Genomic DNA, 118,002 nt, shown 5'->3' with positions numbered 1-118,002 from the left:
CATGTCGCGCATATGCGCGAGTTAGGTCGCACATCTGCGCGAATACCTCTGTATCACACGATTTAAGGCTGATAAGGATGAGTTTTACGAGAAATTCCTCATCTCTTCCTCTGAAATTCGAGAGAAAAGTTGGAAACTCGAATTCAAACGTACGAAATCACCTCGAAACGTTGTCCAAACGTGGAACAAATTATATATTCGGAATCCTCGCGTCGAGAGCTTCCTTTTGAGGTAATTTTCTTCTAGTTTCAATACCTCTAAATATGAAAGTGCTGAAATAGCATGTATTTGAAGTCGAGATTCCTATATGTGATAGAATAACCGACAAGAAACTCGTATTCGAAGTAGGAATTGAATTATGTTATGATTTTGATTTGATATGAATTTTCAAAGTTTCAAAAGATTTTTGGAACTTATATTATTGATTTTGAATCAGGTTATTGATTGAAATGAGTATGTTATTGATGTAGATAAATTATTATACTGATATCTTCAAGCTACGTCAACTGGAACGAAGAATTGAGGTATGTTGCGACCGGGTAACATACGACAGGTATCTGTATTATATGATATATGTTTGATTGATTTGACTGATTGGATTGAGAATATGTGTCTATATGCCTTAATTGTTGAGTTTATGTGGCATACATGACATTGTGATTTTAATATCGATGTATAAAATAAATGTTTTGTTAACACACATCGTTTGATGCATACATCGATACATGACATGCACGTTGAGCTATGATCCTTGGATACCCTGATATGATTTGATTGGATTCTGGGGTTTGTGAACACAATGTTATGTTTGGTATTACATGACCCTTAAAGACATAGACATTTGTGGCCCCGATGATTGGATATGAGATTTGGGATTTGATGGCGCTTTGTCGACGCTATCATACGAGTATCCCTTATTGAGGCCGGTGTGCCAGCTCGAGCATTGATTTGATAGCGATTCGTTTGATTCTGACATGTGCTCAGTGGATGGGCATTTGACCCGATACCTCCACGACATACATGCATTGCATACCATATATCATTGTTTAGATATCTGTGGTATATATGATGGTTGTTCCATACGGAGCTTTGCTCACCCTCAAGGGGGGCTGTTGTTGTCTTTGTGTGGGGACAATGGCAGGTACTTCCAGGATATCAGTAGACCGGAGAAGGTGCTTCTGGAGGGAGTCACAGTTTGAGTTGAGGTTTATATTTTGTTCCCAGTATATATGTATATATATGTATCTATATACCGGAGCATGTTCCGAGAATATGAGTTGTTTGTATGTGATTGGTTTTGATTACGTGGGAGCATGTTTATGATGTGAGATGGAATACTATTTTTAGTATTCAAATAAAATGATTTGGGCTCATTGTAAAGAAAATTTAAACTCGTTTTCAGCTGTAATTAATTAACCCTAATCAGATTGCATTGTAATAACGATTAGGAGCTAAGGGCCCCACAATATAATAACCATCAAGCTTCACATAACAATAGTGATCAGCCTGATACCTCCGAAAACCATCATTATTCATTACACCATCAAACTTCTTGTACCACTGTCTTGGAGCTTGTTTGAGACCATACAAGCTCTTCAGAAGTTTGCGCACCATTTTTTCTTTCCCTCGTACTTCAAATCCCTGTGATTGATTTATTTCTTCATCTAGCTCACCATGAAGAAACGTCATCTTTACATCTAACTGTTCCAGATGTAAATCTTCTTTTACCATCAATCCAAGTACAGTCCTGATAGTAGTTAACTTTATCCACCAGAGATAAAATATCAGTGTAACCAATGACTTCCTTTTCACCTTTTACAACAAGTATTTATTTGTACCGCTTGCTACCGTCATGTTCTAACCGGTACTCCCACTTCCTATGTAAAACTTTTTTACCTTCAGGAAGTTCTGACAACTCCCATATGTGATTGGATGACAGTGAATCCATCACATCTTCCATGGCTAACTCCCACCGTTTCAAGGTCTCATAAACATCCGATTTATTTTTCACAAAATAAACCCACAATTTCCTGCTCGAATCGTCTACAGTAGTGCCATAATATCTTGAGTGATCTTCAAGGGATGTCACAAGAGATGGTCCACATACATCAGTACCAGCTCCAAATCCGTCGATTTCGGTTCTCTAACCTCATTTGAAAAGCTCACCTTCTTCTGCTTTCCAAAGATACATCTTTCACATAGTTGGTGTTCAACAGTCTTTAATCCTGGTAGCTTTCCTTTTGACACCAACATCTTCATTCACTTCTCACTCATATATCCAAGTCTATAATGTCATAGACTTGAATTGGCTCCAGCATCCACAGCTGCTAATATGTCTCTGCAACCGAAAGTTATATACAGTGTTCCAGTTTTCTTTCCTCGAGCAACAATCATGGCTCCTTTGTATACTTTCCAGGAACCATCACCGAAGATCACATTATGCCCTTCATCATCGAGCTGTCCCACCGAGATCAGATTGCGTGTCAATTTTGGTACATGCCTGACTTTGTTGATTTTTCAGACAGATCCATTTGACATCTTCATCCGTACATCACCCATACCAACAATTTCCAAGGGTTTTCATCAGCCAGGAAAACTTTTCCGTAAGCTCCCGCAATGTAATTATCGAATACATCACGATTAACAGTGAGTGGTATGAAACGAAGCTCTCGAGTCCATAACCCAAGAATCAACCGGGCTTTCCATGGATAGTAATAGAGCATCCTGTACCTCCTCAGTAACAACATTAGCGTCGTTCTTTGTTGATTTGCAATTCTTCTTCAAGTGACCAGCCTCACCACAGCTCCAGCACTTCACATTCTTTTCAAAGTTGCTTTTGTCTTTTCCATTTCTTGATTTGGACCTACCATGCCATTGGTTAAAATTCTTTTCGCCACTCTTGCCCCTTCCTCTGTTCTCGAGATTTAGAGCAGATCTCGATGATGTTCCTTCAACCGAATCCATCATGCGAACTTCTTCAGCAATAATTTGATCTCTAACATCATTGAATTGTAGCTTTCTTTTTCCAACAGAGTTGCTAACCGCTCCCCGCATCGGTTCCCAATTGTCTGGTAAAGACGCCAAAAGAATAAGTGCCCGAATCTCATCATCAAATTTAATTTCAACCGATGTTAGCTGTGAAACAATCGTGTTGAATTCATTGATGTGTTTAGCCACCGATGCATCTTCTCTCATCTTAAAGTTAAATAACTTCTTCATGAGATGTACTTTATTATTTGCCGATGGCTTTTCATACATGTCCAACAAAATGGACATTATCTCCTCCGTTGTTTTTGCCTCCGCCACGTTATGTATCACGTTCTTCGTTAGGGTCAATCGTATCACACCTAATACTTGTCGGTCAAGAAGCTTCCAGTCATCATCCTCCATCTTTTCCGACTGCTTTCCCGATAGAGGTTGATACAACTTCTTGCTATACAGATAATCTCTAATCTGTAACCGCCAGAACGAAAAATCTGTTCCGTCGAACTTGCTGATTCCCGGTCCCGATCCATCATCTCCGGCCATCACTTCTCTAGCCTTAGCAAAAAATCTAAAAAATCTTTTCTGATGTGGAAGATCAGACAAAGCTGCAACCACAGAGCATACTCAGAATTCTTAAGAATTTTCACAACAAGGCTCCTGATACCAGTTGTTGGGAGACTACACCGAAGCGATGTCGACCACGATGATAATAGTATCCAAACTTGCGGAATAAAATAATCAATAAGAACACAAAGATTTACGTGGTTCACCCAAAATAGGCTACGTCCACGGAGTACTGCAACTTTTATAACTGGAAGAAATATTACAACAAGTGTATACACCAATACACTCAATATTTCTCACTTCCAAACCCCGATTATACCGAGAAAATAATTTCTCTAACTCACACAAGAGAATTCCCGCACTCAAGAAAAAATACACTCTTTTTTTCTATGCACTCTCTTTTATCAAAGCTGAAAAGCTTTTAATTTTGGGATACAATAACTGAATGAATTGAGTTCTATTTATAACTAAATCCCTCAGTTCATTTTTGTAATGTTTTCGATGTGAGATACGTTTTTTTATTATTTAATTTAACGTGGATCTCACGCCATTAAATTCTTACCTAACAGATAAATTTCATATTTTCAACTAAAATCATCAATTTTTTTTTAACTGAACTACTCGAGTTTGTAGCTATAGGTCAAAATAGATCATGAGAATTAAAAACCCTACATTATGTAGGGGCAATACCGTAATTCGACCCTGAAATGGGAAATAATCAGAAACCAACAAAAATCAAGTGGACAACAAAATAAATAAATAAATAATAATAATAAAAGAAAAATCCTTAATGGAGACAGAGATGTCCTGTCAAAGACACCGAATCATAGACAAAACAGCCAATCAAATCACTTCTCCCCAAAAAAAGGAAATTTAAAAATCGTGGGTGAATCTGGGCCGTCCAATTTGTTCAATTCTTTGCCCAAAAGTGGGCCACCTGTGGAGGAGGAATTTTTAATAATTATAAAGAAAAAGGTTGAAATGTCCATTCAAAGATTTTTAATTGATTGATGGGAATGGGTTCCCTTTCAAAATCTCACTCACTCGCATTCCTTTTTTAGGGGTTAAAAATCAACATTCTTGGGTTTACTATAACTAGCAACTAAATTACACAATTTTAATCAATAATGTTATTGTTTTGAACATATTTTTTGTGAGACGGTTTCACAAATCTTTATATGTGAGACGGGTCAATCCTATCGATATTCACAATAAAAAATAATATTTTTTCATGGATAACCCAAATAAAATATTCGTCTCACAAAATACGATTTGTGAGACTGTCTCACACAAGTTTTTGTCTTTTGATTTTTGAGTTTTTCTTTTTTACTTTACTTGGTGAGATATTGAATAATTAGATACAAAAAATAATATGAGACTGTCTCATGTGTTAATTTTGTGAGATGAATTTTCAACCCGATCTTATTCATGAAAAATGCTCATATTGAAATGAAAAATAAAAAAAGATTAAAAAAAAAACTCCAATTCTTGGTTTGGAAAACAATGGATTTCACCTTTAATTAAGTAAATAATTAATTTCCTAGGGTTTGGCGTGCTGGGTTCTAGGGTTTTTACGTACACATTAGGGAATCAACTTTTAAAAACGTGAATAAGAATCAAATATATTTCACTCTGTCTATGAAAATAGGAAAAGTTAATTTCTTACATTCTCTTTCGGAGTTAGTAACTCCAACAATCCCTTTTTTTTTAAAAAAAAAAACCAATTATTTCTATATTTTATGTATTTGAAATTATATTCTATTGGCATATTACAATTTTTAAATAATAAAAAATAAATGTCAAATACATAAAATTTAAGATTGGTAAATACAAATAACCCGTAAAACAATAATGTAAATTTTTTTTAAAAAAATTTCTCTCTTCTATCTGCCTGTTATTTTGTTTGGTTCATGAATAAAATTGGAGAATTTTTGGTCTAATTATAGGTTCGATCTCGTACCTCTCATATTGTTAGAAGAGATATTTATATCACTTTATTCAAACGATCGTGGCCACTCTTATTATTTGAATATCATTACAAGATAGCATGCATTGATAAATCATCCAGTTAAATGTTTCGGCCATAGTAAATTAGTTCAAACATTTTTTTTTTTTGGAATAAAATGCATGTACATGGTTTTTAAAATAGATAGGTCTCTTGTGAGACGAGCTCACGAATCTTTATATGTGAGACAGATCAATCCTACCGATATTCACGATAAAAAGTAATACTCTTAGCATAAAAAGTAATACTTTTTTATAGATGTCCCAAATAAGAGATTTGTCTCACAAAATACGACCCGTGAGACCGTCTTACACGAGTTTTTGACTTTAAAATATATTATCTGATCACAAAAGATTTTATAGACTGTTTTGCATGTTAATTTGTGAAATATATTTTCCATCTTACTCGACCAATGAAAAATATCGTTTTTTATTAAATCCGTGTAAAATTTTTTATATATATAAAATAAAATTACAAGAAATTAGTGTATAATAAATAGTGAGCATACATATACGGAGCATCCATTTTGTTATCCGATTGGGTATATGAACGTGGCAGTGTGTAATGAAGATGCGGATAAGGTACGGTCGGCCGGTTCATAGGTCGAGTGGTGCATACGTTTTCACACTCAGAGAGATACACACGCGCCAATAAGCGCGTCTTTTATATACCAGGTAACTCAATGTCCCACAAAAGTAGTATTTATAAATTATAAATTATATTAGCATATTTATTTATTTATTTTAAAGATATTAAATGTGTATGGATGGGTTGATGTTTAAAATCATTTATGTTAGTATTTCGTTGCCCGGGTTACGTATTTGTATTGTATATTTTCTTTAATTTTTTATTTAAATTATCATTAAAAAAATTTGGTGCGAGATATAATGATTATTTTATTTTAGTATAATTTTATACAGGGGTCGTGGCTTGGTCATAATATACTTGATTACTAATTTAATATTAAAGAAAGTGGGACGTATAATATATGCTCGCCAAAAACTTATGTGAGACGGTTCTCACAGATCGTATTTTGTGAGACGAATCTCTTATTTGGATCATCCATTAAAAAGTATTACTTTTTATGTTAAGAGTATTACTTTTTATTGTGAATATCTGTAAGGTTGACCCGTCTCACGGATAAAGATTCGTGATACTGTCTAACAAGAACCTGTGAGATTACTCTATATGCTTTGGTATCTTTGAACGAATTTTCACCATGACTTCTTTTTCATTATTAAAGAAAAAACAAATTTTTAATAACTTTCACTCATCTCGCAAAATGGAAGTTAATTGTGCCAAAATTTTAAAACAACCCACATCTAATCGAAAAATTTATAGAAAAGTATTTTTTTTCTCCTTTCCATAATATGTGGAAGTTTATTATCTCATTTTCTCGTTCTTCCTATTTGCTGGTGTTTTTCCCCTAGCTCGATCTTGAACGACATAAATACACACATTGTGTGTGCAGAGTCACTCGTATTAGACAAAACTAAGCAATATATCGATCAACTATGAATCATATAAATTTTAAGATGTTGGTTCTCCTAAACAACAAGTTGGTTGGGAAAGCAAGCAATGTTTTGTTAAGATTAGGTATTACCAGTTGTAGATACTTCGAAACAATCCTTTTCCCAGGGGCGGAGGTACACTTGCTGTATCCGGGCTTTAGCCCGGATGGTCCAAATTTTTTACAAAATTATATGTAAATTTTTGTATAATTTTGAATAAATTTGATATTAGCCAGGGTAGATCAATTTAAAATATTAAAGGATGTTAGAGTTTAAAATTCTAGCCCGAATAACGTCAGATTCCTAGCTCCGCCCCAGCCTTTCCCCTTCATGGAATTTTCGCATCGATGGGACCAGTCTAGTGATTTAATTAAACGAGAAGTGTATGAAGTAATCTTCAACTTATACCTGATTAGGAAAGAAAATTAATTAATGGGATCGAAATGGCAAGGAAAAAAGATACCATGTTTCTTTAAAAAATCGAAATGGAAAGGAAAAAAGTACCATATTTCTTTAAAAAGCTGATCTTGTAGATAAAGTAGGCTTTTTTTGACAAAGTCTCACGCATATTTATTTGTGAGATATGTCACTATGTCTATATTTACAATAAAAAATAAAATTTTGTCATAAAAATTATTTTTTAATGGATAATTCAAATAGAAGATCATATCATAAAATTGACTCATAAGACAGTTTCACACAAATTTTTACGTGTAAATAAATAACTCACCACAAGAAAAGACACTATGTATTATTTAATGTTATCTTTACCAAGCATCCGATTTCCTATATTTGCAACAAAAGTATATTTGAACATTTTATGTGGTTACGGTTACAAGATTAAACTCAACATGGATGCTGCGGTCTTTAGCGGGTTTCACCGTTTTTAGATGTTCTTTTTAATAAAAATTGAACTCATAGTCGCTATTTTTCGGTATGGTGAATTATTGAGTTAAATAAATAGTCTTAAAATAATACTAGCCTGGTAAATTGAACTTTACAAATCATATACGACACGATCGTCCGAGAAAATGTTAATAAGAGGTATCAACTCTACAAAGACACTCACTTACTTCGTTAACTTAAACACTCAAAACGACAATTTTATGGTGTCTATTTTTGCTTTCACATGAACTTCTTGTCTTCTGGAAAAACCTAGAAAACATATAAATTTTACTAAAATATTATTTAAAACTTGATATTTATATCCACAAACCAAATGAACCAATCCCAGAAATACAAAAAATAAAATAAATGTACCCACCACTTCTGAAGTGGGATGTGTATTAAATAGTTCTATATCATGCAAGTGGGTTTAATTATTGAAAACATTATATATACTTTGATGTGGTTTGTATATTATTATTTTTATTAAAAAAAATAAAGAAAATAATAATAATTAACATGTTGAAAAAGTAGATAAGAAACGAGTGCAGAGGGTTTACTTGTCGGCAGGGGTACGAGGTTTTTATGCTTCGGTCTTCGAAAACGGGGACGTGGCTTCACTTGCTCCTTTCGTGTGAAATGTCCACTTTTTTCCCTCCCTCTGTTTAAGGTACTGTTTTTCCATAGTCCCAAAAATGTCCTTCCTAAGATTCAGTAATTACCGCACTTGCTTCCGGGCTGGGCCGGATTGGGCTTGCCGGTGGTGGTCCAAATTGAAAATGACCTGGACCTCACTGTTGGCAAAAACTGTCCTAATTGATATAATCACGTGTCAATTGCCATATCATATGGTTGATACTCCTTCAGCTTTGCCTTCATCTGCCATGTATTTAATGTATCTGACAAAAAAATTGTATGAGACGATCTCACTGGTCGTATTTTGTGAGACATATATTTTATTTGGGTAATATATGAAAAAATATTACTTTTTATGATAAGAGTATTATTTTTATCGTGAATATCGGTAGGGTTGACCCGTCTCACAGATAAATATTCTTGAGACCGTCTCACAAAAGACCTACTCCTAACACTTATTTCTTTTATCAGCTACAAAAATTATAACATGCAAGAGAAGTGAGTTCTGGATATACTAAGTAAAGGGGAGGCATGTACAAAAAAATCTTAATTTGAATTATATGATGATATTTTTTTTTATTTTTTGAAGTGTGCATATATATTTATGTTCAGGGGAAGGGGGAGAAGAGAAAAGCCCAATTCAATTATCGACTACTTTTCATGTAGTCCAAGTCCAGATGTCTTGCTTGTACAATATGGATCTAACAATATCCCATGTCCCGAATTTTAGTTGATTGATTTTCAGGCATATGTTTAAAATGCTACTACTAATTTTAGTCGTCGTATCATGAGAAACGATCATTGAAGTTTATTTATTTTGTTTACCGTGGATTTAAATTTAAGTTTTTTTCTTCGGGTTCTTGATTACATGAAATTGGGCTTTGATCGATTCGATCGATCAAAAAATAATGCACATTTTTTAGGACTTAAGTTAATAGGATAATATTAGTAGAATTAAGAAAAAATACTAATAAATACAGAAGTTGAAATATATATTTGAATTAATTGAAAAAAGGAAATGAGGTCAATACATAGGATGGATGATAATCTGATGTTTTCACCAGGGGAACACGACGTCGTATCTGTCTTCCGAAACTAGCTGCAGATAAAGGAACCAAAGCCAACTGCTCCACTCTTCTGCTTCTCCTATTCCCATCCATCCCGTCGACAATGGAGGCTACCCTCTTCACCATCCCCTCCTCCAAACCTCCGCCGCTTCAATACCTTTACTCCTATTCCGCCGACGCCTTCTCGTTCAAATCCCACTTCAATAACCCTTTCCTCGCCTCCAGCCACTGGCCCAAATTCTCTTCCAAGCCTTCACCTTTACACAGAATCCGAGCAGCCATCAGCCGCACCAAGAAAGAGGAAACAGTGGAAAAGGTCAAGGAAGAACTCCAGGACTGCTTCCTCGTTGCAGGCATTAGTTACAAGGGATTCACGGTCAAACGGTTCCAAGAATTCAGAAGCCAACTCCCCGAGTCTTCTAAACTTTTGGTAGCCAAGAATACCCTTGTGCTTAAAGCCATTGAAGGCACAAAATGGGAGGCTCTGAAGCCGTGCATGAAGGGTATGAACGCTTGGCTTTTTGTACACACTGAAGAAATCCCGGCTGCGCTGAAGCCGTACAGAGCTTTTCAGAAGGAGAAAAAGTTGGAAGAGAATGACTTTACGGGAGCCGTTTTTGAAGGGAAATACTATGGGACTGAGGAGTTCAAAGCGTTGGAGAATTTGCAGACGAGGGCTGAAATATATTCGCAGATTTTGGGTTCCTTGAAGGGTCCTGCTTCAGCTGTTGTGGGCACTATTCAGGCCCCTGCTAGGAATTTGGTCATGGTGCTCAAGGCATACTGCAAGAAGTTGGAGGAGGAGAATGCTGGCCAATAGTTGTGTTTTGTGTTGGCGAGGCAATGTATGTAAGTTTCTGGTCAATTTGAGTATTTTTTGAATCTACTAAAAATTTCATGTAACTCATTTTTTAACGATGATTGATCATTGAATTCAATAGCTGAAATATCTTTACCGAACATGGTTTGTTGCCCCGGAACTTCTTACGTCTCTTGCTTCACTCATGAAATCAAGTGCTTGTATGTATAAAGTGCCATCGCTTTCAAGTGGTGCAAATTTAGTGCAAGGTTAGCTCTGATTCTTTGCATCAGAATCTTGTGTATTATAGTCTTGTGACTCTTGTCTTTCTGTCTTGCTCGATATTTGGTAAGTTGTATAAGTTGATTTGCTCAAGCATTAATGATACTTTTGTGTGATTAAAAATTTTCATAATGACTTGAGAGGCTTTTAGTGATCTATGGAGAGAGAACTGTTGAAATTGTTAGGCTTAAACAAGTATTATTAAGAACTTTGTAGCTTCGAAGGTAATTTTAACCTACACTGTTTGTTCATTCAAAATACGGTGTCAAATAATTAAATACACTTCTATGTGATTGTTATATTGTTTGGTAGTAGAGCAGTGTAGTGTTACTAGCGGACTAAATAATATTGAATTTCGTGTTTCAGATTTTTTTTACAGTCTTGTAAGCTTGCTGTAAAGTTGGACTTGGAAGGATGACACGATTACATCCATGCTTGCATAACAACTTTAACAATGTATTAAATTTGGTGGTTTAGAATGCTGATGTTTGTTATAATCAATATAATTTGCAAATGACTACATCGATTTAGTTATTGGAACTTTCTTATCTAGAGTTTAGTTTTAACATTTGTTTATTTTGTATACTTGCTGGTCGTGTTCCTAGGCATGAAGAGTGAGCTATCATATGCCCAAACAAAACAATGCATTCATAGATTTGATTGGGAAGGCAAGCCAAATGTTAGAAACATTATTATCGAAATTTTAGGATAAGAAAAACATATGTTCTTTAGTTCGTGTTTGAGAGTGATTAGATATGTTGACACTAAATAGTAGATGAGCAGAACGTTATGTCACATACAAATGCATTTCTTCACACACAACCAAATTAATAGATACATCAACAATATTAACTTCCATATTTGTGCGATTGTATGAAACCCCCTATGGAGTAAGATAAACAGTGAAATGTGTAATTGTCTCGAGACCATCAGTGATGTGCTGATCCTCGTGTGGAAGAGTTTCAATAGTGGCATACCCTTTAGCATTTTCGTACATTCCAGTTCCTCCAATTACCACGATATGTGAAATTGGAGACGCTGTCCTGTGAACTCCAAAGAAACTAATGGTGTCATCAACCTCATGATCATGGCCATGAAACATTGTTGTTAAGGCTAGTGTGTGGCTACTTCCATCAGAAGAACTTGCCAAGTAAAACCCCTGAGCTTTTCCAAGAACTGTGGATCCCAGCTCATGCCCTTCTGTTAACTCATTGTCGACCACTGTTACTGATCCAAACATGAGCTGTTGGAGGGTTACCCCTGCCGGCAGCTGTCCTGCCGTGACAAAGGCCTGGTTGTTTCCGCCATTCACGATGTTGTTGTTGCCGTTATTTTGGAGGAGAGTGTTGGTAGGGGAGCCATTTAGGCCAATGAGGGAAGGAACATTGTTGTTATTGATGACTCCATTGATGGTATTGAGGGGTACTCCGCCGTTGATGGGGAAGATTTGGTTGTTGGGCTTCGAAAATGGGAGGGTGTTGGCATCAGAGTTGGCCACAATGCCAGTCACCACCCGGCCAGACGGGTGTGAACCACCAAGTATGTCATGCATGAAAAAGGACAATGTAGGGTGGTCGGTAGTGGCCGCACCAGCAGTTGTTCCAGTGGCCGCACCTGGTTTGGTGGCGGCTCCACCAGGTGATGCGGTGGTTACAGGTGATGCGGTACTGATTGTTGGCAGTGTGTTGGCAATGCCAGGAACGGGAGCTATGACGGGGGCAGCAGGTTGTGCCTCGATGGAAGGATTTGGTGGCACAACGGTGGCGGGAGGGCTCGGCTGTGTTGTGATGGGCGCCACCACAGGTTCCACGTCAGGGTTGTCAATCTCCGGTAGTGTAGTATCAGATGCAATAGGGGCGTCGTCTGGGAGTGGAATTTGTAGGCTGGCTTCGTCAAGAATTCGTGCAGAGTTGGCCATTGTAGTAGCTAGCAGCAGGAAACAAAAAATTGACTTGATTGTGTTGGATGTAAGCTTGAAAATTTGAACCATTTTGAATGTGTGGAAACTAATATTTTCAGAATGATTTCTTGAGTGGATTCACATTGGATTCTAAGCCTGTTTATATAGTTGGAATTATTTGTATAATTAATTAAACAAGTGGAGTTGATTGCATGGAGTTGGTGGATGGAATACCCTATTAGTTGAGCTAAGCGGAGTCTTGATTGGGGAATTTTTGTCTAAATGGTTTTGTTGAATACATGCAAAATAAGATAATATTAGCAGCCCTTTTTTGGTCGCCACTTTCTTCATCGTCGTTGTCGTTCGATTTTTATATTAGTTTGAAGTGGCATTTGTATGCTTTGTTCCATGACAAAGTTTCATGAATCGAAAGTAGTGAATTGTTGTACTCAAATTCTTGAGTAGGTCTTTTGTGAGACGGTTTCACGAATCTTTATCTGTTAGACGAGTCAACTTACCGATATTCACAATAAAAAATAATACTTTTTTTAGTATAAAAAATAATATTTTTTCATGGATGATCCAAATAAGAAATCCGTCTCACAAAATACGATCCGTCACACAAATTTTTTTACAAATTCTTTGGCTATTTTTTGGGATTAGAACCTATAGTTTAAAAATAATTTTCTATTTAAAAATTTGTTTGAGACAGAATTATTAGGTTATTTTGTTGTATTATTATTATTTTTTTTTTGAACTTCACATCACAAGCATTAATTATTTCTGGATGACAATGTGGCGTATTGGATATGATTTTTTATCCACGATTTTCATTGTCATTTATTATATTCATCTTAATATGTTATTAATTTATAATTGGCATTCTCGTATCATCGGAAGATTGGGTATTCATAGCCTACCTAAATATCATGTTTGTCATCTATAATTATATTTTTCCAAATTTAAATTATTTTGATGAAACTATATAAGTTTATAAGATTCTTAAGATAACAATAAGATAAAATATTTAAAATAAAAATTAACAAACTAATCATCATAAAAAACATAACAAAATGTAATCCAACAAAAATAGCATATTCATATTAATAATAATAATAAAAATTATTTCATCCAACTGCCATCAATCAACAAAATCATATTATAATTAATATTTCTTTATTATATATATATATATATATATATATACACTACACACACAATTTAATTAGATATTCAGGTCAAATTTGTAGTATAGCATGAATCTTTTTTGAAATTTGATTTGATTACAAAATGTTTTATTAAAATGCCAACATCTCTTCTATAGAGATGGTTATAAAATTATCTATAGTTCATTTCACGTTGATAACTAGTTATTTAGATTGAATCTTGTTATGTATAAAATCATCCTACCCGTCTTTTACTTGCAATATGATATATTTTGGTACCGAGATACCAAGTTTAAGATAGATCTCGAAAATTCTAATCATATTTATTCACATATTTTAAATGTACATAATTTTAAATTATACAATTCCTATATTTCGTCAAACACAAAAACTCATGTCAGACAGTCTCACGAGTCAATCGTGTAATACGGATCTCCGATCTGATATATGAAAAATATTATATTTTTATATTCAAAATATTATTTTCCCGGCAAAAGTGTCAGTTTTAAAATTATGTTTTGCAAAAATATTGTGTAATACGCATTGGTTTTAATGAAAAATATTAATTTTTATGTAAAAAATATAATCATGTAATGTACAACTTAATCTGAATAAAAAATTATTTTTTATGTCAAATATATCATTTTTTTTATAATATATTATTTTTCACGGTAGATATATTAACACGAGAAACTTTGCACATAAGTCCTCCTGTTTGTCAAAATATCAAATTTTAAAACGTAGATGCTATATTCTTATGTTTGCGCGACATCCTTTCGCTAACTTTAAAACGATCCATTTTTTTTTTTTATAGAAGAAGAGAATTCTTCGGAAATCCAAAATCCAACATCAGAAATTCGACAACACAGTGTGCAAAGGTGAAGGGCACTCAGTTTTGAAGGAGCTGAGAATTGGGGCAAATTCACTGAAAATGGACGATTACACCAGAGAAATGATGGATTTGAAAACCCTGGTCACTCGCACTCTCGAGAAGAAAGGCGTCCTTGCCAAGATCCGAGTTAGCTTCCCCCGCAGTCGCATTCTATGTTTCTCCTTTTAATTTGATGTCGTCTTTTTGTTTACATTTTCGCTCGGGGTATGAAATTTGAGATTTTAACTGAAGAAGGCTGTAAGGATCGTTTATTTCAAGTCGGTTTGTTGGAACCTTTTTCGAGTTACGAAACGAGGCTTATTTAGGTCGATTTTTGTCAGAAAATGGGCTGCTTGTTGTGATTGATCTTGAAAGTCGAGTGGATGTTGGATTTGTGATTTCACTCTCTGAAATTTGGGTTTTACTTATTCTCATACTGGGATGTTAGCTTCCGAATTGATGGATGAACTCGGGATGAGTTTGAATTATACTTAGCTTCGCAGATTTTATATTTAATTTTTTTGTCGAATATGATTAATATTAACTAAATGCCGGCCTTGTAATGATAGTAAGTTCGTGATATACCTAATATTCTCAGAAGAACTGTGAAGTAGACATGTAGTATTAATAAAAAGGCACCATGAAAATAAATTTGCACTTGCTGAGATGGCAAAAGAGTGTCACTGTGGTTGTTTTCTGGCAAGATTTGAAAGTTTTGCTGTTATTTGTTGTTAGGCTGAGCTGAGAGCTAGTGTGTTCGAAGCAATTGAAGAAGAGGATCGGGTGATAGAGAAAGAAGAAGGTCTACCTCCTGCACTATTGGGTAGCTGCAACGACCGTGCTAAGCAACTGCATAACTCTCCTTCAGGTACATAAGTTTCAACCTTTCCCGTTCTCTTTTTATCCATGATTTGAAGATACCAACTCATTTAGTAGTTTTCATTGTCCTTTGGTACCAATTTTTATTCAATCTCAAATCCCCTAGTTTTGCGGAGAGAACCTCAATCCCACCTGTTCTTTTTAAATAGATTAGATACAATTTGACTTAGGTCAAGATTCCTTGGTAAATCATTTTTCTGTTGCAATCTTCAAGTTCGAGATTCTACACCAGTTCTCCTTCTAACGCGATTAGTCTCTGATGCCAGCCTCCTTTTGCGTAACAAACATAAGAATATAGCATCTATGTGATCTGGCTCTGTGGTTTTCTCCCTCTCTTGGAACTTTTCCATCTCATCCAATATCTTACTATGTAGTAATGGGCATGCACGTATTTAACACCATGGTGTTACTTCATCCGCTGCATCTCGTTCTCTTTCTGCTCTAGCCGTGAATAGAAAATGAATTCCAGGACTTTGGAAACTTTAGTATAGTTTAAGGGTTATTGATGTTGTGTGACTGTGTTGACCAAGTAGGCAAAATTATGAAGTGACCTGAAACTCTGCGGCATTATCTTTTATGCTACTTATTACAAGCTGTATCAGTTTCTGAAACGGGTTCATTTTGAGCTTATAAAAATCAAGAATGATTAATATACTTGAATTTTTTCCCTGTAATTTTGTTTCATTAATTACAGGAAGGCTTTTGACTGCATTGGTATGTGAGTACTTGGAGTGGGCTCAATTAAGTCACACATTAAAAGTCTACTTACCAGAGTGTAATCTGGTACTTCTCCTCACTCTTGTCAGTTTTCTTACCCTTATTATCGCAGTTATGTAATTATGGTTTGTAAATTTCCTATTCATTTTCAGTCAAAAGATTCCTGGAAATCTGAATTAAAGGAATTTAGCAGCAAGAACGGGCATGATCTTAATTGGAATGGAGACAGCGGTCCTCTGATCCTGGATGTTCTTGAAGGGTTCTTAAAATATGAGGTCCAATTAAGTGCTTATTTAGGTTAATATTTGGAAATTGATTATCACTCATATGATGGTGTACTTTAACATGCACGGAAACTACTCTTTCTGCTATCTAAATTCTTTTCTTATTAAAAGAATGTTTTTGTGAATGAAACCTATCAAATGGGTTTTGTCAAGCAGTTAATGTAGTCTGAAAGTTTCTTTGTTCCTTATTGCTGTTGTTTTTAGTTGCTCAATCAACGAGAATTTACTATTAAAGAATCTATGCGACCTAGAATTTTCTTGCTTCATGATGTTTCTTGTTCGCTAGAAATTAAATTGATTCCTGATGTTATTGCAATGCATAATAAAAACTTCAATTTATTTTCTGAATGATTCTAGTCAGATCTTCAATCACAAAGCTCAAATCATGGCATCAAGTTCTATTTCTTAGATAATGTCAGCTTCTCTTGACATTTTGATGTGGCTCATGCAGAATTTATCTCAAGGAAGGGGTAGCAACAGGAGATTAACCCCTTCGGAAGCAGAGTCTCTATCCAACTTGGAGGCACGAAATATTAGGAGACCTTCGCCGCCCTCAGTTGCTGGGGGTTTACCTCCACTGGGAAGGTTTTGTGACCATTATTTATGGCTGTTTTTTTTCTCACACCTGCTTTCCTGTTTAAACTTGTAATTAATGGAATTCTCATTGCAGGCCTCTTCCTGTTTCACAATCATCCGGTAAGTAGTAAAACGGTTTTGATATTGTTCTACGACATCAGTTAGAACTTGGATTATTCCTTTTTATCGTCTTGTTTTGTGTGAGTTTTAGATAGAAGAGCTGGGTCTTCTACTTCTGGCTATAGGAAAGGCGATTACAATTGGAGATATGATAATGATGAACCTTCAGAAGATGTATTACGTGCTTCTGCTGCTTTAGAAAATTTGCAGTTGGATAGAAAAGCTCGTAGTCTAACCACATCTTGGAGGTTTGTTTCTGAACCTTGATGATGTATTCTAGAATTCATTTTATCTTGGTGTAACATCAGTTTAGATGAACTAATAGTTCTATTTGGTGAATTCTTAGACAATGTTAACTCATATCATACAATTATACCGGCATTAATGTTACTCCAGCACCATGATTGTGATTGGTGTATGATTTTAATTTTTTTTTTGGATTTGAAGACATAGTGGTAAGGTCACCGACTAGATGAGAAAAAAATTCATGGGAATGCAGTTAATAGCGTAGTGTAATCTCTAAGCTCACCGGTTCTCAAAGGTCAGCAATTCTTGTGTATTGGTCTTTTAGAGTTTTAAAATTATATGCATTCAGTCTTATGTATGATGAAAGAAGCAGAAAACTTTGCCGCACCGTGACGAAGATGAAATAGCAGGAAAAGAAATGAACTATTTTCAGCCCTCTGATGTAACAATCATTTGATGACATGCTATCTTAATGAATCATTGCAAGAATATCTGTATCTGTTAGATATTATTTAAAAGTTCCCAGAAGTGTTATATCAATAAAAAAACTTGGACATTACATACAAGAGTGGAAGTAAATCTCATCTGAAGAATTTTACATAGCATGTATTTTTTGTCTTTTTAAACACCACTGTTGTTCGATGACTTTTGTGGCAGGCATGCTGGAGATGGAGCTCCGGATGAAGATGGCAGGGTAGATCACATCTAGTCAAACGATCTCGACTTGGTTCTAAGAATTTTATTGATCCAACGATATACGAGATCGTTGTTCCTTCATGTATCTGTGAGTTGTATTTTTATGAGCTTAACCCTCTTCTGTTCTTACTCGCCATTGCACCATTTATCCCCATTTGTGCTCATTTTCCCTTTGTCGTATTGGTCCTTTACCAAGTTGGTCTAGTATGTGGTTCTTGTAGTTGTATGTAGACGATCTTGTGTTAGTTACTGAATTTTAGTTGCTTCTGCTTGTGTATCTTTCTTGAGTATCTTTAGCAAGGCATGTATTTTTATGGTTTGGAATATCTTATCTCGTGTTGTTTTGTTGTTTGCTCATGTTTATTCGGCCAGAAGCCCAGAACATAGAATTATTTTGTTGCAGTTCATGTTTTCGCTACAAAAGGCTTGTGGAAGAGGTTTTTTTAAAAAAAATAAAAAATCAAAGATCAACTTCCAGCGCTCCATACTTCATGAGCATCACTTGCAAAGTCTTTTACTTCCAATCAACAAAATATTTGTCCATAACCGAGTCACCAATGAGATATTAGAAGACTTCCATGTGAAATATAAATCGTGTAAATCTTCCAGGTTTTAAAACTTGATCCAACTGCCCATCAGATTAATGTCTGTGAGTATATTACAGAATTTTATCCCAATGTCCAGATGTGAGGGGTTAATGCCTTGGCATTCTAAGATCTAAGAAATTGCTTTTTTATGATTGAATGAGATAGGATGTTCCTATACTTTATTTTTGTGTTCTGCTCTTGAAAGTTTTACGAATATTTTTGCAATCCATCATGTGTAAAAAAACAGTCGATCGAGAAGTTTCTTCTTGGTTTCAGAATTTTCAAGTGTTCAACATTTTGAAGAGTCTGAGTTCATTTGAACTAAATTCCAAATGATATTTTTAGTGATCAAGGGGGAAAATTAATTATCCATCCGGTTTCTCTTTCAGTGTTTTTTGTTTGTGTTGGAAAGTTGTTCGACTGATGTATTAGAAACTCTTTCTACAATTTCTCATGGTTCACACACAAAAGTCATTGTCGGTAAGGTTTTAATCGGTTGAACGAATCAAATGGCTGTTTCTTTTAATGAATTGATTTTGCCGAGGAACATATACAAATATTTATTGTGGACTTTAAGGTCCATTTTTCTTGCGGCCGAAAGCTGATGAGAAGAATCTCGTTATTTGGGCATAAAGATTGTTTCTATTGTTGGCGGCAATTGATCGAAGAACAGGGGTTTAGAGTGAGGCAAGGTTGTGAGGTTGTGATTGCCAAACCCGGACGTCTTCTTGATTTTCTGGAGAGGTGGTATGCTGTATTGAATCACTGTAACTATGTTGTTCTTGATGAGGCTGACCGAATGATCGATATGGGTTTTGAACGGCAAGTTGCTCGTGTTTTAGATTTCGTGCCTTCAAGTAACGTGAAACCAGAAATTGAGGACGGGGACCTTGATGAGAAAAGGATTTATAGAACTACTTACATGTTCAGTTGAGCGTCTCGTTGATATCGGCACAGCGGGAAAGGCTACCGATCTTATTACTCAGCGTGTTATCATGATGATGGAGAACAATAAAATGTTTAGACTGAAAATTTTCTTGATGAATTGCGGGATAAGACTGCTATTGTATTTTTTAACAAGAGGAAGGTCGCTGATGATGTTGCTAAAGCTTGATATAGAAGGTTATCGTGTGACCACATTGCATGGTGGAATGTCGCAAGAACAAAGAGAAACGAGCCTCGAAGGTTTTAAAACTAAAGAGATACAAGGTGTTGGTTGCTTCCGACGTAGCAGGACAAGTTATTGATATACCAGATGTCGCGCACGTCATGAATCATGACATGCCGGATAAAATTGAGTAAATTTGTCTAAGCTTGCAAACGAGTTCAACTCCCTGAGTATTAACTTATACGGTTTTGGTGCATATACGCAAAAACAAGTTTTAAATGCTTTTTTTTTTCTTTTGAACAATTCTCCTCATATTACAACACGAATAGATAAAATGAATCCTCATATTTTAATGAAAATTGACATGATGTCTGACGATCCAAGGACTAAAATTTCACTCTATCATAGAGGGCAAACATTCCAAGTGTAGCTAAGAAAAATCAGCAATGTAGGTTTCATATCTTCCTAAAACTGACAATTTGTGTCACAAATTTCTTTTGAAAATTACATTATAAAACAACCACTATTTCCAAATCATTTTATATTTTACTTCAAAAGTAAGCAATGCTCGTCCACATACATTATAAACAGAACACCATTTGGAATTTTGGAAACACAACGGAATCAATTTGAAAGTTAGGGTTTCACACAATCATGTGCAGTCTCTACAGTGGGAAGATATGGTGTGGATAATCATATATTTCACTCAAACACATAAGCAACTTGACTAAGGGCAGCCTAAATTATCCTCTCAAAAAAATTCAGTATCCTCATTTTATCACACCATTTATCTTTTTGTTTCATATGCCAGTCGGCTAAAAATTCAAGACAACACAAACTCATCACGTCTTCCTGGCATAATCATTAACATTATCAAAATATGGTGACATCCCAGAAAAAATAAACTCACGCTACATATAAAAATCCTCTAGTTCTAAGAAAATCAGTCTGCAAGTTAATAGAGAAGCTTTACCAAGTATTTCCACCGCCTTTTACTGAGAGAATCGGGCCGTGGGAGGAACTGCGACTGATCAAATGAGAGTCTAAGAAGAGAACTATAACTGTGATGTCATCGTGAAAATGTCTTCTCACTCCTCGGTCAATCTTTTTCAGGTCTGAATATCTCATTTCTCTTTTCTTTGCTGCTTCTTGCAGTGCAGCTTTGACAAGTTTTCGAGCAATACCCTGTAATATAACAAGGAAAGGATCTCTTTGTGAAAAAAAATATTCAAGGAAAATCACAACTTTCACAAGTTTCAATTCCACTTGAAAAGGTAGGCTAGTGCATGCAGTTAGCCATAAATCTATTAAGTTCCACCAAGATCAAGAAAAGGTACTTCTCTGTGTCTCATAAAATACAAGAACTATAAGTTAGAGACAATAAGAGTGGGTGGGAGCTAGCAGAAAACAGGGATAATACTAAGATTTTGATACAGAAAGAGGGCATAAAGATAGAAGGATCTCAACCATAATGCTCCGAAATTACAAAACAAGGCGGGGCAAAATTTATATTTTAGATAAATAATATAAGAAAATTTATATCTATATGCAGATGAAAATAAATGTTTATCCTCAGATAAAGGGCGACTGCCAAATTAAAAACCTAGAAATAAGAACGTTCAAGTGACAGATGTCCTACGCTGCGTGGAGAACTGTTGACAAGGTCGACTGCCTCTTGATTACTAAGGTGCTCCCATAAACCATCTGAAGCAAAAATAAGAAACTGGTCCTCAGGATAAAGTTTTTGGACATGTATTGATGGTTCAGCCAAAAGGATTGGTTTCTCAAACGGTTCTGGCAGTCTGAACTTTGGTAACAATGGCACTCTGTTGAACTCCTGTTTCTTCAAGTACGCATCGCCTATCGATCTTGAAACCTGGAATCAAATTAGCTACGAAAGTCGAGAGTGTAGGTATAAATTTATTTAATTATAAAATAAAAAATTGAGAGTTTTGGGATACAATAATTTCATATTCATAATAAATAAAATGTTTGACAAAATCACTTTCCAGACAATGCATTTTGCACTACAGGAGAAAAAGGGTGAATCGTGACGATCAAGATTAGATGCATCATACAATATTCACATATCTGGGTCCATCTTCACTCACTGATCCCAGAAAGAATTAGAGGGCTTACCTTAAACTTTAACATAATCAAAACAACGGTCAGGATTTGTCAACCATGAAATATATTTGTCAACCATGAAATATCAAGATATGTGAAAATGACACAGTATTTTGATTAATGTGTAGGCATAAATATCAATGCGGTCACGTTTTTCAGGTAAAAAAATTTAGCCGTCCATTTCCAGAATGTCACCTAAGGCAAGAAAAATATGAGGTGGAGCGACCAACTGCCCCATCTATTAAATTGTGCCGAAAAAAATGTTACCTGGATAAGGCCCTTCACACGCCAAACTCCGTGCTTTAAAACAACGATCTGGGGATCATTGGGATGTAATGCATGTAATTCTTCCCGGACAGATTCAAAACTTGCATTGTGCTCAGTTGATAACTGCATGGCTTTAACCTCATTCTTGACCTTTTCTAGTCTTCCCAACACCACCCTAGAATCCCCAGAATTGGCAATGTATAAGAGTCCACTGCATATAATGCCCACCAAACAACATGATCCCACAGAGGCAATTTGAGGTTTAATTTCCCATTGTTTTTTAACCAGAGAAAGAAATTCTTCTTCTGTTGCCAAATATGCATTTTTTATCACATCAGCCGACATTTCTTGATTATCTGTCGTAAATTCTGCATCATGAAGAGCTGTCAAGTGAGTAAACATATGCATCAGCAAACTTAAAAAATGTCCAAAACAAAACTCTATTCGATCACAGACCAAGCAGTTGCATTTTATATCAAAACCTAATATTAAAAACAAATGGTACGTGAAATAATCAAGATAAGATTCGGGGGACCATATATGAGTGCTGACAATTGCAAAGCATGACAGGAAGAATTTTTTTGCAACAAAAACACACTATAATTTCTATAGACCGGATTCTTTATCTAAAGCTGCATACAAAATTAAGACAACTAGCTTTGATTTACTCGAACTGAAAATATTATTGGTGCCTGGTGGCAATCAGTTACAAGTAGTCGAAAACAATATTCTGACCACCAATTGGGAAGAAGGCATCGTAATCCATTCTGGTATTGAGAAAGAATCTTCTCACAATAATTGAAAGTACCATAAATCTTGACTGCATACTTCTCCCTTCTTTCAAAGTTTTATTTGTTCTGTTTTTTTCCGTGAAGACTACGAGAATATATACAGTGTGAGACAGTATATGATAATTATTAAAGCTGAAATTAAGTGTAGAAAACTACAAAAAAAAACAAATGACTCTGGAGGAAGAAAAAGCATACATTCCACTGTTAACAAAAATCATCCAGTTGGACCTACAAACATCTCAACATCAAAATATTTTAAAAATCCACATTAAAAATCTCATAATATGCAAATATGGAAACAAAAATATGTAAAATAATTCAGTGGAAACGACACAAGAGTAAAATATACAGTAAGAACAAGGCGCATACTCTTCATATTCTCAAAAAGATGATCGCTTATAAACCGTGAAGCTTCGGGTCCGGCATGGCCATCATAAATCCCAACAAAAGTCCCATGAGGAGCTGACTCAGATAAGCTCAACGGCCCTGATTCCAGCTGGCTGTAATCTTCCAATATGTTATTGGCTTGAATAACTGCCATAGAGAATTCCCCATTAACATGTCGTCCAGAATCCTTGTACCACCATAAACCATCGACATGACTGCCAATGTCACCACCTCCTCTGCTGCTATTTTCTCCCTCATTCCGAGCCAAAGGCCTCCAACATACAAATTTTCTCCATGTAGTGGTCACCATTGCCTTTTTTACATGTTATGTTTTGCTACAATTGTTTCCAATTCATTCAAATGAATTGCGATACTCTAATCTCACCCTTATTTCGAATTTTCTAAATTCCAACTACGATTTTGATTCCTTTTCTCCTCCAATTTGCAAACCCACATCACAAATCCCAGATTTATGGAGTGATCAAACAATGAATACAGCAGTCAATCTGTAATGCGCAAAAAAGCAAGAAAATCAATGGATTCCTCCAACTCAAAAACAACATTACGACAGATACACCGTACACGCACAAAACAACAAAAAATAATCAATGTCATTGAAAAACGCGTTGAACATAAAACCGAAAAAAAAACCCCACAAACTATCGACACATTCAATTCAAATTTAACAAGAAACCGAAAAGACAATCAAAATCCAGCACCAAGAACCCATCACGATAATGAACAAGAAATTGAAAAGCTCCCCGCAAAGAGAACCAAACGACAAACTTTTTACCTGGGGAAAAACGTTCAAAGGGTTAGATCGAGAGAGAGAGACGAAGACGAGAATGAATATAATAACCCTTTGATGCGAAAAAATAAAAAGACAGTACGCACAAAAATTCAACAGTCTTATACAACCAACTTTCAATGGGCTTTTCACAGCCGATTTTCTTCTTGGGTTTTTACATCTCAGAGATTTGTTCACAAATTTGATTCATTTATAGGAAATTAATTTGGAGGGGGGGTTAGGGGTTCTGATGTTGACCAACAACAAACCACCATTTCAGGCAAATTTTTCTCATCTCTTCCCTTCCTACATATTTATATTTACTAATTATAAAATGGTAAATTCAAAAAAATTCTCGCTTTGATAGCTTTGGGGACACACAATCGATTCACCTTCTCTCTGTAAATCCACGTATCACCGTGTCCACCGAACTGCTTATCACTTCACACGGTTTACACCAATTATCACGAATAGATTATTTAATTATTATTTTTGCACAACGTATATTTAGGCTTCGTTTGGTTTGGTGGATAAAATAAACTAATGATTAGTAAGTAAATGATAAAGAAAATGATTTTTGTAAAAATGTAATATATGGTGTTATGTTTGATATGATTTTTAAGTGTAGGATAATTTTGAATTTTTTGATAAAAGGACAAAATTGTCTTTTTTTCTTTTTTTTTTCTTCTTCCACTCTGGTGACGACGGCGACGACGAAGGCCGGCGGCGGTCCGGCGACGGTCGGTGGTCGGTGGCTGCGGTTGTGGCGGGAAGTGGTGGTGAGTTTGGATATAGGAGAAGGATAAAATTGGAAAATAGAAAGGATTAAGAGTTAGATAAATAATTCTAGGGGGTGATTCATATGAGGTATTGACTTAGTTAAATAATCGCGCGTACCAAACGAGGGATAAGGTGGGTTAAAAAAAATAAACCCACCTTATCCATCAAACCAAACACTCCCTTGGTGTTTAATTAATTAATTAATGAAAAAAATTATTATAAAACAGTTTCATCGCTCAATATTCTAATTGAATCACTCATTAAAAATTATTACTTTTTACGTAAAAAAAAATTATTATTTTTATGTTAAAAGTAATGTTTTTTTTTATCACAAATATGAATTGTATCGACTCGTCTCATATATATAGACATGTGAAACTGTCTCATGTTACGCTTATTCATTATAATTATATTTATTTATTTGCTATTGATACATATATTTTATTCGAGTATATGATTTTATCTTCTATTGGAAAAGATATTATGGACTTTATTTGCTAAGTTGTATATTTCCAGTGGTGTGTTTTGTTTTAGTAGTTAAATAATATAACCAACTCAATTAAAATTGGGTGGTCTACCAAGTTTCAAACATACAAAAGGAACCTTTTTCTTGGTCAACTAGTGTTACATTGAATGATTCTAAATTTTCCCCATTGAGATTTTTGACATGTGAGGCTTATGCTCCACCAAATATAATACATATTATAAAATATTATACTTCCATGAGTGGATCTCACACTTATCTATCTAAAGGTTGCGCTGGATTTAGATTAGGAGCATGTATCTTGTGAGACGGTCTTACGAATATTTATTTGTGAGACGGATCAACCATACCGATATTCACAATAAAAAGTAATTCTCTTAGCATAAAAAATAATATTTTTCATGATGACCCAAATAAGAGATCTGTCTCACAAAATACAATCCGTGAGAACGTGTCACACAAGTTTTTGCCTTAGATTAGATCTCCGAGTGGCAGCATAGTTTCGTCCATTTGACAAAATATGAGTTTGAAATTTGGTCTTAAAATATTTTAATAATCATTATATATACAATTGTAGTTAAGTTTATTATGATAATATTGGGTTATTATGAGCTTAATAAATTTTTAAGCATATAAAATTTTCCTTAAGTCCTAGATTGATGTTACTAGGTTGTTCCTTTTAGATAAGTATATAAAAATTGTTCTTTGTCTCGATTTTTAGATCATTAGCAACGTCTTAACAAAATTTTTTTTTTTGGGTTTCCAGTGAAAATGCCTAGATATTAATTTATATTAAGCAATTTAACGATAAAAATTATGAATGTGTATATATATTACTGGAATTTTTATTTATTTATTTATTTATTTTTTTGAGAATTGGAATGGCAGTTTTGTCATAATTAAGCCAAAACTTGAATTGGGCTTAGAAGTGGAGGCCCAACCCAATCGGGCCTATGAATTGATCCAACACAAAACATGAAGAAACTGGAGCACATCCACCCATAGATGAGCAACAGGTCTTGGTGATGAAGAGTCTCATCAATCAATATCGCAATTTCTCTGTTTATTGACCAAAAAAAAAAAAAAAATCAATCTTTAATCCAACGAGTGTCTAAAAATTTTCGATTATTTTTTTGTTTATAAAAAAACTAAATTTAAAATTTTTTATTTTGATGAAATAGATATTATGGGTGTTTTGACTAAATCACGAAAGATTGCCTACACATCCATCCTCTCTCTCGTTGCTAGTATAATCAATTTCGAGCTCGATTATAGGGTTTGTTTCATCCTACCCGTGCAGGCAGTGCCTGCACGGGCAATGAACGGCCCGGATCACTCCACATGAGTGATCCGGGCCCACCTCCATGTAAAAAAAAAAAAAAAATTGGCTCAAAAAAATACGAGCCGTTGGATCGACCCCTGCAGGCAGTGCCCGCAGGGGTAGGGTCGACCGAACCCGATTATAGCTAGACTACAACATAACCCATTCAACTGCTGCAGGGGTAGGGTCGACCGAACCCGATTATAGCTAGACTACAACATAACCCATTCAACCTCAAATTTGCCAAATTTGAGCGCTTGTACGTATGTTGATGGGATGAATAATGTAATGATTTGGAATATTATTTAATTTATTAACATAAAAACTCATTCAAATTCGATACGATTAATAAAAAAATATTATTTTTTATATTAAAATTATATTTTTTTAAATCGTTGGAAATATGAATGATTTTTATTTTTTTTATATTGAAGAAAATTAAGCGTAACTCGTGGGTGTCCATTTGGTTGACGACGAATGCGTAGGAGTCGCATACCCCACACGTCATTTCAAAGTTTCAACCACAACCATCATCGGCAATATTGCCTGCCACTTTTAATATTATTAATAAATAATATTTATTATGTATATATTAATAATTATAATATAATTGTTGTTTTTTATATGTAAATTCGAGATTAAATTTTACTTACAATTGCATCTAAAATATGATATTTTTAAAAAATTTAAAATATTAATGTTAGATGAAGTACAAATAATCGATGTTTTTATAATAAAGTAAATTATACTTTTGTGCTCTGATTTGAATCTATGTGCATCTTATTTAATTATTTATCGTAGTTTCTATAAAAAAAAATGTTGATAGGTAAAAATGATTTTTGGCTAAAAATTAAAATCAATAGAAATTATTTTTATATCTGAGAAGAATTCAAATGATGTTTTTTTTATTAATTAACAAAATGATTGAAACGGACATCAGCTAATATTTTATGTTGCAGCTGAAAAATTTTTATCTGTAAAATATAATTAAATAAAAATGACTCAGTTAGTGCTATGCACATTAGATATTTATAAAATATATATACAAACTTATTATTTATTTTGCCTAAGAATAAGTAATTCAGTAACAGACAGCACTGTAATAATTTTTTTTTTTTTTATTTTAAAAAATTATCAGCTAACAAGGGAAAAAAAGATGATTCTAAAATGGATTAAAATCGTTCTTCTTTCAATTTTTTTTTCGATAGATCGAAACATTACGTATAGATGATATGAACTGTCCAAACAAAAATTTTTGAACAACGAACAACCAGTTCGAGGAAATGATATATATATATATATATATATATATATATATAGATAGCAGGTATCCGAACGATAAATTGATGCGAGTGAAATAATATTTTTGACAAAAAAATAATTTTTTTAATCGAATAATGTAAAAGATCTGTCTTATAAAATTGATATGTGATACATCAAACTAATCATAGGAGTTTCTGTGTTATATATAAATTAATTATAAAGTTTCTCGCTACCATCTTATATTTTCTAATTCCAATCTTTTGATTTAATTTGTAATTTTTTTCAAGGTAGGAAAATTTAGTTTTTTTTTTTTATCATTAGATAATATAGATCATCGTGACGTATTAATCAATGTCAACGACAAAAAGTAAGAGATAATATTTATATCCTTTGTGAAATTAAATAAATATATATATATTTGATATCCACACAATTTCAATCAATATTTTAACACATAAAATACATTAAAAGTACATCATTAATTATATTTACAAACAACATTATCCATATAGATAACATTTATGTTTTTGATTTTTATATTTTTATTTAAAAATTAAAAAAAAAACAATTTTCAAAAAAACTGATTTCAATAAAATTATTTTAAAAAATGGAACTAATTTAAATATCTGTTTAAGCTAGTAGTAATTTTTAAAACATAACTTTTATCGATAAATAAAAACCTATATATATATATTTTGTGTGGATAATAAATAATACTAAAAAATAAATTATAAAAGGCAAAGCAAAACAAAGAGGGTGTGCAGAAAACTGAATTGTATTGTATATTGTTTTGTTGCCTCTCCCACGTCTCGTTTGCCGAATTCCCTCCTCTTCTTCTTCTTCTTTTTCTTAGTTTTGATCGATCATTTGACCTCGTCTCATTTTGAAGCCTGCAATCTCAGGATATACATAGAAACTCGTTTCTTACTCGATCGCCATAATTTATGTGAGGAGACGGAGAGGAGATTTTTCTTGGCGTGAAGAGATATATTGTTTAGAAATATAAATTTATGGCGTGTGTTGATTTTGAAAAGATTAACAATCATGCGGTTGAAATGCAAGAACCCAGTATCGATACGGATAAATTGAGCTACGAGATTTTCTCCATATTGGAGAGCAAGTTCTTGTTTGGCTGCGATGATGACAAGTTTTGGGTTCCAAAGCAGATGGAAGAGCAGCCGCAAAGCCGGCATGATGCCGTTGTAAATGGTGAAAATGGGGTGCAGTCTATGAAGAACCAGAGGGGGAAGATATGCATTCTCAGCGTTGATGGAGGTGGGATGCACAACATTCTATCGGGCAAAGCGCTGTCGTATTTGGAAACGGCACTGAAGAATCTGTCGGGGGATGCGAACGCCAGAATCGCCGATTATTTCGACGTCGCCGCCGGCAGCGGTGTCGGTGGGATTTTCACCGCCATGCTATTCGCCACCAACGATCAGAAGCGGTCGATTTTCGAAGCCGAAGACACCTGGAGGTTCCTCGCGGCGGAGGGCAACAAATTCTATCGCTCTGCCAAACCGCGCAACTCCAAGGGCAATATCTTCAAGCGGGTTTTCAGCAAAACCGGCGTCGACGGTTCGGCTACCTCCGGTTTGGAGAAGGCGATGAGAGACGCGTTCAAGGATGAAAAAACTGGGCGGAGCTTGACCTTGAAAGACACGCTGAAACCGGTTTTGATCCCATGCTACGATCTCACCAGCACGGCGCCGTTTCTGTTCTCCAGAGCTGATGCTCTCGAAACAGACAGCTTCGATTTCAACCTCTGGGAGGTGTGTATGGCTACGTCAGCCGAACCCGGTTTGTTCGACCCGATTTGTATAAGGTCGGTCGACGGGTCGACCCGTTGCGTGGCCGTGGACGGTGGGCTGACCATGAACAACCCCACGGCGGCGGCTATCACGCACGTGCTGCATAACAAACAGGAGTTCCCTTTCGTGAGGGGGGTTGAGGATATTTTGGTGCTTTCCTTAGGAGCCGGCGAGCAGCTCCTGCCCGGCAGTTTCGACTACGACCAGGTCAAGAAATGGAAGGCGAAGGACTGGGCTCGGCCCCTGGCCCGGATTTCCAGCTCCGGCTCGGCGGAGTTAGTGGACCACGCCGTGGCCATGGCTTTCGGGCAGAGCCGTGTCAGCAATTACGTCCGCGTTCAGGTACGAAATCAACAACATTAAATTTAATACAACAAAAGTCTCGGTTGGTACGATCGGTCTCCGTAGGCTGGCCACCGAATGTCGTTGAATTGGAGCCTTTTATCCTTATTATATACATTTAATAGAAATTCTATTATCTATCTTTACCAGATTTACAACGATTTCATCTATTTTTTCAATGGAGTCAAGAATTTTATCCAGTTAGATGAACTGGAATGTAAAATGATAATAGGGGCAAAGTTTTTGTTTTCATATGTTCATATTGGCCCACATCTTCTTCTATCACCAGGCTCCATCCTTCCATGAGAATTAATCAATCAAACGTTTAGCAACATGGATAATTCTATTAAATATGGGGCCATCAATCTTTCTCTAAGTAGCAGTATTTGAGCTTTCAAATTTACTTATTGGGTACGACAGAATGATAAAAAAACCAAATTTTATTAATGAATTTTCTTAAAAGTTTCTAAGTTTTGGGGTAAGGAGACAGGCTGGGGGATGGGGATGGGGTTTAATGTGATAAGCTGGACATTTTGGGGGCATGCAATTTAATACTCTGTTGTTTTTTTTGGAAGAGAGAATGTGCAGAGTTGAGTACAGCAGGAGGAGGCCAAAGGGTAGTGATGATTTGTATATATTTGTCGCTAGAGACCGATATTTTCATTTAAATGATCAACGAATTTGGTTTACGGTATGGGAACATAATATTCATGTTGACTAAATATGCTATTTTTTTGATAAATTTAATCAATGTCAATATATTGCTGTTGATTTGGCAAATGGTGTTGTCTTCGCCAAATTAATACCAACTCAAGGTGAGTGTTTGTTTTTACGTGGCAAAGGTTTTGCAAGGAATTACGTTCAAATGCTCCTATTGTTACAGTCACAGGGATAATTTTCCAGGCCTTCTCTTAAGTGCAGTTATTTCAGGTCTTGAATGTTTCCTGTTGGCAAATATATCTTTCATCAATTCCTTTGTGGTTGGATATATTTAATACGTTCTGTGTTATTAAATATTGGTTTGAAAAAAGTGTAAAAAAATGCATGGACTTAAAGAGAAAAATACTCGGCGTACAGTAATCCTAATATACTCCAGCATAGAATAATCATAATTTCAGTGACAAAATAAGGAAAGGCAGCTAGCAATCTTGTAAGTTTTTAAAATTTTTCACGTCAATGATTGTGTGGACCACGCATTTAAATGAATGATTCAACATACCTTTAGCAATTTAATGATGGCAAGAAAATGGTATTAAGTTAATATTTTATTTTTTGTCCTCCTGACCTTAATTTATGACTCTCTACAGCAATTGCAGGTTCAGAAGAAATAAATATTTTAACATTAATGTTTACATTTTTTGACGAAAATGTGATCTGAAAATGAATTGTTTCTTGCTTTTCGTTTCCTTTTTTGCCGTACTTATATAGCACCTAAATTTGCTGATGACAGGACTAGAGTGGGGCTTTATTTCCTCATTTTCTTGTATGGTCCTGCCTCAAGATTTTAGCAGTGCAAAATAATTTTCTTGGTCTTATTTGTTAAATCATTATCAGGTGTACAATACTGTGTGCACTTTTAGTGATTGTAATCTTTGTTTAGTTACATTTAATGGTATGGTTTTGAAATTGACTGAAAACAGAAATTATACTGTTGGAGCATATGGCTGCTCAGGGGAGAATCTTATAATTATGATAAGGATTTGATAATTAAATCCCACTTGTTTCCTGGAATATATTATTGAGATGGGAAATTGTGATGAATTATTTGATAAATATCGGAACCAAATGATTTGCAGTCGACTGAGTTGTTTTTCATTAAGTGGCTTCATTTTGTTAGTTGCTAGCCCTTTAAGTACTAATTTAAAGCAACACCCCGCCTTCCCAGATGGAATGGAAACAATTGAGTGGGGCATCACTCATCAGCAGTCGGCACCAATGGCCTTTTTGTTTTAGGTGGTTATTTTACATCAAAATTCTGTACGGGAATTTTTAACATATTTTTTATCGCTTCAAGTCGCAGGGTAATGGATCCGATTCAAACCAATATGGCGCTGCTACCGATTCAGACGCTAGCCTGAGCAAAGTAAAAATGCTAGTAGGAGCAGCTGATGACATGCTGAAGCAGAAAAATGTTGAATCGGTCCTCTTTAATGGGAAGAGGATCGGAGAAGAAAGCAATTTCGAGAAACTGGACTGGTTTGCCGAACAACTTGTGTTAGAGCATCAGAGGAGGAGTTGTAGAATAGCTCCCATTGTTGCATTCAAGCAAGCTACCCCAAAACCTTCTTAGACAACTTTACTATTTTAAAAATGGTGAGTTCACTGCCTTTGACTACTTTATTATTCTTTAGTGCATTATTATTAAATTGTCACATTACATTTTCTTTATTGCTTGCATTATTTTGTCTGCTGATATCAACAAGGCCCCACTCCACTTAAACCATTTAAAGAGTATAATTTAACTTCTTAATTAAAATAGCATTGCAAGAACTTGATGCCTGAGTGGAAATGATAGGAATGATTTTCCAAGAACCCAGTTGGCGATCTTTATGATCCTGCTAAGTAAGACTTGAAAACAATTTTTTTTTATAAGATTAGGATTGTTTGGACTCTGTGGAATCATTCACGGCTAATTGTGTGATTAACTTGAATGTTTTGGTTCTAAAATGTGGTGTGTTTCCTACGGCAGACTCGAATCTTAGTCATGTTTGACAGTAAGGTTTTTGATGACCATTATGGTGGCAATCATTCTAATTTCCTTATGTTTCACATACTCGGTGAAGCATGGACTCATAGTGCTCAAGTCCTCACCATAAAAAATTTCAAAACCGGCCCCATGTATGGGCATCTTAATTGGTACATAATTTGGTTCCTCTAATTTTATTTTCCAATAATTATATCAAGATTCTGTGAATACCTAATGACTTTTTAGATACAGATGTTTTGTTCTAGTAGCTCCCATGGCTTCTGTCTTGTCATTTTCTCTCAGAAACAACAATGCTTGCAACTACCTCTGGTTGTTGGCATAATTTTAATTTTAATGTACTTGGGAAGATGAAAATTATTTATAGCCAAACAAAGCATTATGTGAGGATAGAGAATTTGACCCTTTTGTCTGCTCACCGACACAGTTTCTGGAGGAGAATGAGGGGTATATAAGTCATTTAATCTAATTGGGTTGCCACCGTGCACTGGGGGACCTGTTCCACTTCCATCCATGAATGAGAGGGCCCTTCTATTTTCCACTATGAATCATGCCATGTTTGAATCTTTAATAAAGAGGTCACTCTTTTTCTTACGAATTTATTGGCGATGACACTTGTTTGTAGTACTACATTTTACTTTTGATCCATTAAATATCTGCATATTTTACCCTTTCTTGTTCATTAGAGTGTGAAACTTTAAGATCTCAAAAAATTACATAAATTTTATTAATTTTTATCCGAGGGGAAGGCCACCTCCTGCCCACACTGGATTTGCCCTGATTATATGTTCAAAACATTTACATGTATAAAAACATAGGACTGTTGCACTTTATAAGTTTGACTAGCAAACACCTCTTTATAAGCATATTTTACCCTTTCTTGTGCATTAGATAGAATGTGAAACTTTAAAATCTAAAAAAATTACATAAATTTTATTAATTTTTATGTTCCGAGGGGAAGGCCACCTCCTACCCACACTGGGTTTGCCCTGATTATATGTTCAAAACATTTACATGTATAAAAACATAGGACCGTCGCACTTTATATGTTTGACTAGCAAACACCTCTTTATGACTGAGTTGGAACTTGGATCAGTCACATTTCCTAAAGACAGACATAAATTCTGTCATTACAGAGGCACACATCTTTATCATCTAGGACTAGGATTTTGCCTTTACTATATGATTATTGATTGCACTTTGTTGCCTTTGATCTTCAACCATGAGTAGGTATTTGCATGCGTCCCTATATAATATATATATAGAGAAGAGAGACATGGAGACGCTATCATGGACACTTATAGAGGAAGCTAGTAGTCTTTTGACTTCTCACAGTCTCGCAGATCAACTTCTAACTGGAAACAATGGAGTCAAAAGATGGTCTTTGTATATAAAGAAGAGAAAGTAAAACTAAACTCCAGTTTTGATGAAAGTGTAAAACAGTAACAGTGCAAAGTGCAATAAAATTTACTTGCGCTCACTACATATTAATACCATTATTAAAATTAAATGGGAAGCCGTGATTAGTGCACTATATGTATGTTTCTGTAGTTTTTATTTTAAAGGTTGCGTCCTATATTGTCATATAAAACTTGCCATATTTTTTATTTCTTACACAATGGCGACATGTGTGTTTCATATCTACTAGTTATCATGGAACTACTGGAAAATTCGGAGCTGGAAGACAGATCCAACGGCCCCAATATATTTGGGGCTGTGAGGGCCATGTGTGAATATATACACCCCAAAACCCCAAATATAGTCAGTTTTTGTATGCATGAGTCTAACCTGGAATTACCACCGAAGAAAAAAATCTGGGATCAAATAGTTTTTGTATACATCGGTCTCTCTAGTTGGTCCAACTTTTGAGATGTTTTATCACTGTAAATATTCAATGCAGGTCAATAAAGATGTTCAATCACTGTATGTAGTCAGTGCAGGTAACTGAATGTAGAGTGAACCTGGAAGAAAAAGAGAAACCAAGAAACAAGGATGTAAGAGGAAAGGCAAACATAACAAGCTTTTACTTTTGGCAGGATTGGAGGGTAGTAGGTGAGAGGGACATGGTGATGGAGTGAAGTGAAAAAGGGAGTGTCAATTGTAAAAAAAAAGTGTGGATTTTGGTTAGATTCCTTGCCTACCATATTACAAGGCATGGTGGAACATGAAAATTTGGCCATTGTGAAAAAACCTTCTTATTTCTTTCAATATTTTATTACTATTGTTTAAAATTTTTTTTTGCCTATTTTATATTTTGATTGATTCACCTACGTTGAGTGATGCTTGTGCAGTTATGCGGGCTACCTAGAATTTTGGCTTTTATTTTTAAAATTAAATTTGAATTTGATGAGATTTTATCGGATGTGTGGAATTTTTTAATAATATTTAAAGATGTAAACTTTCCCTCTGTCTTGCCTTAAACATTTGGTCGGCTTCTCTTTCTTTCTGGTTTTTGGCCCCTAACAATAATCAATTTGATGAAATTTGATAGAATTTTATCTTTTTTATGTGCCTATTTTATATTTTGATTCTCGAGTCAATTTGATGAAATTTATTATTATTATTATTGGCCCCATCCAACCATTTGCATATTCTTATTCTCTTTTCTTTGCTACTTACGACGACTTTTTTAGGACATTTGGATAAAATATAATTTTGTTCGTATTTTTTAGTACATATAATATAATAATCGAATCTGCTTTAGCTTTCTCTTTTATTTAGGCAAAACCTTATTCAACATTTATTATAGGCTTTTGGACTTTTATGTTATTCGTTCAAACATGTTTTATACCGCGTTCGCCTCACACATATATAAGGATTTATCTTTACTCTGATAAACTCATACACATTAAACGAGTCAATTTTATATATATTTAGGCATAGTTTGGTACATATGATAAGATAAACATGTGATATATAATATAAAGATAAGTTAAGGATAAATAAGATGTAGGATATTATATTTAATGTTTGGTATGATTTTAATAAGAGTGATTAAATTTATATATTAGATTGCAATGACAAAATTAACTTTATCATAATAAATTTTATAATTTCAAAGTTGTTGCTTGAGTTCATATTTTTTCCTCGCATGATTTATTTATTTTTACCTAATTTTATATATTATATAATATGATAATTGAGCCATTGATTTTGTGAATCAAGTCAAATATCAATTTTTAAGGTCAATCGAGTGATACTAGTAATTTTATTGATATTTATAAAAATTATTTATATAATTATCTCGAATTCATTTATATAATTATCATATTATATAATATATAAAAAATAAATAAAAATATTTATTTGATTTTAATTTCTACCTACTAGCATAGATTTATAAAAATCATTTATAATTTGAGGGCAATTAAGTCATTTATAGTGTATTTTATCATTAAATTAAAATTATCACACCTAATAGAAGATACATTTTATCTTTCTAAGAAAGATTATTTATCAATCCATCTCTTATCCCATGTACCAAACTATGCGTTACAATATAAATAATACATTTGACATAAAAACAAATAATTTTTTATGAGTAATCCAAATAAGATAACTGTCTCACTACGTTGACTCCTAAGACTGTCTAACAAAATTTTTTGTGTACTTTATTTAATTTAATGTCAAAGATGTGTGAATGGTCTAATGATTTGGTGTTAATGATTGGTGATTATGACTTTAGGTGCTTTTTCTTTTATTAACAAAATAAAAAGTATCTCCTTACTCCAATCACGCTAATCTAGTTTACTTTCCGGACAAAATTATGCCTTTAGTATTTTTCGAAATAAGAAATTCATATAATATGAGACTGATAGTACAAATATATTTAAAATTATTATTTGGAGATTAAACTGGTTTGATAATAATGCGTCACCGCGACGACATTTGTTTGGTCAAATTTCACCCATAAATAAACCCAACGTGCACAATGCTCAAATTGCAAATTATAATAATAGGTACAATATCACCACAAAATGGGAATTTTTTTTTTAAAAAAAAAATATTACAACCAAATCTTTAAGCACAACAAATATCGGTTCTAGGCCATAAAAGCATTTCATTCCAGACAAAAACTTGTATGAAACAATCTCACAGGTTGTATTTTGCGAGACGGATCTCTTATTTAGGTTATCCATGAAAAAATATTACTTTTTATACAAAGAGTATTACTTTTTATTATGAACATCGATGGAATTGACCCGTCTCACAGATAAAGATTTGTGAGACCGTGTCATAAAAGACCTACTCCTCTTTCAAGCACAAATCAAATTGAAAACACATATTCCTATTAACACGAAACACATTTGGTCCATTTGATTTAGTAATTTACTAATTTAGTCAACAAATAACACTATCGACTTGCGCTTTTAGCATGAATATCAACTTCATCTTGGGGGGGGGGGGGGGGGGGGGGGGGTGTTTAAAAAATTCGATTTTACCTCTCATTTTACGAATAGTGTTCCCATTCCTACAGACTTCCACTGTATTGTCGAACATTATTTTTTTGTAAAATGAAAAAACTTGGCAAAATTTGTTGGCTTGTGTATCAGCCAGGAGAATTTGGGAGAATGTAGCATGGTTAATTTACAAAAGGAATACCCCGAATTCGACATCCCAAATAGCTGAAACACACAATAATTGCTATATAATCATCTGGAAATCGAAGATTCACTCAATGTAATGCACGAAATGTCAACTAGGCCCTATAAACTAACTCACCAGAGCCAACCCATTCGATACTGGAACTGATTGGCCAAATATTATGTGCTCCAAGGACCCATTATTGTTTAACTTTTCCTCTTCAGCTGAAAAATAAGGGCTTATAATTTTAACGCTACAAAGAAGGATACACTTCGACAAGAAAAATGTCAATAGATGAAAGAGGATACAGTTGCCGCATAACCCGAAGAGGACTTGAGATCCATCAATCGTAGACATAGGAAGAAACTTTGTGTACCTAAAGGGTAATGAGGCACATTACTCGTCGTCTTTATATGGGTATTCCTCGGGAATTTGCTTCAGAAGTTTGACTTGCAACTCAAATACATCATCCCCTCTAAGCATGTCACGTAGCCATGTGACCTCAGTTTTCATAGACACCTAAGACAAGGGAAGAAACATCGAATTGTATGATTTTGAAGTTTTACCATCATGATTGATAGTCACGGAAAGAATACTGATATTGTCGAATACTGATATTGTCGAACATTTTCCAGGCGGACGTGACTCGTTCAATTAACTAGACAACTAACTCCATCATAATATGAAAAAGGGGGACACCTGATGGTTACTGTTAAAGCACATCTCCAAGAAGATGAATTTACCATCTTTAATCTAACAAAATTATGGTTATGCGCCTTCCAATTTTAGCGTTATATTCTTGAACAATTGCCAAGAGGGTGAATTATGTAAGATATGATATGACCATGCCTAGAGGGTTGTCAAAGCAAGGCATTTTCCAAATTGATAATTCTAAATTTAAAATTTTATTCCCACATACACCTGCACACATATTGAAACAAACATAAGAAGATGATAACAGAGGCCGATGTGCTCACCATCTCAAGAGCTCCTCTGATTACTCCACTTAGAATATTGCAATAGTAAAGACCTTGACAGGTATCAGGAAGCTCGACAAAATCTACAAGTGGGTTATCCTCCAAAATTATACTGCAGGTTGTTCCCTCAACATCCCAGTTCGTGACAGATGCAGTGACACCCAGGAACATTTTGAATCCAACCTGTTCATATCAGGTTTTGAATATTGGATTCGATAAAACATTTCAAGCCATCGTTTAAAAGGGGGTATTTACACGTCAACAAATCAAGGGAAGTATGATGAATAAGTCAGTTGATGCACTGGCTTAGATAATAATCTTTCACAAGGAGCAAGTCAACAATAATCTATTCAAAGATAAAAGCTAACCTAGATAGAGTCTATCTAAAATAAAAAGCCAATCATCGGACATTAGATGATTCGAGAAACGATAAAGCTAAAAACGTTGGTGAGTGTAAGAAATTTTATGCAAACTCCCACAAACAATGACGCTACAACACAATCATTTGCCAAATAATATAATAGATGGTGAACAAAATTCACACGTAAACTTTTATAATACTGATGACATTTTCTCTAAAGTCTAGATTCTTTTTATGTAATAATAATACACGTTTTGGGTTGGACATTTTTTTTACACACACACACACACACATATATTACAACTTCACGTATCATGACTTTCATCATTAATTATCTATAGAGAAGATGTGTTACAGAAAATTCTAAAAATATATATATAAAGAATAGATACTATGGAAGGGTATTCTAGAAATAATTAAAAAAAACAGAGGGATACCAAGAGATTAGCATAATCATCATTTCATTATAGGCAAGTCTACCCCGAATCATGTAGTGTTGCAACATATTCTGCTTTAAAAACGTGATTAAGAGAACGTATTGGTTCTAGACTTTTAATGACTTTCATGAAGTTTAAAACTCTTGAGATATTCAATCTAGACTTTTATACACTCTATAAAAGTTTAGTTGTATTTAAGTAAAGTTTTAAAAATTATGTGGTATTCAAACTTGACTGATCATGATCAAGAAAACATTTTGTTCTGGTTACTTTAGGTGAACAAAAAATAAATTTGGGCTCACAAAAGCTTTCTTCGTTTAAAAATGACGTCTCAGAATAGTCTACACTTGAGGGAAATAAGAATAGCCTCAACCTTCCATTTTCCAAAGGCCTACCAGATGTAACTCGCATAATTGCATCGTCAAAATTAATAAGGTTGATGTTCAAACTGCTTAACGCTCATTTCTCTTGACAAAATTTAGCACGATTCCAGTCCAGATCATTCTCAAATTCCTAATCTGTAGAACCAATTACGAATAACAGAAGCTCTTCCAAATTTTTCCGTGTAGTCCATGTTCATGTTTTCCATCTCAATCTTCCCACAACCATCAAGGTATCAACAAGTAGCTATAAGGCAATAATCCCTTACAAAAAACCGCACCTCTGAGGAGTAGAGTTGTAATATTTCTTATGTTCCAAACATTGCTGAATGACATCAAGAGCGTAAAAAAATAGGAAACTTGTATGGAACACAACAATTTGTCTATGAAAGTAGAAAACTAGAGATCCAAACACTCTAGAGAACCATAAGAATTCAGGGACATCCAACTATTAAGTCACCTAACCCTCGGGTTTTTTAAAGACCCGGGACAGCCAATGGGCACAGCCTTTTCAAAAGCTGTGTGCTTTCTGGGGGGCAAGGCGCACTTCTTCGTGTTATAATAATAATAACCCAATGGCCCAGTCCAACTGAATCCATGCCCGACATCACCTAAAAACGCTCGATTGCATAAACCAAGAACACTTCAATTCCATGCCTCCTCCATTCATTAAACTAGTTTCCACAACGTAAAACACTACAATCCCAATTCCAAAATCATTCCAAACACTCCTCCCTCTGCTTTCTCTTGCCATTAAAAATTCATGAACTTGAGAAACTCTTTTGCAAATTCATAAATCACGGACTTGGACTTAACTCCACCTCAAAAACGAGCTCAAGGGGGGAGGATTGTCCAACTCCATATATAGAGCTCCCAATAACTTAATTCAGACAATGTGGCACATTTGACGCACCCTCTCACATCCAAGAATGGACAACTGAAACGTGAAGTTTACAAGGCATTAACGGGTGACTCATGACCATAAGGGCGTCTAACACATAATGGTGGTAAAAACTGTGATATCATGTTAAGTTCATGGACTTGAGTCTATCTCTGACATAAAAGCTAGCTCAAAGGGGAAGAGCCGATGTCTCTAGAATTGTCTAACACAAATTGCTAAAAATCTAAGTATCTCATTACAAGACGTATACATCATTCAAGACTTTCACTTTAACTGAAACATTGGTTTGCACCTTGCTGTGCCAAGGCTTTGAATCATACTTAGTCATGACAACTGCCATGATTCAGGCTATGACGATATTCCTGTAAGAACTAGGATGTTAGATAATAACTCCGCAAAAGATTGGAAGAAAAATGAAACAACATCATTAACACTGTAATGAGCAACCAACCAATACCAAATGCTATCTAGATCTCACTCAGCCAACAGTTGATTGATTAAAAACAAAGCTTTAAATAGTTATAACTGTTCCAATATTGAAGTAAACAAAATAAAAAACCAGCAGAGAACAGGAAAAAGAGAAGAAGTGGTGCTAAGCAGTAAAGACTCGACCTTTGCAATGACTTCCGCGGTTTCCTTAAAATCCACACATCTAGAAACATTTGATTTCGCAAGAAATTCATCAACGAGACGGATTCCAATATTATAGCCCCTGCAACGGTTAAAACGGAAAAAATAACAAAAACATGCATTCTAAAGTCGAACTAAATTTCAGAAAAATAAAATAGCAATTATCAACAGGGTAAACTGGAGAATCGATCAAATGAAGAATATGAACACAGGAGGGATTCATTTACAAACATTTGATCGAGCTGCTTGTTAACCTCCTCAACCTCTTCCAGATCGGTGATCAGTTGGCGCACCATAGCACCGTATGTCAGAGTGAAAAGCTCCGCATTCTGAGAACGTTACACAAAAATTAACACAGATACGAGTTACAGAACAAGAATTGAATAGTAAAAACATGTATAACTAGGATCCGAAAACAAAGGCAACCACAACTGTTAGGGCTTGTTAAAATTTTCCCTTCGCGATCGCTAAACCTACCACGCGTTCAACGCTAGCGAAAATGGCGTCGCCAGATTTAGGAGCTAAGGGAGCCATGGAAAGAGCTTCGGATCTCAAGGTTTTTGGAACGGTGAAGCTCTTAACGATCACACAAGTAATCAAAATGAGTTGCAGGTTGCTTCAAAGGGCAAAAAAAGGAAGTGGATTTTAAAAATATTATTTATTTATTTATTATATGAGTTAGATTTCTATTTATTTATTTATTTTCACAGTCAAATTATACCAAAATAAAATTAATATAATATCTCTCGACAAAATAAAATTTCACCATTATATTTTATAATATAAATCAAACTAATTACAAAAAATTATTAAAATTCAAAGAAATTTTTTTTAAAAATAAAATATTATACAAGTACACAACATAACAAAATCAGTTTTAAAAATTCGAGAAAAAAAAAACACACACAGACATGCCATGATTTGCATTCAATTACTAAAAATATACTTACAAACAAGAGTAGGTCTCTTGTGAAACGATCTCACGAATCTTTATCTGTGAGATGATTCAATCCTACCGATATTCACAATAAAAAGTAATATTTTTAGCATAAAAAATAATATTTTTTTATGAATAACACAAATAAGAGATCCGTCTCACAAAATACGACCTGTGAGACCGTCTCACACAAGTTTTTGCCTACAAACAAAGAAAATGTTAGTCACATGAATGGTAAATAATCTCACTTTGGTCATAAACATTTGGATGAATGGAAATAAGATTTATATTAAAATTTCATATATTAATATAATTAAAATGAAGGAAGAAATGCTTAATTTTGTGGTGAAACTATTCTAATATATTTTAGTTTCAGAACCGACGTTAAGGTGAAACTTTGCTTATGCCCAACCAAGTAGTCTTGTGTTAGAGACAGGAATGAATACTAATGAGTACAGTTGACATTTCAAAGGAAATGAACCAAATCCTTCAAAACACACCATCTCAGCAACTCTTGATCAAGCTTTTTAGCTTGCTTATCAAAATCAATGCTAGATTCTACACTGCAAATAATATAAATCAGCAAGACAGGGGCGATCGACGGCTGAATTCACACTTCCACCCCTTATGCTGAGAAAGAATAATGCCCCATGGAATGTGACTTCTTATTCTCTAGAATACACCTTTGCAAACTAAATGAGACTCCAAATAAAGACTATATTTGTTTGGTTTGAATGAATTGATATGCTTGATCTAGAATTCAACTGGAGAAGTATTAGAGGTTGATCTCTGATAATCGATCACAGAATTGGTTGGTGCTTTGGTTTTCAATATCATTTCTTCGTACTCGTCCATGGGATTCGAAAGAGCTGTAATGGCACCGCCAGCTCCAATGGAAGCCTCGCCTTTGTGTAAGACTACAGTTCTGATGACAATATTGAGATCAAAGGTCTGGTTATAAGAGAAATACCCGATGCATCCAGAATAAATGCCTCTGGAACAACTTTCAAGAGAGTCGAGAATTTCCATTGATCTTAACTTTGGTGCACCTGTCATTGAGCCGCCAGGAAAAGCAGCTCTAACACAGTCGACAGCACTGACATTCGATTGTTTCTTGCCTCGTACTGTGCTTACCATAGTGTGAACAGTAGAATATGACTCGACGTCCATAAGACGAGGCACGTGAACCGAACCTGGCTCACAGATGCGTCCAAGGTCATTCCTTAGAAGGTCGACAATCATCAAATTTTCGGCTTGATCTTTTTCACTGTAGACACAGATAAGTTGTGAGAAAAGGGGGATGCTCACAAAAAAAGAAGAAGAAAAGAAATGCTTATTTATTTATCCCTTGTATACACTAAATCAAAGAAATAAATATCAACACAAAGGACCGTTTCACCCTTCATAAAATTCGCATGTCACGCTAGACTTCTTTCCAACCATTTTTTGGCTGGAAAATGGGATCATGTACAAACATTGTGTAGGAACTACTGAGGAACACTTCTTAGTTTGGAACAAAAGTGACACAAACAATGAACTTTAGAAACCGTAATAGTCATTTATCCAAAAATATTATGTCCAGCAATAAAAATATGAAGGCATTTTCTAAATAAATCACCCCATTTCAGTACCTGTACTGCAATTTTAATCTGTTCCACTCGTCTTCCTCCTTTGATGGGCCACGAGCTATGGTACCTTTAATCGGTTTCGCTTCTAAAACACCATTTCTATCCAACCTTAGGAACCTCTCAGGTGATGAACAGCATACACACAAATTTTCTTTTGGAAAATTGAGCCAGGCAGAATATGGGGCAGGATTTTTTTCTCGAAGATTGAGGTAAAGTTCCAGAGAATTTATTTCCCCCACTTTCCTAGTCATCTGTGTAGTAAGACATAACTCATAGCTTTCTCCATTTCTAATAAGTTTCTGGCATTTCTCTATGTCTTCCATGTATTGCTCCCTTGATTTCTCGGCTGAAAAAGTCTCTCCAAACGAGGCATTAGTAGAAACTGGAGATAAAAATGATGACGACTTTCTTAATAGACGAACTTTCATATCGAGAAGCTTCCGTTCGACCTCATCAAGCCATAGGGTTTTGGTAGTGTCGTTGTCAAGTATGGATGTGATATAAATATCATCATGCAGGTGATCCACCACCACAAGATTATCCGCGAAAAAAAGGCAGGCATCAGGGGCACTTGACTTATGACGATTAGATGAAACACCGCATTCAACTTTAAGATCATACCTGCATTCAAGGGTATCAGAAGAACAAGGTTTAACCTATTCTTTCACATCTTGAGAGATCATTGGCTGTTTGTTTCCATTTCTGGAGAACATTCTCATTTTCCGTATAACAATACCATCTAATTTCGAAATTTAAAGCACTACATATTATTCAAAACATAATAATTCAATACAATGTTATATCACATGATATCAACAATAAAAAATTTAACAACCGACTCAATATCTGGAATTCATTTTTCAGTCCAGCTAGATAGTTAATCTTTTTATGGAGGTTCCAGAAACAAACTATCTTGAGCACCCACAAAGTATCTAATTCAACATTAAATTTGGAAAAAAATTGAACAATAACTAATTAAATCTAGGGTCCTTTCTTTTAACAGAATTAAATTATAGCAAACGCAACTAAAAGCAGACCCGCATTGGGGAAATCATGATATTACAAATCTAAATGGTTTCAATGGCGAAAACAGGGAAGGATGACCACAGCATAGTGGCCAAGAAAGTCAATGTATGTAAAATTGTTTGGAAAATGTATCATAATAAAACAATCTGTGGCACCTTAACTTTTGACAAAGCAAAATAATTTAAACTGACTTCTGATCCCAATATATTAACTTCATTTTATCTACATTTTCGCTTCACGAATCCTGTTTCATATAGAAACAACCAACATATTTCATGCCTACTTCCCAATCTCAATGATAAAAATTCGACACCTTAAATCAGATGACAGAAAGAAAGATGTAAACAACAATGGGATACCAAACATGAGAGAGCTATAATGTACCCAATGTAACCAACATAACCGCCATAAAAATCAAAAGGTAATCCTTCATAATCTGATGCATCATAGCAGAATGACCGGAGCTCCTGAAGCATGGGCATGAAAATGCATTAGTAATTTTCTAAAAAATATCTCTAATAATCATCCTACCAGAAAAAGAAAGAGGAGGATCACGGAAGGAAGAACTAGGCGTATAAGACTGATATATTTATACATTACTAGGAATGATCACGTGCGATGCACGTGGTGATTAATAATGAAAAATATAATAACGAGATTTAGATAATTTTTAAAATCGTTTGAATAACATCTTGTTTATGAGTCTTTATTAATCTAAATATATCAAAACACAATAAATAAAAATACATCATGACGATAAATAAAATATATTCACTTATTTATATAACATTTTTCAATTTGCTATGATTATAACATAATGACAGCTCTCTCAAATTAACAAAGATATTTTTCATCCAAATATCATTCACAATGAAAAACAATATAAATAAAATGAGAATAGTAAATTTTACTAAAACCAAAATCACAATGTATTTAAATGGAGTGCATATAGTGATTGTCAAATAAAATTCTCTTAATTAACTAAATTATCATAATGATGTTAAAATAAAACTCCTAAACTTGTTATTAAATTAAATATCAATTATGTTTTTGCTAACTTTTAACTCATTACGAATTTTGTTTAACTTTTTCCTTTTATAGAATAGATATTACACATCAACTCAAATATTTTAAACGGTATAGTAGCTCAATCGTCATGATTCGATCGATGTCTCCAACAAGGACAATTATTGCACTCCAACAATATCAATAATTACACTAATTGCAATCTATGAGAATCGATCTCATGACTTTGACTCTTACATATATCAATTGTAAGATCATGCATTTGCCGATTTACCGAAAGTTATAACCGGGGTAACGATGCAACATTAACTAAAATCTTTTAAATCGTAAAATAACTCAAACGTCACATTTGGATTGTTATACCTTACATAAACAATTATTGCACCTAACAAATATGATATATTTGTTATTTTACATTTTAGAAATCATTTTTCTAAATCAAATTTATTCTTACTAATCAAATAATTTCATCGAACACAAAGTAGTTTTAATTACTAATAATAATTTAAACACAAATATTAATTGTTAGGGTGACCACTCTATGTCATCACATATGCTTCATTAAGTTGCAAGCATAGTAATAATGCACAATGAATTGGTAAACATAACTTAGTTAATTTAGTAAGTGAGTAATGTTAAATAACAATTTTGTTATTTTGAAATGTGAAAAATAGTTTATATATATATAAATTCATCATATATAATGATAAATTAATTATATGCAGAAAAGAGAAAAAATTGTTTTTTATGTATGTAATTTCATCATATACAATTAGAAATTAGTTAATAGGTTGAACAAACAAGATAACAAATCAATATATTATATACGATGATTTCGTAATAGAATAACGCTAATATAACCATACTTTGTATTATGTTTAGAACGCAATTGAAAATTGATAACAAAATATATAATAATATGAACTTTAATTTTAAAAACATTATTATCTAAACTATTATCATAATACATAATGAATCATAAATGAAATCATTAAATTATTGAGTAATTATTTATTTAATTATTACTTAAATCAATTTATAAAATAAAAGAAAAGATAAGATATAAATATTAAATATTCATTAGCAACCATGAAGAAATACACTAATTTTAGTCAACAACAAAGAAAAATTATGGGTAAATTTAACATGCATTAATATCCAAAGGCATTTAAGATAGACAATAAATTATAAAAGAACCCATCAAAAAAATTATTGATTTAATTTGCTACATTAAATGAATAAGGGTATATTGGAAAATTCACAATTAGAAGTCATATATTTATATGTATGTTAGATTATTATTATTATAGCCATCTTCTGGGCCATGTTGATACATTTTAACATTATAATTATAATTAGTTACGATCATACTTCCATACATTAACTTACAGCCATCTTCTGGGCCAAGTTGATACATTTTAACATGATAATAGGTTATGATCATATTTCCATACATTACCTTATTCAAAAAGTCAAAAAATCCATCTTCCAGAAAGGTAGTTGAAGTACAGCCCTCAGCATCTTCAATTAACAGGCTGCCTCCACCTTTACACGAAGCATCGCTGAAAGTGGTAGTCACATGCATAGTTTCATGTGAAGGAACACATCATTAATATGATTCATTCGGACTATAAAATAAAGTCTCTAAGAATCATTGATGCTAACTGCATGTTTATGTTCTAACCTCTTGCTCAATAACTTAAATGTCACTTGTCTCCAAAGGGGCCCGCCTTTACCCCCCATAAACGAAAAGCGAGCCCTGCTCTATAAATACGAGGGTTCTTCATAAGATAATAATATAGTGAGGCAAAACAGCATGTAAACTATATCCAAAACAAATGGTAAAATATGGATTATTTCGATCCATGTAAGCAATATGCATTAAGGAACTAGAAATGAGGGAATAACTTCAAATCACCAAAAATATCTTTATTCTCTCTATCTCAATGAATAAAAGTAAATGAGAAAAAAGTAAACACCTTAGAGAGAAGTGGAAATCATACAAAAGAATAAAGGGAGAAAAAGGTAAAATTCCAAACGACATCCTTAACTGTATCTCCAAAAACACAGCAGTAGAAATATAAATGGTCCAAACGAAAGAGCATTCAACGAGGATCCAGCAGGCAACCAAAAGTAAAATGGAAAATAAAAAATATTTAGAAGAAAACCATTTCTGTTGAGGAACTATCCAGCCAAAAGGTATTTCCAGCCTCGCGATCACCAAACAGCTCACAGAACATGTTTTTGTCTCCACCGACTTGGCTCACAGGGCATTCAAGTTTTCTCCATTTCAATTTCAAATACTTTACAGTTTTTGGAGAATGCGATAGGTTTATCATGTTATGCATGCTTGCAGGTTTCTCATTACTGAATCCATTCACCGAATGCTTGCTTCTCGAAACATCTTGGAAAAATTGAGTCTCGTTAGGTACCTGCATGCATGCTAAGTAAAGTTCACCGCTCAGAGTGACTGAAAGACCATGCTACTAAAACGCATGTATGAACAGGTGTGAGAAATTCCAAATCATATCTATTCAGATGAGAAAAAATTAAAACTAATCTAAAAATAAAAGTCAAAAGTTAACAATAATCTTATTTTGAAGTAAATTACCAGCATATTTAACATTCCTTATGCTATTTGGGGATGATTTCAATCTAAACCAATAGTCCTTGGTGATTGCGGTAAAATTTTTGAATATTTGCCGCCCATGACAAGTAGCGATGCTCTCTGGATGAAACTGGAGAGGGACGACACAAAACTAAATATTAACCAAAAGTAATACAACTTTATTTCACTTGCATTCGGGGCAAATGCCAACCTGTAAGCCATAATGAGGCCTGTGTAAGTGCATGATGCCCATGAGTATCTTTCTACTCTGTAACTCCTCGGGGCTCGATGAATGCCATTGCAATCTTTTCTCCGATCTTGTCAAAAAAAACTTAGTGGAAACTTTGGAGTCCTCCGGTCCATCAAAATCCTCGGAGTTCTGAATTCCGAGAAATGGAATTGTGTCAGAGGACGAGGCCCAGGCAATAGGTATGAGTTCTTTTGGAAGTGATCTTTGGTCGACAACAAGGGAGTGATACCGAACCACCTGCATCCAGTCAGCACAGAAAGCATTCAAATGAAATCTCCTTTGTTCTTTATAGATGGCAGCAACGATAAAAATATCAAAAACACATCTCTAGTTACAGATAAGAGTTAAAAGGATATATTTTGGAGTAGACTTCATAATATCCTCTATTCAGTATTCATGGATTATCCAAGCAGAATTCCCTCTGAAATTCATATAATGGATACCAAACCATTTCATTGCAAAAATGATGGCCATTAAATATGGCCGTCATTTTTAAAGTGAAAAATAAAAATTCACTTAACATACATATTAACTCTCCCCAAAAGCCAACACCTATACAAAGGCTTCAGCTTTTGGAGGAATAAATGGTCACTCGAGCTCTGTGTGCTTTGAGAGATACAAAAATTTTAAAAAAACGAATACACAAAAGAAATGAAAATATACATTGAAAAATACAGTTAAGATGAGAAAAACACGAGAAGACGAGGATAGGAGGCACAAAGAAAGAGAGCTGGAAAAGCATCTGGAACAGGACAAGGCTTCAGCTCCTATTGTCTTTCTAAATGGCCAAGCACACAAGTAAACCAATCTCAAGTTTTTTCCCTCGGCGTTCCTAATGCACTCAATTAGCAAGGCCTAGTCAACCGTAGGAAATATCAACCATAGGAAATAACTCAAAGTGAGTTAGAATTAGGGGTGTAAGGCGACTCAATTGGCTTACGAGGATGATGAGCAGGCTCAATTTGAACTCGATCGAGCTTGAGTTCGAGCTCAAAAGTTGTTATTCATGAGCTTGCGAGCCGGATCAAAAACTTTTAAAAAAAATTAAATTTAATAATAGTAAGCATTACTTTTTAATATATTTAAAGCTCAAGTTCATGGGCTCGAGCCCATGAGCCAAACTCATGATCTCAGCTTGCAACAGTTCATGAACAAATATTTACACACCAATCCGAGCTTGTGAGCTGGCTCAAAACCAAGCTCCTTCTTTTGAGCTATATTTTTTTAGTCAACTTCGACTCGGTAACAAACCTGTCTACAACTAGATATATCATGCAATACAAACAAAGTGCGGCTACCACAGCTCAAGTAATCTGGTGACCTTGTTATTTCGGAGCACGCTCTTTTATGATTTGAAAGAAACAATTTGAAGAAGCAATCATGCATATATATGAGGGTATGATAATCCAATCTCAAGTGCAGTGATGCCAACCTTGAATCCAGAATTTCGGCCAGAAGGAATCCCATGGAACAATTGACAACCATTGTGTTCAATATCACTGTAAGGGTGTGAAAAAATCAAATAAAAAAGAGGTAAATTTAAGACTAACCAACTGAAACAAATCCCAAGAAAGATGAGGACGTATAATATGGATCAGCTCTGTGAGTTGGAAGGGGAAAAACAATTTTGATCCATAGATATTTTTGCTTGTATCACCTCATATTATATAACAATGTCTATGAAGAGAGGAATCCACGGCAAAACTCCTTAACAATCCAAATACAGCTATATAGATAGAAAATATATCCACAAAAGAAGAAACTAGGATATCTAACCTCAACCGTCCATGAATAGGTTCAGGAGCATGGACGACCTCAGCACCATGCACGAAACCTAAAGCCTGTAATATGTACTTCGGTCGAACAACAAAACATGGGATAACAAAAAAAATGCATAAAGCGAATTCATCACGACAAAGAACATCCCAAGGCATTGGTTATTCAAAAAGTAGAATAAAAGGTCACAGATAAAAATGCAGCAAACTTCAAAACCATAAAACAGAACTTTAAAAAAAACTAGATAAATCATTTAATTCAGCTAAAAATTGCAGGACTTTCCAGAATCCTGCTTATCTTTTAATATAATTTTCCAGCTGTTATGTTTCCATTTCGCTCCCAAGTTTTACTATGCTTCCAAACCCTCAAATAATATATTATTCATGTAATTATACTAATCAAGGTACACCTTTTCGCAGCTCTTTCGTCCTTTAATGTTTGAGGGACCTAATATATGTCAAATTGACCGAAGTAAAATTTGAAGGAAAGAAAGGACAATCGTTCACAAGGAAACATAAGTTGTGTGAAACAAAGAATCTGGTAATAACTAACACGCAAAGGAGTGGTGAACAGTGTAAACATACCTGATGGCCTAGGCAAACACCTAAGATGGGGATGTCACTGCATTCAAGTAGGAGCCTTAGGCATATCCCTGAAATATTACGATAGCATGACCCACTTGAATAACAAACAAATTGTGGCATGTTTTAGTTACATAATAGAAGGCAAAATGTTAACGGTAAACTATTAACAGTTTGTTCAACTGTACAAGGTGAAATTATTGAAAGCAAGAAACAGCCTCTTTCCTTTTTGGACCTGATGTTGCACCAATAAATTTCCTTCTCATTCTCAACAAGGAAAGAGGTTTAAGTCAGCTGGACACAGTTTTCATAAACCTAACTTTAGCACCAAAATAAAATTCTTATTCATAAGCTTTTAAGCATAAAAGTACCACCATAAATCTCGTTAGAAAAGAAACAGAATAGTTAAATTTTTTACTTCGGCAAATGAGTTCTATCAGTGAATCTCTGAGTTTTTCTAAATCTCAGCCTCACTTTGCTATCACGAAACCATGGCTTCCATGTGCATTTAGCCTCCTTCATTCTGCAACAGTGCTCGGGTAATACTATCTAACAGCATGTGTCTGGGAAGAGGTGTGTCCAGAAAAATGTACATACATGCTCAGGATTGTTCAAGTTCCACTTCACCAAAGGACACATTTTGGAAGATAATCATATTGAACATAATGTAAAGCCAAGTAGTATTCTAAAAGTGAGTAAAATGGTCGCATAATTTTTTTTATCTAACCTATATCAGCAGCACATGTGGGAGAACCAGGACCAGGAGATATCACAATATTGTCAAATGCCATTTTTTCATATAGAAAATGATGAAGCTCTTCCCAAGACCATTCATCATTATGAATCACCATTGGAGATACTGGTACAGTTTCAAGACAAAAATTATAGTTAAAAACATTGTTTCCCAATAGAAAGGCATCCATCAATGAAATGGATACAAACAAGAACATGGGTATATTATCCAACATTTTCTTTTCTGATTCAAATTGATCAAAAAGAGAACCTGGACCACTAACAGAAACCGGGAGGAAAGCCTAACAATTAATGAAAGCTTTATCTGAAAATTTTGACAATGATAAGAGAAATAAAAGATGGAACCAACAAGAATTGGATGGTTACCCAGAAATATGAATGCCACGAATGGGGCAGTTTATATAATGACTTATTTGTTATACATATATCAATGCTTGAAGATTGAAACCGAGTATTGTTTCTGATAAAGAAAGTTCACAACGTGGTGTTTCTGGAAGTTGAAATAAGTCCATGATAGTTGCTTTGCCATTGAGATTATACAGGGGAAAAACCCTAAATTAATATTGTACAAATACAGAAACAAAGCTCAGATCAACTTTGTTCCGAATAAATTGTGAAAAATAACGTCTTCACAAAGTAAAATTAGAGGCTGCCAGCAAACAGGAACAACAATACTATATGAGCAAAAGACTAGAAAATTACTGAAATCGACTATAATTATCCAACTTTCAGTCTCTTTTTTCACATCTCTTGCAAGGACAAGGCAGGAGCATTCTCCACGTAAAATTTAACTTTATTATGCCCAACAAATTATACACACAGATGCCCATAATCAACACCAAAGAGCGGGAAATTAGATATCAATCCTCAACAATCACCAAATTTGAGGTAACACCACTATAAATTGATTCCCATTGTTTCCAAGTCATAGTTACCGATCCACTCATAAATATGTAATAAAAATATCAACGAGCCTTCAATGAAGAAGATTTTCCACAGAATTCGCTATAATTAAGAAATTTGTCATTCATCATAAATTACCTACGAAAACAAGTTCTTGCTTCCAATTAACAACTTAATTATATATTCACTGTGCCAATAAAGCAACAAACGTTAATTAGCAATATTACAATTGAAATTCAATTGTTCAACTTCACCCCACTCCCTTATCTTCATCTCTACATCCGCACCTTCAATCTGTCACACATCTCACGTGGGTTCATTGGCGAATTCCTTTGTCTCCTTCCCAGAATGTGCGAGAAATGCCTCTATAACTAATAGATGCTACCAGACAACTAAAAACATTCCAAAAACTGCATGACAAAGAAAACTAAGTAAAGCTTACATCCATTGATGATGGAGAGCTCCTGGAAAATATTATAGGTGTAACTGTCATAATTATCAATCAACAAGGTTCTTATCAAATTTAACTTCGAAGACCGTTCGCGCAGCCGCTTCCTTGCTAAATACGATTCTTCCAAGCGCCCAGGAATTAAATGGCTCGAAACTATGGCTTTTTTCAGAACTCCCTTATGTATTTGAAAATTGCCATTCTGATCCAAATCACCAACTCTATTAAAAGCACTAGGAAGAAAAGAATTCAAATTCTTGTTTCGGGAAATGTTCTCACAACAAGATAATGAGATCTCAGATGAAGGTGAACACAAAGTGAAACTCATATTTATGTTTCAAAAAATAAATACAAAATCTCCAAATACTATCAACTTCCAACGTCACTTTATTCCCCTGCAAAACACGAACCAAAAAACTGCATCACAACCTCTTTTTTTCTATAAAAAAAATCTCATTTTTGACAAATGGGCAGCTACATAAATATAATCATAACAACAAACTGAGTAACATGAATCGGGTCTGACAAAATATGGAGATGCCTAAGCAGATCTCTGAATCTCGCAGAGATTAATTGAGAAAAGAACAAATCCTCAACCTTCGGCAAAAAAATTTATACCTGGCGAGAGGAAATGAAGAAAAAGGTGATGCTTTCTTTTCCTTTTCTTTTAGTTTCTCCCTCAATTATTTAGCCTTTCATTCTTTTTCCTGTTAATGAAAGATGAGGCGTATGGTTGCAACCACTGTTTTCGAACGAAAAGAGGCGGCGGGTATTTCTTTGTCTGCTACCAAATTTCGTTATTACAAGCAAAAATCTAGGAAAAACTCGAGGCCACGTGGCCAAACGTAGACAATGTTTCCACTTCCGGGCACACCGAAGCATTCCTGATTGGATCTTGTCCAAACATCCTTTTTTTTTTCTTTTTATTACTGCCAATTACCAAAACTTTCTCAAGTCAACAAAACAGCCCTTTCATATAGATCGTTTCCTCAACAAAGTTGGTTTGTCCGTCGAGTTTTGACAAGTATACACGTGATATGATCGAGTTCAAGCAACTCTATGGACGATTTCAGTTGAGAATTATAACAAATGGACTAAGTCAAATGATAAAAGAAGTGAAGATCGTGTATGATTTACTAACTAAGACGAACTACATTATTCTAAAGTAAACAATGTAATTTTATAAGCAAAAGTGATAAAATAAAATTTAATTTAAGCGATTCAAATTTCAACAAAATTACAGGGAACATACAGCATGATAAAATAAAATTTAATTTAAAAGATTCAAATTTCAACAAAATTACGGGAAACATACAGCATGATAAAATAAAATTTAATTTAAGAGATTTAAATTTCAACAAAATTACGGGGAACATACAGCATTACAAAACTATCAATTATCGTCATGTATTGAATTTGATCAAGTAAAATTATTCTCATTCACTATGAAATTTTCTATATTAATTATTGACTTATTTCTAGAATTAACGATCTTGTTTTTATATTTAAGAGTTCAATTATTTATAATTGAATTTGATTTTTTAAAAAAGCATTTAACAGCCAAATAATTCCAGCTTTTGTCTAAAATAGCATATTGAAACAGAATATTATTTCTTGTCGATTTAATCATGTGTTAATCAATATTTGTTAAGCTAATTTTAATCTATTCTTTTTTTAGTCAAATTAAACAACATGCATTCAAATAATTTCAGATTAAATGTAATAAATTTAAGTGAATATCAATCAATAACGTGAAAGAAATCAAAACACCAGTTAAATCAATATGCAAACAATGATCAATAGTTCGACTCTATCGTGACCTTATTCATCATTAAATTAAGATTTAAGAACATATCACAGCCATGAGCTACAAAAACTAAATCAACACGATTAACTTTATGAGTAAAACTCGATTGAAATGCAACGAGAAAAATTTAATAAAGTTCAATCACGAGAAACCAAACTCTTTCAATCAGTGTCATATATGACATTTTGTGGGTTTGAATCGAGTTTAAAAAATCGATCCTCAGATTATGTGTCAGTTTTTTTTCCTCTATTGATTATATCTCCATTTGGTAATAACATTTTGTAATGTAATATATCAAAATGTCTATCGAATTTGTCTTTGAAAAACACAATAGTATTATCACTATTTGGACCTCGTTCAACCAAATACCCCTTAGATCATCATTATTCGAAAGAATCAAATTCCTTTAATTGATTCATATTTTCAATTAAAATATTTTTGAGAAGATCAACATTGTCCGATTCATTCGATAATCATCACAATAAGATCTCGAATTGGTTTTCATTGTCCCTGTCATCCATAGATTGATCGAGCTCTTCTATTCTTTATTTTGGTTTTCTCGTTTCCCGTCGGCCAAAGTTCCGACTATTTCTTCTCTCATTATCTTATTGCGACCTTTATTAATATCTTCAAACTTGCTCTGAATCATTGCTTTTCCACTTTGTTTTTTTTTTTCCCCCTTTTTTGATATCTCGATAACTATTTTGGACTATTTTTTATCGACTATATCTAATAAAAAAAATTAAATATAATCTTTTTCAACTCGTAAAATAACGGGACAATACTAATCTTTTTTCTAAAACCCACACATCACCCACATGATCAAACCTATTCAGATATCAAGAAAGACTTGGTAGTTTTCTAGAAAATTAAATTAAATAATAGACAAGAAAACTATTGGGATTAGCCATTAGTGTTGTTTACTTTTAATCCCAAAAAAAACCGAAAAACAGAACCGGCAATATTATTTTTAAATATAAGGTTTTTATGTATAATGGGCCATATTATTGGTAAGTATAAGACTTTTTATGTATAATGGACCTATTAAGATTTAGGAACTTAGTATCACTAACCCTCAATTTTTCAATCCGATCGTTTCTCTTTTTTCTTACCACTCATCACTCGACGTTTTCTCTTTTTTTTTGTATATATTTCTTTAATATTTTCGTAAGATTATTTGTGTTCCATTCGAGCTGGTTGACACCTTGTTATCATTCTTATTACTGAATATTCCGTTGGATTCATGCATTTTCCGTGTTTACATGGTTAATTGATTATATATTGTTATTACATATATATATATATATATATATATATATATATATACAAAAGATTAAGTTTCACAAATTAAATATTTGAAAAATACTATGATTTAGATTTTAAAGGCATAAAGTGAAATATAATTTTATTTCTCAACAAATTTTAGCCAATCGTATATAACCGACCGTATAAATCGAACTGTATTACAAAAAAATCGAACCGAACCGTAATAAAATGGTTTGGTTTTGGACTAGAGATATTCAAAACCGAAAACAGAAAAATCGAACCGTTGTAGAGTAAAACCGGACCAAACCGATCGTTGCCCACCCCTACATATTAACAATAAAAAGTAATACTCTTAGCGTAAAAACTAATACTTTTCATGGATGACCCAAATAAGATATTCGTCTCACAAATACGATCCGTGAGACCGTCTCACACAAGTTTTTGCCAATATTTATAGTCTATATTGTAATCTTAATTGACAAATATTGAACCGAGGTCATCTTTCAAATTTAATATCACAACTAGGCTACTAGTATAATTTTGATTACTCAAACGATTGAGTGTCGATTGATCACGTAAAATAGTAATAAATAAAATTAAATATTCTAAAAAAATTTAAATAAAAAACATGTGTCTTCCACCATGTATGGTACGGAGCTATCAATCCAATTTGCATTTCATCAAATTCTCTCCTTTCATTTCAAAAACTATAAATTTCATTTTAAAATAATAAAAAACTTGCTTGGTTCTTTATTTTTCCATGCATTGCGCGTGCCACAACCCGCCAGAATATATATATATATATATATATAATTATTTAGTTACTTGTTTTCTACAAAAGGCCAAGAAAAAAATTAAAATATTCTGCAGTGAGCTAGAAATACGAATTTCTGCTGCTAGACTTTATTTGAAAAAAAAGAAAAAGAAAAGCAAAAAAGACACCCATTCGAAAATGTTACAAGATCGAAATCACATGCAGCAAAAAGGTGACCAAGATTCTTATGAAATCATTAATATAGGTTGTATTATATTATATATCTTTTTAAACACGGAATATAGTAAACATATTATATACAATTCAAATTAACAATAATATGTAACAACAACACATTATTACTAATTCATGTTATGTTTCTTTTGGTATGTAGATACATTTTATTCTCTACTACGATTTTTATTCGTGATCGACTTAATTGAACGATTCATCGTTACGCAATATGCGAAAACGTCGAAATTATAAATTTTTGTTTTTCGAAATCATTTTTCGAGTTTCATCCCCTTTTAAAATTTTGATTCCATTTTATCAAAATTTTATTTTTAAGGGAACTGCGAAGCCACCCGCACTGCAAGTTTCCTGTGTGGCCCAGTTGAGTAGCCCAATGGGTCAAGTGTACGGATAAAGTGTCCCATTAAAATCGCCAAGCAAATCGGACCACAGCCACACGTCTCAACCGAAAACGTATAAATCCCCAATTCCATGCGTATCTCTAATCTTTGCCGCTCTACTCACCTAATTTCACAAACGAGATATGATCCAATAATCTTCCCCATCATGACAATTTTGTTTTGAATCACCTAATTTTTGGTTTAATTTCCCAGTGTACGGAAATGGCTTCAGTATCAACGATGTTTCCTGTCGCTTGTTCGACATCAGCCAGTCCGAGAGTAAGGAAGAAGCATCACTCGCACAAAAGCAGTAAAGAGGTCGATTTTAACAACCAAAATTTGGGTAAAAATGGTGGGGCGCTGGGGAATGTCGTGGAAGTGGTTCGAACCGATGTGAGTTTTATTTGTAAAGGGTTGAGCAGAGGCTTGCAATGGGCGAATAAATCGTTTCGGATTCCGGAGATTTCGAAATCAGTGGAGGATTTAATATGGCTGCGGAATGTAGAGGATCCACGTGCGTCATCATTACGTTTTCCCTCTCGGCCTCAGCCTTATTATCCTGGTATTCAACAAGCGTTGTACATTGCATTTCAATTATAATTATGGTGACTATCTTTTCCTGTTTTATGTATTTGAAATGACATTGTTTTGAATGGTGATAGACTTGTATATAAGGGTTTTGAAATGTAAAAACTTTAGGTTTTTTACAGTCTACCACCACCTAAACTAATATCCACTTTTCAAATAGTTAAACACTTGGATGTTTAGTATTTTCACTTGAACTGGTGGAATGGAGGATCATGTTAGTTATTGTAACACGTGCTTATAGTTCTATATGCATACATATACATGACTCTTATATGTCTCGAATTTTGATAAAGAGTGAACTTATTATGTAGTGGCAGTGTAAATAGTGTGTACAGGACTCTTATATGTCTTCAATTTTGATAAAGAGTGAACTTATTATGTAGTGGCAGTGTAAATAATGTGTTTTTCGTTTGAATAGTGGTTTAGAGTTCATTTTGCTACTCAGGGGGTTATTCATACAAAGGCTGATAGGATTTACATACTTCAAGCAGCATAATGATTTCATTAAACAAGTTGTGTCAATGTTACCAAACCATTCAATTTGTGGAAGTTGATGATGTCATCTTTATAGCAGTTGCAATACTGGGTGGCTTGTATAATGCTGTCATATGCTATGGCAGCTGAGTTACTTTTATGCATATCTCACTCTGTTTTTGGAAAAAGATAGCACATTACGTAAAACATACTCTTTAGCCAGAACCTTGTAGCTGAACTTAGCCGTATCTGAATTCAGTCTAAGATCACTGTGCATATGATGATAGTGTTAACATACTTCATGTATGCTGGTCAGGAATGTTTTGAGATTCTGCCATGTTGTACAGATTAAATATCTACCCTCTCATTTCTTGTTTGGACAGAACTCTTGGGTATTGATTTGTTTCTGGCTGATCTTAAAGCTCTCGAGGTATATGCTATCTATATTTACTATCTCTCCAAGATGTGGACAAAACCACTTCCGGAGACCTATGATCTGCAAGAAGTTACTGATTATTTCACTATGCGGCCACATATAGTGGTTCTCCGACTTCTCGAGGTATTCTATTCTAAAATGTTTGACATAATTCACATTTCATCTTTGCCTATTATTGTTCATTTCCAGCAAATATTTCCAAAGAAAGTACGTCTGCTTCTTAATTTTTATCTATTTTTGGACAAAGGCACTGTGTTTTTTAAAGTTTTAACAGTACTTTACTTCGCTAGCTCCAGGCAAACACATTCTTTTCTTTAAGCAATGACCCTGCTGCAAATTCATCCTCGATCTAATTCTTATACTCAATGAGCTGTTATTCATATAACTTTATTCTTACCCAGTCGTATCTTGTGGAAGGTCTTTACTGCCTTTGTTTCCGCTGCAATCAAATCCAGGATCTCAGGGATCAATTCAGCTAGCAACAAGGATGCTGGTGAAAATATTTCCAAATACAACTTTGGGATAATATTAAAAGAAACAATGCTAAATTTGGGTCCCACTTTTATAAAAGGTGATATGGAATCTCCTGCGTATGGGATAGAACGCGTGGCTTTTTTTTTCTGTTCACAGTTGTTTTGGGGTGTTTCATGTCAAGTATTTCCAATTTTTCTTATGGGAGCCTGTGCTTTTGTGCAGCTGGTCAGTCCCTTTCTACAAGGCCAGATATGATCGGTTCTGAAATATCAAAGGTGTGATGCCTGGCATATGTATAGTTACTTTTGTTTTGGGAAACAACTGTGCATGTGAAATTATGGCATAGGGTATCACTGACCAACCAGAAATAAATTGGGAAAAGTTCAGCTATCTTGTTGAACAACATGTTTTATGGTTGAATATCGAGGCATATGCAGTTCCTTGTCACTTATAATATTTCATCTGAAATTTTGTCATCTCAACCTTTGACATTGGTGGGATGTTCCTTATGTCAAGACCCTTCCCCATTCTTAACCAAAGTGTATAATTTTGTAGAGACAAGAGAGAGAACAGACTATGGATTGTCATGAGTTGTTAGCTCCGTGGCAATCCTATTTGAATCTCTCTTCCCAATGTGGTATATTACAACAAAAAGGCAGAAAGTATCATAAAATGGGCAGTTAGCAAGAACAACCCTGTTATCACTTTTACAACGATTTCATTGTGGTGGAGTTCAAATTTGTGGTACTCTTTCATGATCTTCTTTGACTAGTTAATTTTATTTGTCAAGTAAAATTCATTCATAATTATGTGCGGTCAAACAATCAGAATTTTATGTATAATATGCGCTGCATGTACTCACTGGATAGAAAAGCATGTTTCGAAAAGAGAATGCAATTAAATTGTAACAATATTGAAAGCTCAAGTAAGATATTGACTGAAGCAGTCACATTAACATGATCACTGACCTCTAAAATACAGTTGAATTTTCTTTGTATCTCAAACTAGGTTTTAGAATGTTTTCTCATTTCTGGTTTTAGTTATGACCACAGGCATTATCAGAACTACATGATCAAATCCCACCTTTCCCCAGGGCTGAAGCCATGAAGATTGTTGAGGAAGATTTAGGTTCTCCTGTTGATGCATTCTTCAGCTATTTCTCCAAAGAGCCGGTAGCTGCAGCTTCATTTGGGCAGGTATAGAATGTTAACATCACATGTTATCAATAAATAAAGAGTACCAAAAAAAGAACTAGATATTGATGATTTTTTTCATGAGCCACATCACCATTCACGCTTGTTTTTATATCTCTTGACATTTTATAGGTTTACGAGGCAAGTACTCTTGATGGGTTTCGAGTTGCTGTGAAAGTTCAGCGTCCTAACTTACGCCATGTGGTTGTTCGAGATATATACATTCTTCGCTTAGGGGTTTGCTTCAATCCCTTGTATTTGTATTATTCCTGCCATTTGCACATAGCGCCGTTATTTTATTTTTTAAAAGCTATTTCAGCTGGGACTACTTCAGAAGATAGCCAAAAGAAAAAGTGACCCTCGATTGTATGCTGATGAACTTGGAAAAGGGTTGCTTGGGGAGTTAGATTACAACTTGGAGGCTGCAAATGCTTTAGAATTCATGGTAATTCTTAGTTCTAGATATAATGTAGTTACTTTTGACGCAACACCACTCCCCAAATTTCTGAAAAATCATGGACAAACTTTTAGAGAGAAAACGGGGAAACTTCTTCTTTGTTTACATTGAACCAGGGAACAGCATACTAGTTCAGGTTAGATTTATATGAACCGACTTCAAGGTTGACAGTATAACATTGCATTCGATGATTGGTAGTGGTAAGACTCTGTTTTCAATCCACCTAATCTGTGGACATGATTATTTTCACTAAACAAAGAGGCATCCCTATGAACTGTAACTATATTATTGCATTTGATCTTGGCTGTCGATATTATGTCTTTTTATGTCATTAGTATATTATTGTGATCGCAGTGACAGCAGTCTTGTCATGATAAAATCAAATGCAAGAAGGTGTTTTATGGTCATCCAGAGTGAACAAAATCCTAGTCCTTTTCATAGTTTGATGGGAAAAATAGTCAGTGATATATTTTCGTATCATCGTGCCCTTTTGAACAAAATGCTAATGAAAGAAACATCATGTATCTATTTATTCTTTAACTTTTATCCTTGTGATTTTCACTTTTCTATCGGATTAGCTAAATGGAACTTGTTGACATAAGCTTGAGTTTATCTGAATTTCTCAAATATATGTTAACTTCAGCAAATTGAATTAGGCTGTTAGCGAGACAGGTTGTTTTGCTTGATAGAGGTAAATGATTGGTTAATTCTGGAGTCTAGAGCTACTACATGAAACATATATTTTTTTCCAGTCCATTTTTATTTTGAATTAGCTTTTACCTCAGTTTGGTATTTTCCTCTGCAGGAAGTTCATTCTCGCTTTCCGTTTATTTGTGTGCCTAAAGTAGTTCAGCATTTGACCACAAAAAGAGTTCTAACTATGGAATGGATGGCTGGGGACAGTCCGAGCGAGTTGATACATGTATCTTCAAAAGAATCCAAGGAAAAGCTTCTGGATTTGGTATGTAGATTTCATTAGGCTCTTTATGGATTGCAAAGCTATATAAAAGGAGCATGCATTTAACTAGAAAGCTATTACACCTTATGAGCTTCTATAGTATGTCATACTACTTTAATCTTGGATATAGTACATGTGTATCCACAACTGAGTTTTTTTGTTGGGCTTCACACACTAATTGATGGAATTGCATACTTAGAAAATTAAACTCACAGGTAAAACATTCCTAGTTGCAAAAGTAGTAGAGCTATGGAAGGAAATTTAATCAGTATAACATAATAGTTGTCCATATACTGTACTAGCCGGAGACTTAGTGCTTGAACCAAAGCTGTATTTGAAAGTTTTTAAAAATAAACATGCCTACCAGAATAATGCGTGACTTATTAATACCAATTCCCCTAAGTAACACTTTGGTGATAAGATAAACTCCTAAGACCATAAATCTTGTTGCAAATTTCCATAAATCTATGAGGAAAAATCTATTCTTGCTAAAACTAAAAGTTTTGTGATGTAAGTTTTTGTCAATGCTTTGCTAGGGAAAGAACAATTATGGCATTAGAAGATCAAATTCAGAGTTGCGACTTGGACGACGAAGCCGCCAGAGTTTAATCATTTGTTTATTTCAGATTTAGTTAGGGAATGGAAATTTTTATGCTGCTGACACTAGTGTAGTAGTGGTTTTTGCTAATTCCTTTATTAGGTTTTGCTTCTATGTAATCCCTTCTATTATTATAATAAAGTTTAGTTTCAAATAAATAAAAAAACACGTCTTAATTTAATCTAACGCTGGAAAAGTAGTCAACTCTCATGTGCTAGTCTAGTCTATCAGTTCTGTTTGTGAATTATGCTCATTGATTCTTCTGCCTCGAACACTCTAGGTCAACAAAGGAGTAGAGGCATCACTGATTCAGCTTCTTGAGACTGGCTTGTTGCATGCGGACCCACATCCTGGAAATTTACGTTACTTATCATCCGGGAAAATTGGGTAAATTCACCTATTGTTAACTAGTGATATGATGTTTTGTACATGTCTCGTTGCACTTCAACACCTTCTGGTTGAGATGGATAAGATTTTTGACGTCTGATATTTTTCTTACTTCTTCTTATTCACCTTAATATTGTGACAGATTCCTTGATTTTGGCTTGGTTTGTCGGATGGAGAAGAGACATCAATTTGCTATGCTTGCTTCCATTGTGCACATAGTGAATGGTGATTGGGCATCCCTCGTGTATGATTTGACTGAAATGGATGTTATAAGACCGGGAACTAATATACAACTTTTCACCATGGTAGTATCCATATCTGAAGTTATTTGGTCTGTTCATGCATATGTTCTGTGTTTCTCCTTGCATTTCAGATGACTGTCTTCTGAGTATAGGTGTTCTTTTGATAGCTGGCACTTCAAATTGTTATATTCTGATGGGTCATTGGTTATATTTAAAGATATTTATTGGCATAATTGACATTCTTTCAAATCATTCAGGACTTGGAGAATGCCCTAGGGAAGTTGGAATTTAACGGTGGAGTTCCTAGTGTTAAGTTTAGTCTGGTAAGAAAATCTTTTAATGCTATTCTAGACAGTTAAAAGAGTTGCAGAGTTATGTTTAATCATGTTTTGACAAAAGAATTTGGAATCCATACATTAATCATCACATGGAACTTGTATGATCCCGAACAATCTAGTTTGTCAGTTTATATAGCTCGTGTAACTTTCCTTGATGATCAATGTAGATTTAGAAGGATTACTGAAGCTTCAATTTGAGGTCCTGTCATGTAACAAAATGACGATTGTTGTTTCGGAAACTGGTTGAATAATATTTAGATTTCCCAGTTGGAGTGGGTCAGTTCTGCGTGTACCGTGCTGGTCAACATTTCAATGTACCGGTGAAATTTTCAAGGAATGTTGAAGGGTCTCAATTATGTGGATCTTTTATTTCATTTCAAATACTGTCCTCATTACACATGACACTGGGTTTGGGGTCATAGAATCGGAGGCCTTTGCTCAGTAATCAATAGAAATCTCTCTGCTGCTTCATTTTCGGTCTAAAGTCTTTGATGCGAAAATGTGAATCTATGTCTTGAATTTCCCATATGCATGAAATTAACAGCTGCTTTGATTTTTTTCATTCATTGAGATGAATCAATCTGAGAGTTTTATGCATCTTTATAGTGTATTGATCATCTCATTTTCTGATGATTATATATTTTTATTTTATACTTGATTCTTTCAGGGCATATATGTTTTATCATGTTTGAAAACACTTTAATTTACTTGAAGATTTCAGTAATTTCCCTTCAGTTAAATATCACGATGTTTTCGTATTGATTAGTTTTGTGACTACTTGCTTGATTGCTTGTTCTAAAGGTTCTGGGAAAAATATGGTCTATAGCATTGAAGTATCATTGCCGCATGCCACCATACTTCATACTTGTCCTGCGTTCTCTTGCTTCTCTAGAAGGTAAGTCCTCTAAAGAGCTGGCACAAAAAATCTGCAACGGTGTAGACTGTAGATGTCATGCACATACATCAGCTCAAACGTTACTTTTCTTTTGCTATTTATTTTGTTGAAAACAAAGAATTTAGGAGAACCATAGTGTTAGATAATATATTAGCTCCAACAAATTGATATTTTCTTTTTTAGAAGAGTTCTGTGGATATGATTAATTACATCCCTAGCTATTAAAATCAGTATGCTTTATTCGCATAGTTTTCTGGTTGACGACTTGGTCAATTTGGTGTTAGTGGGAATGTCAGCCTCACTAATAAAATGAACCATTTAAAATTAATCAAACTCACATCCTTCAAACTACCTGAATAACTAAATGCTTAAATGTCGCTGTTGTACTTTCTCTACACCTTAGCAATGGACTTATTATTAAAGTAGAGTTGGTGTTTGGAAAAATATGATTTAGCCCGGTTCTAGTTGCAAAAAGCTCTTCTTTAAGGACGTGTTGCAGCTATGTATAACCCTTACCGTTTCATGTTTGAACAAGTAGTAGTTGTTCTTTCATTTACAGTTATCATAAAGAAGTGAACCCCAGCTGGTCTGAATAAATAGATAGTTGCAATTATCTCTGAATAAATAGACAGTTGCAATTATCTACATTTCTGCAGGAGAATTGGGTCAATGACCCTAACAAATTTGAATTTTAAAAAATATCTCCATATGTTAAAATATCAGTTTGCAGTGGGTTGTATCATGTGTTTTTGGTTGAAAGTCATTTTTTAAGTAGATTGAAGGGAAGGGCATAAACTTAAACAACCCTTTTTCTGCCATGTTCATGACCAAGTTCATCTGTAATCAGGCTCCAGTTTTAACAAACTACCATTATGTCTTAAACTGATTTGGATAACAAATCTTAGAAGCATGTCAGGCCTACCTATCAGATAATTATTGTCATACAGAAGAGAGCAAGATGTGGTGGCTTAATTCTTGTCTTTAAAGTAAGAGCATTGTAAAGCCGTGTAACTTGTTGGGGGGTTTTGTATTCCCTTATTTACTTGATCAGATTGCTGGATGGTTTACGTCTACTGCTTCTTCTCTAATACAGTTAAAACGGACAAAGGAGTTTGCTCTTTTCTGTCTACATTATCTATGTGTGCATTTTTTGGGTTGTGAGTTGTAATGTAGAGTGATTTAGATATTTTATATTAATTTTTCCCTCTTGGGCCTTTTCTACGTGAACCGATGCAATTGAATAGTGCGTAACAATTTTATCTGGGGTTTGTTCATCTGTCCTGCAGGATTGGCAACTGCTGCAGATCCAACATTCAAGACATTTGAAGCCGCATGCCCTTTTGTTGTCCAAAAACTTCTTGTTGATGATTCTCCTCCTGCCAGGAGAGTTTTACATTCGGTACTTTGTTGAAGTCGTCACTGTATTATCCTTAGTTATTTGGCGATTGACTTTGATTTGGACTTCTGTGACTGTTGCAATGTGACACCGATTGTTTACTTTGTAGCTTATCAGGTTGAGCATATTAATGCAGAAGATTTTAATAACTGAGTTATTATACGACCTTGTTTCTTGGCTGATATATCTTTCCTTTTATGATTCTTTTTGGTCTTTTTTTAGGTCAAGACAATAGCTCTGGTGTATACTTTGAAAAATATATAAATTTTATTGCCATAAAATCAAATGCAAAATATGATGTGAATAACAACGCGATGTATAGGAATATACTGTTATAGTTCATGCAGCTTTTTGTTTGTTAGTTTACTTAAACTTTCATTTCAGGTAGTATTTAACAGAAGGAGAGAATTTCAATGGAATAGGCTTGCACTTTTCTTAAGAGTTGGAGCAACCAGGTATAACTTCCTCTTCTTGTTGTTGATATGTTCTGGGCTTTTTTTTCGTTTTCTGTAATTAATAGCTTTTAATTATTTAATATAATATTTTTTTTATATGAAACTAAACTTTATTAAAATAATAAACCGAATCTCAAATGGGATTGTCCGTTCATTATTTTTGTATATCCAATGAGATTACAGTGTCAGTTCTCATATGAGATTGTCTGTTGATTATTTCTGTAAACGTAACTTCTGTTTTGATTGATTAATTATCAGTTTTAGCCTAGTGCTTTCTTCTAGAATTTACTCTTCCATTTGATGTCCAGGAACCGGTTGCTCTCGTTGCTGCCATCAACTACTAGAGCTTCTCTTGGTCATCCAGTGCAAGTTGCCCCTGAAGTTGATATGGCAAATCTGGTTTTCAGACTTCTGCCGTCTAAAAATGGTTTTGTTCTGAGACGACTTTTAATGAGTGCAGTGAGTACCTATTCATTGCTTGGGCCAGTTTTTCCTAATAGATTCTTGCTGGTGATAAGGGTGGGAATGACATTAGTATTCATTCTGGTTAGCTCAAGATTATCTTAGTATGAGTTAGGGATATTTGGTTTCTACTTCTCTTTTTGCTGGATTTATTTCATCTTTGAATGTTTGCTAGAGCCTGATAAGTCGAAACTTTTGCCCATGAATCAATGTCCATCTGAAAGTGATTGTATTACACTTCCATATCGAATTTGTGATATAATAGCTGGTTAGTGTAAAGAGTAGACTGATGTTATTACGATGATATTTTGAGCTTAATGAAGTAACATATTTATCAACAGGATGGAACTTCATTGATACGGGCAGCAGTTTCGAAGGAGGCGAGTCCTTTCCATCGACAATTTTGCATGGCCCTTGCTGATACAATATACAAATGGATGTGTCAAGCGCTAGTAAAGCGTTTCAATCTTTCCAGATTAAGCTCCATACTGATGGTGGCAAGTGAAGCCAAGTACAGAAGTATAGGTTCTACCAGACTAACTTCTCCAAGTGAGTATGAATCCATCCTTCGAGATAGAAGACTAAGAGTTATTTTCTCAAAGGCAACATATTCTGCTCGAAAAGACCGGATATTAATGCTGAAATTCTGTTGGTCTTCATTTGTAATGTTCTTTGTGGCATCAGCCTTGGCTTGCCATCGTGTATTTGTCTCTCTCAGTGAAGCTTACATGGGTTCATCCTATCCTTCCAAGCAAATTGCAATGGTGGTATAGCATACAACCAGACCTTATCGCTTTGCTTCGAACATGTCATGATGATCATCCGTTGGAGGTATGCAACGTGTATATGCGTGATTTTTAGAGTTGTAAAATGATTATCTTATGTTATCGGGTTGAAACATATAGGTACATTTTCAGCATAGGACTTAGATTCCACAGAGATTGGCAAAAACACACCGTCACTTTTTGTACATGTGATGTAGTCATAACACTGTAAACGCTTTTTTGCATATAATTTCTTTGTTTGTCCCTTTTTTTCGTCATAAATTTACAATCTTGTTGCAAGTTGATTTCTGTATTTTGCGTATTTGTTTTAGCGGGCACACCAACGAGTAAGCAAGACAATTAATTTTAAAATCTATAACTGGTTACTTTTTCTTATGAAAAATTTAAGTTATATCTCCATTTATCTAAAGAAATAGTTTTGCTAAAGTTATTTTTAGATTTCGTGTCTACATTTTTTTTAATAGATAATCCATGTTGCAGTGGGTGGAGTTGTTAATATTGATGTGATTGAAAATTAAATGCCTGCACGTGTGGTTGAAAATCTCAGAATTAGGGCAATACACTTCCCATGATGTTCATAAAATCAACCAAAAATTGAAACTCCAAACCCAATAAGTATCAATATCAAACTAAGATATCAAGGACTGATAATTGTTTGATACATTTAATAGCTGCTACATCCATAAACTCCTCAAGCATGACCAGATTTGCCGCCTAAATCAAAGTATTTTCTTTCAACATTTGCTCCAATCGTTCTCACACTGGGTTGAGGCTGTAGGCCATCTGCCAAATCCAATTCTTCCTCTAAATCTAAATCTCATTTTGTAAGCATCCAAACATACTGAAAATGTTAAAAAATGCCAGTTAGCTCAAGGGTAATTACAATATGAATGCCTGCTTCAACGCACGGGACATTGCCAAAACGGCGCCTCCGAACTTCCCCATGAGGTTGAGTAATGTGAGATGCATCCCCTGATTTAATAATGATATTGTTTCCAAACAAAAGATTGAAACATATCAAAAGTGCAAAAATTGGATAAGTGTGTGTATAACCTGACATTTCATAATCACGTACTTCAGCATATATTTTAGCTACTCGCTTCTTTGCATGCTCCAGGTCCTTATCGTTAAACATGTTTGAATAACAGGAACACATTAATTCGTTTGAACCAGAAGAGAAAAGAACACAAGAAGCATTATACATATTCCAGGCTTTTACCAACCCAATGAAACATAATTACCCTATGTTTCCTTGCACTGTTTTGACATTTGGTCAATCAGTTCATAAACATTAATGACAGTATGACACAATCAAAAGAAACATGAGATTATAATTTAAAGCAACTCTGCTCCTAAACCTCCTCGGTTGACAACTTTGGAAGAAAACTATGGAGAGGGATCGTAGAGACATTCTTTTTTACAGAGTGTACAATAGCTTCCCTCACATTTTAAGGAGAATAGACTTTATTGACATAATTGTAACATCACTCACATCCAAAACCAGGATGCCAGAACCTTCTCCTATACTGTTTTTCAACAGTCTATCAGAGTGATGCATCTAATATCAAGCAATTTAGAATTGAATGCTATTCAACTCCCAGATACTTAACAACACTACCATTTACACAAATCCATCACGAGCACAATCAAAAGGCCTCGAAGATTCTTCGGGAGAATTATTGTATTTGGTTGATAACGCCCTTGACCTGTATATAGTATCATTTCAGACAAAATTATTGTTATAGTGCACAAAATATGAACTGGAAGAAATGATTTTTGTATTTGCACTGCAACTTTACAATGAACAAGTGAGTTGCTATTTATAGTAGTTGGCAAACTAAGAAACGTAGAGTAGCTAAAACACGCTTATGAAGAGAACCATATACACTAGCTAACACACCCCCCTCAAGCTTGGTACAAATTGCAAAGACCAAGCTTGGTCAGTAAAAAGGAACGTTGTTCTTTGCTCAAACTTTTTGTGAAAACATCAGCGAGTTGGTGAGCAGTAGAAATATGAGCTGTTTGAATGATCCCCAACTTGAGCTTTTCTCGGATCAAATGGCAATCAATTTCAATATGTTTAGTTCGTTCATGATACATGAGATTTGCGGCAATGTGAAGTGCAGCTTGATTATCACAAAACAGGCTTGCTGGACTAGTTAAGGTAAGATCCATGTCACTGAGAATACCACGAATCCACACAATCTCACATGTTGTAGCAGTCATGGCGCGATATTCGGCTTCTGCCGATGAGCGTGAGACAGTATTCTGTTTTTTTGTGCGCCAAGAGATCAATGAAGTACCAAGTTGAATGCAAAAACCAGTCAAAGAACGTCGAGACATGGGACATGAAGCCCGATCATAATCACAATAAGCAGAGATTGTCAAGGAGTTCTGGGAAGACAACAATATACCCAATCCAGGGAAATTCTTCAAATACTTCACCACGCGAATAGCAGCATCCACGTGGGATTTCTTTGGGGAATGCATGAATTTACTTAGGTGCTGCACAACATAACAAATATCGGGGCGTGTAATGGTAAGGTATATCAAGCGTCCAACTAACCGTTGATGGGCATCTCGATCTGGAAGGATCGGATCATCAGTCGGCATAGTGGAAGAAGTAGTGATGAGGGAGTCTAATTCCACGGTGGTCAATTTTTTGTGTTGCTCCATCGGAGTATCAAAAGGCTTGCTTCCAGAAACGCCAACGTTCTCAATAAGTTCTAATGCATACTTGCGTTGGTTAAGAAATATACCAGCAGGAGAATGAGCAACATCAATGCCCAAAAAAAATTTCAATCTCCCAAGATCACGGATTTGTAACTGAGAATGTAAAAAACGCTTCAAAGCAGCTATCATATCCTCACTATTTCCTGTAATCACAATGTCATCCACATAGACTACAAGGATCACAATATGGGTGGAATCTTTTTTAACAAATAAAGAATGATCATGTTGTGATTGTATATATCCTGCCTATGCATGATGCCAGCAAATTTGAGATTCCATTGTCGAGACGCTTGCTTAAGTCCATATAACGATTTGCGCAAGCGACAGACCTTATGCTTATTTTGAATGTGATAACCAAGTGACAAGGTCATGAAAATCTCTTCATCCAGATCACCTTGAATAAACGCATTGGCCACATCCATCTGAAAAAGAGGCCACTGATAAGCTGCCGCTAAGCTCAACAAGCACCGAATGGTGACTATCTTGGCCGTAGGCGAAAATGTATCATGAAAGTCTACTCCCGGTTGCTGCGTGTAACCCTTCGCAACTAGACGTGCTTTGAACTTATCCACGGACCCGTTAGGTATGTGCTTCACTTTGTAAACCCAATGACATCCAATGGGTTTAGCATTCAGTGGAAGATCGATGACATCCCAAGTGTGATTAGATTCCAAAGCAGCAAGTTCCAAATCCATGGCTGATTTCCATCTAGAATCCTGAATTGCCTCATGATAAGAATGAGGTTCACGGGTAGAGGAAATGGCAGCCACAAAATGTTGGTACGGAGAGGAAAAGTTGGAATATGAAAGATGATTGGATAAAGGATACACACACTGGGAAGAATGACTCTGAGGAAGGGTAGAACAAGAAAAATCTTTGGTCCAGCGAGATGCAACCCGTGTCCTAGAGAAACGGCGTAGTGGTGGAAAAATACTAGGATCATGCAGCTGTAATGGGGAAGGATCAGATATAGAGGATGGACTGTCAAGAGAATCGGAATTAGGATAATGACGTGGAAAAGGAGGAACAATAGAAGTTTGTATAGCAAAAAGAAATATGGCTTCATGAAAAACATCTCGGGAAGTAGTAAACTTCCGACTCTCAAGACTCATGACCCTATATCCTTTTTGTACGTTTGATTAACCGAGGAAAATACATGATGTTGCACGGGCGGAAAATTTATGATGAAGGTGAGAGGATGTAACATAACAAAGACAGCCAATTGTTCGCAAATGATTGTAAGAAGGGGCTTTATGAAATAATGACTCAAAAGGAGTTTTATTGGACAATAATGGGCTTGTTGTTCTGTTGATAAGATAAACAACAGACAAAACACAATCTCCCCAAAATCTAAGGGGAAGAGAAGCTTGAAACCTCAAGGCTCGTGCAATTTCAAGAATGTGTCTGTGCTTGCGTTCAACCATCCCATTTTGTTGAGGTGTATATGGGCAAGAGCTGAAATGAATCACACCAAGAGAAGAAAAGAAGTCTCGGCATTTAGTTCTGAAAAAATCTACAGCATTATCACTTTGGATCGATTGAACTTGAGCTAAAAATTGGCGGGTTACTAAAGCAAAAAACTGCTTGAGTAAACGAAAGACATCGAGTTTAGAGTGCATAAGAAATGCCCAAGTACCCCGGGAAAAATCATCAACAATAGTTAAGAAATATCTCTCCCCATTATATGTAGGTGTGTGGAAAGGACCCCAAATATCTACATGTATGAGCTGAAAAGGATGCAATGATTTAGAAACACTCATTTTGGGAAATACCAATCTTGTTTGTTTTGATTGTGGGCAAAATGTACAATGAGTTAAAGATAAATCTTTGGAGAAAAATGGCAACAATGACATTCGAGAAATAGACATATGGCCTAAGCGCTTATGCCAAACATCGCAGTCAATAGAACTCTTAGGAACAACAAGATTACTCTGAAAATGTAAGGTATTACAACGAGAATCAAAAGGTGAAGGTAGAAGTTCAGTGCTGGCTGGACATGTTTGCTGGAACAGGTGGTTGGTGAGATGATACAACCCATTTCTCTCTTTATCAATCCCAATTATCTTCCCATTCTTTAGGTCCAGAAATAGGCAAAAACGTGGAAAGAATATGACAAATCAATTATGAGTCTTGGTGAATTTAGAGACGAACAAAAGATTGAATTGAAAATGAGGAATGCAAAGCACATTAGACAGGGTAAGAGATGGTGACAGTCTCACTGAACCAATGTGACTAATGACGAGTTTACTACCATTTGGCAATCGAACAGAACTAGAGGAGTCTGCCATGGACCTGGCACATTGCAAAATAGATGAACAACCTGTCATGTGTTCATTGGCACCGGTGTCTATGATCCAATCATCAGAAAACTTCAGCATATTACCTGCCATGTTAGCAACTGGATCCGCAGGAGTGTGAATGGTATTAGCCCCCAACAACTTCATGATTTCCGCATACTGAGCTGAAGTGAATACTGGAATAGTAGGCTTGATACTGGTGGATTCTTCAACATTAGAATGATGATCCTCTGCTAAATTTGCAGCCACCGGTGGTTTCCTAGGTTGTCCATATCCTCTGAAATTTTTCTTATTGTCAAAACGAGGGTGCTGCCCATAAAGACGATGCCCTGGAGGATAGCCAACTAATTTATAGCATGTGGCCTTAGTATGCCCTGTCCATTTGCAATACTCGCAATAATTGGAATTAGAATGCTGAGTCTGATGCTTCTTAGGTTCCTTGGACTTGTATTGTGAAGAATAGAATACAGAGGCTGGTTGTGTATCCATTGGAACCAAAGAGCGATGTGTTTCTCTTGTGATAAAATAGAAAAGGCTTGTCCAACATTTGGAAGAGGATCCATCATGAGGATTTGACTGCGAATTGACATATAGCTATCATTCAATCCTATGAGAAATTGCAATAACCTTTGCTGGTGTTCATGCTTCAAATATTGCTTGGCAGTGTCGCATTCACAAAAAGGAAGAGTGACTAAAGAAGCGTACTCATCCCAAAGATGCTTTAATTTCGAGTAATAAACAGAGATAGTGTTATTTTCTTGAACCAATCGACTAATATCACGGTGAATAGAGAAGATTCGTGAGCCGTTTACCTTATCAAATTGCTCTTTCAAATCAGACCACACTACTGAAGCATCAGTGGAATAAACAATTCCTCCAAAAATATCTTTAGAAACCTTATTCATGATCCATGAAAGAACCAGAGCATTACAGTGCTCCCACTGATTCAAGGTCGCATGTCCAGATTCCGATCACGGATATGATCCATCGATGAAACTGATTTTGTTCTTAGCTCTTAACGCAATAAGCATAGCTCTACTCCAGATGCCATAATTCTCAACTCCCAGCAGCTGATCATTCACAAAATTCATCCTTGGCATGTCCGAAGGATGCATGATTAATGGATCATTGAAAGCGTTTGTGGTTGCCATTACGGAATTAGGAGAATTAACCAATTGCAATCAGCAACAACTCTCAGATCGCAATCTAGCACTGAATTAGAAAAAAAAAACAATCGCGATTTTGATTTTAAAAAAAGAATTGCTGCGAACACTTCATGAATCTCCGCAAGCTGAGCTAGATATCTTCTGGATTGAAATCAATAATCCGCAATCCATCATCAGAATTGATCGATCAATGCTTTGATACCATGTTAGAGTGCACAAAATATGAACTGGAAGAAATGATTTTTGTATTTGCACTGCAACTTTACAATGAACAAGTGAGTTGCTATTTATAGTAGTTGGCAAACTAAGAAACGTAGAGTAGCTAAAACACACTTATGAAGAGAACAATATACACTAGCTAACAATTATCACCCTTTGTATTAAACTGAACAGTGAAATATTTATTTCTTATATAGCATTGCATTGTGTTAGACACTGACAGTTTTAATCGTGATATCCTCCCAAATTTTATCGGGAAAAATTCAAATAACTAAGTTGAATCAATTACTGATCTCACAAGACAAATTATAGCCACTAATACTCAGCATCCTGAATTCCCATCTTTGTGAATCAATGTATAGAGATGATTGTGCTCATACATCCAAGAAAGCAAATGCAACGACCTTGAATTTTCTTTCAAGGAGATTTTGATCTCTTGGCTTTTTGTCGCGAATTTTGAAAACTAAGCTTATGAAGTATTTGGAGCCTTCTTGACAAACTAGAGCTTCAAAAAATATTTCGTCGTGGAGTAATACAAAACTTGAATATCTGTCATGAATGGACATCCATGATCCATACACAGAATCCCCTGCCATTAGCCTGCAGTGAACACGATATCTGTTTGCCAAGAGGACTAGAAGTAAAGTAATTTCTTTATTCTGAATTGTTATTTAGGCAGCTGATATATGGAGAAATTCAATACATTAACTTTGTAGAAAAGTTGATAGATATATGGCAAATAATAGAAAGATTTGATTGGATCTTTTTATTTATGTTATGGTTTAGGTATATCAATTAACAGATTATGTTAGGCCCAACATTAGGAGAATATTATGCCCTACTTAGTCCATATATAGATAGTTCTGTAATGCGTAATAGAGAAAAAAATAATAAGAAATCCTTCTTAGTTGTTCTCATTCATGGCTACTGTACCTATTCTTTCAAACTGTAATTTTTTTCACTTGCTGTGCCTGATCTAATAGAAAAGGTGTCGGAGATTGATACTTATTTCTAAAATTCACCCTTTGTATATTTTTTTTAGATGTTCAGTAAATTTTTGGAGACGAATACGTCTATCATTCGCTTTGTTCATGCTTTTCAAGGTTCTAACAGAAGACACCATTTGCATCAAAATTAACTAATCAGCTAACATTATTGTCTTTGTTGAAATTTTGAGTTCTGTTGATTGGTCATGGCCAATGGGATTTATGGATCCAGTTTTTTGTTTTGGAATTTTAGATGCTCTGACTTTTGTACTTTCCACTCTTCTAAGCATGAAATGACCATCACTTTGTTACCAATCAAAGGTTTTCAAGCAAAAATATGTTTCTGTTTGGGGAGGGACACCTATGGTATTTTCATGTAGTCAAAGGATTCAAGGTACTTCTCAATCGATCAATTGATAAACAACCTACAAAATCCTGCTATGGACAAAGCATCGATGCTCGATTCTGTTCCCTCCAGCAACCATGACACTAACATCTCAGATTGAATCATCCTTGCACCATCTCCAATGGCAGCACCAGCCATCACTGCAGCATGGTTTTGTCCTTGGATTCAAAATATATACTAAATAAATGATAACATCATCATCTTTATTTCCCATGATTCTCCATGCATCCAACAACATAATGTCCTCTTATGCCTTCCCCATGGTTTCAAAATGATACCTGGAATCCATATTTCATGCTCACATAACGAGCAGCCATATTGATTAGTATCCTTGGGATACAAATGGACTGAGTGGCCGTAGTTGCTGCAACCCAAGAATGCGAGATTCAGACTATTGGGTTATGATGGGAAAGTTTGCACGAATTTAAGGAATAATTTCAATCCTGATTTAAAGTTATCAGGGGATTGTGGAACAGACATGGAATAATAGAGTGTCACCCAACAATCCATCAGAAACAAATTTTGTAGTTCACCAGGACCTTAACAACCATTATGCTAACCAACTTGGTCTTAGGATAAATCAATCGATGGTACGAAATTAATACCTTTTAGCCTCACAAAATTAACTCGTATGACAATATTGTAAGAGTTTTTGTATAAAAATAATTTTATCACAATGTATTAAAATCGTGTGATTATAGAGGGTGGTTTGTGCAACTTCAAAATTACACATTGACTCTATATAGTTATTATATGATTGTTATTATAATATATATACTACTAGATTAACGATCATAATTTTTAGTTTATTAATTTAATATGTTTAGAAATTAATAATAATTTTATCAATAATCAATTTTTTTTTTAAATCTATACTATTTTATTAAGTTTGAAACACTTAGAGTAACTAACTTTGGTGTCATGGTCTGTTTTAATAATTATGTATATTAATAAAATGTTAAAATTTTAATATAATTTATACGTAGTTTAGCAGATAGAGTTATTGTTTCTTGAGGTCTAGATTTTAGTTTCAATTCTTATTGAGATCATTTTTATTTTTTTATTTTTTAATTTATATATCAAAATTACAGTATAGTCCCTCGTTATTTTTTATAATTATATTTTGATCATCATTTAAATATAAATCAAATAAATTATATAAAATACTGTATAAATACGTAATGCTTGTATGGATATATTAATAAATAATAATTAAAAGGGACCTTGGTCCTCGGCCCCTGGGAAGATTTTTTTGGGGATGTTTTGTTAAATTTTAATATTTAAATAATAATAAAAATGTCTTCGCCTCAACGAACCAGTTCGTGTTTTAGGCTCAGGTTCTTCAGATTTGATTGCGAATTCAACAATTCGATATCAACAGCCAACTTTAGAATCCGACCAAACCCTAATTCAAACCCATTTTTTCCCCAAGATGAGCTCTGCACAGCTCTCGGGAGTAAGTACCACATGATCAGATCGGAATTCAGCAATGCACAATCAACAGATCTGCGTGTGTTAACCTGTGAAAATAATAACTTATTCAATTTTATTTTTTTCAGGGCACGATGTTCTCTGGATTTACAAGGCTCTGCAAAGGGATGGCGGCAGTGCTGATCGGCGGTCACATTGTTGTTCAGTTTTTGCCCTCTGCTGTTTCTTATCTTGCTCTTATTCCAGCCAAGTAATATCCTTTTCTTTTCATCTCTCTCTGTGTATTTGTGTGTTTTTTATGCGCCCGGGTTGTTTTGGTAGCTTAATGGGGACGTGGGAGAGTTACTTTAGCCTGATATATGTTGGTTTATTTATTTGTTTGTTTGGATTTTGGATGAATCGCTAAGTAGATTATGATTCTCCGTTTATCGAGTATTATTAAAAATGTACTCTTACTTACATAGCTGGGGTGGTAAGATATTTGGGTTGCATTAAGCCTTTGGATTTAGAACCAAAATCTCATGTGTGTTTCACTAAAAGAGTGGTCAGTTGGTGCAAAAAAGAATTTGCCTATTGGTGCATTCACTTCAAACAGTATGGAATCATATAGTTGGATGATAAGAGAAGTGAGTTCCAGGGAGCGGGGGTTGGAGTTTGTGAAAGATTCATTAAATGTTGATACCAGCATGTTGACCTGACTTGTAAACAACAAGGTGAGTGTCTGCAGATCCACTCACCCCCCTCCCCACATTGAAAACACAGAGAGTTGAGTGCATTACTGCACGTGATCCATTAATTGAATGTGATTACTGTCCTTTTCTTCTTTTCAACCATGAGTAATGAAAAAGGTCATAAATTCTAGCACATGACCATTATTAGTTTAACTTTGGAGTGGAGGCTATAGCAAGCTTTACCAATGACTGACATTTCCATCAGCTAAAACCCTCAGTCGGGGGCTAGTTTCAGGCATTATTGTTTTTTTTTGCATAACCTTTCACTTAGATTTAGATTCCAGGAATCATGACACCGCCGTTTATTTGTGGATCTACTGTAGGACCATTCCTTTTGCTTGGAACCTCATTACAGCTGGTTACATTGAGCAATCAATATATGGAGTATGTAGTTTTTTTAAAAAAGATTCATTTGCAGTCCACTACATTCACCTTTTATTGGTTCTCCTTGGGTTTCAAATATTATCATTGTTTTGCAGGTAGTCATCAGCACCATTGGTCTTCTTTTCCTCGGAAAGCTACTTGAACCTATATGGGGTTCTAGAGAATTTTTGAAGTTCATTTTTGCTGTTAACTTTCTGACATCAGTCTGTGTTTTCATCACAGCTATTTCCTTGTACTACATTACAAGGGAGGAAAGTTACCTGTAAGTAATGCAAGAGCAACATTTTATGCAGGAAATGTATTTATGAGTGCTCTTTTTCCTGCTCCATTCCTTTCCTGTTAATGTTTTTTATTCATGCTTGTTAACTGGAATCAACTGTAATTTCGTAAAAAATCTAAGTGAAATATCATGTTCCGTATTCAATCTAATTTGAACCATTCAAAACAAGAGACCTGTCTTTAAAACTTTGACCCTTCAGGCTAGCTGTTATTACCATCATCTATATGTTGCTACCCTGATTATCGAAAAATGAGTATAAGAAAATTATAGTTTCGTAATTGTTGTTATTTTGCAGCTATGTGCCTATTTCTGGTTTCCAAGGGGTTCTTTCAGGGTTATTAGTTGGCATCAAGCAAATAACACCTGATCAAGAGCTATCTTGGTTGAAGTTAAAAGCAAAAGTATGGACATTTGCTTTTTATGTTTTTGTTTTATAACAAAAAGTTTTAAATTTATCTCAAAACACTAAAACACTAAGCAATATTTTCTTTTTATTCTTTTAAGTGTCTCTTATTCTACTTTTTTGCAGTGGTTGCCTTCTCTAGCATTGTTGGTGGCTGTGGTTGTAAGTTTTTTTAATGTGGAGTCTGCCTCATCTCTTCCTACCTTAATATTTGGCACCTACATAGGTTGGATTTACCTCAGATACTGGCAGCATAATACAGAGATGAAACGAAGAGGCGACTCAAGTGATGATTTCGCATTTTCTACCTTCTTTCCTGATTTTTTAAGGTATTTGGCGATACCTCTGGTCTTATTTGTGATTGAGACTTTCTCTTCATTTCCTTTTATTTCATGTGCCTGCATCTCAATACTTACTATGAATGATGATCTGCAGACCTGTCATTAATCCGGTTGCTGCAATTTTTGAACGGATGCTTTGTGGAAGAAGATCTGAAACCTCTGAAGAGTCCAGGGTCTACACTTTAGGGGGTTCCTCGTTTCCTGGTTCAGATCCCATCGAAGCATCTAGGAGGAGGTAATCTTTTGTGCTACTTTTGACTAAACGTTCATGGACTTAATTAACTGGTGGGGGCAGATTGCTTGACTTGCCTATGAATTGCATGATTTGCTGTCAATTGGGGATAACTTCGTGTTTATCTTTATGATGCATGTTTTTTTCTAATTGTTTTAACGTACTACCACTGAGCTAATTTGTTTGCACATATCAAATTAACGGACAGTTTGTCATGATTTATGAGTTATTGGTTTGGTGGTCGATGAGAATTTCTGAATGTTGGAGTGATTGAGCTATAATGCTCATTGAACATCGATATAATACTGCAGTGCGACCTTTTTTAGTTATGTGATATGTTGAAGAATTTGTTAGTTTTGTGGGAATGGTGCTTCAACATTAGGAAAAAGTGAATTGAGATGTTTTGGACACCTATTACTTGGAAAAGATTGCATGATCTTTCAAGTAAAGATTGCATGATCTTTCATTCTGTTGCTTGTTGATACCATTTGAATGTCTGGTCGGGACGAAATTAACTCTGCTGAAATGTTTCTTTTAAAACTGAAGGCAGAGAGGTGCGCGTGCGCTGGAAGAACGATTGGGATCAGAGAGACTGGCTGCCGCAGGAACGACAGAGGAGAAACGGAACGAAGATGCGACCGAAAATGTTTAAAAGCTCGGAAAATTCAACCTCATTTGCTCAATTGCGGGATTGGATTGGTTTTGTACAGTATGTATTTCTTATTTAATACTTTCGGATGCAAGAGGAATTTTTGCATGTTTTGATTATTGATCCTCGTCATTTCTTTTCCTAAAATAGCAAAATTTATGTAAAATTTGATCTATATTCACATGTCACTGCCCATAGGTCCAAAATAGCTTGGGAAAATGAATTTGATCAATCAACAGCACGTGACGAGCACGTGGTTCCACCCCCTGAATTGATGTTCCCTCCCGACGGGAGAGCATTTTGGGATTTCCCTTTAAAAAAAATTGGAGGAAAAATATTGTGGGAAAAAATATATTTAGCAATTGAAAAAAGTAAGTGTCTTGAAAATAAGAGTTGAAATTATTGAATGTTGAAAATAAAGATTGAAATTATTGAAAATTAATGTGTGAAGATGTATTTTTATAGAATCATCATGTCAAATTTTGCAAAGCTCGACTTTGTTGCGCTCGACATTATGGAAAAAATTTTATGTCATGGACTTTCGATGTAAAAATGCATTTTGAGTCATTTGGTCTAAATGAGGTCATTAAACAAAATGGTATCTCATCAATACAAGAAAAGCAAAAGCTATGATATTTTTGCGTCGCATCTTGATGAAAGATTAAAATGTGAATATCTCATTGAAAAAGATCTAATGACTTTATGGAAATGATTAAAAGAAAGATTTGAACATATAAAGGAAGTTATAATTCCGACCGCCTGTGATGAATGAAATACTTTACGATTCCAAGATTTTAAGAAATTAGTGATTAAAATTCGGCGATGTATCGAATAATCTCGCAATTAAAATTTTGTGGACATAAGGTTACGGAATTCAAAATGCTTGAAAAAACATTTTTCATGTTTCATGCATCAAATATAACTCTACAACAACAATATAGAGTGCGTGAATTTGCGAGATATTATAAACTTATCGCATATCTTCTTGTGGCGAAAACGAACAACGAGCTGCATGCAGATGAGAAATTATTAGTCCCGACCCACTGGATCGATAGCATTTTCATAAGTAAATGTTGTAAGTAAAAATGAATTTAAACCTGGAAACCAAAATCAAATTCAAAGACAATGTTTCGATCGAGGTTGAAATCAAGGTCGTGGACGTGAAAGTAGTCGTAGTCGTGGTCGCGGCCGTGGTATTGAAAACAATCGAGATAGCTACTTCTATAATTCATCTCAAAAGGGCGTCACGAACCACCCACTAAAAAGACATCATGAAAAAATGAGTACTGATGAAAATCACTTAAAACGATTTGAAAGTTCTTGTTTTAGATGCAGCACTCCAAGACATTGGTCTCGTATTGTCGAGCCCCCGAGCACCTTTGTAAGCTCTATAAAAAATCAATAAAGGGGAAAGAAAAAGAGACCAACTTCACTGAACACAGTGACCATTTGAGTGATTCAACTCATTTTGATATTGCAGATTTTCTGAATGATTTATCTGAAAATGATCAATATATTGGTGGAATAAAAATGTAGGATATTTTATTTTTCATGTGCTTATGTGCTAATGTTTTATTGTATAGTTACGATATGCATTTTATTACATATGTATTGTAAGTAATTTTTTTTCATTGCATATTTTTTTTTTGAAGCTCAAATATGAAAAATGATGTGAACAAAGCTAAACAAAGGACTAATCCCTTGGAAGTTTGCATACCTGATAGTGGTACAACGCACACTATTCTCCGAGATAAAAGATATTTCTTGTAACTAAAACCAACAAAAATAATGGTGAATACAATATCAGATCTCGTAGACTTGATAAAAGGTTGTGGTAAAGAACATTTTTTGTTATCTAATGGTATAAATTTTTTTATAAATGATACTTTGTATTCAGCACAATCGAAAAGAAATTTGTTGAGTTTTAATGACATATATTCCCATGGGTATGATACTCAGACAATAAATGAAGAAAATGATAAATATGTATGTCTTACCACATATAAATCAGGAACGAAATATGTAGTTGAAAAACTACCAATGCTCTCTACTGGATTGCATTATACACATATAAGCCCAATTGAATCAAACATGGTAGTTTATAATTCTTCAATACTGATTAATTGGCATGATCGATTAGGACATCCTGATTCAACAATGGTGGGAAGAATTATAGAAAATACACATGGTCATCCACTGAAAGACCAGAAGATCTTTCAAAATAATAAGTTTCAATGTAAATCATGTTCTCTTGGAAAACTTATTATAAGGCCATCACCAGCTAAAATCCAAGCCGAATCACCCATGTTTCTTGAACGTATTCAGGGTGATATTTGTGGACCAATTCATCCACCATGTGGACCATTTATATATTTTATGGTATTGATCGATGCCTCCAGCAGATGATCACATGTATATTTATTATCAACCCGTAATGTGGCATTTGCAAAATTACTTGCTCAAATAATAAAATCGCGGAATCAATTTCCTAATCATACAATCAATAAAATTAGACTTGATAATACTGGTGAATTTAATTCCCAGACTTTTAATGATTATTGTATATCAATAGGAATAACTGTTGAGCATCATGTTGCTCATGTACATACACAAAATGGATTGGCTGAATTATTAATTAAATGTCTACAACTAATTGCTAGACCAATAATTATGAAAACAAAACTTCGTGTTTCTATATGGGACATGAAATTTTACATGTTGTTGCATTAATTCGCATCAAAATAATTGCATATCATAAATACTTCTCATTGGAGCTTGCTTTTGGTAAAGAACCAAACATTTCTCATCTGAGGATTTTTGGATGTATGTTATATGTGCCTATTGCACCGCCTCAACGAACAAAAATGGGACCTCGAAGAGAGATCGAAATTTATATCGGTTATGGTAGCCCATCAATCATTCGATATCTCGAGCCTCAGACAGACGACATGTTTATATCTCGTTTTGCTGATTGTCATTTTAGTGAGGAAATCTTCTCAATGTTAGGGGGAGAAAAGAAACACATCAAAAAGAAAATTACATGGTATACATCATCATTGTTACATCTGGATCCAAGAACTAAACAATGTGAAAAAGATGTACAACAAAGTGTGTACTTGCAAAAAGTTGCAAATCAAATACCAGATGCATTTCCAGACACAAAAGGGGTCACTAAATCATATATACATGATGTAAATGCCCCTACTCAAATTGAAATTCCAAAGAATTGAAGACACTCATGATGTCATAAAACGATTGAAGCGTGGAAGACCAATCAGTTCCAAGGATAAAAAATCTCGAAAAAGAAAAAACATAGAGAAACACGAGATTACAAATAGAGAATGATATTCCGTCATAAATACATGATGATGAAAATGTTCTGTTAGAACCACAAAATGATTAGAATCGTGAAATATCTATCAATTGTATTAACACTTGAAAAATATGGAGGCGAAAAGATATAAAAGAAATTGATGAGATATTTTCTTACAATGTGGTATTTGACATCATAAAGGACAATGAAGATCATAAACCAAAATATTTTGGTGAATGTAAAAATCGATAGGACTGGATAAAATGAAAAGATGTCATCCATGTTGAATTGGATTGGCTAAATAAACGTAACGTTTTTGGACTTATAGTCCTAACACTTGAAGGTGTAAAACCTGTTGGGTACACATGGGTTTTTATTCGAAAGCGAAATGAGAAAAATGAAATAGTAAGATATAAAGCTCGACTTGTTGCACAAGGTTTTTCTCTATATATATATATATATATATGAAAATCCCTGAAGGATTTAAGATGTCTGAAGCACAAAGTTCAAAACCCAGATAATGTTATTATGTGAAATTGCAAGATCATTATAAAAGTTAAAGCAATCCAACCGAATATAGTATAATCGGTTAAGTGACCACTTAATGAAAAAGAGATATGTTAACAATTCAATATGCCCTTGGGTTTTCATTAAGAAAACAATATCTAGATGCATAATTATTTCTGTATGTGTTGATGATTTAAACATCATTGGAACGAATAAGGAAGTTCAAGAAGTTGTGTTGTACTTGAAGGAAGAATTTGAAATGAAGGACTCTGGAAAAATAAAGTATTGTCTGGGTTTGTAAATTGAACAAAAAGAGTGTGGAATATTTGTTCACCAGTCAAATTATACAGAAAAGATCCTTAAACGTTTTAATATGGATAAATCAAATCTTTTAAGTATTCCAATGGTTGTTAGATCATTGAATATAGAAAATGATCAATTCCGTCCATGTGAAGATGATGAAGTTATTCTTGGTCCAGAAGTACAATTTCTAAGTGCTATTGGTGCCCTTTTATATTTTGCAAATCGTACAAGATCTGATATATCTTTTGCTGTAAATTTATTGGCAAGATTTAGCTCATATCCAACAAAAAGACAATTTAATGGAATTAAACATATATTCCATTATATATGAGGAACGACATACTTATGACTTTTGTATTCAAAAGATATCAGTTAAAGCATAATTGGTTATGCTGATGCTGTGTATTTATCTGATCCACACAAGGCACGTTCCCAAATCGGATATGTATTTACTCGTGGAGGCACTGCATATTCTTGACGTTCACAGAAACAAACACTCGTAACAACTTCATCAAATCACGCCGAGATTATTGCACTACATGAAGCAATCCGTGAATGTGTGTGGCTAAAATCAATGACCGAACATATCCAAATCTTATGTGGATTATTATTCGACAAGAAGTTTGTGACACTATATGAAGATAATGGTGCGAGTGTTACTCAAATGAAAGAAGGATACATAAAAAACGACAGAACTAAACATATTCATCCTAAGTTCTTCACATTCACCCAAGAGTTTAAGAAGAATAAAGATATTGATATTCATTACATTCAATCAAGTGAAAACTCATCAGATCTATTCACAAAGACACTTTATACGACAATATTCAGAAAACATATATATATAACATTGAGATGCGTAATCTACGAAATTTGTAAAGAACCGTTCGTGTTAATATGAGCGGGAGTTTACATGACTGCACCATTTTTCCCTTACTTTGGTTTTTATCCTAATGAGTTTTTCCTATTAAAGTTTTTTCACGAGACAATATAAAAACATGTAATGAAGACAATCATTGTATCTTGATTATCATCACAAGGGGGAGTGTTGAAAATAAGGGTTCAAATTATTGAATGTTGAAAATAAGAATTGTAAATTTTGAAAATAGTGTGTAATGATATTTATTTTTGAATTATTTCCAAAGAAATTCTTTAAATAGTTCTCTCGATTTGTGAAGAAAAATATAATTGAGTAGAGAAAATTTTATAAAATATGTATTTTAATATATTTTGAAAGAGTGAGATTTTTATTTTTTCCGATAAATTTTTATTTTTAACAAAGTTGACGACAGAGGAAATTGAATTTCTTGTTGATATTTTTCGTTGAGATCCGCGAGCACCACACGAGGAAACACACACGTGTGTGGGGCCAAGATCTGCTGCGCCATGTTCTTCTTGCAACTGCTTCCAATGGTTTGTACTCAAAAAAAGCATAGAAATTTTGTAAAGTCAAACTATTGTTTTATTTTATCAATCTTTGAATTCTAATTGGTTATCTAACTCTTTGTTGGTGTAATTTAGATTTTTTTAAAAGAAATCTAAAAGTTGAAATAATCAATGTCCGGTTGGATTGTGGATGTCAAATGATGGCAGAAAGAAACATTTTAAAAAGCGACAAAAATCATTCGATACAAACAAATAGATGAAAATAATCAAATAATATGTAAAGAGACAAATAAATAAACCATGTTTTAAAAAACATACTATTAGAATATGAGATATTTAAGAGAATGAAAAAAATGTCGATTTAACTATATGAAAATCTTTGCAAGCTCATACATGAGACAATATCAGTCGTTTACATATCATCCAACTATATTTATTATTTTATATTTTCTTCATAAATCAATTTTCATCCAAATCTAATGAATATCTCGACACGTCAAATTATAAGTGCTTGGAATTCACTATGATTAGTTAGCTACAAAATTAATGTGATAACGACAATTTTATTGTATTGTAGTGTGTGTTATTATTGTAGTGTATGTTATTCTCACGCATATCAAATAATTTTCAACAATAAAAGACACATCGATGTCAAAAAATTGTCTGTTATCTCATTATTTTTCACAGCTAAAAGACATCGATATCCACAATTGAAAACACAAACCTGTATTTCACGCGTAACATTACAATATCATTTCAGCCACCTGCATCGTTCGTTATATATATTGGTACGAGGATCGAAATTAATAAAAAACTAACATGAACCGTCTATATATATATATATCAATGTTAAAATTAAAATTATTCAAGATGGTCAATCTCAAACTAAAGTCACTTGACTAAGTGAGAAGGATGAGACCTCAAGACCAGATTCAAATTCTATTGGCTGCTTTGGTATATATAGGACAACTCGGCAAGATTCTCTTATTCAATATCATCCAAAACGTACAACCCCGCATATAGAATCGGCGCGCACGCGGTAGAAACCCTAATCGAACACCAGCCTGCATGTCTCACATCATCGCTGCTCTCTCACAAAACAAAAAAAATAATATAATATAATCGAGATTCAGAGCGCCCAAGAAAATCCCCCTTCGATTATCAATTGCCCTCTTCCACCCTTTGTCCCTTATCGCGGCGCATTCTCACTTTCAATTGTCCCAGAAAATGGGAAATCTAAATTAAGTTGTTTTATCGATTGTGATTTATTGCTTCTTTTTTGATTTTTTTTTTACCTTGGACCCTGGAGTTCAAATTAGATTGGCATTCTTTTCTTGGCGTACGAGGCTTTGAATGAGGTTACAAGGTACAGAAAAAGCCATAATTTGTTAAGTAGTAGTTTAGGATTTGATGCCGGCGGAGCCTTTTCCATGGGATCGGAGAGACTTCCGGAAGCACGATAGATCCGGGTCGGACCCTCGTTTTGTCGGTGGGTACGGAGGCGGTTGGCCTCCCAGATGGAGAGACCAACACCACCCCGACGCACCGCCGCCCCACCCTCCGCCTTATCGCCGCCAACACTATCAGCAACAACTTCCGCGTTGGTACTCTGATTTCCGTTCTGGCCCTCTTCCTCCAGGTCAGTATTCAATTGGATATCGAATTTCGTAATTTCTTTTACGTATTATTTTATTCCGGGTAATAGAGTCTGAACAGTGCGGTTACCCTTCAGTTTTGTCAAATTGAGCTATACAGAATTTATTTTTGGTTAATTGAAATTGGTCGATTTTTTCGAGTAATCAATGGAAAGTTGAGCTCTTTAGCCCTTAAATTATGGGAAAAGTTTTTCCATACTTCATTCTAAGTAATTTGTGAAAGAAGAAAAAGGGCCCTGGTATGTGGCCATAATTTTCACGTATGAATTATGTGATTGGTTTTTGGTGGATAAGGTTGGAGTAGATCTGATATGTAAAAAAACTGAAGCATTGAAAAGGTGATGATGTCTATGGTGTTAAATTCGTCTGTGCTCTATTTTGTTTTTGATCATGTATGCTCTATTCTTTTGATTGATTTAACAAGTGCTGAAATCTTGCTTAGGCGTGATTTTTTTTTGGGCATCCTTTACCTGGTTATTTTCCCTTTCTGTGCTCTACAAGTTTACAGCCTCCCATTTTTGGGTTTTACAAATTCATTTTCCTCGTTATATCCCCTTAAGGTCATGGAAAGCAAGCTGGTTGGCACATGCATCCTGAGTATGTTGGTCAGGGATTTCTTCCCAACGGGTCTCGATTCAGTGACAGGAATTTAGATGAAGAGAATTTTCGGCCTTACGGTCTGGGCAGTGATGGAGTTAGGCATCTCAGAAATTTCAAAGATAATAGGGGGTTCTTTTGCCAAAAATACTGGAGAGCAACCTATCGGGAACCTTCTGCATCATCGGACGGTCCTGGAAGAAGCGTTGAGATTAATGAACAGAGGTCTATAGAGAATGCTGAAGCTCGCAATAATGACGGTGAGAACAACAGAAACGAGAACAACTTTTCTCATCCCAATCCTGATGAACTCAAATCAGAAAAACCTGATTCTATTGCAAAAGAACAGCCAGATAAGGATGATGGCAATGCGGATGAGTTGGTGAATACAGGGAAATATGAGAAAGAAACACGCATGGCATCAATAAATTGGAAGCCTCTGAAATGGTCAAGGTCAAGGAGCTTATCATCAAGGGGCTCTAGCCTCAGCCATTCAAGTAGCTCAAAGAGTGTGGGAGTGGACTCTATCGAGATGGCTGCTGAGGTGCAGCAAAAGAAAGTGACTCCTGTGCAGTCTCCTACTGCTGATGTTGGTGCTTCTGGTTTGATGACATTTGCTGCAGCATCTTCAGAGGAGCCTATTTCCAGGAAGAAGCAACGTCTTGGCTGGGGAGAGGGACTGGCAAAGTATGAGAAAAAGAAAGTTGATGGCCATGAAGATGATGCGATAAATAATTCCATGGTCATCAGATTCGATAATATAGAAGAAACTGTACAAGCTCACACCATGAACATGCTTGAAAAGAGTCAAAGAGTTGCAGATTTGAAAGATTGTACCTCATCAGCAACTCCGTCTTTGGCTGCTTGTAGTTCTTCACCAGGTAATATGTGGTTCATTGTCACATGATGTACCTTTCTTTTATAGCTTCATTAGCCTTTTATGGAATTACTAATTTACTACCCACAAAAATTTAGGTGGGTTAGTAATGGCATGGGAGTATGTACACCTGCAAGGAAGTAGAATGCAGAGCGTAGATGCGATTTGTTATTGGTGGACATATTTGAGTATTTTCATGACTGCTTTTAAGTGAATTTCAGATAAGCTTTTCATCATTGAATGATTTGTTGCTTTATGATGCGAGATTGTTCTTCATGGTAGAGGTAGGCCTGGGATTTATTTTCATCCAACCGTTTATACTTGTCTAGGCATGCAACTAATGTTGTAACCAGTTTACAAAATCGGATCTTGAAGGCAATGCCAAGTATGTAATTTTGAAGTTGTCTAGTAATTTTCCTCTAACTTTGTATTGACAGAAGAAGCTATTTTTCATCGCTAGAGAACTTCTGATTGTATTGTTTTGCCGTTTTTTTAATGATGAAGTTAGCTACATTACATTGCTGATGAACTCCTGGTTGTGATTTTTAATATTATATTTTTGACCGTATAATTGAGATTGATGACTGTTTATATTATATAATTTGTTCAGTAGGTTTCTTCTTCTTCCTTAATACTTATTTCGTTTTTGTTTAAATGTTACAGGGAGTGAAGAGAAAGAAACAGTCAATTGTGCTAAAGTTGACCACGGAGCATCTAATTTCACGTGTTCACCCAGTACCGTGTCCCAGACTCCCTTTGATGGACCGGTGCTTAAGTCAGAAAGCCTGGAACTTTCATCACTCTCTAGCATGAGTTCTTTGGTTAGTGAATTGTTACAATCCGGGGATCAAAGTTCTGGGAATACTTATTATTTGGGAGCCAGCAAGTTGTTGTTCTTGTGGAAGAGTGACGTGTCCAAAGCACTTGAAATGACAGAATCTGAGATAGATTCGCTGGAAACTGAACTCAAGTCATTGATATCAGAACGTAGTAGTTGCCGCTCTCTTCCAGATGTTCCCAGCTTGCAACCAGAAGAGACCCACTTAAAACATTTTGAGGAGCAAGTTACTGATTCCAATTTTGCTTTCAGGCATGCTCCTTTGCACCTTGTTTCATCTGAATGTACAATTGTTGAAAATGCACCTGTCGCAATCAAAGCCGAGGACGTGAGGTTGAAAGTAGAGAATACTGATTACACAGGATGTGCTTCCTCAAAATGTGTTGAAGTGTCTTCTTCTGTGGAGGACTTTTGTCCTCAGACTGTTAGTTTGGTGAATTTGGCTGACAACAATTCTAGTAACTTGGTCGAAAAATGTCTAGATAATGGTCTGTATGATGGGAAGAATGCTGGCCATGCTGATTATGATGAGCTGACTGTAACCAAAAGTTGTCCAGATCTTGCTGAGATCTGTGATATGCATTATGATATTCCGGATATTTATGACTCAATATTGGCTTCCAATAAAGATTCTGCAAATGTGGCTTCTGAGGCTTTAAATAAGTTAGTACCTTCCGAAAACAATATCTTCAAATTTGGAATGTGCCACAATGTCTCTTGCTTGCAAGGCGATCTCACAGTTATCAAAAAGAACTTTCTAAGGAGGAAGCGATTTCTAAGGTTCAAGGAGAAGGTTCTTACTCTTAAATACAAGTTATTTCAGCATTTCTGGTTGCAAGGTCGATTAGTTTCTGTGAGGAAACTTCGAGCGTCGGCTCACAAGAAACCAGATCTAATTGGGCATAAAAAGCGCCGTTTCAGTTGTGCTCGGATTTCTGCAGCTGGTAATAAACATCCATCACTTCGTAATTACGTCAATTTTATGTTCTCATCAAGTGCTTTATATTTTGACACAATTGCAACACCTAATCAATACTCAGAAGGAGGTGTATTTTGGTGTAATACACTAATACTGTAAAGTTCTAATATGTGGTGAAAATTTCATATATTCATCCAGTACTTACACGTTAGAGAATGAATGACTTACTTTGTATTATCCACCTGAGCCTTAAATTCATTTAAGACACCCTTTAGAGGCATCTTGAGCCTTTGAGTGCACCAAGACTTGTTCTTTATCGCCTAGGTTGTCTCTAGACACAAGCTATATCCGCCATCTTCATTGGGCCTTGAACTTAGGCGCTTACCCATGACTAGAACTGGGTATTGTTTTGGAATTAATGACACATGGTGAAGCTCTTTAATTCTACTTTGTTTTAACTTTAACGTTTGTTGACTATGATGCATTTTTATGTCAGAATTGTGAGTCATTTTTGGTAGGAAGTTTTCTGGCCTGCCCTTGGTTTCGTAAGATATACGACTGTGATTGGCATTTGTTTTCATGCATTCAGTTGGTTTTTCTTCACAGAAAACTTAATGCTGATACTAGGATAGAGATCACAGGAGTGTTTGGAGGTCAATTTCATTTGTCTTCAAATATGAAGAGCTGAGTTTTGGCAATTCTTTGAAGAATACTGAATGCTGATAATAGGAACAAAGATCATATTGTAAATCAATTTCATTTGGCCCTTTGGCTGAAAGATGAGTTTGTGCTACAGATATTTGATGCTAGTTTGGGGTCATCCTAGGCGCAGCGATTCACTAAGGCGAGCCCAGACACTCGCCTGGACTAGCCTTGAAAGTTCACCCAGGAAGCGTGCGGGGGTGAGTTTTTGTTAATTACTTGTTTAAAACCCAAACCCAAACCCAAACCCAAACCCAAACCCAACGCCCCAACACAGGAATCTGAAGAAGAGAGCTCTGAACAGAAAAACGAGGTGAGGGCATTTACATCCAAAACAACTAGAAAATGACCGATTTCACATTTTTTGGACGAAGAAAAAGAATAAATTGTTGTTGATCAAGAAAATGATGAATTCAAAGAATACAAGTCTGAAAGTTCTAGAGACTTTGATGATTCTATGGAAGAAGATAAACTTGATTTGGATGATTACTTATTAATTATTTTTTGTCTTGTGTGACAATGACTTGATTATTTTATATTTTAATATATTTATTTTAAGATAAATAATTTAAAAATGTGTGTGCGCCTCAGACACCATGGCACTTGCGTGCCTCGGTGCGGCTTTCGCCCTAGACAACTATGGCCGCAAGGGAGATGGACGTATGCGTGCATATTGCTGGGCTTTTTAACATTAAATAGGGATTGTTTAATAAATTTGGTTAATAAAACATTCTTTTAGTCTAATTGCTTCTGTATCAAAACTGGACTGGACTAAAAATCTTAGATGCCTATGTGTGGCAACTGAAATAAACTTGTGATTTTATAGTGTCATACATCTTCCTTCGCCTGTCTGCATGCTGCATGAAAATGGGGAGCTAACTATGATCTTCTCATCACTTTATTGCTTTGTTGTAAATAATCATATACGAGAAAAGTAGTTCTTGGCTAATTGATTAGTTGGTTTGATTTGTGATAGTCTGTAATGTTTGAAGTGTCCGCATTAACGATTGATGAGATATGTACCAGTGTTTGCTTTAAAAATGAGCCGGTTTGTGGTTTGGAGTGGTTCCTTGTTATGAGCTTGTGATGAGGATCTAGTTATTGGAGAATGGATAGGTCGATCTTTGAGCTCCGAGATAGGTTTGTGGGTTATTATGTCATTTTTATCTATCTTGAATAATTTTTAAGGGCTCGTTCCTTGAGAGAACCCCTCGATCTCTTTAGTATAGTAATTATTTGGAATTCAAGATATCCTTTTATTCATTAGTTGAGTAGTTTAAATACAAAAGAAGAGTAATCGCTTATTTAAGAAGGGCATGGCTTAATGCATTCTTATATCCCGAAAGTATGCCATTTATGGCAAAAATGGAAAGTAACTAAAGATTGTATCAATACTTGCAGATTTTCATACTTTTTATTCTTGAATCTTCCATGACTGAAATGTTGGTAAATTATGTCCTTGGGCTTTGCATCTTGATCCGTTTGCATACTGGGCTGGTCTGACGTGTTTGGGTCCATGACATTCCTTTCTGTAGTTTTTTGCAAATATTACCTGATTGTCCTTTTGTGTTTCCTTGTATATTTCATTCATAGCTGGAACATATTTAGATGCCAAATTGGTTTTGCATCAGAAAATTCCTCCGGACTTTTCATTAATTCTCCTTGACTATGTTTGCAGCTGGAAACTCTGAAACAGTCTTGGCAGAAGATGTGATTGATTTTGTTAGCGAGCTGCTTTCAGTGTCCTCGTTTAAACCATATAGAAATACTTTGAAGATGCCTGCTTTAATTTTGGACAAGAAGGAGATACAGATTTCTAGGTTTATTTCAGATAATGGTCTTGTGGAAGATCCTCACACCCTTGAAACAGAAAGGTCTACGATCAATACCTGGACACCTGAAGAGAGGGATATCTTCATAGATAAGCTTGCTACTTTTGGGAAAGATTTCAGGAAGATTGCATCCTTTCTAGATCATAAAACAACAGCAGAGTGTGTTGAGTTTTACTACAAGAACCACAAATCGGACTGCTTTGAGAAAGCTAGAAAGAAGCCTGACATTTTTAAATGTGGTAATTCCCAATCGACTACATACCTTGTTGCATCAGGTAAAAGATGGGGCCGTGGGGCGGCTGCTGCTTCCCTTGATATTCTGGGCGCAGCATCAGCAATTGTGGCTAATGCCAATATGGGTGCAGAGGTTCACCAGAAATGCACGCCTAGGTTTTCTTTTGGTGCATCTACTGGTCACAAAGCACCAAGGTCGTATGATAGTCCTTTTCAGAGGTTAAACGGTCCAGATCTGTACGACAATGAGAGAGAAGCCGTAGCTGCTGATGTGTTGGCTGGTATTTGTGGTTCCATATCGTCCGAGGCTGTGAGTTCTTGCATCACGAGTTCAGTTGATCCTGTGGACGGATATCAGGATTGGAGGTGCCAGAAAGTTCGGTTTTCTATGAAGTGTCCTTCAACCCCTGAAGTTACATTGAGTGTTGATGATGAGTGTTCAGATGAGAGCTGTGGGGAGCTGGATTATACTGATTGGAGTGATATGGAGAAATCAATCTTTATTCAGTCCCTGTCATCTTATGGCAGAGATTTTGAGAGGATCTCACAATGTGTCAGAACAAGATCGAAGGATCAATGTAAGGTTTTCTTTAGCAAAGCTAGGAAGTGTCTTGAGTTGGATCTGATTCAACCTGGACAAGGTAATGCGGTCTCTGGTCATGGTAATGGAGGTGGTAGTGACATGGAAGATGCTAGTGCTGTGGAAACTGGGTCTGTTGTTTTCAATGAGGGGTCGGATTGCAAGATGGAAGATCTTCTGTCATCTGACATGAAATCAAGGCATGAATATGATATAATTGAATGTAAACGGCATGTGAAGCTTGATTCAAAGAGATGTGAGTTGATGGGTGATTGTCAAATGGACTTCAATGTGGATATCATTAGACGGAATAGTGCAAATGGCGCGTGTGTATATGTGCAGGAACTCGGTACCATGGAAGTATCCTCTGATGAGGAAACTGTACAAAAGGTTGAAGAGACGGCTGAGCATCGCTTGCGTAAGGAATCAAGTGAAGGCGAGGACATGGTTTTGGTTGAGGTTTCGGATGGGAATCTTGGGAAAGATTGCCGAGGACCAGAACTTGTGTTCGCTAATAAGAAAGTTGAAGATACTGATGTTAATTCTGCCAATATCAGTGGCATAAATTGCACGGTTCTTGGGATGAAGTGTGATTTGCAGCTGACTGAGAATTCCTCTCCCCCTCTTCTGGATGTACATTCTGCTACACAAGCTGATTATGTTTCTTTCCAAAAGAAGGCTGTGCTTGAAAACTATAATGAAAAATCTTGTGTCGATCCATGGGAGAAGAGTAGTCATATAACATCCTTGAGGTCCTCAACATTGTTCTCTGTTCCAATTAGATATCAGAAACTTTCAAATCATAATGCTTTATCAGCTGTTGGTGTTAATTGGGTTGATGATGAGCATTCTCAGAGCATTGTTAGTACAGGTGATTGTCAGCAGCATTTATCTGGTCACACATGTTCAGATCCTCGTCAGTTCCTAAGAGGGTCCTCGGTTCCCAGGCCAATAGTGAACAAGGAGATAAAAGGATTTGTTAGTTGCAAAAAACCAGTTCCGCTTCAAAATTCCTCTCATGGAAATTTGTATTCTACCCATCGTGCAGGGTTCTCTCTTCAGAAGTGTAGGAGCTCAAGATATCATTCCCATGAAATCAAGGCTTTGCATCCATTGCAACGACACAGCGTTGGTCAATCTAGAACCCAATCCAGCTGCTCATCTAATGTGGAAAAACCTTTTAGGAATGGTGATGTAAAATTGTTTGGTAAAATCTTAACATCCTCTGAGCAGAAATCAAATTGTAGCGGGCAACCAACTGATGACAATGGTGGTCAGCATCATATATCCAATGGCCCGATTCGGAACGTGAAATTCAATGGTGATCAGAAGGTCAGCGAAGATTCAGCAGTGTCAAAATTTGATTGTGACCACCACCTCGGCTCCGGAAATATTCCTGTTACGAATTTCGGTTTTGGGGATAGGAACAGGATGCAGACTGACCTCCCTCCTGTGGCCGACTCTTCCCTCTTGTTGGCCAAGTATCCCTCAGCATTTAGTAATTATTCTATGCCTGCAGCAAAAGTCGAGCAGCTACCACTTCAGAGAATAGTGAATAGAAGTGACCGCTCTTTCAACTGTGTTTCAGTTTGTCATAGTAGAGATCTATGCAACAGCAATGGGTTGACAGACCATCTAAAGAGTCTAGAGGCGCGACCTTTTACCACAGATACGAAGAACCCACAAGATATATTTATCACTGACATGCAAAGAAGGAACATACTGAATGTCGTCTCAGGAATTAAACAGCAATCAAGAGGGATTGTTGGAGTTAATGTTGGAAGAGTACTCGCTGGAGGCCAGTGTTCTGTTGTCTCAGATCCAGTTGCTGCCATCAAAATGCACTATGCAGTCGGGGAACATGATGAAAGAGGACATCACGTGGAGAAGTAAAGGGGACATAGGCAGGTAGTAGCAACCCTTTTGCGGTAAAATGTTTTATTTTTCCGCAATGTAAAATAGATTTTTAGGACCGATTCAGAATCCATCCGTTTGATGTTAGAATTCTAGATGTTTTGACGTCTCAGAAACTTTGTATTTACTGTATTTGGTTAATGGAAATACAGAAATAATCTGTCACAAACTTGGGGAGGAAGATATCTCTGGGCATGCTTGTCATTTGTGCGTCAACTTTGTTTTGACGTAAATTGTTCCTACCTTTTTAAGGCAAACATTAAATGGGAGAGTTGATGTTTCCCCAAGGACCAAATAGCGTTGCCAATTTCACCGAATGCAAAAAACATAATTTTTCCCAAATTTCTAACCACGACGGTACGAGAAATCGAATCCCGCCTATATTTCACAACTAGACAAGTGAAAGGAATTGTTGTATTCACCCCTATTTGAGAGATGAGGCCGAGGTTGAAGATTCATGGAAAAGCAGTCTCTGCCACAGTAGTTGTATCATCAAACATAGAGAGGATGCTAAAACTTCATTCGGTAATCTCTATCATCGAAATCGGCAGAAAACTACATACGGCCACTATAAGTATTTCTTTTCTTACAATAATAAATTTACATTTGAAATGATAGGTAAAATACTACTAAAAATCTAGAGTGCTGATCAAAATAATATGCACAATTTTGTAATAAACTCGCCGTAAACGATGACAATAAAGAGTAGGAGAACATAGTACTATTGCTATTCAGCAAATAGGAAACGTGAGAAAACTTGTGAATATATTATGGACAGCAGTACTACTGCTATTCATAATCGTGGACACAGCTGAAAGTAGGCATGAAGACACCCAGTTATGCCGACAAATTTTTTTGAACTTTATTTGGCAGTACCTCGACTCCGACCAAAGTATACTATTATACAATCACTGCACCAAAGTACAAACTGTTATACAAGTGATTGTATAACAGACAGTAGATACTTCAATGGTGTGATTTAATCTGGTATTGAGTCCAAGCTATTGCTTCCTAGTTCATTTGCTTTCCTCTCTGCCTGAAGTGAGCGGCATATGGACTCAAGTTTTTCCTTTTGATTTCTTGTTTTTTCGAGCTGTTTCTTCAAACGTACCCACTGTAATGTTAATGTTTCCTACGTAAGTTGAAGACAGCAGTCCTGATGAATGCTAATGTCAAAAAGCATGAAAAATTGTTATATCTAATGCCGGATATCAAACCACCACATTCTTAGCGAAAATAAAATGCAACTTGTTTGCAATTGCTTGCAAGGTATAAATGACATATACTGTTATGATTCTATTAGACTGAAGAAGTACTATCTTCATATTACCAACGATTTCATCGGAAGTTGGGCCTTGAATGGATCTCTTTTACAGACATGGGAATTTGCTAGGTTATTTTCCAAGTACTTGTATTAAATGGCAACACTATGTTCCTACAACAATTATATGAAGAAAGACATGATAAGGGAATAAGGCATGGAATTGACAAAGGTCCATTGCAAGGAGACTTTAAAATCAAACATACATATCTGCAAGTTCTATAAGAGTAACGTCTGATTTTTCGCATTCGCTCTTCAAAAAGGTGTTTTCCTTCTTAAGCTCCTTCATCGATTTCGCCATCTTGGTTCAAGAATAGAAACATCAAGGATGACAACAATTTGCTTTACAAAGAAAAAGAAATATCCGTAATGCTGTGATATATCTTTGACATTTAAGCATGGAACGCTTTTGTACCCTCTCAATTTCTTGCTTAAAACTTTCAAAACCTCGTTGCTTTTCAGTGCTTCCTGGGAAACAATTAAAGAATAAATTGGCTGTGTCAGACAAAGAAAAAATTGAAATGAAAGAAGAAAAACAAGACTAGGACATAATCTGGAATTCATCCTCTATCAACATTTAACTTTTTTTAAAAATAATTTCAATTAGTTACACATAGGTGATTCTAGCATATCCTCTGGAATGTCCTGGAGCTAGTTTATGGACAACATTACGCTGCCAAATCATTGCAGGAAATCCAAATAGTAAGTCTGTTATTTTGCGCTTGAGAGATAGACTAATCATATTAAAGTCTTCTTCCAAGGAAACCTGGTGTGTGCATAAATTCTACTTGGTCCATGTCTGCCAGCACAGCATCTGTTTGAAGAAAAATGGAGAACTTTTCGAGGTGATTTCAGTTCTATCTCAGATCATTAGGGATTCAGGCAGATAAATAGGTCCATGCTTATTATCATTATCTTTCAACAATAAAATAAAATATAATTCTGGAAAGTCAACTCAGTACATCAAGAACAAAGGGAAAATGATTGTTATCGTCTATCTCAATCAAACCTAGAAAGTCATAAAATAACTTCGACTTTAATGATCGTTAACATTATGTAAAGATAATTGGGAAACTTTAATGTGTGTCTATAAAAGAAAATACTACCGATTTATCATTAAAAGAATCACCCTGTAAGGTGTTGCGTGAAAGAAACATCGTCCTACCTGGAATTGTTGGAACTTTCCACCGTCAGCAGTAAACTGCAACCTCAAATTCTTTTCAGTTTCTAGCAATTGTGCAACTTGTTCTGCATAGAGTTTCATCTGGGACTGCTCCTGTTTCAATTTCTCTTCTTGTTGCTGATGTTTCAAATCGGCAAGCTGAAGTTCGAGTGTTTTTTGTTTCAACTGGCAAAGCCAAGTTATGTGAAACGTTCAACTTTTGGATAAAACTAGTAAATACACAAGAAAAAAAATCTTATTACTAGAAATAAAACACATGGCAGTGTAATCTGTGCATGTTGCTGCTCAGAAAGAGCATATTGATCGACAAATTGTTTTAACTTGGTCTTTAACCTGAAGTGGGAGAATTTCGCAAACCATTTTAAACAATTGAAAATTTCAAGAAAAAAAGCACACAGAAAGACAGGAAAATCATCAACAGTTCTCAGTAATTTATTATTTTAAAATAATAACAAGCAGAGTACATTAAATAATAAACATCTATTTATTTCTTTTCCGGGCAGTGACCATAAAAAACGATTATAACATGATCAGGACAAAAATGCAAGAAACTCGAAATTGAATCCAGACAGATGGTCCCTGAAACTCGATAATGGAACCGATCTCTCCAACATAATTCCCGATCCACAATGAAACCTAAATTTTTAAATTTATTGCACATAGCAGGAACTCAGGAACAAGATGGTTACGGACATCAAGACAAATGGAAAACCAGAGATAGTTGAAGTAATGGCTTTAATCATTTGGCTCTATATCTTGACCAAGGTGGTTCCACAAAGAAAGGCTGACTTAGTAATTATGAAAATAAGATTGAAATGACTTATTGATTCAGTCAATTTTAGATATTAACAAACATGGAATCATCAAAAGCATGGATAATGTGCACTTGGATGAAACTGGAAAGGCGGTAAGTTCCAATCAAAGTAAGAATGTCAAGCAATTGAACTCTAACCGTCTTTTCATCTAGTTACACACAACACTTCAAATAGTTATATGTCACCTAACATCTTTTCTGCTGACAATGTACCCAACAGGAATCAACACATCAAACATCCTATTTTGACATAATTTCATGAGCATGACAACACTTCATAGAACAAGTATATGCTCATTTATGAAAGGTCTTAAAAGGATAAGATGAAGCAGGCATATTTACAACTTCTTTTTATCCATCATATCCATGACCTTCAATCTTACATCTCGTTCTCTTTCAGTTGAGAAAGGCGTTCATCTTTTTGCTCCTCCAGTTTACTACTTACTTCCTGAGATAGAGTGGAGAAAGATGAATATGAAAGAAAAGTAAAATGAACAATAATCCAGTGTGAGCCCTTTGTGCATGAAGAGATAAAGTTCCAGAGAGAAGTATCGGGCTGTTAGATGCTAAAAGGGTAAGATTGCAAGCTTACGCAAGACAGTCAGATCAACATTCAAGAAAACATGCTTGAAGAAAATTTTTGATGCAGCCTGAAATAGGTTTGGAGTAGCGTCCTAGATTCATCACAAGGAAATCCAATCTGGTGAGTAGCTAATAATGATGATGTGGAAAGAGCTATCACCAAATAAGAGGACGAACCATGATGCCAACTAAATATGAGAGCTATAAAAACACGGAATAACCCAAAATCTGGAAAACCAAAAATTACACACAAAAAAAAAGAGGGAAATATAGGGAGTGCGAGTAAGGGAGGGCAAGAAACAAACAAATTAAAAAATTCTACAAAAAGTTGACAGTCTAGTTAAATAAATGAGTCGTTCACAATGGACAACGACCACCAACATGCTACCTAATTAACATGTTGGTAAAAAAAAACCAATTCTTTTAGTTCAAATCATATCAAACTCTAAAGGCTGACATGGAAAAGGGGTTAATTTACATAATGAAAGGTATGAGAGATTGGGCTGCATCTGATCCTAACCCCTAGATAAAACCAAAAACAGAAATAGCTTTACAGTATATTAGAAAGAGTTTGTGTATACCTTAATTGCATCTGGAAACTTGTTTGACCGATCTACTCTTAGATTTTGACCATCTGAGGACACTCGTTTGCATTCATCCTGAAAAAGTAGAGCATTCCCTCATTGTTTCAAGCCAATACTATCAATTACGAGGCAGAGAAGATCAATATAACCACACCATGTTAAATGAAGAAACAATAAGTGGAAATCAAGTAACTGCAATGGTGTTTCTGAAACACTCACAAAATGATACGTTGAGCATTAAACCTCAAGATTGTGACACATCTTCAACCACAATATCTCTTACTATTTAACAAAGAAAGAGGGCCTTACAAAACCGAATTTGGTATATTTAAGTGGTATTCCAAAACAAGCCTTCAAGGTAATAAAGATGAAAGATTAAATAACTAAAATCGGTTATATTGTAATTTTCTACATATTTTTAAACTTCCTACGACTTCTCATAACCTCCATCCCACTAATCCATTAGATAATCTTAATTGCCATTACCTTTTTTTTACAAATCACTAAAATTTTATTATAAAAGTAATTTTAACAAGTAAATACATTACATATACGCAACACACGCATTGTTCAGACTAGTTTACTCAGTGACAAGTACAATACAGAGAGCTCATGATAAGAAAAGAAAAACTTAAAGAGATGCAATCAGCATACAACATATAATGACAAGCATTCCTTCACATCCAAATTGGATCACAGCACACACGTAAACAAAGAGAGTAAGAGGCTTTTAAATGAAATTGGGATTCTAAAGTGGGTATAGATGAAACCAACAAGCCTGGAAAAGCATGGGCTGGAGCAGACATTTTATGCAAGACAAGGCAATTCCATTAGCATTTTATTTTGCTGTTGCAGCTCCCGGCACAATGACTCAAGTTTATTTCTAACAGCAATTGCTGCAGAAGAGAGATAGCAAATAACAGGAAAGACTCTGAGAGTCACGGCGATATAAAGCAGTCCATGTCAGTTAAATATGCGAGGTTATGATAGTCAAAAGAATCAAGTAAATACATTGAGATCCTCTGGCATGCACTCATAACGAGATTACACAGTAAATAGGCATCACATCAAAGCATCTAAGACGAACTCAATAACATAAATATACCAAATTTTTAAGGAAAAAAACAACTAGGAAAAAATGGAAGTCAAAAGCATGGATCTACAAATCCTTCAGAAAACATCGATGAGAATATTAACATGAGGGGATTGTTTGTCAAAAAGATAATCGAGTACCAGAATCTCTTTCAACAATGACTTGTTGATACTTCAAAGTGAATTTCAAAAACTCTTTCTCTGATATAACGGAACACTTTACATTCTTACGCTTCAGTTCGGAGACTTCCTGGCATAAAATAAAGGTGCAAGAGTAATAACTAATACTGAAACCAAAAGGGTATTGCATAAAATATTTAATGTTAATCTTTTCAATCTATAGATGACTTTCCAATAATGAAGTGCACAGAGAGCGCATAAAGATTATTTCGCTCCCTGTGAAAAATTATATGAACTGTATAAACTTTTGAAAACTTAGCAGGGCAAAAGGAGGCAATTTATATATCAATAACAAATCAATTAATATTTTTAAGACACTGCCACTGGCATTACTGAATACCTTTTTGTTGTCCTCAGCACTTCCTCTCAAAGAAATATCTTCCAAACGAATTGCCTGAATAGCCATATCTTTGTCAAAAGCTGCAAAATCAAGTGTTGTGAATTGTTAGTAACTCAGAGAATCAAAATAACATTAAAAAATAAACTATTCTAAATTCCATGTCACATAGTTCTGAAAATTAATGGCAGGAGTGGTAGCAGATAATTGACCATTTGGATGACGATAGCCCGTTAACATCTGTAGTGCTTTAAGGATTTTGCAGATCAAACCAAATGATCGGAACTAAAACATTATTTCAAAGTGTACACTAACACCAATGAAGCTAATCATGGTCATAAGCAACTTGAAACGAATGAATCAAATGAGTTGAAAGGTAGTAACACTCATATAAAACATGAATTCTAACAAAATACAGCAACAAAATTAAAGCTATATTTTAGAACTTTTTGGCAAATGCAACATTTATATGTTACCAAGAAGTGCTAAAAAATTGTAAGTGTTGACATCAAGAATGCCTAATTTGTCAGCTGAATTAGGAGTTGATGCGATCCGGGTGAATTGGGTGAGCGGGGTTGGGGCAATCCATCGAATCTGATAAGAGTTGTGTTAAGGAAAATGAGCAAGGGCTATGGCTTCAAACTTAACCTGGAAAAAAGGAAATGAACTCGTGAATGGGCGCCGGAGGGTGTCCGACGTGGCCACTCCGATGCTTAAGTCAGCAGGTGAAGATAATGAAGATAACCAGTGTAGCTTAGTAGAAAAATAAAATGCTACCGGTGTGAATATATGTGGTTGAATGTGTTTAATGCAAGAAGAACCTATTTATTTATAAGAAGGAAGATGATGACTTTTCCTTATTTTCAGTGTCTACTTATCATTTGTAGACTTGGATGTTGACTTTCTGTCATGCCGTCCTACTTTTCCATCGTGTCACATCAGTATGATTCTGTCAGGTATATTTATCAAGGTTAGATTTTAACAGTTCTCGCACTCGAGTGCGGCACTACTATAGACACTTCCCAGGTAGTGAATCATCAGCCGGGAATTTGTCCGAGAGCTCGGGCCTCTGGTTGTTCGGGTGGACGATTTCCCGGGTACTTATTTGCTTTGCAACTCATGAGCCCTTTCCGCCATCCTACCATGATTCGGGCTTGCCATTTAATGTCCCGGGCTCTTCCAAGAGTATCACCACTCCCTCCTTAAATAGTCGGGCTAGAGTCATACTAGCTCCCCCACTCAGTCATGCTTGGACTTCAACAGAAAGATTATCAATTTGTCTATAAAAGCATTGGGGGCTTCATGTCTCCCACAGATGGGATGAAGTGCCGGGACCTCATGTCTCCCAGGCTTAAATAGAATGCCGGGGCCTCATGCCTCCCGGGTTTTACTGGATAACTAGGGACAGAGCCACGGGCCAAGGTACGGATCCCTAGACTTAATGAATGGTCAATGTGCAGAGCACCGAGCCAAGGTACGGAACCCTGGACTTACTGAATGGTCGAGGTGTGGAGCCCCGAGCTAGGGTACGGATTCCTGGACTTATAGAATGGTCAAGGTGCGGAGCCCCGAGCCAGGGTACGCATCCCTGGACTTACAGAATGGTCGAGGTGCATAGCCCTGAGCCAGGGTACGGATCTTTGGACTTACAGAATGGTCGAGGTGCGGAGCCCCGAGCTCCGAGACAGGGCACGGACCCTGAACTTACAGAATGGTCGAGGTGCGGAGCCACGAGCGAGGGCACGGATCCCTGGACTTACAGAATGGTCGAGGTGTGGCAGCCACGAGCCAGGGTACGGATCCCTGGACTTACAGAATGGTCAAGGTGCGGAGCTCCGAGCCAGGCTACGGATCCCTGGACTTGCAGAATGGCCAGGGCCTCATATCTCCCATACTTTAAATATGGTGTTGAGGCCTCATATCTCCCGGACTTTAAATATGATTCCGGGGCCTCATATCTCCTGGACTTATATGGTGTCGGGGCCTCATATCTCCCGGACTTTAAATATGGTGCCGGGACCTCATATCTCCCAAACTTTAAATACGGTTTCGGGGTCTCATATCTCCCGGACTTTAAATATGGTGTCGGGCCCTCATATCTCCCAAACTTTAAACTTTTCTGCTTCCCTGCTATATTAGTTTTATTAAAAACCAAATCACTAACCTGGAAATACTGAATCCGAATTCATTTTCAGTAGAGTGAAACTTCTCTAGTTGAGCTAAATTAGGTGACTAATTTAGTTGTATGCTACTGAGTGCATATCAAATATTTTTCCACGCCAATCCGGAATAGCTGCCGAAGTTCGAGCCCATATGAAAATCCACTGATAAAATTTGAGTACCGAGTTGGTCGGACTTATTTTTGAATGGAAATCATATCTACGTCTTGAGCTCAATTTCCCGCGGACGACGCCAATGAAACCGGATTGCATCAGGAGTAATTCTATCCCTGAGCTAAAAGCAAGCTCTAGGGTTGGTTACATGCATCTATTTACCCCAGGTCAAGGCATTATGAAGTTTGAAAGTTAAAGGGTTATAGCATTTCGATAATGTGATGGGGTATTTGTATTGGGTATATTGAATGTCGTCTTAACACATGAGTAGTCTCCAGCTACTTTTACCAACGGTGAATCGGTCAAATGGAATCGACCCATGAAAGAATTAAAGGAAATTGGGAACATGAAAGAAAAATTTGCGGTCAACAAATGGGGCATAGTTCTATTAATAAAGTTTATTCATCAACAAACAGGTCTTTGATCATCTATAATTTTTCTTTCCACCAAGCAATTGATGGAAATGTTGAATCGGGAAAATTGCATCCGTTCATCATGTTTTCTGGTTCCATGATCCAATTATCATGCATCGACAGGTAAAACAACACGTACTAATGTCAATTTGGATAAAGAAATACCTGACATAAGGTTTCGAAGCCTTATTAATGAAAAAATAAAAAACTTTATTTTGGATAAAAGAACGAAAGTGATTTTTCAAAAAGCTTTGTCTACTGAATGAGAAGCTGATGTGGAAGCCTGTAAGCCTGAATGTCTACTTCGGGTCTTTCTTGAGTGCTTTTGTACCAACCAAACACCATTTTTTATAGTTCTCTCTATATAAACACACTCTAAAGCTTATGATCAAGAAACCCATTTTACAACAATACTAGTGATTTTACTCGGTTCTATTCCTTATCAAACTATTTGACCAAAAAAATCAACCACACCACTTAAATCTGCATGATAAAAACTAAATCCTCATGATAATGTAAAAACAATCACATTTCTCCCTATCATGGTTTTCATTTCCAGGAGCTGCCTCGGCTGCCAATGGATCTGCCACACTAATTACTTTATCTCTTTGATCCCCTAAATTGTCATCAAATTCACCGAAAGATGTGCCACCGCTATCAGTTTACCACTACATCTGACCGAGAATCAAGCTGCAATAATTGTTCCTCTTTATAATCAGTCACTTCCTGCTCCAGATGTTCTGGAGACGAGGATTCAACAAATCCATCAGTTAATGAGTCAGCTTCAGGAAGCTGATTCACTTCTGAGTTCACTTTGTTTTCCATTGTACCTACACAGTTCCATAATAGAAAAATAGTCATCAGATTCTTGAAAATCGTATATTTATTCTATCATTACCTCAAATTTGAACTGGATAAAGTCATGAATCATAAAACCTACCCACTTACAAGTACTTGATTATCCACGTACAGTTCCACCATCAAAACACCCACCTAAAGACCCTTTGCCTCCCCACCCCACCCCCAGTTTTAAATATAAAAAAAGAAACATAGATCCAAGCTAGTAAATGCCATTGGTGAAACGGAAGTTTCAAAACATTTTGAGTTACGTAATTGACAACATAATAACACATGGAAAAGAGCCGGAACACTGTAGCACTTCGCCACACGACACACACAGGCACCTTTTATCACACAATTATGAGTTGATTCATCACTAAACACGAAGAATTCACGAACCTGGAAGGTTTGGATGGTTGAATTCCGATCGAAATGCAGAGAACTGCAACGACACCTTCAAGGAAAAAGTGTCGTCAATTTTTTTTTGAGAAGTCGCTTTGACATCACTATACATATTTTTTTTTTTCTTTTGGTTTTATTTTTAAATATTTCAAATTAGTTTATCATTAATTTTAAAAATTATAAGCACAAAACACGCGCAAATATGCATTAATATATAGATTTTTTTTGCTGCACAAAGAAACTCGGGATTTATTTCCCTTGTAAAAAGATTTTGTTTAACAACTTTCTTTTTTGATAAATTGATAATAGAAATTGGGACAAATAAATTTTTAAATGATTTAATTATTACAGCCATGTAAAAATTTTACTTTCACATATTATAAAAATAATTAAGGTTCAAAATACTAAATCATTTTCTTGTCATATTTACTTACATAGGTATTATCTTCACATGATATAGATACTACATTTTTGTTTTTTATTTTGTTTTATTTTTTATTTCAATATTTCAAATTAGGCAAAAAATTGTGTGAGACGGTCTCACGGGTCGTATTTTGTGAGACAAATATCTTATTTGGGTAATCGAAGAATAATAATTAGTTTTTATGCTAAAATTATTACTTTTTATTTTGAATATCGGTAGGATTGACTCGTCTCACAGATAAAAATTCGTGAGACCGTATCACAAGAGACCTACTCTTCAAATTGTATATTAGCCTTTTTATAATTTTCAAAATTATGACATGACTATCATGTAAATATAATCAATTCAAATGACAGTACGAGCTTTTCAGTATTTTTTACAATAATAATATTATCTATATTTGAACATAAATTTGTCTCAAAAAAAATATTTGAACATAAATTAAATTGATGATAAAAATGATAGTACAAAAACGGATTGGTAGTGGTTCTTATATATTTTCATAATATTTTTATTTTTGTAAAAAAATTAGATAATTATTATTTTTATCAAATACAAAAATTAAGAAAAATTATATCTATTACACAGTTTGAATTATTATGGTTTAAAATGGGTAAGGACATCGAGTGGGTATAATTAATGGAAAAGTAAAACCCTAAATATTGCAACATTTTGGGGTTTTAGTTTTGTGAGGTGAAGAAAAATGGCGAGAGGTGCTCTCCTTCATTTGGCGCGATCTCAAGCAAGAACATTGACTTCAGGTTATCTCATGCATTTCTGTTGTGAGCTTCATTTAAACATTTTCGTTTTCTGATTATTTTCATATATTGGCGATCTATACAGAGTGGCGTTTGCGGAGGATTTGATATCTTCATGCGTGCTTATTTTATTGGTTGATCATGAGATAAATCTAATAATTCAGTGTAGCATATCTTGGGTGGGCAAGTTATTTCTATTATGTCTGACTTTATGATTCTACTTCCGTTAAAAACTGAAGCAATTACTGCGTCCGGTCGTGCACTTTGTGATATAATGGTCTCGCTTTGAATTTTGGTAATTGGTTATACGTACAATCATAATTTTTTTAAATTTCTACTGATTCAATTTTTTTAAATTTCTACTGACTCTAAATAGCTTCCCTTTGAAAGATTTGGTCAGCAAATAGTGACAAATTATCATGTGATGAACTTGTGTTGCAACAAATATTGGTTTGAGCTCAATAATCACATTGGCAGTTTATTTGTAATTACCAGAAACTAATATTGGCTGTTACATTTTGATTGAGACTAATATCTATTTTCATGTAGTTGCTAGGTTTAGTCCATGCCCACAAACATTTGCTTCGAAAATTGACACCACCCCTGTCTTGAAGTTTGTCCAAGTTTACAAGCGAATGTTATCTCGAGCTTCAACATCTGAAGACACCAGCAAGATTAGTATTGGACCTCAGAACAGGAAAGAAGAGGAAAATAAAGAAATGGACACAGGTGTAGTCTATTATGGTCCCATATCAAACACTATCAAGAAAGTGAAGCTCCTCTCCCTTTCCACATGCTGCCTCTCTGTTTCATTAGGACCCGTCATCACTTTCATGACATCACCTGACATGAATGTTATTCTAAAGGGGGCAGTGGCATCTACTGTTATATTCCTTAGTGCTTCTACTACTGCTGCCCTTCACTGGTTTGTGAGCCCTTACATCCACAAACTGAGATGGCAACCTGGTTCGGACAGCTTTGAGGTAGAGATGCTATCATGGCTAGCAACACATTTACCAAGAACCATCAAGTTTGCAGATATTCGACCTGCAGAGACAAAAAGGCCTTTTGTGACGTTCAAGGCTAATGGTAGTCTCTATTTTGTTGATGTGGAGCACTGCCACAATAAGGCATTATTGGCAAAACTGACCCCTCAAAAGCAAGCTCATGGGTCTGCCTTCAAGAACTTGTGATGTGCACCATATTTGTAGAACATTCAAATGACTCTATGTAGAAATTTCCTGTTTTCTTATGTTATTCTGTGTCTTGCCTTTGAGGGCATTGAAGGAATTAATTATACATTTGAGTCAAACTTCGGCGCTAAACAACGTGCATCAAAGGTCAACATTGTTCTATTTGTGTTTGAGTCAAACTTTTGCGCTAAATAATGTGCATCAAAGATCAACTTTGTTCTATTTGTGTTGCTCGGGATCATGGATATATGATATATAACCAGTTATTGTTTTATCTATATTACTGTTGCTTTCTGGGACTTCTCTCTCTGAATTCCATGCCTTCAACTGGAGTACTATTAACCACAAGATTGACAAGTGATGATCGAGCATTTGTTCTATACTTGTACATCATTTGGCATATCCCTGAGGGCTGAGGGTATTAGATTGTCATATTCTCCAGATTTTAATTTATAGTTTAATAAGTCTTGATATCGTTGACTCCGGAAGAGCAATTACCACAGTAATCCTACATTTGATATTATGTGCTACAACAAAATATTGTTCTTATATCTACAATTTAGAATCAGGATCATTCCCAGTTTGGGATCAATTGCATGAAATTATGTATTATTTTATATTCTTTTACCAATTTAGCCAATCATTAAACACATTAATTGATATTTTAACGTTCAAACAATTGAACGTCCAAGATGATGTGGCACTGACATTGTGATTTAGTTGAATTAAGCGAAGTTGTAGGTATTATTGCAGGCCCCAGACCTCCCAGATTCTACAAGTGAATCGAAAGAGTTTTATATTTAGTCAAATACTATAAAGAAGCTTTTTCTTAAAAGAGTTCTATATTAGTTGAAGTTGACCGTGGACATTGTTTGTGTGAATTCTCCAATAAACCATTCACGGGATCTATAATCTGAAAATAGCAATGCTCAAAATAAATGTTAGCAAATTTTAAGTCGAGACAACATAGATTTATTTCTCTTTGGAAAGAATTTGCCCAGCACTTGGTGCTCACGGGATATGACAATCATCTCTAAAAATACAAATATGTTATAGTAAAACTACAAATCACAAGTTATGTAACCATAAAATGATATAAACTCGTCTAGAAGAAAGAAGAAGACATTCAATATAAATGCAAATATTTTTGCAGAATTATCCTCCAAATATTATATTTAAAAGATTTGAGCATCTTTATTTAATGTTGTTATTCTGAAGGGACATGTTTTTCTTCCGTTCATGCGGGTGTCTCTTGGTCCATAAGATATGAATGGGGGGCGTTTGAAAAACTTGAAACTGAACATCCATGTTTGTGAACATGTATGCCGGGAGCTGGGCCTGCCAAAAGCGCACACCTTTCTGCCTAGAAATTTCCAGGCAGACTTACTGGTGGGGGGGCCGCACGTTCTGAGCTCGATTTTCTCTCCGATGCTATCGTTTCGAGTTTTCCTTCGTTTTCTTACTTAATTTCCATTCATAAAGACAACCTTTCCAACATGTTGCTGATTTTCTTCCAATAAATGACCTTCTTCATATAAGGTAGGATTTAGTTCTCATTTTTTAGTACTTAATCTTACATTGGAAGTAAAAAACAAAAAAAAAATCATGGTGAAAGTTCTATACCTTTGACTCTCCTATGGCCGTTGTGTAGTGAATGAGAACCCAAGAAAATCTGAAACTTGTGTGGTTTGGCCGTGAAGAACTATATCCACAACATAAAGTCTTGGAGTGTCAAAACACTGTTTTTAGATTACCCTCATCTCATCTTTTAATGGTTAAAAATATATTGGGATGGATATGGTAGGAAATCTTTCGTGCAAACTAAATCAAAATAAAATAATGTTATAAAAATACATTATAATTACAGTAATCTCAGTTTAATTCGAGAACCTAATCTTTGAATTATATCACTGATAAATCCGATTATTGGTCAGAATGAGATATGATGTCATTGTGTATAGACAAGGTATTGCATACATATCCAAACGTTGCTGTTCGAGAAAGCTACCGTAGACAGGAAATAGCAAAAAGGCTAGTAGCTAAAGCAGAGGCCAAAGCCAGAAGTTGGGGATGTCCTGCAAACTGTGACGTACAAAACATTGGAGTAAAAAATTTATATGCAAGTCTAGGCTTCAAATGTATTTAAAGTGCCTGAAAATGCAACTTGGCCTCAGCCAAAAACCTCACCTGACATGCACTTCAACTTCATGACGAAACTTATTTAAAGATACTAATAATACGCATCTAAACCGTAAAACAGAAAGTAGCGTAAATATTTGTGTACATGGACATTTGACAAGTTGCAGGTTGTGAAATGTATTTCTTCTAGGTCTACTCATAATTCTGTGGTCTTTGAGCCCAATGATAGAACGTCGGTTTTACTGGCGATCCGGGAGCCAAGGTTATGGTTTTGATTGTGACGAGGGCAAGCAATTGCCACAGAAGAGATCACCGGTGTAGGTATAATGTCGATTACCCTTTTTACGGATGTCAAAGACACATGGACTGATCCAGGACCAAAAGAATTGAATTGTACAGTTCATGTAAATTAAACTTTGTTGTTACCATTGTTACAGGGAGACAGCCATTTAGTTCCAATTGTTTGGGATCTCAGGGTTTTTTTTTTAATTAAAAAAAAAAGTTTTATTTAAGGATGTTAGGTTTTCTGATACATGAAAAATTAAGATCTTTTGAGTCAGTTCTCAAATTACAGATCCTTCAAGTCTTAATCTAATACGTAAAATATATAGACAAAGTCATGATTATTCGGAACAACTTTTTCAAGTTTGTGAAGATCAAACCAAAGTCATGTACATACATGTATATATGTAATGTATAACATTGAACAACCTGCATGTCTCACATATCAGATCAACCAAAATTGCAGTAAAATTTATTCATGTTCCTCGACGTAACGTTTAATATTTGTAGTCATAGATTTGTATGCCACAGATTTTACATGACATTATAACACATCATGCAAAACTTCACGGATTTGAATCACTTGACGTCTGTCTTTTACCGCATTTTTTTATACATGCAGAGAATGTGTAGCAAAACAAAAGCCACTAAGGAATCTGTCGATCATACTTGGACAAATTTGTCTAAAGTGGAAGTATCAAGTGCAGGAAACTCTCTCAGAGCAGAAAGAACAGCAAGACCAAGTTTAACGGCATCTTCATCACTTGTTGCCTGCAAGAATTACTATTATCAGTATGGTCACAGGCATTTTAAGCAAACCATGTAGCTTCTTTATGGAATGGTGCAGTCACCTCAATATTTAGAGGCAAGACGGGGTCATGAAGTGAGAGCCTCAAAAGAAACCATCCACCATAGCCCGAAACTCGTACCTGTTTTTCATAGAAAGTGGAAACTACATATTGTTAAAGGAATATACCAAAACACAAACCCCAATTCCACATAGATCATATATACACAAATATTGTAAAATGAAAAAAACAAACAAACAAACAAAACAAAATTTTGAGTTGTTTAATTGTGCAAGCATTACCAAACACGGCATTGCCAAGGTTTTCAGTTGAAAATGTAAGCACGGTTCTTTGCAATCAAGCCAATGCGATATAGTAGGGATCAACATATTCTATGATCAAATTACGTGATCTCACTATTTTGTTCCATGACGACTACATTTAGAGGATAAATTACAGCAAGATTGTGATTCAATTATGAGATCATTTTTGTAGCTAAAGTGTAATCGCAATGCACTAAAGTGAAACAAACATAACTTAATAGAACTGTCAAGAGTTGACTTAGAATTGATATTCCTTTCTAGTAACAACACATAAGCTGAGATATTAAAGAACCAATAGTTTCAACTACTTACTCCTTCGTAGTTAACAGGGGCTTTCTGAAGGTTTGGGTCTGAATCAGTGATGTTTGACAAGTGATGTAGCACTGACTCTCCATATTCGTGGAACGATCTGCAATGCATCAATATCAATGTTTAATGAATCACAGGAGAAAAGTTTCACAGTAAGGTGTAGCGAAGCTCACCCTCCTCTAAGATCTTCATGATTCTGATTGATTTTGAGTCTAAGTTCAACAGCAACACCAGGTTCCTCTAGACCATCCACCAAATCTGTCAAAACCTTGCTGCCACCACCAACTCCAGAAGCTTTAGCTGATGCAAGTTTGTTTAAAATTTTGACCTACAACCGATAAAGTACAAAACAAAAAGGAATGCTTCATATCGAGATTGAAGGAACTATTGAGCTATAAATTTTCGTGGAAACAAAGAATTAGCGGTTGCCTTTGTTCATAGCAGGTTAGAAGGCAAATATGGGATGGACCTTCGATGACTAAAAATCAATAACAGGGATGACAAGAACCTACCATGAGGTATGCACCGTCGTCGAGCCAATTATTCTCCTTAAGAGCTCCATGACCACTCGTTTCAATAGCCAAATGTGACTCCTCTCCAACAGAGTTCTGCCACAATTTAACCAGCAGCATTAGTCCTTTAAGTCCTTTAAGCTTATATAAACATATTTGAAATATCAAAACAGTTGGATGACCCTGTATGAAAGTCATGACAGTCGGCTGTGTTTGAATTTCATATTTCCATAATTATGCACCACGAAAGTCTTTAAAAGCCCCAGCCCCAACACTCGATCCCCCTCGCTCTCTCTCTCTCTCACTCAAAAATAAAAAAAAGGACACCAGAGATGGCCAAATCAACCACTCGCATAAAACCTGACACGAGAAACTAATTTAAGTATATGGATATTGGATAGAAATGGAAAAATGAGGAACGAAATAATATCCCTGAATTAAATACTTAACTATTACAAAAATTACTATCAGACATTGAAATTGCGATCATATGGTTCAAACTCCCATCTTAATTATTGAATCGAGTCGGGATACGTGATAGCTCATGTGTTGTGCCTCATGGAGGATAATAATGGTGTGTTATAAACTAAGACATCGCTTGCCTCATGTGATGAGATGATAATAACGTATGATATTAGGATAAATAAATTAAAGACATAGATAACTTAACTTTGTTTAACTCTGACTGGTGCTGGATGAGGCGAGGAAACAAAATCTTATCTTTCGCACTAAACGATGCCTAAGTTGAAAATGTGTCCCATTTCACAATAAGAAAATTAAGAGAATGGTGAATCTGTATCAGTTAACAAGTGAGCATGTTTCTTTAACCAACACATACAATATTCTTTCCCCCAGCCATTTTCTCTAAGATAAACTAGTCAATCAGGTTGATGACTCTCTATACACTTGTATCAATATCTTTTGACGTTTTTGCTGCATTGAAATCAGAACCTGTGATATGGAGGTGAGGGGTGTATATAGAAAAGGGATATATTCAAAAATAATAATTAGTTTTAGAACTAAGATATTCAGAAACAAGCACAAAAGTAATGTTCAAGGTGATAGTGACCAAATAGCCCCAGAATTGCAAATAGAGACAGCAGGTCCAGACTCATATTAATATATTATTCTTTACTTACCAAACGAATAGCTTCATCAATTACATTTTTGTAGCCTCTTTTGAACCTATGGTGTCTTCCACCTGAGAAGATTAATTAGTGTAAGCTTCATGATAACCAAAAAAATTATCATTCTGAAACTATTTATCCTACCCAGTTTCTTTTCGATAAATGCAGTCAATCCATCTGACGTGACACTATCAGTGACAATTGTTGTCCCTGGATGCTGTTACACAAAAATACAAAAAAATTAGGAAAAGCTTTCTTTGAGAAACCAAGAAACACCGAACACGTCATTGAGAAAAACATACTTGTTCTAAAACAATAGCAGAGATTAGGGCAATCAATCGGTTCCGATTGAACTCACGGCCGCTGGAGTCTACAGCAGCAGATCTGAACAAAAGATCTAACATCATGTTTCATCAGAAAATTCAGCAGGTGTTTCCAAGGAACACAAGAGACCAGCAACCCGTACCTGTCAACGTCCGTATCAAAGATGATTCCCAAGTCTGCTTTGTTCTCAAGGACAGCCCGTGTGATAGCTTTCATAGCTTCTTTATCCTCCGGGTTAGGAATATGATTCGGAAATAATCCTGGTATAGGTATAAATATAACATCAGCTCCCAAAAACATTTCGTGCACATGACACATTTACATAAATGACAACTTTCAAATTTAGAGTTACCATCTGGCTCTAGGAACTGACTTCCAGAAGTAACAGCTCCAAGAGGCTCAAGAACCTTGCCCTGATACGCCGGAGACAACAACTATTAAGGGAGCTACATGGAGATTCTTTAACAAAAGAGCGACATCATTTTTGGCACAAGTTTACAACAAAAAGATTGCAAATATCCTAGAGGACTCATTCGTTATTAGTTAATCTACTTCAGGAAACGCTATTAAAGATTCCATGATCCTCCACTCACTCCTATTTTATTACTCATGCTTCATAATATCTAACACCTTTGGAGAATGTGTGTAGAAAACAGGCAAGAAATAATTAAAATTAATAAAAAAAATAAAACAGTCCATACTTACGGCAAAGAATCCTCCAGCCCCATTTCCAGCATCCACAACTATATGGAGTCCCTCAAGGGGCTTCTCTGAAAGTGAGATAAAATAATTAATAACGATGAACAAGATCTACGTGCCTTTTAAATCATGAAGTGGATTTCAACACGGTAATTACTGACACACGTAAGGTCAATAGGAATGCTCCATTATTAAACAGTCGGGGGGTTGGGGGAAGAGGGGCGACAGACTCCAATAATAGGAACATAATAACATCATTCGGAGGGGCGGATCCAAGATTTTATGTTTGAAAGAGCCGCATTGTGCGGCGTTGTCGGAGCTACCAATTTTCAGCGGGGCTCATCGATTTCCCTCTTCAGAGTTGTGGTATGTGCTTTATCCAATATATATATATATATATATATATATATATATATACACACACTAGGAAAAAATGTTTTTTATATAGCAATATGGTTTTAAAAATTTTCGGGGGTCACGGAGATCTATCACTACTAGCGAAATCAAATTTTAACTCAATAAGAACTTTCATTTCTTTTTTCATTCTCTTTATTTTGGTGTAATTTTACAACTTAATTTTAAAATTTAATGTAAAGTTCAGAAATATCTTTTAACAAATTTTTAAATCATTTTCAATACAAAAAAAATGAGTGACAATAAAATTAAAAAAGTCAGGTTTTGATTTCATAGGAGATGCCCACATTTAACGCCAATATATCATAAAGACAAAAATTCAGTCACCTAAACAAATGTTCAATTTGAGTTCAATAATAGATATTGAAATTGGTTTAATTGAAAAAATGAACAAGAACAAATAAATTTAAAAAGTTTTAAAAAACGAAAATGGAAATGAGGACTATCAAATAATCAAACCAATTACTTCTAGCACAAGTTTTAAAACAAACTTGAAAATGGAAATCACTCAAAATATTTTATTAATATATATATATACTAATTAAAAGAATTTGGGGTGATGTAGATCTGCCTCTGCTCATCCGTATAAAGAGAAGCACCGCTTACTGCTGGAATGTGAGTGCTAATCTAAAGTTGCTTATTTTTTCCTAAAAAAATGCAGTGTCTTACGATCTACATACCAAGGATTATGTCCGATATTATACCTATATTCCCTGCAGAATCACGAACTGCTGCTACCAGATTAGATGAATAAATAGTCATGTAGTCCACCTTTTTCACAGCTTGTTTCGCTTTCCTTTCTGCATCCCTCAAATCTTCATCTGTGATGTTTTTATATATCTCAGCAGCACGCTCCAATATAACTTTGATATCGGGTTTCCCAAGTCCGCCAGCATTGGTAAAGAACTTGAATCCATTCCGGTTGTAGGGAAGATGACTAGCTGTTCCAGACAAAAACAGAATCACAACTATTCCAGCTTGAAACGCCGATATATAACTAAAATTCTAAAGCAGGTACAACATGCCTTTTTAACTGCAACATTTGAAATTGTAATCGAGCTTCTTTGAGCAAAACAGATTGTTCAACAGTCTGCGTAAGTCTAGCCTACAACTGGCTATCCCAGGTCTATTTAAGTTGTTATAATATTAAGTTTGTTATAGGTTAGATCAAAAGAAGCATATAATTAATCGGCTGACCCGTAATCATTATAGATCCATCAACTGGGCATTGAACGTCTTCATTACTGGTGAGAGTGCTATTGAACATTGCTGGTGTGGATGCTAATCTGCAAAAGCAGAAATGTTATAAATATTATATCATGCTGCTGTAGTGATGGCTCAACCAAAGAGTGCTTACATGGAAGGTAACACGAAGAAGAAAGTCTTTTTTCTAAACCACACACACAAAAGCATGGCCACCTAGGTTTGCACTTACATAATTCCTGAAAAACTAAATGCCTAGACAGTGGTTGACCAGAAAGAACAGAGAACTGAAGTTCACGAAGCACAACAGCATCTCCATTCATAAAATCATGAGTTGATTATATCAACAAGTGATGGATCAGGACGAACAGAGAACTGAAGTTCACAAAGCACAACAGCATCTCCATTCATAAAATCATGAGTTGATTATATCACCAAGTGATGGATAATATACAATGCAAAGCATGTGATTCTGTGTCCTTTGCTATGGCAGTGCAATGTGGATGATTGAATTTATATTACATCTTACAGTAGAGGCAAATCTTCCAATTATAAGATTGCATTGTTTTTGGGAAGATAGATATATGTGAAACAACCATGCTTTTAAATTCAATGTGTCTAAGAAGAATTTTTCTCCACTGCTGAAGTTGTTGATCAAGTAAAAAGTAAATTTTTGCATCTGTCTCAGATTTGAACTAGCACATATAGGAAGCATCACATACCCATATTGAATAACATGAAAATCAGCCCCAGCTAGACCTCGAGATACAGCATCCTGAAATTGCATTAAGATTCTGTATTAGGAATTAAATAAATTATTCTCGACCTTTAAACCCACATAAGTTAAATTGACAGGGAAAAAAATGATAAAGATCAAATATTTGAACGGAATAAAACTATGTAACCCCCTCCGCTTAAAAGAGAGAAATCTAAATTGTAAACAAATTATTACAAAAAACAAAAAGGTATATCATAGTTTCAGAAGACCAATGGTCATCTATTTGTTTAATTCTTAGAAGAAAAAACGCTGAAAAAAGTGATATAGCCTCCTGCAGTTTTAAAGTTATAACGAAGTGATCTGTCAATAAAATGATGACCCAGGACGCGTAGAATGGTGAAATGATTGTAATCCACAAGCTCAGTAAAAGGTTATCATTACAAGCATTTCCAGAGCTGAGTTTAAGATATCACTTGTTCCCATCTCCAGTGGATCTACACACAAAATTTTTAGGTAGTTCAACTTACCGAACATGCATTTTGCATTTGACTGCAGAGTTGCGTTTCAGCACCCCAGTAAAACTTAAAAGATGGACGCCAGACTGCTTCTTGTATGCAGAATTGCAGATTTTAATCAAATGCATAGGTTTGATTCCAATAACTTTCACTTACGATCCTCAGCTATCAAACTGTCTAGCTGGAAAAGGGTTTCTTCTAATTCATTTGACATTCTTTTTTCTAAGAGGAATACTGATACAGGTGCGGAACAAATGAGTCCAGGATAAGAGGATTCGAAGGCTAAACAAGTTAGTCTAGTTTCATGTGATTGTAAAAGAAATAATGGAAAGAATGATTATTATAGTTATTGTAGTACCAAAGGATAAAAATAGGATAAAGACTCTCATTTGTTATCAACATATATGCCAATACAAATTTCTTGCATCTTGAGGTCTTCTCTCAATTCTCAACCCTTTCTTAGGAGCAAAGACAACTTGGTGAAGAGGCAAATCGTTCACTGGAACTACTTCACAAGGAGGTTGTTT

General features: G+C 35.1%; 13 protein-coding genes and 2 long non-coding RNA genes across 33 annotated transcripts; 8 read left to right on the top strand and 7 right to left on the bottom strand.

The window, feature by feature from the left end:
* The first annotated feature begins 9,634 nt into the window (after positions 1–9,634).
* Positions 9,635–10,600, top strand: LOC142540500 (large ribosomal subunit protein uL10c-like). The gene has a single exon (XM_075646702.1). The coding sequence runs from the start codon at positions 9,757–9,759 to the stop codon at positions 10,471–10,473; it is 717 nt and encodes a 238-aa protein (XP_075502817.1). The 5' UTR covers positions 9,635–9,756; the 3' UTR covers positions 10,474–10,600.
* Positions 10,601–11,506: 906 nt separating this feature from the next.
* Positions 11,507–13,020, bottom strand: LOC142540499 (dirigent protein 24-like). Its single transcript, XM_075646701.1, has one exon. It carries the CDS (start codon positions 12,722–12,724, stop codon positions 11,618–11,620), a length of 1,107 nt encoding a protein of 368 aa, XP_075502816.1. The 5' UTR covers positions 12,725–13,020; the 3' UTR covers positions 11,507–11,617.
* A 1,546-nt stretch (positions 13,021–14,566) lies between these two features.
* Positions 14,567–18,515, top strand: LOC142540498 (protein TONNEAU 1a-like). Its single transcript, XM_075646699.1, has 8 exons — positions 14,567–14,818; positions 15,407–15,539; positions 16,245–16,333; positions 16,420–16,542; positions 17,003–17,136; positions 17,222–17,247; positions 17,339–17,495; positions 18,151–18,515. Exons 1-8 carry the CDS (start codon positions 14,732–14,734, stop codon positions 18,200–18,202), a joined length of 801 nt encoding a protein of 266 aa, XP_075502814.1. The 5' UTR covers positions 14,567–14,731; the 3' UTR covers positions 18,203–18,515.
* A 2,092-nt stretch (positions 18,516–20,607) lies between these two features.
* Positions 20,608–24,719, bottom strand: LOC142540497 (putative protein phosphatase 2C 38). Of its 3 annotated transcripts, none has more exons than XM_075646697.1 (5): positions 24,636–24,719; positions 23,439–23,962; positions 22,279–22,661; positions 21,524–21,760; positions 20,608–21,069 (listed from the first exon to the last, which is right to left on the bottom strand). In XM_075646697.1, exons 2-5 carry the CDS (start codon positions 23,764–23,766, stop codon positions 20,854–20,856), a joined length of 1,164 nt encoding a protein of 387 aa, XP_075502812.1. In that variant the 5' UTR covers positions 23,767–23,962; positions 24,636–24,719; the 3' UTR covers positions 20,608–20,853. The 3 variants fall into 3 exon arrangements, with proteins under 3 accessions (XP_075502812.1, XP_075502811.1, XP_075502813.1); XM_075646696.1 differs by lacking the exon at positions 24,636–24,719 and adding an exon at positions 24,250–24,596; XM_075646698.1 differs by lacking the exon at positions 24,636–24,719 and having other exon boundaries at positions 22,279–22,646; positions 23,439–24,594.
* Positions 24,720–28,843: 4,124 nt separating this feature from the next.
* On the top strand, positions 28,844–35,187 carry LOC142540496 (patatin-like protein 6). 3 transcript variants are annotated; one of them, XM_075646694.1, is made up of 3 exons: positions 28,846–30,244; positions 32,259–32,557; positions 34,849–35,187. In XM_075646694.1, exons 1-2 carry the CDS (start codon positions 29,102–29,104, stop codon positions 32,532–32,534), a joined length of 1,419 nt encoding a protein of 472 aa, XP_075502809.1. In that variant the 5' UTR covers positions 28,846–29,101; the 3' UTR covers positions 32,535–32,557; positions 34,849–35,187. The 3 variants fall into 3 exon arrangements, 2 of the variants coding, with proteins under 2 accessions (XP_075502810.1, XP_075502809.1); XR_012819107.1 differs by having other exon boundaries at positions 28,847–30,244; positions 32,259–33,635; positions 33,692–35,187; XM_075646695.1 differs by having other exon boundaries at positions 28,844–30,244; positions 32,265–35,187.
* A 2,383-nt stretch (positions 35,188–37,570) lies between these two features.
* On the bottom strand, positions 37,571–41,859 carry LOC142540494 (uncharacterized). 2 transcript variants are annotated; one of them, XM_075646693.1, is made up of 6 exons: positions 41,696–41,859; positions 41,450–41,547; positions 41,201–41,300; positions 38,510–38,692; positions 37,909–38,051; positions 37,571–37,756 (listed from the first exon to the last, which is right to left on the bottom strand). In XM_075646693.1, exons 1-5 carry the CDS (start codon positions 41,750–41,752, stop codon positions 37,929–37,931), a joined length of 561 nt encoding a protein of 186 aa, XP_075502808.1. In that variant the 5' UTR covers positions 41,753–41,859; the 3' UTR covers positions 37,571–37,756; positions 37,909–37,928. The 2 variants fall into 2 exon arrangements, with proteins under 2 accessions (XP_075502808.1, XP_075502806.1); XM_075646691.1 differs by having other exon boundaries at positions 37,571–38,051.
* Positions 38,700–41,092, top strand: LOC142540495 (uncharacterized). Its single transcript, XR_012819106.1, has 2 exons — positions 38,700–39,365; positions 39,921–41,092. It is a non-coding gene; the product is annotated as an uncharacterized LOC142540495 (long non-coding RNA).
* An 800-nt stretch (positions 41,860–42,659) lies between the features above and the next one.
* Positions 42,660–54,259, bottom strand: LOC142540492 (aminodeoxychorismate synthase, chloroplastic-like). 7 transcript variants are annotated; one of them, XM_075646684.1, is made up of 14 exons: positions 53,773–54,259; positions 53,149–53,549; positions 51,778–51,909; positions 51,054–51,121; positions 50,470–50,534; positions 50,126–50,192; positions 48,655–48,930; positions 48,447–48,573; positions 48,004–48,278; positions 47,520–47,599; positions 47,295–47,397; positions 45,194–45,276; positions 43,787–44,404; positions 42,660–43,422 (listed from the first exon to the last, which is right to left on the bottom strand). In XM_075646684.1, the coding sequence occupies exons 2-14, from the start codon at positions 53,480–53,482 to the stop codon at positions 42,909–42,911; spliced, it is 2,742 nt and encodes a 913-aa protein (XP_075502799.1). In that variant the 5' UTR covers positions 53,483–53,549; positions 53,773–54,259; the 3' UTR covers positions 42,660–42,908. The 7 variants fall into 7 exon arrangements, with proteins under 7 accessions (XP_075502799.1, XP_075502800.1, XP_075502805.1 ...); XM_075646685.1 differs by lacking the exon at positions 51,778–51,909; XM_075646690.1 differs by lacking the exon at positions 53,149–53,549.
* Positions 54,260–57,664: 3,405 nt separating this feature from the next.
* Positions 57,665–68,078, top strand: LOC142540491 (uncharacterized). 3 transcript variants are annotated; one of them, XR_012819105.1, is made up of 17 exons: positions 57,665–58,175; positions 59,059–59,234; positions 59,529–59,682; positions 59,808–59,860; positions 60,638–60,781; positions 60,911–61,015; positions 61,098–61,223; positions 62,041–62,196; positions 63,072–63,178; positions 63,321–63,483; positions 63,678–63,743; positions 64,560–64,653; positions 65,940–66,052; positions 66,434–66,504; positions 66,813–66,963; positions 67,308–67,797; positions 67,872–68,076. XR_012819105.1 is itself a non-coding variant. In XM_075646682.1 (16 exons), the coding sequence occupies exons 1-16, from the start codon at positions 57,836–57,838 to the stop codon at positions 67,737–67,739; spliced, it is 2,451 nt and encodes an 816-aa protein (XP_075502797.1). In that variant the 5' UTR covers positions 57,665–57,835; the 3' UTR covers positions 67,740–68,076. The 3 variants fall into 3 exon arrangements, 2 of the variants coding, with proteins under 2 accessions (XP_075502797.1, XP_075502798.1); XM_075646682.1 differs by having other exon boundaries at positions 67,308–68,076; XM_075646683.1 differs by lacking the exon at positions 63,678–63,743 and having other exon boundaries at positions 67,308–68,078.
* A 615-nt stretch (positions 68,079–68,693) lies between these two features.
* Positions 68,694–75,625, bottom strand: LOC142538988 (uncharacterized). The gene is made up of 4 exons (XR_012818771.1): positions 75,578–75,625; positions 69,377–69,457; positions 69,244–69,277; positions 68,694–68,871 (listed from the first exon to the last, which is right to left on the bottom strand). It is a non-coding gene; the product is annotated as an uncharacterized LOC142538988 (long non-coding RNA).
* A 1,199-nt stretch (positions 75,626–76,824) lies between these two features.
* Positions 76,825–80,232, top strand: LOC142540490 (rhomboid-like protein 19). Of its 2 annotated transcripts, XM_075646681.1 has the most exons (8): positions 76,856–77,014; positions 77,118–77,239; positions 78,044–78,104; positions 78,200–78,366; positions 78,680–78,785; positions 78,914–79,116; positions 79,223–79,363; positions 79,907–80,232. In XM_075646681.1, the coding sequence occupies exons 1-8, from the start codon at positions 76,991–76,993 to the stop codon at positions 80,010–80,012; spliced, it is 930 nt and encodes a 309-aa protein (XP_075502796.1). In that variant the 5' UTR covers positions 76,856–76,990; the 3' UTR covers positions 80,013–80,232. The 2 variants fall into 2 exon arrangements, with proteins under 2 accessions (XP_075502795.1, XP_075502796.1); XM_075646680.1 differs by lacking the exon at positions 78,044–78,104 and having other exon boundaries at positions 76,825–77,014.
* Positions 80,233–86,504: 6,272 nt separating this feature from the next.
* Positions 86,505–95,835, top strand: LOC142540488 (uncharacterized). The gene is made up of 4 exons (XM_075646675.1): positions 86,505–87,157; positions 87,734–88,651; positions 89,311–90,429; positions 92,785–95,835. The coding sequence occupies exons 1-4, from the start codon at positions 86,929–86,931 to the stop codon at positions 95,643–95,645; spliced, it is 5,127 nt and encodes a 1,708-aa protein (XP_075502790.1). The 5' UTR covers positions 86,505–86,928; the 3' UTR covers positions 95,646–95,835.
* Positions 95,600–105,864, bottom strand: LOC142540489 (uncharacterized). Of its 4 annotated transcripts, XM_075646676.1 has the most exons (9): positions 101,972–102,932; positions 101,763–101,842; positions 101,384–101,492; positions 100,980–101,046; positions 100,148–100,226; positions 98,153–98,335; positions 97,194–97,455; positions 96,997–97,101; positions 95,600–96,780 (listed from the first exon to the last, which is right to left on the bottom strand). In XM_075646676.1, the coding sequence occupies exons 1-7, from the start codon at positions 101,997–101,999 to the stop codon at positions 97,273–97,275; spliced, it is 729 nt and encodes a 242-aa protein (XP_075502791.1). In that variant the 5' UTR covers positions 102,000–102,932; the 3' UTR covers positions 95,600–96,780; positions 96,997–97,101; positions 97,194–97,272. The 4 variants fall into 4 exon arrangements, 3 of the variants coding, with proteins under 3 accessions (XP_075502791.1, XP_075502792.1, XP_075502793.1); XM_075646677.1 differs by lacking the exons at positions 95,600–96,780; positions 96,997–97,101 and adding an exon at positions 99,368–99,432 and having other exon boundaries at positions 97,326–98,379; positions 101,972–102,943; XM_075646678.1 differs by lacking the exons at positions 95,600–96,780; positions 96,997–97,101; positions 97,194–97,455 and adding an exon at positions 99,368–99,432 and having other exon boundaries at positions 98,195–98,335; positions 101,972–102,944.
* Positions 105,865–106,773: 909 nt separating this feature from the next.
* LOC142540486 (uncharacterized) lies at positions 106,774–108,344 on the top strand. 2 transcript variants are annotated; one of them, XM_075646674.1, is made up of 2 exons: positions 106,774–106,932; positions 107,479–108,344. In XM_075646674.1, the coding sequence occupies exons 1-2, from the start codon at positions 106,875–106,877 to the stop codon at positions 108,120–108,122; spliced, it is 702 nt and encodes a 233-aa protein (XP_075502789.1). In that variant the 5' UTR covers positions 106,774–106,874; the 3' UTR covers positions 108,123–108,344. The 2 variants fall into 2 exon arrangements, with proteins under 2 accessions (XP_075502789.1, XP_075502788.1); XM_075646673.1 differs by having other exon boundaries at positions 106,781–106,953.
* Positions 108,345–110,993: 2,649 nt separating this feature from the next.
* Positions 110,994–117,096, bottom strand: LOC142540485 (uncharacterized). The gene is made up of 14 exons (XM_075646672.1): positions 116,965–117,096; positions 116,237–116,325; positions 115,744–115,980; positions 114,632–114,696; positions 114,279–114,339; positions 114,069–114,186; positions 113,905–113,986; positions 113,747–113,819; positions 113,615–113,676; positions 112,476–112,571; positions 112,137–112,291; positions 111,967–112,063; positions 111,395–111,472; positions 110,994–111,314 (listed from the first exon to the last, which is right to left on the bottom strand). Exons 1-14 carry the CDS (start codon positions 117,027–117,029, stop codon positions 111,207–111,209), a joined length of 1,386 nt encoding a protein of 461 aa, XP_075502787.1. The 5' UTR covers positions 117,030–117,096; the 3' UTR covers positions 110,994–111,206.
* Positions 117,097–118,002: the final 906 nt, after the last annotated feature.

The sequence above is a fragment of the Primulina tabacum genome, chromosome 3, assembly GCF_025594145.1.
Source record: "Primulina tabacum isolate GXHZ01 chromosome 3, ASM2559414v2, whole genome shotgun sequence".
Classification (NCBI taxonomy): Eukaryota; Viridiplantae; Streptophyta; class Magnoliopsida; order Lamiales; family Gesneriaceae; genus Primulina; species Primulina tabacum.
The sequence above is the reverse complement of the archived record's forward strand: the minus strand, read 5'-3'. Positions and strand labels throughout refer to the sequence as shown.

Bases quoted from the DNA above. Each gene is read 5' to 3' on its own strand.
- LOC142540500 (XM_075646702.1), top strand. From the start codon at position 9,757: ATGGAGGCTACCCTCTTCACCATCCCCTCCTCCAAACCTCCGCCGCTT.
- LOC142540499 (XM_075646701.1), bottom strand. From the start codon at position 12,724: ATGGTTCAAATTTTCAAGCTTACATCCAACACAATCAAGTCAATTTTT.
- LOC142540498 (XM_075646699.1), top strand. From the start codon at position 14,732: ATGGACGATTACACCAGAGAAATGATGGATTTGAAAACCCTGGTCACT. The intron at 16,543-17,002 runs GTCCAATTAAGT...TGGCTCATGCAG, and splicing joins AAGGGTTCTTAAAATATGAG to AATTTATCTCAAGGAAGGGG. The intron at 17,137-17,221 runs GTTTTGTGACCA...TTCTCATTGCAG, and splicing joins GGTTTACCTCCACTGGGAAG to GCCTCTTCCTGTTTCACAAT.
- LOC142540497 (XM_075646697.1), bottom strand. From the start codon at position 23,766: ATGGTGACCACTACATGGAGAAAATTTGTATGTTGGAGGCCTTTGGCT. The intron at 22,662-23,438 runs GTATGCGCCTTG...CTCACTTGACAG, and splicing joins TCTTTTTGAGAATATGAAGA to CTCTTCATGATGCAGAATTT. The intron at 21,761-22,278 runs GTAACATTTTTT...ATTTGATTCCAG, and splicing joins GTGTGAAGGGCCTTATCCAG to GTTTCAAGATCGATAGGCGA.
- LOC142540496 (XM_075646694.1), top strand. From the start codon at position 29,102: ATGGCGTGTGTTGATTTTGAAAAGATTAACAATCATGCGGTTGAAATG. The intron at 30,245-32,258 runs GTACGAAATCAA...TATCGCTTCAAG, and splicing joins GCAATTACGTCCGCGTTCAG to TCGCAGGGTAATGGATCCGA.
- LOC142540494 (XM_075646691.1), bottom strand. From the start codon at position 41,752: ATGGCTCCCTTAGCTCCTAAATCTGGCGACGCCATTTTCGCTAGCGTT. The intron at 38,693-41,200 runs GTCGAGTCTTTA...TGATATGAACAG, and splicing joins CCGCGGAAGTCATTGCAAAG to GTTGGATTCAAAATGTTCCT. The intron at 38,052-38,509 runs GTGAGCACATCG...CCCTTGTCTTAG, and splicing joins TCAGAGGAGCTCTTGAGATG to GTGTCTATGAAAACTGAGGT.
- LOC142540492 (XM_075646684.1), bottom strand. From the start codon at position 53,482: ATGAGTTTCACTTTGTGTTCACCTTCATCTGAGATCTCATTATCTTGT. The intron at 51,122-51,777 runs GTTAGATAAAAA...GTAATATTTCAG, and splicing joins CACATGTGCTGCTGATATAG to GGATATGCCTAAGGCTCCTA. The intron at 50,535-51,053 runs GTATGTTTACAC...TACATATTACAG, and splicing joins GTGTTTGCCTAGGCCATCAG to GCTTTAGGTTTCGTGCATGG.
- LOC142540491 (XM_075646682.1), top strand. From the start codon at position 57,836: ATGGCTTCAGTATCAACGATGTTTCCTGTCGCTTGTTCGACATCAGCC. The intron at 58,176-59,058 runs GTATTCAACAAG...TTGTTTGGACAG, and splicing joins GCCTCAGCCTTATTATCCTG to AACTCTTGGGTATTGATTTG. The intron at 63,744-64,559 runs GTAAGAAAATCT...CTTGTTCTAAAG, and splicing joins CTAGTGTTAAGTTTAGTCTG to GTTCTGGGAAAAATATGGTC.
- LOC142540490 (XM_075646680.1), top strand. From the start codon at position 76,855: ATGTCTTCGCCTCAACGAACCAGTTCGTGTTTTAGGCTCAGGTTCTTC. The intron at 77,240-78,199 runs GTAATATCCTTT...ATTGTTTTGCAG, and splicing joins CTTGCTCTTATTCCAGCCAA to GTAGTCATCAGCACCATTGG. The intron at 79,117-79,222 runs GTATTTGGCGAT...GATGATCTGCAG, and splicing joins TTCTTTCCTGATTTTTTAAG to ACCTGTCATTAATCCGGTTG.
- LOC142540488 (XM_075646675.1), top strand. From the start codon at position 86,929: ATGCCGGCGGAGCCTTTTCCATGGGATCGGAGAGACTTCCGGAAGCAC. The intron at 87,158-87,733 runs GTCAGTATTCAA...TATCCCCTTAAG, and splicing joins TTCTGGCCCTCTTCCTCCAG to GTCATGGAAAGCAAGCTGGT. The intron at 88,652-89,310 runs GTAATATGTGGT...TAAATGTTACAG, and splicing joins TGCTTGTAGTTCTTCACCAG to GGAGTGAAGAGAAAGAAACA.
- LOC142540489 (XM_075646676.1), bottom strand. From the start codon at position 101,999: ATGTTAACGGGCTATCGTCATCCAAATG. The intron at 101,843-101,971 runs GTCAATTATCTG...TTGATTTTGCAG, and splicing joins GGGCTATCGTCATCCAAATG to CTTTTGACAAAGATATGGCT. The intron at 97,456-98,152 runs GTAGGACGATGT...ATTGTTTCCCAG, and splicing joins GAAAGTTCCAACAATTCCAG to GAAGCACTGAAAAGCAACGA.
- LOC142540486 (XM_075646673.1), top strand. From the start codon at position 106,875: ATGGCGAGAGGTGCTCTCCTTCATTTGGCGCGATCTCAAGCAAGAACA. The intron at 106,954-107,478 runs GTGAGCTTCATT...ATTTTCATGTAG, and splicing joins TTATCTCATGCATTTCTGTT to TTGCTAGGTTTAGTCCATGC.
- LOC142540485 (XM_075646672.1), bottom strand. From the start codon at position 117,029: ATGCAATTTCAGGATGCTGTATCTCGAGGTCTAGCTGGGGCTGATTTT. The intron at 113,987-114,068 runs GTACGGGTTGCT...TCTTTTGTTCAG, and splicing joins TTTGATACGGACGTTGACAG to ATCTGCTGCTGTAGACTCCA. The intron at 112,292-112,475 runs GTAGGTTCTTGT...TATCGGTTGTAG, and splicing joins ACGACGGTGCATACCTCATG to GTCAAAATTTTAAACAAACT.